This window comes from Diabrotica virgifera, chromosome 3 (assembly GCF_917563875.1).
Source record: "Diabrotica virgifera virgifera chromosome 3, PGI_DIABVI_V3a".
Taxonomy (NCBI): domain Eukaryota; kingdom Metazoa; phylum Arthropoda; class Insecta; order Coleoptera; family Chrysomelidae; genus Diabrotica; species Diabrotica virgifera.
In genome coordinates this window covers 153788005-153932183 of record NC_065445.1, presented here as the reverse complement: position 1 = coordinate 153932183, position 144179 = coordinate 153788005, and the positions used below count along the sequence as shown (strand labels likewise).

General features: G+C 34.1%; 1 protein-coding gene across 1 annotated transcript; it reads left to right on the top strand.

The window, feature by feature from the left end:
• Nucleotides 1-44321: 44321 nt before the first annotated feature.
• Nucleotides 44322-136208, top strand: LOC126882589 (sodium-dependent phosphate transporter 1). The gene is made up of 6 exons (XM_050647562.1): nucleotides 44322-44387; nucleotides 112955-113113; nucleotides 113172-113297; nucleotides 132476-132718; nucleotides 132790-133149; nucleotides 135826-136208. The coding sequence occupies exons 2-6, from the start codon at nucleotides 113044-113046 to the stop codon at nucleotides 136206-136208; spliced, it is 1182 nt and encodes a 393-aa protein (XP_050503519.1). The 5' UTR covers nucleotides 44322-44387; nucleotides 112955-113043.
• Nucleotides 136209-144179: the final 7971 nt, after the last annotated feature.

Here is a 144179-nt window from a genome sequence, read left to right as displayed (position 1 = left end):
ATTCCGATTTGTCTAAACATTTTTTCCAAATCCGCTGAGTATGCTATCTTATTGGATCTCCATCGTAATAGTATATTTGTCAAATCTTGTTGTAATTTCGGCCCTGTGTGCATAATATCCTTCAGGCTTACTGCCGATGAGCTTTTACTTGATGCATCAAACACGGCTCTTATTTTCGTTGTAGTACTGTCCTCTTTTCTCACTGGATGATGAAGTAGGTAGTACCCATCTCCCTGGTTTTCTGCTATTACCATATGACCTTGGTTTTCGTAATCTTCCATGAATTGTCTGTAATTCGTTTCTAACTGTTTGTCTTTTGCAAACTTTCTTTCTAGTTGCATCAATCTGGCGAATGCCTGCTGCTTAGATTCTCCTAGCTTTGTTACGTCTTCCTTAAACGAAATTCTCACTTCGTATCTCCCGTCTTCATCTCTTTTTACTGTCTGTCGATACATTTCTTCACATTCTTGTTCTTCTACTGACAAACTTGTTTCCTGATTTACTTCTTCTAATTCCCAGAATTTCTTTATTTGTATGTCCATCTCTTGTCTGGATATAATACAGCATACTTCTGCTTTTGTAGTCTCCTTCTCTCGTGCTATCCCCGAAACTATCCATCCTAGTTTGGTGTTTTGACTCAGGAGTCCATTACTTATTCTGTGCATTCCTTCTGTCAATATGTAACTGTATTCTTTTACCCCTAGTAGTAAGTCTATTTTCCCTACCTTGTAATATCTTGGATCTGCCAGTATTGCATTTTTCTCGTTATAGTCCGGTAGAATTATATCCTGTTCCGGTAAATTCCTTGTTATCTTCGGTAATACTAGTGCTTCTATTTCCATCTCGAAGTCACTTTCGTAATGAGTTTCGATTAAAAGTTTCATACTCCAATTGGCTGTTTTTTCTCCTGACGAGCCTATCCCGGATATGGTCGCCTGTATAGGCTTCCTTGTTGTTCCTAGCGTCGTCGCAGCTTGTTCCGTTATAAATGCGCATTGTGACCCTTGGTCGATTAATGCTCTCATTATGTGTGAATCTCCTTTCGCATCTCTTATGCGTACAACAGCTGTCGCTAGTAATGCTTCACCTTCCTTATGGCTTGCACAGTTTACTGAATTCTGCCCTCTTTGGTGGTCGTTGATATTCCTAAGCCCATTGGTATCTTGTGTATTTTCTCGCCTTCCGTTATTTTGTTCTCTGGCGTTGTATGGATTATTATTTCCTCCTCTGTACCTATTAGCTTGATACCCGTTTCTTCTATTATTCGAATCTCTTCCATTTCTTTCTTGTGTTTGTTCTCCTTTCTTTTCATTGGAGTTTCTTTTGTTGCCTGTAGTTCCTTTCTCATAATGCAACATATGGTGATGGTCTCCGCCACAGTGTCTGCACCTATATTGTTCATAACATTGTTTTTCTTTTTTATGTGCTAGGCAGTTTGCACACAATCCTTTTTCTTTTATCATCCTGTTTCGGTCTCTTACATTGAGTTCCTGAAATTCTCTGCAGTTCGGTACTCCGTGATCTCCGTTGCATATCACGCAACGTGTTCTTGGTTTCCTCCCAGATCCTCCTTGCTTCTCTTGTCTTTTTTCTGACTCCAGCAGTTCCAGTGTCTGGAATCTTCGCTGTAAGAATGTTTGTGTCGATTTGTACGTCGGTATCTCTCTACTGTCTCCAACGTGGTTTTCGTACAGCCTCCTGGTTTCAGTGTCCCATTTCGTTATGATAATTCGGGCTACCAATGGGCTCCACGCTTCCGTGTCTGTTCCTAACCCTCCTATGGCTTCCAGACTTTCGTGGAAGGTGTCATGTAGTGATTTCAATGCTCTAGCAGAAGATTCCTTTACTTCCTGTGCTAGTAGCATCCTGTCTATCAATTTAAACAATATCATCCTTGGATTCTCATATCTATCTTTTAGCATGTTCCAGGCCACTTCGTAGTTGGCCTCGGATATGTTTAAGTGTTGTATCATTCTGTTGGCTTCCCATCTTAGTTGAGTTTTTAGATACTGCATTTTTTCTGCGTTTGATAACTGGTCGTTTTCATGTATTACTTTTGTAAACAGATCGTGGAAAGTTCTCCACGTTTCATACCTGCCTTCATACACAGGGATTTTTACCTGCGGTAATGTCACACCGTCCCTCCTCTGTGTGCTTTCTGGCCGTTGCATTCCTGGCCTTATTTTCTTCAAGGTTTCCCTGACTCTCCTCTTTAGTTGATTTATTCTCTCTACTTCTCCATTATCTATAGCGTCTAGTTCCTCATTTACTGCTGCTTCAATTATTAGTGTATTCTCCTTTTCCATGTATTCTCTTAACTCTGACTGCAGCTCTTCATCCTCCTGCAAATCTTGTTCATTTTCTGGCCGTAATAATTCCTCGATTCTTTGCTTCCTTATCTGTATCTCCTTTACTTTCGGTGCTTTTCCTCTTTTCAACACCCTTCCATATTCTTCCAACAGGGTTTTCCCCTCAATATATGTCTTAAATACCTGATCATGGTATTTTGTTTCAAAATATTTTTCTTTCGTTATACCTCCTTCTAGCAGCTTTTCGTGGTTATTCAGATATTTTGCCCAATATTCTTCTAATTTTTCCTGCCTATCCCGGATGTATTGTTGAGTCCTCCGAGATTGAGAATCCTTTTTAGTATTAGAAACTAGTTTCGCTAATTCTGCTCCTATCTCCGCTTGCTTAACCTATACACTTTCCATGGTTATTTTTATAAAATTTTAAATTCAGCGGTAAATATATTAAACAATATGAACGGTATTTTATTTATTAAGCAATGTACTTAAATATGCCTATAATGTCTGGCTAATTGGCTAGTCCAAGGCCATCAAATTCACACAAAAAATATATCTGCTTATTAACAATTATATTAATTTTCTATACCTGTACTATCACGCTCTCTCGTAAGCCAGAATGTATATAAATAAAAATGTAATTGTATGCCCTTGTCAAGTTTGCAATTTTTTCAACGTTACCGTAGGTCGCTTGCCTGACTAAGTGATTTCTGTTTGTAAATAAACTGAATAGTATTACGATTTCACTAACGCTAAAATTGAAATTCTTTGGTTGGATAATGTAATGAACCTTTGTATTTATAAAAGATCTGTAAATGATATATTTAATATTACTACTGGAATCTTATTCAAATTTGGCAATTAGATATCTATGTGATTAATTTTTACAGAAGTAGGTAAAATATTTTCATTTTCTAAAATAGTGAAAATTTAACTGAAATTATTATATAGAGTGGACTTTTATCGTTCTATAAATTACGTAGTATTTTAATTTTTTCGAAATAAAGTATTTAATTGAAATTAAAGCAAGCTATATGTTTATGAATGTTTCTTTTTTTTTTTTTTTCTCAAATTATTTTTCAAATATATTTTTGTCTTTTTATTATTTATATGGTATACATTCTAAAGTACATTATTTTACTATTGATAGAGTGGAGATTGTTGTTCTAGATTGTTGAATTATAATAAAAATACAAACTTTTTAAATTGTACGATTGTAACAGTTGGAAGATTTTGTAAATATTCAAAAACTTACGGTTTTTTTTTGTTTTCTTAGACGTATAGGGTCCCTCGCTTCTGGTAGGCTGTGCAATCGGCTCTCGGCTATGGTACTGCTCTTAGCTCTGCTATCGGCTCTCGGCTTTGGTACTGCTCTTAGCTCTGCAATCGGCTCTCGGCTTTGGTACTGCTCTTAGCTCTGCAATCGGCTCTCGGCTATGGTACTGCTCTTAGCTCTGCAATCGGCTCTCGGCTTTGGTACTGCTCTTAGCTCTGCAATCGGCTCTCGGCTATGGTACTGCTCTTAGCTCTGCAATCGGCTCTCGGCTTTGGTACTGCTCTTAGCTCTGCAATCGGCTCTCGGCTTTGGTACTGCTCTTAGCTCTGCAATCGGCTCTCGGCTTTGGTACTGCTCTTAGCTCTGCAATCGGCTCTCGGCTTTGGTACTGCTCTTAGCTCTGCAATCGGCTCTCGGCTTTGGTAAACTCAGTGTCAGGAGTCCATTACCATGAACAATATCCCTTCGTTGGCTCAGTGTAGTTGGTCTTTAAGTTGTGATGGAAACACCAAATAATAGTAGCAGAGTTTATTGATGAGACTTACACTATGGATGTTGACCCGGGGTACCTTGAGTAGAGACTTAAATGTTGAGCGTTGAAGACAATCACTCGCGTTAATGAATTAATAATAATTGAATTTCTAGACAAGAGATCTTAGTTTTATATAAGTTTAAATTGGGTCAATGTAAACACGGGCCCCGCGTGATTTTGTGTATTTAATTAAGGTAAATTGTTTATCTTATGTCAGCAACTTTTGGCTGATGTCCAAATTATATTATTGATAATTGACCAAATGTGTATGTAATTTAATTAATTACGTGTGTGTGTGTTTAATAACAAATAAATGCATTCGATCTACTGGGTGATAAAATGATACTGTCCAATTTCGGATATGAATACTGAATATTTGATATTGGACATACTGCGGACTTGGGCAAAAACTGGCCCAAGTGTCAATACTCAAAGTTTACATATAAGTATGACATAAAATAGTCAAATTCAAACCTGTTAATAAATAAATAGTTTAAGAATAATCAACAATCTTCCAACCGTACTCTAGCTATCAATGTCCGACTCTATCTCTAGATTAAAATTAGGGCAATTGGATGAAAATGTGGAGAGTGGGATGTCGGCCTTTGAAGTCGACGGTACATTGTTATGCCGATTACTACTTAATACAGGTACTTCCTTTTCGTTAGTCTGAGTATGTGGATTCCCTGAACGACATAGTCGTACAACAGGACGGTATTTCCATAACGTGAGTATCCCAATAATTACCATTATAGTGATGGTCCCGGTGGCTACAAAATAATGCCAATTAGATTCTGGAATCGATTGCCACTGCGTATGCGTCATTTCTTGTTCTAGACTTTCCTCCTCAAGTAACGCGTGACGTAGCTCTCCTCCTGGTATGTCCAGGTAGGTGTTTAGAGGCATGTTAAACCTGCGGGGTGTCCTCGCCACCAATTGGGCAACGGGAGTGATTGGCGCCTTCAGGTAGCTTGTTACCGCTCTCTCCATCCCACTGCTAGTGGGGAGTAATGTAATATTTTTCGTTTGGGCGATACATTTGGGTGAAAGTTTCCGGAATGTGACTCGTTCCAGTACTCTTTCGCTCCGATTTCCATCGCAAATAATGGATATGTGTATCGTGACTGGCGTGATAACGAGCCAGAGGTTGGGGGTACCCATCTTACTCCATTGAGCTGTCTGTATTGTCCTGGCTACCACTGGACATGTGCTATTCTTAGATCGCTCATAAATTTCTTCAAGTATGCACTTTGGTTGGGTATCCATGTTCCTTATAGCCGTTGGTGAGCACGCTATCTGCGTCTTTGTCAACAGTAAACATCTTTCCCTATCTTCTGCGGTCAATTCGAAGTAGTACAGTGTGTTATAATCTACGACCAGTAGATTCCTTAGGGCGACAAATGTGCGCAACACCGACCCCTCAACGTTAAGTGGTATGGCCGTGACTTTCAGAATGCTGTACTTAATTTTCCCTGTTACTATGAAATAGCCGATGACTGTTATATATCTGTCGTCATGACTGACTTCTGTTTCTATAATGGGCTGTCGTCGTATTTCGACCCCTTGTGGCAGTATCTGCCCTGCTTTCTCTATCAATTTGGTTATCTCACCCGGTTTCACTATATCAATGAAGTGTCCGTGGTTATAGTGAAGGTTTAATATTCCCTCGTAAAATTGAGTATATTCGTTTATGAATTCCATAACTTGCAACGCTATCGTTTGTATTCGCAACGTGCTATATTCGGTTTCTAGTCTCTGTGCTTTGTCTTCTACTTCGTTAAGTCCTTTAGATATTTCTTGTAGGCCTGTGATTAGTGCTTTGTTAAACTTGTTCATTTGCTCGTTTATCCTGTTCTCTGTGTGATTGATTGATGTTATTGTTTCTAACATTATCTTCGCTTGATGCTGTGATCCCTTTATTAGCTCCTTTTGGTTATTGTCTAATGCTTCAATGTTACTGTAGGCTTCGTCATTGACTCCAAATACTGAGGTTAATGTTGTTCCTAATATTCCTCTTCTTTCCTTGCTTTTATTTCTACTGTCAACCCCTCGCTTACTGATTCCGCCTTTCTTTGTCCTTCCTCTAACTTCCCTATTATATCCTTAAAATTCACGATTTTTATATCCTGACATAGTTCTCGTACTCCTTGTATCATATTTCCTATTAGTTGGTGCTCTGTTCGAATTCTTCCCTTTTCTAGTAACACCTTTATTCGAAATGTTCCCCGGTCTATAACGACCTCTCCAAGATCTTCTGTGAAAAATCCTGGTTCCGGATTATATATTTTATATGGTTCTGCCTTTATGGGTTTTAACATCGTTAAAAACATTATAGCTACTAGTATTTTCTTCCATCTTAGTGCTGCTGCCTTCTTCGGCTTTTCCTGTTTCTCTTCTTCCAGTCGTATTAGTTTATGTATGGGTCTTTTTGTCAGTTTCCCGTTCGCCTTTCTCACTGTTACGACTCTGGTTAGTCCCTCCGCTCCAGGGTGTGTTTCTGTTACCCTCGCTAATGGCCATCTGCCTGTAGGTGTATCTTCTTCTTTTATTATAACTATTTCTTCTTCTTTTATGTTAGAGTGCGCCTTATGCCATCTATTTCTCTGTTGTAATTGGTGCAGGTATTCCTGTTTCCAAATTTTCCAGAAGTCTCTTTTTATTTTCTCCAATAATCTCCACCTCGTCGGCATCTTCAAATAAGTCGTAAGCTCTTCTTCCCGATTTGCTGATATAATTTCTCTCCCTATAAGGAAGCGAGCTGGTGTCAGGGCTATTTTCCCTTCAGGGTCTTCTGATGACCCACATAATGGTCTCGAGTTCATATATGCTTCTATTTGTGTCAGCACCGTACTCAATTCTTCATATGTTAGAACTGTTTCCCCGATGATTCTTTTCAAGTGATATTTCATTATCCGCAATGCGCTCTCTTATAGTCCTCCGAAATGTGGTGCATATGCAGGTATGACATGCCATTGGGTACCTAGTGCCAGTAATCCTTGTTTTATCTCGTCATCTATTTTTTGATTTTCTTTTTTCAACAAATTTGCTGTTCCTACGAATGTGGTTCCGTTATCGCTGTATACGTTTTTGCACTGTCCTCTGCGTGCCGTAAATCTCTTGAACGCCGCGATGAATGCATCCGTAGACATATCGCTTACTACTTCGAGGTGTACTACCTTCGTTGACAGACACACAAATACTGAGATGTAGCCCTTATAGCTCCTCTGTCCTCTGCCTCACGTGGTACTTATTTTTATTGGCCCGGCATAATCTATCCCTGTGTTAGTAAAGGGATGACTCGGGTTCACTCTGTCTTTCGGTAGATCTCCCATTAATTGTTGTGCTGCTTGGCTTTTATACCTCCTGCACCTTAAGCATTTTGCTAGATGATCTTGCACGGTTCTTCTGCCGTTGATTATCCAGTATTTCCTTTTTATATACTGTAGTGTTTGTTGTAATCCGCTATGTAGATTTTTTGCGTGACTATCTGATATAAGTAACTTTGTTAATGCACTATCCTTTGGCAAAATTATCGGATGTTTTTCTCCGTACTTTAGATTCGTGTGTCTCAGCCTTCCGGTGACTCTTAGAATTCCTTGTCTATCCAGGAATGGTACCAATGACGCTAATTTATTTTTCTTGTCTAACTGCTGTTTCTTCTCCAGCTTCTTTATTTCTTGTTTGAAGTAGGCGTGCTGTGAGTGCTTTATCACCTTTAATAGCGTTTCCTCTAATTCTTGGACTGTCAGCTGACTTTGTCTAAACATTTTTTTCAAATCCGCTGAGTATGCTATCTTATTGGATCTCCATCGTAATAGTATATTTGTCAAATCTTGTTGTAATTTCGGCCCTGTGTGCATAATATCATTCAGGCTTACTGCCGATGAGCTTTTACTTGATGCATCAAACACGGCTCTTATTTTCGTTGTAGTACTGTCCTCTTTTCTCACTGGATGATGAGGTAGGTAGTACCCATCTCCCTGGTTTTCTGCTATTACCATATGACCTTGGTTTTCATAATCTTCCATGAATTGTCTGTAATTCGCTTCTAACTGTTTGTCTTTTGCAAACTTTCTTTCTAGTTGCATCAATCTGGCGAATGCCTGCTGCATAGATTCTCCTAGCTTTGTTACGTCTTCCTTAAACGGAATTCTCACTTCGTATCTCCCGTCTTCATCTCTTTTTACTGTCTGTCGATACACTTCTTCACATTCTTGTTCTTCTGCTGATAAACTTGTTTCCTGATTTACTTCTTCTAATTCCCAGAATTTCTTTATTTGTATGTCCATCTCTTGTCTGGATATCATACAGCATACTTCTGCTTTTGTAGTCTCCTTCTCTCGTGCTATCCCCGAAACTATCCATCCTAGTTTGGTGTTTTGACTCAGGAGTCCATTACTTATTCTGTGCATCCCTTCTGTCAATATGTAACTGTATTCTTTTACTCCTAGTAGTAAGTCTATTTTCCCTACCTTGTAATATCTTGGATCTGCCAGTATTGCATTTTTCTCGTTATAGTCCGGTAGAATTATATCCTGTTCCGGTAAATTCCTTGTTATCTTCGGTAATACTAGTGCTTCTATTTCCATCTCGAAGTCACTTTCGTAATGAGTTTCGATTAAAAGTTTCATACTCCAATTGGCTGTTTTTTCTCCTGACGAGCCTATCCCGGATATGGTCGCCTGTATAGGCTTCCTTGTTGTTCCTAGCGTCGTCGCAGCTTGTTCCGTTATAAATGCGCATTGTGACCCTTGGTCGATTAATGCTCTCATTATGTGTGAATCTCCTTTCGCATCTCTTATGCGTACAACAGCTGTCGCTAGTAATGCTTCACCTTCCTTATGGCTTGCACAGTTTACTGAATTCTGCCCTCTTTGGTGGTCGTTGATATTCCTATGCCCATTGGTATCTTGTGTATTTTCTCGCCTTCCGTTATTTTGTTCTCTGGCGTTGTATGGATTATTATTTCCTCCTCTGTACCTATTAGCTTGATACCCGTTTCTTCTATTATTCGAATCTCTTCCATTTCTTTCTTGTGTTTGTTCTCCTTTCGTTTCATTGGAGTTTCTTTTGTTGCCTGTGGTTCCTTTCTCATAATGCAACATATGGTGATGGTCTCCGCCACATTGTCTGCACCTATATTGTACATAACATTGTTTTTCTTTTTTATGTGCTAGGCAGTTTGCACACAATCCTTTTTCTTTTATCATCCTGTTTCGGTCTCTTACATTGAGTTCCTGAAATTCTCTGCAGTTCGGTACTCCGTGATCTCCGTTACATATCACGCAACGTGTTCTTGGTTTCCTCCCAGATCCTCCTTGCTTCTCTTGTCTTTTTTCTGACTCCAGCAGTTCCAGTGTCTGGAATCTTCGCTGTAAGAATGTTTGTGTCGATTTGTACGTCGGTATCTCTCTACTGTCTCCAACGTGGTTTTCGTACAGCCTCCTGGTTTCATTGTCCCATTTCGTTATGATAATTCGGGCTACCAATGGGCTCCACGCTTCCGTGTCTGTTCCTAACCCTCCTATGGCTTCCAGACTTTCGTGGAAGGTGTCATGTAGTGATTTCAATGCTCTAGCAGAAGATTCCTTTACTTCCTGTGCTAGTAGCATCCTGTCTATCAATTTAAACAATATCATCCTTGGATTCTCATATCTATCTTTTAGCATGTTCCAAGCCACTTCGTAGTTGGCCTCGGATATGTTTAAGTGTTGTATCATTCTGTTGGCTTCCCCTCTTAGTTGAGTTTTTAGGTACTGCATTTTTTCTGCGTTTGATAACTGGTCGTTTTCATGTATTACTTTAGTAAACAGATCGTGGAAAGTTCTCCACGTTTCATACCTGCCTTCATACACAGGGATTTTTACCTGCGGTAATGTCACACCGTCCCTCCTCTGTGTGCTTTCTGGCCGTTGCATTCCTGGCCTTATTTTCTTCAAGGTTTCCCTGACTCTCCTCTTTAGTTGATTTATTCTCTCTACTTCTCCATTATCTATAGCGTCTAGTTCCTCATTTACTGCTGCTTCAATTATTAGTGTATTCACCTTTTCCATGTATTCTCTTAACTCTGACTGCAGCTCTTCATCCTCCTGCAAATCTTGTTCATTTTCTGGCCGTAATAATTCCTCGATTCTTTGCTTCCTTATCTGTATCTGCTTTACTTTCGGTGCTTTTCCTCTTTTCAGCACCCTTCCATATTCTTCCAACAGGGTTTTCCCCTCAATATATGTCTTAAATACCTGATCATGGTATTTTGTTTCAAAATATTTTTCTTTCGTTATACCTCCTTCTAGCAGCTTTTCGTGGTTATTCAGAAATTTTGCCCAATATTCTTCTACTTTTTCCTGCCTATCCCGGATGTATTGTTGAGTCCTCCGAGATTGAGAATCCTTTTTAGTATTAGAAACTAGTTTCGCTAATTCTGCTCCTATCTCCGCTTGCTTAACCTATACACTTTCCACGGTTATTTTTATAAAATTTTAAATTCAGCGGTAAATATATTAAACAATATGAACTGTATTTTATTTATTAAGCAATGTACTTAAATATGCCTATAATGTCTGGCTAATTGGCTAGTCCAAGGCCATCAAATTCACACAAAAAAATATCTGCTTATTAACAATTATATTAATTTTCTATACCTGTACTATCACGCTCTCTCGTAAGCCAGAATGTATATAAATAAAAATGTAATTGTATGCCCTTGTCAAGTTTGCAATTTTTTCAACGTTACCGTAGGTCGCTTGCCTGACTAAGTGATTTCTGTTTGTAAATAAACTGAATAGTATTACGATTTCACTAACGCTAAAATTGAAATTCTTTGGTTGGATAATGTAATGAACCTTTGTATTTATAAAAGATCTGTAAATGATATATTTAATATTACTACTGGAATCTTATTCAAATTTGGCAATTAGATATCTATGTGTTTAATTTTTACAGAAGTAGGTAAAATATTTTCATTTTATAATATAGTGAAAATTTAACTGAAATTATTATATAGAGTGGACTTTTATCGTTCTATAAATTACGTAGTATTTTAATTTTTTCGAAATAAAGTATTTAATTGAAATTAAAGCAAGCTATATGTTTATGAACGTTTCTTTTTTTTTTCAAATTATTTTTCAAATATATTTTTGTCTCTTTATTATTTATATGGTATACATTCTAAAGTACATTATTTTACTATTGATAGAGTGGAGATTGTTGTTCTAGATTGTTGAATTATAATAAAAATACAAACTTGTTAAATTGTACGATTGTAACAGTTGGAAGATTTTGTAATTATTCAAAAACTTACGGTTTTTTTTTGTTTTCTTAGACGTCTAGGGTCCCTCGCTTCTGGTAGGCTCTGCAATCGGCTCTCGGCTATGGTACTGCTCTTAGCTCTGCTATCGGCTCTAGGCTTTGGTACTGCTCTTAGCTCTGCAATCGGCTCTCGGCTTTGGTACTGCTCTTAGCTCTGCAATCGGCTCTCGTCTATGGTACTGCTCTTAGCTCTGCAATCGGCTCTCGGCTTTGGTACTGCTCTTAGCTCTGCAATCGGCTCTCGGCTATGGTACTGCTCTTAGCTCTGCAATCGGCTCTCAGCTTTGGTACTGCTCTTAGCTCTGCAATCGGCTCTCGGCTATGGTACTGCTCTTTGCTCTGCAATCGGCTCTCGGCTTTGGTACTGCTCTTAGCTCTGCAATCGGCTCTCGGCTTTGGTACTGCTCTTAGCTCTGCAATCGGCTCTCGGCTATGGTACTGCTCTTAGCTCTGCAATCGGCTCTCGGCTTTGGTACTGCTCTTAGCTCTGCAATCGGCTCTCGGCTTTGGTACTGCTCTTAGCTCTGCAATCGGCTCTCGTTCTCCCGGGTCTAGTGGTCTCTCTCTGAGGGTGTTGCTGGTGTGGACTGTATAGGCTTTCTCAAACTTCCTTGAAGTTTTCTTTTTCTCGATAGGACCATGAACAATCACTGAGTCAAAACACCAAACTAGGATGGATAGTTTCGGGGATAGCACGAGAGAAGGAGACTACAAAAGCAGAAGTCTGCTGTATGATATCCAGACAAGAGATGGACATACAAATAAAGAAATTCTGGGAATTAGAAGAAGTAAATCAGGAAACAAGTTTATCAGTAGAAGAACAAGAATGTGAAGAAATGTATCGACAGACAGTAAAAAGAGATGAAGACGGGAGATACGAAGTGAGAATTCCGTTTAAGGAAGACGTAACAAAGCTAGGAGAATCTAAGCAGCAGGCATTCGCCAGATTGATGCAACTAGAAAGAAAGTTTGCAAAAGACAAACAGTTAGAAGCGAATTACAGACAATTCATGGAAGATTATGAAAACCAAGGTCATATGGTAATAGCAGAAAACCAGGGAGATGGGTACTACCTACCTCATCATCCAGTGAGAAAAGAGGACAGTACTACAACGAAAATAAGAGCCGTGTTTGATGCATCAAGTAAAAGCTCATCGGCAGTAAGCCTGAATGATATTATGCACACAGGGCCGAAATTACAACAAGATTTGACAAATATACTATTACGATGGAGATCCAATAAGATAGCATACTCAGCGGATTTGGAAAAAATGTTTAGACAAATCGGAATGGCAGAAGAAGACCAAAAATATCAAAAAATTTTGTGGAGAAAGGACACAAAGGACCCAATACAAGAATATAACGTAACGACGGTGACATACGGCACGGCAGCAGCACCATTTTTAGCGTTGAGAACAATACAGCAATTACAAGAAGACGAAGGAGCGAGGTTCCCGTTGGCATCGAAAATTGTAAAAGAAAACATGTATGTAGACGATATACTAGGAGGAGCGGAGACAGTGCAGGAAGCAGAAATAGCCCAAAAGGAATTAATACAACTGTTCAGAAAAGGAGGTTTCATTCTCAGAAAATGGTTGAGCAACGAAGAAAAAATAATGGAGAACGTACCGGAGGAAATGAGGAACGTAGACTCCAAGGCATTCAAACAAGAAGTACGGAAAACGTTAGGAATACACTGGTCCCCTAAAGAAGATATAATCACATTCAAAATAGGGATAACGACAGCAAAGAAAATAACGAAAAGACACGTACTGTCAGAAGTAGCAAAACTATACGACCCACTAGGGTGGATAGCACCTGTAGTATTTCAGGCGAAAATGTTCATACAGGAATTATGGGAGCAAAAAACCAGTTGGGATAAAGAATTAACTAGCAACCAACAAAGCAGGTGGAATACATACCAGGCGCAATTAGTAAATCTGGAGAAAATAACATTGCCCAGGTGGAACAACTTAAGCAAGACAAACAGAGTAGAACTACATGGATTTGCAGATGCATCTATGAAAGGATATGGAGCGGTAATCTACTCAAGGGTGTTAGGCCCAGAAATCAAAACGAATCTAATGATAGCAAAATCGAAAGTCGCACCATTGAAAGGAAAAACGACATTACCGAGGCTCGAGTTGTGTGCCGCGGTGGTATTAGCAAATTTAATGAAGAAAACCCTACAAGCATTGAATAGGGAAAACATTGAGGTATATGCATGGTCAGACTCAATGATAACCCTGGCTTGGATAAGGGGATCATCAAAAAGGTGGAAAATGTTCGTCGCCAACAGAGTAGAGGAAATAAGAGGCGTTATAGGACCGAAAAATTGGCATAAGGTAGATACGAAGGAAAACCCAGCGGACATCCTCTCACGTGGAAGTACCGCATCAGAATTATTAGAAGCAGAGCTATGGTGGAAGGGACCAACTTGGCTGACTAGTAACAAAACTTTAACGCAGGAATCAGAAGAAATACCAGAGACAAATGAGGAGGAAGTCAAAACGAAAATAACGGTGCACACGACTACGATAAAGGAGGACATATGCGAGAGATTCTCAAATTTAGAAAGAATTAGAAGAGTACTTGCATACTGTAGGAGATTTGCAGACAAATGCAGAAAAAAGAAGGACAGTGGACAAAGTCAGCTGACAGTCCAAGAATTAGAGGAAACGCTATTAAAGGTGATAAAGCACTCACAGCACGCCTACTTCAAACAAGAAATAAAGAAGCTGGAGAAGAAACAGCAGTTAGACAAGAAAAATAAATTAGCGTCATTGGTACCTTTCCTGGATAGACAAGGAATTCTAAGAGTCACCGGAAGACTGAGACACACGAATCTAAAGTACGGAGAAAAACATCCGATAATTTTGCCAAAGGATAGTGCATTAACAAAGTTACTTATAGCAGATAGTCACGCAAAAAATCTACATAGCAGATTACAACAAACACTACAGTATATAAAAAGGAAATTCTGGATAATCAACGGCAGAAGAACCGTGAATGATCATCTAGCAAAATGCTTAAGGTGCAGAGGTATAAAAGCCAAGCAGCACAACAATTAATGGGAGATCTACCGAAAGACAGAGTGAACCCGAGTCATCCCTTTACTAACACAGGGATAGATTATGCCGGGCCAATAAAAATAAGTACCACGAGAGGCAGAGGACAGAGGAGCTATAAGGGCTACATCTCAGTATTTGTGTGTCTGTCAACGAAGGCAGTACACCTCGAAGTAGTAAGCGATATGTCTACGGATGCATTCATCGCGGCGTTCAAGAGATTTACGGCACGCAGAGGACAGTGCAACAACGTATACAGCGATAACGGAACCACATTCGTAGGAACAGCAAATTTGTTGAAAAAAGAAAATCAAAAAATAGATGACGAGATAAAACAAGGATTACTGGCACTAGGTACCCAATGGCATGTCATACCTGCATATGCACCACATTTCGGAGGACTATGGGAGAGCGCAGTGCGGATAATGAAATATCACTTGAAAAGAATCATCGGGGAAACAGTTCTAACATATGAAGAATTGAGTACGGTGCTGACACAAATAGAAGCATGTATGAACTCGAGACCATTATGTGGGTCATCAGAAGACCATGAAGGGAAAATAGCCCTGACACCAGCTCACTTCCTTATAGGGAGAGAAATTATATCACCAAATCGGGAAGAAGAGCTTACGACTTATTTGAAGATGCCGACGAGGTGGAGATTATTGGAGAAAATAAAAAGAGACTTCTGGAAAATTTGGAAACAGGAATACCTGCACCAATTACAACAGAGAAATAGATGGCATAAGGCGCACTCTAACATAAAAGAAGAAGAAATAGTTATAATAAAAGAAGAAGATACACCTCCAGGCAGATGGCCATTAGCGAGGGTAACAGAAACACACCCTGGAGCGGAGGGACTAACCAGAGTCGTAACAGTGAGAAAGGCGAACGGGAAACTGACAAAAAGACCCATACATAAACTAATACGACTGGAAGAAGAGAAACAGGAAAAGCCGAAGAAGGCAGCAGCACTAAGATGGAAGAAAATACTAGTAGCTATAATGTTTTTAACGATGTTAAAACCCATAAAGGCAGAACCATATAAAATATATAATCCGGAACCAGGATTTTTCACAGAAGATCTTGGAGAGGTCGTTATAGACCGGGGAACATTTCGAATAAAGGTGTTACTAGAAAAGGGAAGAATTCGAACAGAGCACCAACTAATAGGAAATATGATACAAGGAGTACGAGAACTGTGTCAGGATATAAAAATCGTGAATTGTAAGGATATAATAGGGAAGTTAGAGGAAGGACAAAGAAAGGCGGAATCAGTAAGCGAGGGGTTGACAGTAGAAATAAAAGCAAGGGAAAGAAGAGGAATATTAGGAACAATATTAACCTCAGTATTTGGAGTCAATGACGAAGCCTACAGTAACATTGAAGCATTAGACAATAACCAAAAGGAGCTAATAAAGGGATCACAGCATCAAGCGAAGATAATGTTAGAAACAATAACATCAATCAATCACACAGAGAACAGGATAAACGAGCAAATGAACAAGTTTAACAAAGCACTAATCACAGGCCTACAAGAAATATCTAAAGGACTTAACGAAGTAGAAGACAAAGCACAGAGACTAGAAACCGAATATAGCACGTTGCGAATACAAACGATAGCGTTGCAAGTTATGGAATTCATAAACGAATATACTCAATTTTACGAGGGAATATTAAACCTTCACTATAACCACGGACACTTCATTGATATAGTGAAACCGGGTGAGATAACCAAATTGATAGAGAAAGCAGGGCAGATACTGCCACAAGGGGTCGAAATACGACGACAGCCCATTATAGAAACAGAAGTCAGTCATGACGACAGATATATAACAGTCATCGGCTATTTCATAGTGAAAGGGAAAATTAAGTACAGCATGCTGAAAGTCACGGCCATACCACTTAACGTTGAGGGGTCGGTGTTGCGCACATTTGTCGCCCTAAGGAATCTACTGGTCGTAGATTATAACACACTGCACTACTTCGAATTGACCGCAGAAGATAGGGAAAGAGGTTTCCTGTTGACAAAGACGCAGATAGCGTGCTCACCAACGGCTATAAGGAACATGGATAACCAACCAAACTGCATACTTGAAGAAATTTATGAGCGATCTAAGAATAGCACATGTCCAGTGGTAGCCAGGACAATACAGACAGCTCAATGGAGTAAGATGGGTACCCCCAACCTCTGGCTCGTTATCACGCCAGTCACGATACACATATCCATTATTTGCGATGGAAATCGGAGCGAAAGAGTACTGGAACGAGTCACATTCCTGAAACTTTCACCCAAATGTATCGCCCAAACGAAAAATATTACATTACTCCCCACTAGCAGTGGGATGGAGAGAGCGGTAACAAGCTACCTGAAGGCGCCAATCACTCCCATGGCCCAATTGGTGGCGAGGACACCCCGCAGGTTTAACATGCCTCTAAACACCTACCTGGACATACCAGGAGGAGAGCTACGTCACGCGTTACTTGAGGAGGAAAGTCTAGAACAAGAAATGACGCATACGCAGTGGCAATCGATTCCAGAATCTAATTGGCATTATTTTGTAGCCACCGGGACCATCACTATATTGGTAATTATTGGGATACTCACGTTATGGAAATACCGTCCTGTTGTACGACTATGTCGTTCAGGGAATCCACATACTCAGACTAACGAACAGGAAGTACCTGTATTAAGTAGTAATCGGCATAACAATGTACCGTCGACTTCAAAGGCCGACATCCCACTCTCCACATTTTCATCCAATTGCCCTAATTTTAATCTAGAGATAGAGTCGGACATTGATAGCTAGAGTACGGTTGGAAGATTGTTGATTATTCTTAAACTATTTATTTATTAACATGTTTGAATTTGACTATTTTATGTAATACTTATATGTAAACTTTGAGTATTGACACTTGGGCCAGTTTTTGCCCGAGTCCGCAGTATGTCCAATATCAAATATTCAGTATTCATATCCGAAATTGGACAGTATCATTTCACTCTATCGAGAAAAAGAATACTTCAAGGAAGTTTGAGAAAGCCTATACAGTCCACACCAGCAACACCCTCAGAGAGAGACCACTAGACCCGGGAGAACGAGAGCCGATTGCAGAGCTAAGAGCAGTACCAAAGCCGAGAGCCGATTGCAGAGCTAAGAGCAGTACCATAGCCGAGAGCCGATTGCAGAGCTAAGAGCAGTACCATAGCCGAGAGCCGATTGCAGAGCTAAGAGCAGTACCAAAGCCGAGAGCCGATCGCAGAGCTAAGAGCAGTACCAAAGCCGAGAGCCGATTGCAGAGCTAAGAGCAGTACCAAAGCCGAGAGCCGATTGCAGAGCTAAGAGCAGTACCATAGCCGAGAGCCGATTGCAGAGCTAAGAGCAGTACCAAAGCCGAGAGCCGATTGCAGAGCTAAGAGCAGTACCATAGCCGAGAGCCGATTGCAGAGCTAAGAGCAGTACCAAAGCCGAGAGCCGATTGCAGAGCTAAGAGCAGTACCAAAGCCGAGAGCCGATAGCAGAGCTAAGAGCAGTACCATAGCCGAGAGCCGATTGCAGAGCCTACCAGAAGCGAGGGACCCTAGACGTCTAAGAAAACAAAAAAAAAACCGTAAGTTTTTGAATAATTACAAAATCTTCCAACTGTTACAATCGTACAATTTAACAAGTTTGTATTTTTATTATAATTCAACAATCTAGAACAACAATCTCCACTCTATCAATAGTAAAATAATGTACTTTAGAATGTATACCATATAAATAATAAAGAGACAAAAATATATTTGAAAAATAATTTGAGAAAAAAAAAAAAAAAAAAAAAAGAAACGTTCATAAACATATAGCTTGCTTTAATTTCAATTAAATACTTTATTTCGAAAAAATTAAAATACTACGTAACTTATAGAACGATAAAAGTCCACTCTATATAATAATTTCAGTTAAATTTTCACTATTTTAGAAAATGAAAATATTTTACCTACTTCTGTAAAAATTAGTCACATAGATATCTAATTGCCAAATTTGAATAAGATTCCAGTAGTAATATTAAATATATCATTTACAGAACTTTTATAAATACAAAGGTTCATTACATTATCCAACCAAAGAATTTCAATTTTAGCGTTAGTGAAATCGTAATACTATTCAGTTTATTTACAAACAGAAATCACTTAGTCAGGCAAGCGACCTACGGTAACGTTGAAAAATTTGCAAACTTGACAAGGGCATACAATTACATTTTTATTTATATACATTCTGGCTTACGAGAGAGCGTGATAGTACAGGTATAGAAAATTAATATAATTGTTAATAAGCAGATATTTTTTTGTGTGAATTTGATGGCCTTGGACTAGCCAATTAGCCAGACATTAAAGGCATATTTAAGTACATTGCTTAATAAATAAAATACAGTTCATATTGTTTAATATATTTACCGCTGAATTTAAAATTTTATAAAAATAACCATGGAAAGTGTATACGTTAAGCAAGCGGAGATAGGAGCAGAATTAGCGAAACTAGTTTCTAATACTAAAAAGGATTCTCAATCTCGGAGGACTCAACAATACATCCGGGATAGGCAGGAAAAATTAGAAGAATATTGGGCAAAATTTCTGAATAACCACGAAAAGCTGCTAGAAGGAGGTATAACGAAAGAAAAATATTTTGAAACAAAATACCATGATCAGGTATTTAAGACATATATTGAGGGGAAAACCCTGTTGGAAGAATATGGAAGGGTGCTGAAAAGAGGAAAAGCACCGAAAGTAAAGGAGATACAGATAAGCAAGCAAAGAATCGAGGAATTATTACGGCCAGAAAATGAACAAGATTTGCAGGAGGATGAAGAGCTGCAGTCAGAGTTAAGAGAATACATGGAAAAGGTGAATACACTAATAATTGAAGCAGCAGTAAATGAGGAACTAGACGCTATAGATAATGGAGAATTAGAGGGAATAAATCAACTAAAGAGGAGAGTCAGGGAAACCTTGAAGAAAATAAGGCCAGGAATGCAACGGCCAGAAAGCACACAGAGGAGGGACGGTGTGACATTACCGCAGGTAAAAATCCCTGTGTATGAAGGCAGGTATGAAACGTGGAGAACGTTCCACGATCTGTTTACTAAAGTAATACATGAAAACGACCAGTTATCAAACGCAGAAAAAATGCAGTACCTAAAAACTCAACTAAGAGGGGAAGCCAACAGAATGATACAACACTTAAACATATCCGAGGCCAACTACGAAGTGGCCTGGAACATGCTAAAAGATAGATATGAGAATCCAAGGATGATATTGTTTAAATTGATAGACAGGATGCTACTAGCACAGGAAGTAAAGGAATCTTCTGCTAGAGCATTGAAATCACTACATGACACCTTCCACGAAAGTCTGGAAGCCATAGGAGGGTTAGGAACAGACACGGAAGCGTGGAGCCCATTGGTAGCCCGAATTATCATAACGAAATGGGACAATGAAACCAGGAGGCTGTACGAAAACCACGTTGGAGACAGTAGAGAGATACCGACGTACAAATCGACACAAACATTCTTACAGCGAAGATTCCAGACACTGGAACTGCTGGAGTCAGAAAAAAGACAAGAGAAGCAAGGAGGATCTGGGAGGAAACCAAGAACACGTTGCGTGATATGCAACGGAGATCACGGAGTACCGAACTGCAGAGAATTTCAGGAACTCAATGTAAGAGACCGAAACAGGATGATAAAGAAAAAGGATTGTGTGCAAACTGCCTAGCACATAAAAAAGAAAAACAATGTTATGTACAATATAGGTGCAGACACTGTGGCGGAGACCATCACCATATGTTGCATTATGAGAAAGGAACCACAGGCAACAAAAGAAACTCCAATGAAACGAAAGGAGAACAAACACAAGAAAGAAATGGAAGAGATTCGAATAATAGAAGAAACGGGTATCAAGCTAATAGGTACAGAGGAGGAAATAATAATCCATACAACGCCAGAGAACAAAATAACGGAAGGCGAGAAAATACACAAGATACCAATGGGCATAGGAATATCAACGACCACCAAAGAGGGCAGAATTCAGTAAACTGTGCAAGCCATAAGGAAGGTGAAGCATTACTAGCGACAGCTGTTGTACGCATAAGAGATGCGAAAGGAGATTCACACATAATGAGAGCATTAATCGACCAAGGGTCACAATGCGCATTTATAACGGAACAAGCTGCGACGACGCTAGGAACAACAAGGAAGCCTATACAGGCGACCATATCCGGGATAGGCTCGTCAGGAGAAAAAACAGCCAATTGGAGTATGAAACTTTTAATCGAAACTCATTACGAAAGTAACTTCGAGATGGAAATAGAAGCACTAGTATTACCGAAGATAACAAGGAATTTACCGGAACAGGATATAATTCTACCGGACTATAACGAGAAAAATGCAATACTGGCAGATCCAAGATATTACAAGGTAGGGAAAATAGACTTACTACTAGGAGTAAAAGAATACAGTTACATATTGACAGAAGGGATGCACAGAATAAGTAATGGACTCCTGAGTCAAAACACCAAACTAGGATGGATAGTTTCGGGGATAGCACGAGAGAAGGAGACTACAAAAGCAGAAGTATGCTGTATGATATCCAGACAAGAGATAGACATACAAATAAAGAAATTCTGGGAATTAGAAGAAGTAAATCAGGAAACAAGTTTATCAGTAGAAGAACAAGAATGTGAAGAAATGTATCGACAGACAGTAAAAAGAGATGAAGACGGGAGATACGAAGTGAGAATTCCGTTTAAGGAAGACGTAACAAAGCTAGGAGAATCTAAGCAGCAGGCATTCGCCAGATTGATGCAACTAGAAAGAAAGTTTGCAAAAGACAAACAGTTAGAAGCGAATTACAGACAATTCATGGAAGATTGTGAAAACCAAGGTCATATGGTAATAGCAGAAAACCAGGGAGATGGGTACTACCTACTTCATCATCCAGTGAGAAAAGAGGACAGTACTACAACGAAAATAAGAGCCGTGTTTGATGCATCAAGTAAAAGCTCATCGGCATTAAGCCTGAATGATATTATGCACACAGGGCCGAAATTACAACAAGATTTGACAAATATACTATTACGATGGAGATCCAATAGGATAGCATACTCAGCGGATTTGGAAAAAATGTTTAGACAAATCGGAATGGCAGAAGAAGACCAAAAATATCAAAAAATTGTGTGGAGAAAGGACACAAAGGACCCAATACAAGAATATAACTTAACGACGGTGACATACGGCACGGCAGCAGCACCATTTTTAGCGTTGAGAACAATACAGCAATTACAAGAAGACGAAGGAGCGAGGTTCCCGTTGGCATCGAAAATTGTAAAAGAAAACATGTATGTAGACGATATACTAGGAGGAGCGGAGACAGTGCAGGAAGCAGAAATAGCCCAAAAGGAATTAATACAACTGTTCAGAAAAGGAGGTTTTATTCTCAGAAAATGGTTGAGCAATGAAGAAAAAATAATGGAGAACGTACCGGAGGAAATGAGGAACGTAGACTCCAAGGCATTCAAACAAGAAGAAGTACGGAAAACGTTAGGAATACACTGGTCCCCTAAAGAAGAAATAATCACATTCAAAATAGGGATAACGACAGCAAAGAAAATAACGAAAAGACACGTACTGTCAGAAGTAGCAAAACTATACGACCCACTAGGGTGGATAGCACCTGTAGTAATTCAGGCGAAAATGTTCATACAGGAATTATGGGAGCAAAAAACCAGTTCGGATAAAGAATTAACTAGCAACCAACAAAGCAGGTGGAATACATACCAGGCGCAATTAGTAAATCTGGAGAAAATAACATTGCCCAGGTGGAACAACTTAAGCAAGACAAACAGAGTAGAACTACATGGATTTGCAGATGCATCTATGAAATGATATGGAGCGGTAATCTACTCAAGGGTGTTAGGCCCAGAAATCAAAACGAATCTAATGATAGCAAAATCGAAAGTCGCACCATTGAAAGGAAAAACGACATTACCGAGGCTCGAGTTGTGTGCCGCGGTGCTATTAGCAAATTTAATGAAGAAAACCCTACAAGCATTGAATAGGGAAAACATTGAGGTATATGCATGGTCAGACTCAATGATAACCCTGGCTTGGATAAGGGGATCATCAAAAAGGTGGAAAATGTTCGTCGCCAACAGAGTAGAGGAAATAAGAGGCGTTATAGGACCGAAAAATTGGCATAAGGTAGATACGAAGGAAAACCCAGCGGACATCCTCTCACGTGGAAGTACCGCATCAGAATTATTAGAAGCAGAGCTATGGTGGAAGGGACCAACTTGGCTGACTAGTAACAAAACTTTAACGCAGGAATCAGAAGAAATACCAGAGACAAATGAGGAGGAAGTCAAAACGAAAATAACGGTGCACACGACAACGATAAAGGAGGACATATGCGAGAGATTCTCAAATTTAGAAAGAATGAGAAGAGTACTTGCATACTGTAGGAGATTTGCAGACAAATGCAGAAAAAAGAAGGACAGTGGACAAAGTCAGCTGACAGTCCAAGAATTAGAGGAAACGCTATTAAAGGTGATAAAGCACTCAAAGCACGCCTACTTCAAACAAGAAATAAAGAAGCAGGAGGAGAAACAGCAGTTAGACAAGACAAATAAATTAGCGTCATTGGTACCATTCCTCGATAGACAAGGAATTCTAAGAGTCACCGGAAGACTGAGACACACGAATCTAAAGTACGGAGAAAAACATCCGATAATTTTGCCAAAGGATAGTGCATTAACAAAGTTACTTATAGCAGATAGTCACGCAAAAAATCTACATAGCGGATTACAACAAACACTACAGTATATAAAAAGGAAATACTGGATAATCAACGGCAGAAGAACCGTGAAAGATCATCTAGCAAAATGCTTAAGGTGCAGGAGGTATAAAAGCCAAGCAGCACAACAATTAATGGGAGATCTACCGAAAGACAGAGTGAACCCGAGTCATCCCTTTACTAACACAGGGATAGATTATGCCGGGCCAATAAAAATAAGTACCACGAGAGGCAGAGGACAGAGGAGCTATAAGGGCTACATCTCAGTATTTGTGTGTCTGTCAACGAAGGCAGTACACCTCGAAGTAGTAAGCGATATGTCTACGGATGCATTCATCGCGGCGTTCAAGAGATTTACGGCACGCAGAGGACAGTGCAACAACGTATACAGCGATAACGGAACCACATTCGTAGGAACAGCAAATTTGTTGAAAAAAGAAAATCAAAAAATAGATGACGAGATAAAACAAGGATTACTGGCACTAGGTACCCAATGGCATGTCATACCTGCATATGCACCACATTTCGGAGGACTATGGGAGAGCGCAGTGCGGATAATGAAATATCACTTGAAAAGAATCATCGGGGAAACAGTTCTAACATATGAAGAATTGAGTACGGTGCTGACACAAATAGAAGCATGTATGAACTCGAGACCATTATGTGGGTCAGCAGAAGACCCTGAAGGGAAAATAGCCCTGACACCAGCTCACTTCCTTATAGGGAAAGAAATTATATCACCAAATCGGGAAGAAGAGCTTACGACGTATTTGAAGCTGCCGACGAGGTGGAGATTATTGGAGAAAATAAAAAGAGACTTCTGGAAAATTTGGAAACAGGAATACCTGCACCAATTACAACAGAGAAATAGATGGCATAAGGCGCACTCTAACATAAAAGAAGAAGAAATAGTTATAATAAAAGAAGAATATACACCTCCAGGCAGATGGCCATTAGCGAGGGTAACAGAAACACACCCTGGAGCGGAGGGACTAACCAGAGTCGTAACAGTGAGAAAGGCGAACGGGAAACTGACAAAAAGACCCATACATAAACTAATACGACTGGAAGAAGAGAAACAGGAAAAGCCGAAGAAGGCAGCAGCACTAAGATGGAAGAAAATACTAGTAGCTATAATGTTTTTAACGATGTTAAAACCCATAAAGGCAGAACCATATAAAATATATAATCCGGAACCAGGATTTTTCACAGAAGATCTTAGAGAGGTCGTTATAGACCGGGGAACATTTCGAATAAAGGTGTTACTAGAAAAGGGAAGAATTCGAACAGAGCACCAACTAATAGGAAATATGATACAAGGAGTATGAGAACTATGTCAGGATATAAAAATCGTGAATTGTAAGGATATAATAGGGAAGTTAGAGGAAGGACAAAGAAAGGCGGAATCAGTAAGCGAGGGTTTGACAGTAGAAATAAAAGCAAGGGAAAGAAGAGGAATATTAGGAACAATATTAACCTCAGTATTTGGAGTCAATGACGAAGCCTACAGTAACATTGAAGCATTAGACAATAACCAAAAGGAGCTAATAAAGGGATCACAGCATCAAGCGAAGATAATGTTAGAAACAATAACATCAATCAATCACACAGAGAACAGGATAAACGAGCAAATGAACAAGTTTAACAAAGCACTAATCACAGGCCTACAAGAAATATCTAAAGGACTTAACGAAGTAGAAGACAAAGCACAGAGACTAGAAACCGAATATAGCACGTTGCGAATACAAACGATAGCGTTGCAAGTTATGGAATTCATAGACGAATACACTCAATTTTACGAGGGAATATTAAACCTTCACTATAACCACGGACACTTCATTGATATAGTGAAACCGGGTGAGATAACCAAATTGATAGAGAAAGCAGGGCAGATACTGCCACAAGGGGTCGAAATACGACGACAGCCCATTATAGAAACAGAAGTCAGTCATGACGACAGATATATAACAGTCATCGGCTATTTCATAGTGACAGGGAAAATTAAGTACAGCATGCTGAAAGTCACGGCCATACCACTTAACGTTGAGGGGTCGGTGTTGCGCACATTTGTCGCCCCAAGGAATCTACTGGTCGTAGATTATAACACACTGCACTACTTCGAATTGACCGCAGAAGATAGGGAAAGATGTTTACTGTTGACAAAGACGCAGATAGCGTGCTCACCAACGGCTATAAGGAACATGGATACCCAACCAAACTGCATACTTGAAGAAATTTATGAGCGATCTAAGAATAGCACATGTCCAGTGGTAGCCAGGACAGTACAGACAGCTCAATGGAGTAAGATGGGTTCCCCCAACCTCTGGCTCGTTATCACGCCAGTCACGATACCCATATCCATTATTTGCGATGGAAATCGGAGCGAAAGAGTACTGGAACGAGTCACATTCCTGAAACTTTCACCCAAATGTATCGCCCAAACGAAAAATATTACATTACTCCCCACTAGCAGTGGGATGGAGAGAGCGGTAACAAGCTACCTGAAGGCGCCAATCACTCCCGTGGCCCAATTGGTGGCGAGGACACCCCGCAGGTTTAACATGCCTCTAAACACCTACCTGGACATACCAGGAGGAGAGCTACGTTACGCGTTACTTGAGGAGGAAAGTCTAGAACAAGAAATGACGCATACGCAGTGGCAATCGATTCCAGAATCTAATTGGCATTATTTTGTAGCCACCGGGACCATCACTATAATGGTAATTATTGGGATACTCACGTTATGGAAATACCGTCCTGTTGTACGACTATGTCGTTCAGGGAATCCACATACTCAGACTAACGAACAGGAAGTACCTGTATTAAGTAGTAATCGGCATAACAATGTACCGTCGGCTTCAAAGGCCGACATCCCACTCTCCACATTTTCATCCAATTGCCCTAATTTTAATCTAGAGATAGAGTCGGACATTGATAGCTAGAGTACGGTTGGAAGATTGTTGATTATTCTTAAACTATTTATTTATTAACATGTTTGAATTTGACTATTTTATGTAATACTTATATGTAAACTTTGAGTATTGACACTTGGGCCAGTTTTTGCCCGAGTCCGCAGTATGTCCAATATCAAATATTCAGTATTCATATCCGAAATTGGACAGTATCATTTTATCACCCAGTAGATCGAATGCATTTATTTGTTATTAAACACACACACGTAATTAATTAAATTACATACACATTTGGTCAATTATCAATAATATAATTTGGACATCAGCCAAAAGTTGCTGACATAAGATAAACAATTTACCTTAATTAGATACACAAAATCACGCGGGGCCCGTGTTTACATTGACCCAATTTAAACTTATATAAAACTAAGATCTCTTGTCTAGAAATTCAATTATTATTAATTCATTAACGCGAGTGATTGTCTTCAACGCTCATCATTTAAGTCTCTACTCAAAGTACCCCGGGTCAACATCCATAGTGTAAGTCTCATCAATAAACTCTGCTACTATTATTTGGTGTTTCCATCACAACTTAAAGACCATCTACACTGAGCCAACGAAGGGAATTTTGTTCACTTTGTCATATCAATTTACTGTTTTTGTTGGGACTAAGCCACAAAATTGGCTTATCCCAAACTAAAATAGCAAATTGATATGACAATTAAATTAGTTTCAAGAGATATTTATGAGTGGCGTTCCTGGGACGACTTTACTAAAAGATAGTTCATTCGATTACATGAAATCAATCCTAACTCAAGAATATCCGTCATAAAAAAATATCATAGCGTGTGATCTGTCTTTAAAAAGACAACCAAATGCAACGATGACAGTAAAATTCTCACGTTAGAGATTCCATAGTAAATCACGAGGGAAAACCAGGAAAAAAAATTAGTATTACTAAGTATTCATTTTTAAAATTAAGATGATAATTCTTTGCAATCTCTATGTATACGACTTATGCGTTTCATTCAAAGAAAGTCAATGTTTTCAACCTAATAAAAATATTCAAAATATTTAAAAATACATAAAATATTTCTAAAAGATATTTAATTGAAAACTTATTGGACCATTTTCCTGGGAACACCTCCATGGCTTCTAAAAATTGCAAGCCAGATGGATGCTGAAGCGAAGAAGACAAAAGGGGAATTCTAAAAATTTGCAATTCACGACCCCGTCTGTTCAACTGGTAAATTCCAACGGAAAATGGACCTATGTTACTCAAAGGAGTAATACTAATATAAAATAAAAATGTATACCATTTTTATTCAGTTGTAATGCGAAGGCAAAACTGTCTTATTTTTCACTTAATACAGAGATCGCAAACCAGCACTCTAAATCGATGATTTTCGACTCTAATTGGAGTAGAAAGGCGTAGGTTTGCTGCTCTATGCCCCAAGTGACGAAAATCCGAGAGCTTATGCCCGCATTGCAACTGCCGTTATGGAGTAGGTGCCTAGCGACATCTGCTAAATGAAAGTCAAAGTTTTCAACCAAATAAAAATATTCAAAATATTTAAAAATATCCAAAATATTTCTAAAATATATTTAATTGAAAACTTATTGGACCATTTTCCTAGTAACACCTCCATGGCTTCTAAAAATTGCAAGCCAGACTAATATAAAATAAAAATGTAAGTATACCATTTTTAATCAGTTGCAATGCGAAGGCAAAACTGTTTTATTTTTCACGTAGTACAGAGAGCACAAAACAGTACTCTAAATCGACGATTTTCGACTCTAATTGGAGTCATCATCAGAGAGGCGTAGGTTTGCTGCTCTTCGCCCCAAGTGACGAAACTCCGAGAGCTTATCCCCGCATTACAACTGACGTTATGGAGTAGGTGCCTTTATTTTATATTAGTATTACTCCTTTGAGTATTTATTATAGGTCCATTTTCCGTTGGAATTTACCAGCTGAACAGACGGGGTCGTGAATTGCAAGTTTTTATAATTCCCTCTTGTGTTCTTCGCTTCAGCATCCATCTAGCTGGCAATTTTTAGAAGCCATGGAGGTGTTACCAGGAAAATGGTCCAATAAATTTTCAATTAAATATTTTTTAGAAATATTTTGGATATTTTTAAATTTTTTTTATTAGGTGTTGCAATGCGGGGATAAGCTCTCGGAGTTTCGACACTTGGGGTAGAGAGCAGCAAACCTACGCCTGTCTGATGATGACTCCAATTAGAGTCGAAAATCGTCTAGTTAGAGTGCTGGTTTGCGCTCTCTGTACTAAGTGAAAAATAAGACAGTTTTACCTTCGCATTGCAACTGAATAAAAAAAATGGTATACATTTTTATTTTATGCGTTTCATTCACTTTGTAAAGATTTTTTTGTTGGCATTGTAAAATGTATATCTACAACTTAATACACCGCATCCCTCGGTAGACCGCACGCTACAGTAGAATCGCGACGGTAGACAGCATACCATAGTAGCATCAATTTTCTCATTATATATAATATGTAAGTTTATTAACAAAAAGAGGCAAAACTGTTACGTACTTTATATTTCAATAAATCAACAAAAATCCCATTCAAACATCTGCATGAGAAGTGATCGGGTATTAGGTCAATATTAATTTCACCTGTTGAATGATTTTAACATGACTTAAATAGCCAAAAAGTCCTATCTTCACAATTTTTGATGCAGATAGGACGCGTTAACTAAGTAGTTAGCTTTAGCATATAGGACGTTTATTCTAAGCACAATGGCTGTTAGTTGTAGAAAGGACAAACTTTACGCTTTTGTACGATTTGAGGTGACAGAAAGGACATTCTGACTAATGGCAGAGGAGAATATTTCGCGAGATGAATGACAGATCGAAAAACTAAAAAATACGTATTCAATATTTTTCAAAAATCTATCGAATGAAACCAAACACGACTTCCCACGGAGATAGGTGGGGGGTAAATTTAATATTTTAAATACTAATCCCGCAATATTTCGCGAAATGAACATCAGATCGAAAAACTGAAAAATACACTTATTCAATATTTTTGAAAAATCTATCGAATGGTACCAAATACGACCCCCCATGGAGGTGGGGTGGGGGGTTACTTCAAAATCTTAAGAGCCCCCATTTTTTATTACAGATTTGTATTCCTTACATAAAAATAAGTAACTTTTATTCGAGCCATTTTTTCGAATTATGGATAGATGACCGTGTAATCTAAAAAACGATTGTTGGAAATGGAAAATTAAATTTAAAATGGACAAGTCCCCACTAAAACGGAAAACTATACTTAACTTTTTTTGATTTTAGGACCTATTCTTCACAACCCAATGGGTCCCCAAAGCGCTTGAGTGACTGCACAGTTAGCATACTTTGCTCCCCTGCCAGAAGCAATAAGACGCGAAATGTCTAATAGTAGTGAAATATAACCTTAACAAGAAAATATGTTTTTACTAAGCAGGGCAGTATACACGTGGGATTTCGGCAGCAACGTGTAACTTAAAATTTAATAAATAACCCATTAAAAGGGTGTTTAAACTTTATGCCGAACAAGATGAGGAGGAAAACACTTTTTTAAATAATTAATTGAAAGTTATCGATTCCCAGTATAGCGTTAAATTATAGGGCCGTGCTTCACCAGGTTTGCAGCATTAAACTTGGGCGCATAAGGGTACGCTCAGGGTTTAATTGAAATTTAAAAAAAAATTGCAATTTTTTTAGACTCTGTTGGCTTATGCCCGATTTCACCAACGATACCTAAACAGTTGTCTTATTAAGTAATTCCTATCGATAGGAACTGTCTAAGTCAATACTTACGAACAATAGCGTTTCACAACTTTAAGAACTGCTTATCTAGGAAATTCTTTGCTAGGTATTAATTTAGGTACGTTTGAACTATTTTTAATAAATAAAAAGAAGAATAAGATGAAATTACCTTACTTTTTCGATTATTTGTCATTACTATTTGTTTGCCAAGTTGGTTTTATTCAGTTTTGTACTGTGATATTTAGTTATTTTATTTGGTAGTTAGTTATTTGTGAATTAAGTTTGTCAAATCTTGTATGTTATTTGAATATGTACAGTGAAATGGAGGAAAAGAAAAGACTTGTAAATTTCACATGTGACGAAAAAAAGTTAGTTGAATTGTCGTTAATGAAATAATTTTAAAATAAATAATATATTGAAAATTGCTTCTTTTATTATTAATTTTTAATGACACGACACACTTTTAGTGATATCATGAATGGGTTTTTGAAACACAACACTAGTTTCTTACGTAGTAGGTAGACTACATAATTTTGTCAATAGACCTGTAAAAAACTCCAAATGATTTTCTATGTTTTCCAACACATATTATATTATTAATATAAAAGATAATACAAAATTACAACTAATGGTAGGGGAGCAAAGTATGCTAAATGTGTAGTCACTCGAGCGTTATGGGGACCTATTGGGTTGTGAAGAGTAGGTCCTAAAACCAAAAAAAGTTAAGTAAAATTTTCCATTTTAGTGGGCGCTTGCCATTTTTTAATTTAATTTTCCATTTCCAATAATCGTTTTTTCCGATTATAACGCCATCTATCCATAATTCGAAAAAATGTTTCGAATAAAAGTTACTTATTTTTACGTAAGGAATCCAAATCTGCAATAAAAAATGGGGGCTTCTATTTAAGATTTTAAAGTAACCCCCCCACCCCACCTCCATGGGGAGTCGTGTTTGGTGCCATTCGATAGATTTTTTAAAAGTATCGAATAAGTGTATTTTACAGTTTTTCGATCTGATGTTCATTTCGCGAAATATCGCGGGATTCGTATTTAAAATATTAAATTTACCCCCCACCCCTCTCCGTGGGAAGTCGTGTTTGGTATCATTCGATAGATTTTTAAAATATATTGAGCACATATTTTTTAGTTTTTCGATCTGTCATTTATTTCGCGACATATTCGCTTATTTCTTGTGAAACTTTGGGACTCACCCATTTCCTTACCCCCTGCTCAAATAGTCAGATTTTTGAAATATACACTCTTTTGCATGTACTTAACTTACCTTATCTTAATCTGACAATTTCGAGTATTTTTAAGGATAGATTTTTTTTTTCGGGCCCCCCTTAACGAACTCCCCTGTGTTAAGAGCCAATATATGGTAGATGTTCATCTGCAGGGTACCAGGTTTCTCCCATATGCTAATCTGACGCGCTCGAGTAACTGCAAAAATCCCCGCTTGGGGTCCCCTACCATAATATACCTAATATTACAGAATAACAGAAAAATTAAGGTAAGAAGCAAATTATTGACAAACGTCACAAGTACATTAGTCAAAATTGTAAAAATATAACCTGACTGTCAACGATAAGTAATACCTAAAATTTAGGGAGTTCGAAAACCGTATCCTAACATAAGGTAATGCTTAAGCGGTTTAGGCAATTCTTATCGTATGGTGAAATCCGTTTTAGAGTTAGGAAGTACCTAAACCCACTTAGGTAATTCTTAAATATTTAGGTATCGTTGGTGAAATCGGGCATTAGAAACCTACGTCCAATCGTCATTTTACTAATTAATTTAATTTTGAGTTTCCTTATACTTTATCCTTTCAGAAACACTGTATAAGAATAAAATACACATAATTTCAAAAGTCACCTAAAATCATACTCGTTTTCATAGTTGATTTTTTGTGAACAGATTAAAGGACTCCGCTAATTATTTTTTATTATTTTAGATTTTTCTTTGTTAGTTACAGAGTTAAGCAAATATTTACTCAAACTTCTCTTTTGAACTTATAGGTACCGTGCGGAAGAAAAGATATTTTTCTGATGTTAAGTTTGAGACACCCTGTAGGGGGGACAGGATATAAGTGTAGGTGTGTATCGAAATCATATTATAGTCTTATGTTTTGTGAACAATTTGTTTTTTGAATGTCCCTAATATCTTTTGAAAGAAACAAATTAGACGGTTTTATTCTTTAATATGACGTGTTTTAACTGAAACAAATATAAATTAACAATAAAAAATAACAGTAAATAAACCTTTAAAACAGAAAGGCACATAACGTTAACAATTCTGGTCGACACCTTAAAAGTTTAGTTGTCGACCAAGTGAGCGGTATGCACAGCGCAACATAAGAGAGACGACATTGTTTAATGGAGGCTCTGTGACCAGACTTTCAAATCGCACTTTGTCCATATTTTCACATTATGACTTAGAGATTAGAGTGGCGTTGTATTCGTTAAAACATCCTTTATTAGGTTACATACTCTTAGACATTCTAAGCGTACTATTTCACGTATAATTTGGCTTCAAAAATCAAATAGACAAGCAAAACGCATTTTGTCCACTACCGAGAGACAAACAAATAGCACTATTTGGACAAAATGCGATTCGTTTGTCTTGCAATGCTTTTTTACTACGTAACGACTTTATTTTGCATTTTGTTTGACAGATATTTTAACAAAAACCATTTGTTTTTTATAAATGGCTTGAGCATAAAGCAGGAAGAGGTGTGGTAGAAATAAGTTCCGCGTTGACTGACTTTATAAAAAAGACAGATTTAAGTAAGGACAAGTTCGCAAGCTAGGCTCTAATTTTACTTTCAGAGTTTTGTACGGAAATATTGACTTTTCTAAAATGTTTTTAAGTTTACTTCAGTCAAAGTAACATAGTACTGCCGGAATTGCCAATGAAGCATGCTGTTAAGAAAAAAAACTGGATAGCTTATCACAATTTTTAGTTAGTTTATCTGGCAAAGAATGGGCGTTAGATCCAGAGTTAACGTGGTTAGATCCAATTTTGAAAGATAGTACCGTGAAAATATAATTGAAAACGACCAGATCTGCGATCAATGTGAAGATGAAGAAGAATGTTGCTGCCTTCTGGAGGATGACCTCCATGTAACGATTCTTTTTTAATTTTCCATATTTCTTTCCAAACACACAGAAATGCATCCTTTGTTCATATTTCTATTTTTTATCGTTTAGGGACAATCAAACTACATTTTGTCCCTTTAAAGACAATCAAATAGCGTTTTGTCTATCAACTATTTTTTTTTGAAAAAACTAATAAAGTTTATTGTTACTTATAAACAGGGCAAATTGGTAATAAAAAAGTACATTTTTTCATATTTTGTGTGTTTCTTTTAACTTTATTAATAACGTAGTGGCAGTTTTTCTCATTTCCTGAAAAATGTAAAAAAAGGACAAAGTGCGATTTGAAAGTCTGCTCCTCATATTAAAGATTAAAACTGTCTAGTTTATTTGTTATTGAAGATATCAGAGAAACTAAAAAAAAAAATAAAATGTGCACAAAATATGAGACTACAACATAATTTCGATATATGTCCACCTTTGTACTTTTTCCTCCCTACAGGGTGTCTCAAACTTTTGTTTCAGTTAAAATACCATGTTAAAGAAAAAAACCGTCTATTTTCTTTGTTTCTAAAGATATCAGGGACATTCAAAAAACAAAATGTTCACAAAATAAATGACTACATTACGATTTCGATGCTAACTCACACTTGTACCTTGTCATCCCTACAGGGTGTTTCAAACTTAACATCAGAAAAACATTTCTTTTCTTCCACTTGGTATAAGTACAAAAAAAAATAAAAACCTAAAAAAAACTAAGTTTTCAATCTAATAGCACACAAAACAACATCCAAAAATGTTACTCTACATCCTATCAGACTGAAAACAATGGGAACCTTCTCTGGTAACACTTCCGAGGCTTCTACAATTTGCAAGCCATAACGGATGCTGAGACTAAAGAAGATGAATGAATTTTACAATTTATAATCCACGTCCCATCTATTCAGCGCGGTAAAGTTCCAACGAGAATAGTTCCCTTCGTACTACAATCAGAGTAAACATGTAAATAAAATATAAATAACCATTTTCAATGGCGTTGCAACACGAAACTACAGGCGCATCATTATTCCAGTTCAATCAGAGAGTGTCTCAAGCACCTCTACCGGTTTCGAATCTTATTAGTCTCTTATCAGGAGGCACATATGCTGCTCTCTCTGACCCAACTAGGACAAACCCCGGCGTGCAGTCACGGATTGCAACGAACGAAATGGCAGGGATGCCCTAGCGGCAAATGCTAGCAAAAAACTAAGTTTTCAATCTAATAGTACATAAAACAACATCCAAAAATGTTACTCCATCCGTTATGGCTTGCAAATTGTAGAGCATCGGAGGTGTTACCAGAGAAGGTTCCCATTGTTTTTAATCTGGTAGAATGTAGAGTAACATTTTTGGATGTTGTTTTATGTGCTATTAGATTGAAAACTTAGTTTTTTGCTAGCAGTTGCCGCTAGGGCATCCCTGCCATTTCGTTCGTTGCAATCCGTAACTGCACGCCGGGGTCTGTCCTAGTTGGGTCAGAGAGAGCAGCATATGTGCATCCTGATGAGAGACTAATAAGTTTCGAAACCGGTAGAGGTTCCTTCAACTTATAATCCAGGGTAAAATTGAAGGCAAGAGAGGAATAGGACGCAAGAAAATGTCCTGGCTCCGAAACATAAGGCAATGGACATGGATTACCGACATACAATCACTGATACACATTGAAAATGTGATCGCCAACATCCATTAGTGGATTTGCATTTGAAGAAGAAGAAGAGGTGCTTGCGGCACTCTCTGATTGAACTGGAATGATGATACGGCTGTAGTTTCGTGTCGCAACGACATTGAAAATGGTTATTCAGTTTTGATTTACAAAAAATAAGTTTGAGTAAACCTTTGCCCAAATGTGTAAATGCCAAAGGAGCATTAAAATAATAAAAATTAGCGGGATCTGTTAATCTGTTCACGAAAAAGTTCAACTATGAAAACGAGCATAATTTTTGGTGATGCATAACTTTTAAAACTATGTTTAGTATCTTTCTACTCTAGTCTCCTTTTTGAGAGTTTAGCTACAATAAAAGCTTTTACACAATTTTCTGTTACTCTAAATAGGTGACCAGCTTACAGTCAAGCCAGTGCTTTATCTTGCCTAACAATTATATATTCTCCTTCATTCTATTCTGCGTTTTCTTTAATTTTTCACTTTCACTGTATTATCAATTGCATGTGCCTGCATGGTGGCTCTTTTTTAAATTAAAAAATAATATTTTGTCCTCTAAAAAACGCAAGCTAAGGCCTAAAACATGTAACATTTCAATGGACTATATCGATTTATTCTATTATTTTTTCGTCTAGAGTTTTGACATTCACCTATTTAGTCCTGTTTATATTTATTTTTTGCAATATTTTCACTATCATAACAAGTAATTAGACTTCGTAAGTCCTAGGTTTTCACCCAAAGTAATCGAAAGTAGAACTGGAAGTCGCTATTTGAACGCTTCGTGTAACTTTGCGTCGATTGATAAACAATTTTACTAATTTTTAGTCATTTTTACTAAACTTTGAATCATCATTGTTTAAACAGAAATGACTTCAAAACCGAAACTAAAGATTCAAACTCAACTTTTCAATACGCTTCGATTGATGTGTTCCATGTAATATTTCTGCTTTTCTGGTTAGAACTTTTTAACCGGAAATGATATAAAAACCAAAATTTTACATTTGTTCTCATCTTGCTAAGACACGTCGAATGATATATCGTTTATACTATTTCGGTGACTTTAAAACAGTTCATACGGTTGCAACTCTAAAACCGGAAGCCGATGACAAAATTATCTTTAATACCATCCTTGGGTTATAAGCTTTTATTCGACACCTCATCTGTCATTCTATCTGTATTAATAACGAAGGAGATAGACATACGGGCAGACAGTCATGAAACCGGAAGTATATATTTGTTCTCTTCTTGAGAAGTCGCGTCGAATAATATATCACTTGTATTATTCCGGTGACTCTAAAACAGTACTTCTGGTCTCATTTCTAAAACCGGAAGTCCTAGGAAAACTAAACTTCTAAAACCGGAAAAAACCTGTCAAGTTTCTCAACTTTCTTGTCATTCTGCCTGTTATAGTGGAGGACTTATATTCGCAGTCGGACGGACAGACGGACAGGCAGCCTAGGTCAAATTTCTCACCTTTAGTACCATCCTTGGATTATAAGCTTTCATTTGACATTTCATTTGTCATTCTACCTGGTAAAATGACGAAGGAATTATATTCGCGGTCGGACAGACAGACAGCCTAGGTAAAATTCCTTACCTTTATTACCATCCTTATAAGCTTTCATTTGACACCTCATTTGTCATTCTACCTGGTAAAATGACGGAGGAGTTATATTCTCATTCGGACGGACAGACGCACAGAAAGCTTAGGTCAAATTTCTCATCTTTATTACCATCCTTGGATTATAAGCTTTCATTTGACACCTTATTTGTCATTCTACCTGATACAATGACGTAGGAGCTATATTCGCGGTCGGACAGACAGACAGACGAACAGACAGCCTAGATCAACTTTCTCACCTATAGTAGCATCCTTGGATTATAAGCTTTCATTTGACACCTCATTTGTTATTCTACCTGGTGTAAGGACGGAGGAGTTATATTCGCGGTCAGACAGACCGACGGCCAGACAGCCTAGGTAAAGTGTCTCACCTTTATTACTATCCTTGGATTATAAGCTTTCATTTGACACCTCATTTGTCATTCTACCTGGTACAATGACGTAGGAGTTATATTCGCGGTCGGACAGACAGACAGACAGACGGACAGACAGTCTAGATCAAATTTCTCACCTATAGTAGCATCCTTGGATTATAAGCTTTCATTTGACACCTCATTTGTCATTCTAGCTGGTATAAAGACGGAGGAGTTATATTCGCGTTCGGAGAGACCGACGGACAGACAGGTAAGTAAAATTTCTCACCTTTAGTACCATCCTTTTATTATAAACTTTCATTTGACATCTCATTTGTCATTCTACCTGGTAAAATGACGGAGGAGTTATATTCTCAGTCGGACGGACAGACGCACAGACAGCCTAGGTAAAATTTCTCATCTTTATTACCATCCTTGGATTATAAGCTTTCATTTGACACCTTATTTGTCATTCTACCTGATACAATGACCTAGGAGCTATATTCGCGGTCGGACAGACATACAGACGGACAGACAGCCTAGATCAAATTTCTCACCTATAGTAGCATCCTTGGATTATAAGCTTTCATTTGACACCTCATTTGTTATTCTACCTGGTATAAGGACGGAGGAGTTATATTCGCGGTCAGACAGACCGACGGTCAGACAGCGTAGGTAAAATTTCTCACCTTTATTACTATCCTTGGATTATAAGCTTTCATTTGACACCTCATTTGTCATTCTACCTGGTACAATGACGTATTGGTTATATTCGCGGTCGGACAGACAGACAGACGGACAAACAGCCTAGATCAAATTTCTCACTAATAGTAGCATCCTTGGATTATAAGCTTTTATTTGACACCTCATTTGTCATTCTACCTGGTAAAGACGGAGGAGTTATATTCGCGGTCGGAGAGACCGACGGACAGACAGCTAAGTAAAATTTTGTCACCTTTAGTACCATCCTTGGATTATAAGCTTTCATTTGACACCTCATTTGTCATTCTAGCTGGTGTATTGACGGAGGAGTTGTGATCACAGAAAGGCAGAGAGACGGACAGACGGACGTGGACAATTCAAAGTTTTCACATTTTTTCAAAATTGGGTGAAAACAAAAAATCAAATTTCTCTTGCATTCTGACTTTTTTCTGACAACGTCACATAGAAAGACTTTGTTTACGTTAATAGCAAATTGCTAACCAACATCACTTTCCTAGCAACAGTACTAAATAACTGCTGCGATACAATTCTGGTCGCATTTCTAAAACCGGAAGTCCTATGTCAAGTTTCTCAACTTTCTTGTCATTCTGCCTGTTATAGTGGAGGACTTATATTCGCAGTCGGACGGACAGACAGCCTAGGTCAAATTGCTCACCTTTATCCTAATAACACAAAACATTCCAGGAATATTCCTAGAAGGTACACACAGGACATTGAAAACATTCCTGGAATGTCCCCAAAAGCACACGAACGTCCCTGGAAAGTCCCAGGAAAGTGCTGTGTCAGCATTTTAAACATTCCTTGAATGTCTTGTTGGAACATTCCATGAATGTTTACGAATGTTCTTTGAACATTCACAGTATATTGTTTAGACTGAAAGTCTTGTTGAAACATTCCATGAATGTTCTTAGGACATTCAAAGTATATTTTTTAGACATTCTCTGAAATATATCGTCAGTGATGTGACAATACCTCCTATATGTTTTTTCATGAGTTTTGCAGGAGACGAAAAACATTTTTTACGGTCACCTCCTGTTTTCATACGTAAGTTTTGACTTGTTTTGTAGTAAATAGATAGTTGAATTTACTACAAAACAAATCAAAAAATATATGAAAACACGAGGTAGCCCAAACAAGTTTTTCATCTCCTACAAAATTCATGAAAAAGCAGATAGGAGGCATTGTCACATCACTGACGATATACCAGAAGTACAGTAGGAAAAATGAAAGAATACCCATAAACGAACATATAAAACACGCTGTATTTTCCTGTCACCGTGTCACACAAAAAACTGGTCAGCACAAGTACATGTAATAATTATTGTTACTTGCACTGGACAATTTTCTTTGTGACACGGTGACAGGAAAATACAGCGTGTTTTATATGTTCATTTATGGGTATTCTTTCATTTTTCCGACTGTATATGTAGCCATACCAAATAATATATCCTTGATAAATATAAACATTTTTATTGCACAAAATCTTGTCATATATTTTTTTCCATAATCATCACTACGATGACGATTCATTGTATTGAATTGTTCATTAGAATTACAATCTGGTCATAACTCTGACCAATGAGCAATTTTAATTTAACCTAAATTACTACTGTTCCTTAAAATGAAGAGCTAACCCATAGCGTCTCTTATCTAATCTAACAGGCACACAAGCACTATGCTCTGCTTTTCTAACCGCACTATTCTAACATACACATGCACACAAGCATTATGCTCTGCTTTTCACTATCACTCAAACTAGTTCAAAAGGCTTTGTCCTCTTCAATCTTCTAGTTTGCCCAGTAGTATCCAGGAGCTGGATTTCCTCAATATTCTTGTAGGTACTTACGAAGTTGTTGCTTGTGACTTCCAACTTTACTCCAACTTTAAAAACAAATCCAGCTGTAAAATATTTATGTGCCTGAAGGTTTTTTTATGCTTTCATCTATAATATCTATAATAGTAATTTGGTGGAATGCACTTTATGGTAAAATCCAATTCTGACTGAATTGTATATGGATCTAAATCCCCAATTATTTTCAGCTTCAATAAATATCTAAAACAATAAAAGAAATAATGTTATTGCTTGCAAAATTCATCAATATTGATAAATATCAGAGAAAAATGAACATTGATAAAAATTGTTTGCCCTACCTTTCTCCAAACATCTGGTGTCTCCAATAATAATTTCCTTAAATAATCACTTCGCAGTGTGGTAAATTTTATAAAGTTCACAAAATACAGCAAACGAAATCCAAATGAATCCAAAATATGACGATAAACAGTGAAATGATGAAATGAAATGATATTACAAACATAACCTCTGTAACCTGTATGCCATGCCAACCAGAACCAGAAGTCACGTGGTTTGGATTGCCTAAATACATATACACGCGCAGCAAATTTGAAAATGAATGCAAATTGAATAGTAAATGGCCTCTCTTAAAATATAGGACATTAGTAGTATGTTCATAGAATGTCTTGTGGTAACATTCCACGAATAACTTAATCAGATATTCACCGAATGTTCCTTGAATGTCCAGTACATTCAAACATTAATAGAACTTTGATAGTACATTCCTGAAATGTTTTGTGTTGTTAGGGTAGTGCCATCCTTGGATTATAAGCTTTCATTTGACATCTTATTTGACATTCTACCTGGTAAAATGACGAAGGAATTATATTCGCGGTCGGATGGACAGACAGCCTAGGTAAAATTCCTTACCTTTATTACCATCCTTGGATTATAAGCTTTTATTTGACACCTCATTTGTCATTCTACCTGGTAAAATGACGGAGGAGTTATATTCTCAGTCGGACGGACAGACGCACAGACAGCCTAGGTCAAATTTCTCATCTTTATTACCATCCTTGGATTATAAGCTTTCATTTGACACCTTATTTGTCATTCTACCTGATACAATGACGTAGGAGCTATATTCGCGATCGGAAAGACAGACAGACGGACAGACAGCCTAGATCAAATTTTTCACCTATAGTAGCATCATTGGATTATAAGCTTTCATTTGACACCTCATTTGTCATTCTACCTGGTATAAGGACGGAGGAGTTATATTCGCGGTCAGACAGACCGACGGCCAGACAGCCTAGGTAACATTTTCCACCTTTATTACTATCCTTGGATTATAAGCTTTCATTTGACACCTCATTTGTCATTCTACCTGGTACAATGACGTAGGTAGGAGTTATATTCGCGGTCGGACAGGCAGACAGACGAACAGACAGCCTAGATCAAATTTTCACCTATAGTAACATGCTTGGATTATAAGCTTTCATTTGACATCTCATTTGTCATTCTACCTGGTATAAAGACGGAGGAGTTATATTCGCGGTCGGAGAGACCGACGGACAGACAGCTAAGTAAAATTTCTCACCTTTATTACCATCCTCGGATTATAAGCTTTTATTTGACACCTTATTTGTCATTCTAGCTGGTATATTGACGGAGGAGTTGTGATTACAGACAGACAGACGGACAGACGGACGTGGATAATTCAAAGTTTTCACATTTTTTCAAAATTGGGTGAAAACAATATTTAATATATTATTGTGCTCTGTATTTACTAATTTACTCCTTGTTATGAGATTGATAAGCATCTTATTAATTCGATTAATCAATTAATTATTTTAATTGCTACTCATGAAAACAAAACCAAAATTTAATAAAAACTTTTTAATAAAAAATATTCTCAGGGCTAATTGATTGGATCTATTACCTTTATTTTGTGGCTTCTAGTATTTCTCGTTGCTTACTTTATCCAGGACAAAACAGGGAAAATAAATATACTCAAAATCATATAAATTCTATAACTACTATTCCTATACCATAAATATAAAAGATTAAAAATGTATGCTAACTTTATTCTGTTATAAAAAATTGCTTATCTAATCAAATATAAATCTTTAATTCTACTATAATCAGAATTCATTCAAATGAATCGGTAGACTGTTCTTATTATTATAAAAAAAAAACAAAATTTAATTTTCACCTTTTAAATAGATTACTTATATCTTCTATGAATTTATGAATGAATAATTTATGCTGTGAAACTGTTAAGTTAACAAAGAACAAATATGGTATGTAATACAAAACAACTCTCTTTTTTTCACAAATAATCTGACTAACCTTTTCTATCTTCCTTATTTCTTCTCCTGGATTGTGTTGTTTTCAGTTCTCCCACAACGTGCTCCTCGGATGCTGCAACTGTCCTTCTCCTTCAAACGGATTCATAAAAAACAGCACTCGTTCGAATTCTCTCCTTAATTAAATCTCTGACTCGATAAAAACAATATCAATTTTTAGAATTCCAAGATTTCTCTCTCAGCTCGGTATCTCGTGCAAAGTTTATATAAAACGGCTACTCGTTCCAGACAGAAACTGGAATCTATTCGGACACAAGGAGTTTGTACTTCTCGACTTGATCAAGATTTCGTCTCAACACGAATCTGCTCCACGGCCACGAAATTAACACACTTTACACAAAAATCCTACTTTCAAAACTGGACTGCCTGCTCTCGATCTTAATTCTTAATTACACAGTGAATTCTTTTTCTCTCCTCAATCTGACACTCACCACTCTATTCCCCTTCCATCGGTCTCTTCTCCAATCACAAGCATTCTCCACACATCATATCCCTACTTTTTTTCTTAAGAACAAATAGTATTATATACAAAATTTCTGTCTCATCAATTTCCAGGAGATATTAAAATTAAACTTACTTACAATCTAGAAAAACCCTCTATTCTAACTAAACAAAATTGTTTACGATCCGTTTCTTTCTGCGAAAAACATTTAGAAACCCAGTCCATTGTTTCACTTTAACCGCGGGATCCATTCACTTTTTAAATAAGCGTTCGTATTTCATTGTTTTGAAATGTATAAATAGTTCGTAGAAACTTTACCACTAAATTTTACTCTTCCGCGAAACACTGCTTACGGCTAAATTATTTTCTTTACAAATTGACTATATACAGGGCCATGAAAATTTACGATCTGTCTTTGACATAAAATTAATTCTCTAAATTTTCCCCATTAAAATTATTTAACAATATGTACCTACTATTCTTGGATCCCGCGTACCAAAAAAAAGTTTATTAATAGCAAGCTGAAAATTTGTTAATAGCTTAACAGTGTCTAGTCGGACAAACTTTGATGTATGGGAACACTGGAACAGGGGAAATTTTAATTGTGCACATGATTTTAATTGTGAAAAGTGTCATCCTGACAAGTTTATGATTGTGAAAACTAGCAGGTTGTTTTTAAGTTTATTCAATAGAAAACTTTAAATATACCCATAATATATATGAAAAAATGTTTGCCTGGCAAATATGTGGGGGATTTTAATAAGTCACATAGGACACGTAGAACATGTCAAATGACAGGAATTATGTTGGTGATAAATAGCAGTATGATTTTTGCATAAGAGTTTAATGAAAGGGTAACAAATAAATTGGAAGTTCTGCCCGACAAAATACATGGGACTATGGGACGTTTTCGTAGTCTGACGTTCGAAACTTGTAACCCGTTCCACAATCAAAACTTCCCCTGTTCCCGTGAATCAAAATTTGTCCGCCTAGACACCGTTAAGCTAATAACAAATTTTCAGCTTGCTATTAACAAACTTTTTTTTGGTACGCGATACCAAAGCCTGGTATCAGGCCTATGCAGGCGCGGATCTAGAAATTCATAATAGGGGGGGGGGCAGACTAACCTCAAATTCATATATTATATTTTCCAGATTTAGCCATACGACTCACACTTACTCTAAGGATAAAATACACTATATAATCCCATATACCTATGGTATCAAAAGGATTGATAAACAATTCACGACTATTAATCTCACTGGTCGTTCTTTACCATAAAGATTAACCTTTCTACCATCAATGGGTTATCTACACATGGATTATCAAATCTAGTAAAATACAAATTTTTATATCTTTATTGTATAGCAAATTTGAAACGTGACTTTTCATAAGATAATGTTTATACCCAGTGTAATGTATTTGCATTTTAAAATATCATTTTTGTTATTCTTTGGATTGAGAAAAAAATTTCCGTTGTTTATGGTTCCACCGGCACTCAAACAAATGCGCATGCAGATTATTTTTCAGAGAAGGGTGTTTTATTAGATTTATGGCTTCTTTCAATTCTTTGGAAGCGGTTGTCGTGTAATTTAGTGTTGTACTGATGGCTTAAAGTTTAGAGTTAACATAAAAAAATAATAAATAATAAAAAAATACTTATAGACTAAATACAATAGGGGGTCCATGGACCCGTTGACCCCCCCTGTATCCGCGCCTGGGCCTAGGTACCTATACCTTTTGGATTCATATTTCATTCTTTTCAATATTTGATTTATTGGAATATCGAGGAAATAAAAACAGAAAAACATTAATTGTATAATAAAAAGTTAATAAAAAACTGACTTGCAGAAACGAGATGTGAAAGATTGATTTTGTAAATTGACCTTGAATCCTGGATTTGAAGAGATTTATGTAAGGTTAAAGTTTATGCACAAATCTGACCGTTTAACCTGTGATTTCTATACTTAAAATAATGGATAATGCAATAATATAAAGTATAAAAAGTCTCTGTTTTATTTATTATTGTCATTTAGCAAAAATATCGCGTTATTTTGGAAGAAATCATAAAAAACCGGCTCCTTTTTAGTCGCCGCCAGTGGTCACCTGATTGATATTCCCTCTTAACAGCCAACAGGTATAGAATTTCCCGATGGTTGTCCTCCCCTTCCTTCTTCCTTGCTCGATCCTTCGCGATCCTGGAGATTCTGCGCAAATGGCACTAGTTTGTGAACGGCACTTTCTGCATCATGGCGTTATGAAGTAATCTGGAACATCTTAAGGTCCAAAAATGTAAATATTTAAATTCGAACTGGCCCTCTTAGTAGCTAAAAATTGTAGATAGAGGCTTGTACTTGCATGATGTTAGTTGCTTTCCGTAGACCACGTTTAGAAATCGAGAATATTTCCACGTGTTTTGTAATCCGGTAGTGATCGATAGACAAATTTCACAATTTTTGCTAATTTTCGGATATGTCACTAACTTTACGTGATAAATAATGTTATCTTATGTATTTATCGTGGTCATTTAGGGGTTACCAATATGGTAGAATTATTTTTTACAGTCGGTTACCGATCAAGAACTGAGCGCTTTAAACTTACGAGGGTGATGTGAAACTAAGTCAGATTTTGTCAAGTCTTTACTTTGTGCCATTTTGTATTATTTTTTAACAACAAACAGTGAGTTTTAACACTTTACTTTTCAAAATGTTGCAATTTTCTATTTGAATCATTTGGAGGGAAGCTTTCAATAGACTCCGGTTTTTTCTGTACGGTATCGACGATTCATATATCGAGGATTTCATGTCACTGTATCAGCTGTTTTCCTTGGTCTGGGTCCGATTTTTTGCGCCCATGTGCTCACTAATGGTAAGCGTTTCAACCTACATTGGAATTTTCTCTTTTCAAATGATTTACCAAATGATAATCGTTATTTACATGAATCAGAAATTTAAATGAATTCAATATTATTGCTTATTTAGTTTAAATAGGTTTTTAATATTGTTCTGAAGCTATTTCTTTGTGGCATTTATGTAATTTACAACTCTACTTGGGAAATAAGCCAAAATTTAACTTAAAAAATGATTTTATTGACGTTTTGATTTCCACCACGGACGTCGTTATCAAAATACAAAATGTTAAATTAAACAAAAAGGTTGTTGCTTAGTAAAAAAATTCTTCTAATAATTCAATTTAATCTGACTCATTCATATCGGCAATTCAGACATATATATATATATATATATATATATATATATATATATATATATATATATATATATATATATATATATATATATATATATATATATATACAGGGTGGTTCATCTTATTCGCCTCGGTCTCTGTACGGAAAACCACTTGATATTTTAAAAAAAAATCTTCACATAAATATACAGGGCCTTTAATACTACAACCTAAAAATAATGTGAATTATACAGGGTGTTCCAAAAAAGAGTGGTATATCAAAGTTATATTTTTTCTTATGGAATGCCCTATATCTGATGACATTATTGAATTGACCTTAAAAAATAAGCTACACTTTCATAAGGGTTCCCTATACCTAAATACAGGGTGTTTTGATTTATTTCGATTTTTATCAAAATGTAAGGTTTTAGAAAAAAATAAATATCTACCAATCTAAGAAGCAGTAACAAATTCTTTATTGGATCTTAATAAAAGACCATTTAGCATACTTAAACAGATGCTTATTGCAACAAAATTTCTTACAGGGTGGTCAAAATATGAGATTGTTCTATTCACAAATTCAAGCTGTAATAACTTACTTATTTTAAATAGAACACCCTGTATCTTACTAGTCTATTGCGTAGAAAATTTACTTAGCTTTCAATTTGTACTAGGGTTTCCTATACCTATCTTTTTACAGGGCGGTCAAAATATTAGATTGTTCTATTAACAAATTCAAGCTGTAATAACTTACTTATTTTAAATGGAACACCCTGTATCTTACTAGTCTATCGAGTAGAAAATTTACTTAGCTTTCAATTCTTATTAGGGTTTCCTATACCTATCTCCCTTCATTTTTTAAATATTTAAAGATTTCCTAATTTGTAAGCTTTAAAAATTAGAACTACATAAGTACCTATGTCGTGTTTATGTACAACACATCACCAACACCGGCAATATACTTAGACAAGATACTGTCATTAATGAAATTTTCAGTGTTATCATGTAGTCACACAGAGTGTTGTATTATTTTAGTTGATTTTGGCCTGCATGTGAAATTGAATAATACGTTTATTTTAAACTGCATACCCTATATTAGATGCCGTATTCTGGAAGATATTTATATTATATTTCATTCCGTATAAGCATTTTCCATATCTTAACCCAACGGTTATTAAGTAAATTTAAGAACGCCACTTTTTGTTTGAATCTTTAAATCGCAATTACAAACAATTAAATGCAATGGCTACTTTGACGAAAACGAGCCTATTGTACAAAAATATGTAAAAATGGGTATTTACAGAATAACATGGGAATTTATATCTACAGAATAACATGTGTATTGAGAATGTTAACATGGAATTGAAGAGATTTTAAATATCTTCCATTATAAAGAATAGAATATCGAGTATGTCATTTAAAATAAGAACACTCTGTGTGATTAAATGATAAAAATGTGAATTTTATTAATGAAACTATCTTGACTAAGATATTTAAGTATATTGCCGGTGTTGGTGATGTGTTTTACATAACCACGACATAGGTACTTAATTCTAATTTTTAAAGCTTACAAATTAGGAAATCTTTAAATATTTAAGAAATGAAGGGAGATAGATGTAGGAAACCCTAATAAGAATTGAAAGCTAAGTAAATTTTCTACTCGATAGACTAGTAAGATACAGGGTGTTCCATTTAAAATAAGTAAGTTATTACAGCTTGAATTTGTTAATAGAACAATCTAATATTTTGACCGCCCTGTAAACAGATAGGTATAAGAAACTCTAGTACAAATTGAAAGCTAAGTAAATTTTCTACGCGATAGACTAGTAAGATACAGGGTGTTCCATTTAAAATAATTAAGTTATTACAGCTTGAATTTGTTAATAGAACAATCCCATATTTTGACCACGCTGTAAGAAATTTTGTTGCAATAAGCATCTGTTTAAGTATGCTAAATAGTCTATTATTAAGATCCAAGAAAGAATTTGTTACTGCTCCTTAGATTCGTAGATATTTATTTTTTTCTAAAACCTTACATTTTTATAAAAATCGAAATAAATCAAAACACCCTGTATTTAGGTATAGGAACCCTTATGAAAGTATAGCTTATTTTTTAAGGACAATTCAATAATGTCATCAGATATAGGGCATTCCATAAGAAAAAATATAACTTTGATATACCACTCTTTTTTGGAACACCCTGTATAATTCACATTATTTTTAGGTTGTAGTATTAAAGGCCCTGTATATTTCTGTGAAGAAATTTTTTTAAAGTATCAAGTGGTTTTCTGTACAGAGACCGAGGCGAATAAGATGAACCACCCTGTATATACAGGGTGGGTTTTTAGTGCGGGATCGGTCGATAACTCCATTATGGTATAAAATATCGAGAAAAGTTATTTAAAAAAAATGTAGGAAAAAAAATATAAGAATACCGTTCTCCACGCTTGGAAAATATGTCCATTTCTACAGGGTGATCAGTAACTGCGTGGTATATCAAACATAATTTTTTAAATGGGACACCCTATATATTTTTTCATATTTATATTCCCCTTATCATTCTTGTTCATATAATATATGGTTTTGCATTACAATACAGAGTATTTAACAAGTTATGGCCATTTTTATTTCGGAATCACTATGAGATTAACACCCTGTATATAAAGAAGTAATTCGTATACAATAATTTGTTTTATGTAATAAGATAAACAATATACTGTAGTTTTTAAATTAAGTCCAATTCACATCATTGACGAATATTTGTATACAGGGTGAACTACAAAACCAAATTACGATTTTCTCCATTTTTTTAAATGGATCACCCTTTATTTTATTTTTCAACATTATTGTATTTAATATACTCTTTTATTTTTATATAGCATTCCCTATATCTAAACTGATTACTTTCCGAGATATTTTTAGTTTTCTTCAAATTTCGGGAATACATTCAATTTTTCTAGTAGAAATAAGTTAGTATTGAGTGATAATTAAACAAAATTATTTTTATTAGGTAAATAACTAACACAAAGTATAAACCATAGCAATATGCAGTGAATATACCAATAAATGTGATATTAAGAAATTATCATATTTCCCTAATATACAAGAATCGTAAAATTTATAAAAAAAAACCTTAAACTTTGTATTGTATATAATAATATAACAAGATTATTTCTATTCAATAAATAACTTACATGAAACATAAATCAAAACAATCTACAACTGATGTAACAGTTTTTAGATTGGTATATCAACAGCATTCTAAGCCAATAATTTTTTAGTAGAACATTCATTTTTATAAGCACTTTTAAACTACAAAACAAAATTACGATTTTCTCAATTTTTTTTTAATATATCACCCTATATTTTATTTTTTTGAAATATTGTATTTATGATACTCTTTCATTTTTATATAGCATCTCCTATACCTAAACTTATTAATTTCTGAGATATTTTTAGTTTTTTTCATTTGCCAGGGATACATTAAATTCTTAAAAATATAAATAACTTAACAAATAAGTATTATGTAATAATATAACAAATATTTTCATTCAATAAATAACTAACAAAAAAATAATAAACCATAACAAAATTTAATAAATGTACCAATTAATGTGATGTTAAGGATATAAGTCTAAAGTAAATGTTGAAAATGACCACTTTCAACGTCTGCAATTTTGTAACCGATATTCAAATGACCGAGCCACATTTCTAACATTTTTGTAAGTCAATATTATTAAAAGCTTCTTTTATTCTATTTTTCATATCATCAAGCGTTGTTGGATGCTTCTGGTATACAAGGTTTTTTATATAGCCCCACTTGAAAAAAATCAATTTTGGAAGAACTGGAGCACCGTTGTATAAAAACCTCAACCGTCAAAAAATGTGGACCAATCACATAATCTCTAACAATATCACCTTAAACATTTATAGATCACCTAGTTTGAGTGTTAACAAAGTATTCTTGATGCATATTAATGAAATGTAGTATGAAAATTATATTATTAATAACTGCGGGTCACAATCTGCAATTAGGAATGTTTTACTAAAAACTTCTTGGCTTAGAATGCTGTTGACATATTAATCTAAAAACTATTAAATTAGTTGTATATTGTTTTGATTTATGTTTTGTGTGAATTGTTTATTAAATAAAAGTAATCTTGTAATTTTATTATACACAAGATACCTATATTTTTTTTGTAGGAATTGTATGATTCTTGTATATTAGGGAAATATGATAATTCCTTAATATCACATTTATTGATACATTCATTGCATATTGCTATGGTTTATATTTTGTGTTAGTTATTTATTGAATAAAAATAATTTTGTTTAATTATCATTTAATACCAACTTATTTCTACTAGAAAAATTGAATGTATTCCCGAAAGTTGAAGAAAACTAAAAATATCTCCGAAAGTAATAAGTTTAGATATAGTGAATATTATATAAAAATGAAAGAGTATAATAAATACAATATTTTTGAAAAATAAAATATAGGGTGATCCATTTAAAAAAATAGAGAAAATCGTAATTTGGTTTTGTAGTTCACCCTGTATACAAACATTCGTCAATGATTTCAATTGGACTTAATTTAAAAACTAAAGTATATTGTTTATTGTACTACATAAAACAAATTATTGTTTATAAATTACTTCTTTATATACAGGGTGTTAATCTCATAGGGATTTCGAAATAAAAATGGTCATAACTTGTTAAATACTCTGTATAGTAATGCAAAACCCTATATTATATGAACAAGAATTATGAGTGGAATATAAATATGAAAAAATATATAGGGTGTCCCATTTAAAAAATTATATGTTTGATATACCACGCTGTTATTGATCACCCTGTAGAAATAGACATATTTTCCAAGCGTGGAGAATATCATTGCCTACATTTTTTCTAAATAACTTTTTTCGAAATTCTATACCGTAATGGAATTATCGACCGATCCCGCACTAAAAACTCACCCTGTATATATATATATATATATATATATATATATATATATATATATATATATACAAGAAATACTGGATATTAGTGACTGTCGATATAAACAAACAACTAGTTTATTAGGGTTGCAGTCAGAAGGTTGGCCAGGATGTTAAAGAAACACTCTTTTGACTTTTTGTCTAGCTTTCGGAATGGTTTTATTCCTTTTTCAAGACTCTGTAATATAGATAAAAAGAAATATGTAAATTTTTATAAAATATCACAATTCGTCAGTTCAACTTACTAGTCGTTGAGATTATTTAAAAGCTTTATGACCCTCAACAATACTAACACAAACATAGAATACAGAAAATAATGGACAAAATACATTCTAAAATTTGGTAAGGATGGTAAATTTTTATATTTATTCTATGACATCTTTTGATGGTGTGTTTTAACTCTGATACATAGAGAACAGAAAGAAAAAACAGTCAGATTAAAATGTAATTAGGTGTTTTTAATATTGTATTTATTTTCAAAAAACCAATAGGCCCATACTGGGTAATTTTTATTTTTAAATCTGTCTTAATGGTATGCAACCTGTTATGCACACAGATGTATTGTGTAGTGCATATGTATAAGAAATATTTATTTTATTTTTGATGTTTTTCCAGTAAGTAACAATAAATATTGCTCAGTTTATCTATGTCAGACTTTTTATTTATGCAAGACTTACTGGATTTTATCAAACACATTTCCAAGAAAACACGTTTTGAATGGTTTGTTTCTTTGGCCAAAATACATGAATCTTCGAAATTAAACTCATGTTTCAAAGTTAATGCATGTTCTGTAAGTGCACATGCATTTATTTTATTGGTTTTTATATCACTACGATGTGAGATCACCCTACTGTGGAAATTGCGAGATGTTTCCCCGATGTATACGTTGTTACAATTGGAACACGGTATGGAATAAACAACATTCGAAGACTCTTGTCTTGTGAAGGGATCCTTTGTTTTTGAGTATAACTTAGATACCGTTTTCACGTTCCTAGTTGAAATTTTTAAGCCATTAACATTTCTGAAAATGTTAATTAGCTTAGGTGTCAGAACTGGAATGTAGGGCAAGGAACCAAAAGTTATTTTAGGTGGTATTACTGATGTGTTGTCGCTGTCTGTCAATGTCAATTGTCGGACCTCATTATTATGAAAATTTTGTTTACCAGAAAATTGAGAAGGAAAAGGAGAACCGAAAATGAGTTTATTTAAAAGCCCTATGGGATATGAGTTCTCTAGTAGTATAGATCTCAACTTTTTTAGTCCCTTGTCCCTGAAATCAATGTGCGACAAGTTTGTAACCCTACTTTTTAAGGCCAAAACCAAGTTTGTTTTCATCCTAGATGGATGTTGAGAATGAAAATTTATGAAACGGTTACTAAAACAAGGCTTACGATACCACTCCGTCCTCAGAATGCCATCACTGCCACGATGAATAAGCATGTCCAAAAAATGTTACATTGTTAGGAGTGACAAGGGAAATGTAACAGTGGCAATGTATAAGAATGATTACATTGAAAAAAGTAATAGTTTATTGAATGACAAAAAAAGTTACATCGAACTAAGGAATAGTCCGGTGTGCACCCTCCAACAAAAGGCGAACAAGCTGGTTTCGGATTTAGCTTCTTCCAAATCCATAACAACAGAAGCTGCAAAATCCTTGAAAATCTATAATGCAGTTGCACCCAGGTTTTATACACTTCCTAAAGTTCACAAACCCACTATTTCAATGAGGCCTATTGTCTCTTCAATTGATGCTCCCAATAGTAAACTTGCTAAACACCTCACAGATATTCTCACAATTTCCTACAACGAATCCAATGAATTCTATATTAGAGATTCCTTCACGTTTAGTAACTTCATCAACAATGTTAAAGTTCCGAATAATTATATATTGATTAGTTTAGATGTTGTGTCACTGTTTACAAACTTACCACTAGATGCTATCCTTAACAGCATCAAAAACAACTGGAACAGCATTTCTCTGCATACCAAGATCAGTTTAGAGGATTTCATAAGAATCTTAACGTTCATATTTGACTCCAACATCTTTTTGTTCAATGGTAATTTTTTTAAACAAATCTTTGGCACTCCAATGGGTAGCAAAATATCCCCCATCCTATGTAACTTTGTTTTGGATGAACTTATAACAACTTGTAAAGAAAAGATACCGTTTCACATACCTTTTATTAAGCGATATGTAGATGATTTGATTTTGTCGGTCCCTGAAAACAAAGTATCTGATGTTTTAAACACCTTCAATGCCCAATGTGAACACCTAAAGTTTACAGTTGAGAGGGAGGCTGATAATATGATTCCTTTTTTGGACATGCTTATTCATCGTGGCAGTGATGGCATTCTGAGGACGGAGTGGTATCGTAAGCCTTGTTTTAGTAACCGTTTCATAAATTTTCATTCTCAACATCCATCTAGGATGAAAACAAACTTGGTTTTGGCCTTAAAAAGTAGGGTTACAAACTTGTCGCACATTGATTTCAGGGACAAGGGACTAAAAAAGTTGAGATCTATACTACTAGAGAACTCATATCCCATAGGGCTTTTAAATAAACTCATTTTCGGTTCTCCTTTTCCTTCTCAATTTTCTGGTAAACAAAATTTTCATAATAATGAGGTCCGACAATTGACATTGACAGACAGCGACAACACATCAGTAATACCACCTAAAATAACTTTTGGTTCCTTGCCCTACATTCCAGTTCTGACACCTAAGCTAATTAACATTTTCAGAAATGTTAATGGCTTAAAAATTTCAACTAGGAACGTGAAAACGGTATCTAAGTTATACTCAAAAACAAAGGATCCCTTCACAAGACAAGAGTCTTCGAATGTTGTTTATTCCATACCGTGTTCCAATTGTAACAACGTATACATCGGGGAAACATCTCGCAATTTCCACAGTAGGGTGATCTCACATCGTAGTGATATAAAAACCAATAAAATAAATGCATGTGCACTTACAGAACATGCATTAACTTTGAAACATGAGTTTAATTTCGAAGATTCATGTATTTTGGCCAAAGAAACAAACCATTCAAAACGTGTTTTCTTGGAAATGTGTTTGATAAAATCCAGTAAGTCTTGCATAAATAAAAAGTCTGACATAGATAAACTGAGCAATATTTATTGTTACTTACTGGAAAAACATCAAAAATAAAATAAATATTTCTTATACATATGCACTACACAATACATCTGTGTGCATAACAGGTTGCATACCATTAAGACAGATTTAAAAATAAAAATTACCCAGTATGGGCCTATTGGTTTTTTGAAAATAAATACAATATTAAAAACACCTAATTACATTTTAATCTGACTGTTTTTTCTTTCTGTTCTCTATGTATCAGAGTTAAAACACACCATCAAAAGATGTCATAGAATAAATATAAAAATTTACCATCCTTACCAAATTTTAGAATGTATTTTGTCCATTATTTTCTGTATTCTATGTTTGTGTTAGTATTGTTGAGGGTCATAAAGCTTTTAAATAATCTCAACGACTAGTAAGTTGAACTGACGAATTGTGATATTTTATAAAAATTTACATATTTCTTTTTATCTATATTACAGAGTCTTGAAAAAGGAATAAAACCATTCCGAAAGCTAGACAAAAAGTCAAAAGAGTGTTTCTTTAACATCCTGGCCAACCTTCTGACTGCAACCCTAATAAACTAGTTGTTTGTTTGTATATATATATATATATATATATATATATATATATATATATATATATATATATATATATATATATATATATATATAAAATGATGTTGGATAATCGAGTACAAATGTAAAAATAAATAAGTAAAATCATTGGCTAATACTCGTAAAGTGAATGTGAATTTAGTTGGAAATACATAAAATGATGAAGGGTCATCATTCCATACATTTCTGTGCAACTATATACACCGGTGTTTCGGCCTATTTGGGCTTCGTCAGTATAGTGTAGCAAGTTAAAAAAGTTGTTTGTTAACTTGTAAAAGGATTACTACAGGAGCAAGGTTACCATTTTTGGTCAGATTGTTAGAAGACCCGCAGTCGCAAGGCTACAACTAACATTGCCAAGGAGGTAAGGCTACCTGAGGAAATGAAAAGCCATAACATTATTAAATAAAATGATGTTGGATAATCGAGTACAAATGTAAAAATAAATAAGTAAAATCATTGGCTAATACTCGTAAAGTGAATGTGAATTTAGTTGGAAATACATAAAATGATGAAGGGTCATCATTCCATACATTTCTGTGCAACTATATACACCGGTGTTTCGGCCTATTTGGGCTTCGTCAGTATAGTGTAGCAAGTTAAAAAAGTTGTTTGTTAACTTGTAAAAGGATTACTACAGGAGCAAGGTTACCATTTTTGGTCAGATTGTTAGAAGACCCGCAGTCGCAAGGCTACAACTAACATTGCCAAGGAGGTAAGGCTACCTGAGGAAATGAAAAGCCATAACATTATTAAATAAAATGATGTTGGATAATCGAGTACAAATGTAAAAATAAATAAGTAAAATCATTGGCTAATACTCGTAAAGTGAATGTGAATTTAGTTGGAAATATCTACATAAAATGATGAAGGGTCATCATTCCATACATTTCTGTGCAACTATATACACAGGTATTTCGGCCTATTTGGGCTTCGTCAGTATAGTGTAGCAAGTTAAAAAAGTTGTTTGTTAACTTGTAAAAGGATTACTACAGGAGCAAGGTTACCATTTTTGGTCAGATTGTTAGAAGACCCGCAGTCGCAAGGCTACAACTAACATTGCCAAGGAGGTAAGGCTACCTGAGGAAATGAAAAGCCATAACATTATTAAATAAAATGATGTTGGATAATCGAGTACAAATGTAAAAATAAATAAGTAAAATCATTGGCTAATACTCGTAAAGTGAATGTGAATTTAGTTGGAAATACATAAAATGATGAAGGGTCATCATTCCATACATTTCTGTGCAACTATATACACCGGTGTTTCGGCCTATTTGGGCTTCGTCAGTATAGTGTAGCAAGTTAAAAAAGTTGTTTGTTAACTTGTAAAAGGATTACTACAGGAGCAAGGTTACCATTTTTGGTCAGATTGTTAGAAGACGCATTTTAAACATATTTTACATTTGTACTCGATTATCCAACATCATTTTATTTAATAATGTTATGGCTTTTCATTTCCTCAGGTAGCCTTACCTCCTTGGCAATGTTAGTTGTAGCCTTGCGACTGCGGGTCTTCTAACAATCTGACCAAAAATGGTAACCTTGCTCCTGTAGTAATCCTTTTACAAGTTAACAAACAACTTTTTTAACTTGCTACACTATACTGACGAAGCCCAAATAGGCCGAAACACCGGTGTATATAGTTGCACAGAAATGTATGGAATGATGACCCTTCATCATTTTATGTATTTCCAACTAAATTCACATTCACTTTACGAGTATTAGCCAATGATTTTACTTATATATATATATATATATATATATATATATATATATATATATATATATATATATATATATATATCAAGTACTGACTCTTGAGGATGCAGTCAGTTTATTTGGCCCACAAGACAAAGAAAACTCTTTGACTTACTGTCAAGCTTTCGAATTATATTTAATTCTTTTTCAAGACATCTACAAAATTTATAAATATAAAAATTAAGTAATTACAATGTATATTTTGTTTACTCACTAGTCGTTGAGATTGATTGAAAAAGTTGAAACTTTACTAAAAGGACAATCACACACATATTAAAATATTTAAATAATTTTAGCCAATCTATTACATTATATATATTGATATATATATATATATATATATATATATATATATTGATATATAAATCTACAGTCAAGAATACCACCATCTTATATATATATATATATATATATATATATATATATATATATATATATATATATATATATATATATATATATATATATATATATATATATATATATATATATATATATATATATATATATATATATATATATATATATATATGTTCGGAAAGGTTTCCGCGGTTAATACAATGAAACTTAAAGCTAAAATCAATATCAACAAAAGAATTAATATTAAAATTAAACTCACCAGGCTTCCGGGTTGAACCGCGTCGTTGGTTTCTAGGCCGAGCTTTCGACGTCCTCTCTGACGTCATCTTCAGGGCTTCCGGGGTCTCAGTCTCCTGAGGCTCCAGACACTACACTCACTACTCACTACTTCACTACTCACTGCAATACTGTTGTTGCTGACGCTGGGGCGGTCATTTATACCACGGTATAAATGACCGCCCCAGCGTCAGCAACAACAGTATTGCAGTGAGTAGTGAAGTAGTGAGTAGTGAGTGTAGTGTCTGGAGCCTCAGGAGACTGAGACCCCGGAAGCCCTGAAGATGACGTCAGAGAGGACGTCGAAAGCTCGGCCTAGAAACCAACGACGCGGTTCAACCCGGAAGCCTGGTGAGTTTAATTTAATATTAATTCTTTTGTTGATATTGATTTTAGCTTTAAGTTTCATATATATATATATATATATATATATATATATATATATATATATATATATATATATATATATATATATATATATATATATATATGATATATATATATATATATGAAAAAAGAAATCTTTGCTGGCAATGATGTTATAAAACAAGGTTTATTATTGGGAATTCAGCAAGTTCTAGGTGAAAGAAAACACTTTTTACTTGTCCAAGCTTTCGGAAACTTTAATAAATTGTTCCCATCGTCAGGGTAAACTGCAATATAAAATATATGATGGTAATTTTATGTTACAGGACCTTACAAAATTTATAGTACTTACAGTAAGTTGTGGTTGTTCGCAAAAGGTGTTAAAAAAGTTAATTTTTTTGTCAAAAATCTTATAAAGTTCTAAATTATGATGTTTTCAAAAAATTTTTTACATTGATGGATAGATCTTACAATTGTTTTTTAAATTATAAATATTTTAAAAACAAAAATATCACAGAATAGATATTATGATAGATCGGATCATAACACGAATAACAGGTTAGAAATATTAAATTAATTTTTGATGACATATGTCCTATAAGACAGAGGTCATGGTCTTGTTCTTAATAAGTATTGAGTAAATTGTAGTGAGGTTTGAATAAGTATTATGATATTATAATCAAGTCATTTAGATTAGTTTTTAAGTCATTTATAATTTAATTTAAATATTGATTTAATGATGCTAATAATAAAATTGTTTTCTTTACCCATTGATGTTATTTATTGAGTATAGTAAATAATTAAATATATTAATAAAATATTAATAGTATATGGTCAATTTAAATTCAAGGGAGACAAGGATGTTAAAATTTGTTAGTTTCTAGGTGGTTTGTCTTTAGATAATAAATTAGAATAAATAACACTAAGATGCTGTATATCGGTTTTTTTTGTTTATACATGATGGAGTTTGAACTTGCTGAATTCCCCAATAATAAACCTTGTTTTATATATATATATGTATATATATATATATATATATATATATATATATATATATATATATATATATATATATATATATATATAAATCCTACTATCAATTTGGCATCGATACATTATGCATTTACCATCAATTTGGCATCGTCTTGCAAAGTGGCATCTGTATATCGATGCCACTTTACACTACCTTAATAACTTTTTTCCTGTACTTGTTAGCAGAAGTCTAATCAACTCTGTAGTTAGAGATTTGATTCCTTGATGTTACTTTAATATATCAGCTTTCTTTGTTTATTCCTTACTGACTTATATAAGTTTATTCCATAAAATGTTTGAGTTCAAAATGATGGCACAGTGAAAATATTATATACATTTAGTTCAGTGTTTTACCGTTTTGTCGCTGCCGCTATATACATGAAAACGTATATCCCACTTTCATTATCAATCATTTTGGCATCAGAAATTTGGCATCACTGTTGAATACAATATTATCCACAACGAAAAATAGGCAATTTGAGAATGTATATATTATTTTCATCAACAAATCATTCTGGCATCAAGTTGTTTTCACCCAATTTTGAAAAAATGTGAAAGCTTATAATCCAAGGATGGTACTAAAGGTGAGAAATTTGACCTAAACTATCTGTCCGTCGGTCTGTCCGACCGCGAATATAACTCTTACGTCATTATACCAGGTAGAATGACAAATGAGGTGTCAAATGAAAGCGTATAATCCAAGGATGGTACTAAAGGTGAGATATTTGACTTAAACTTTCTGTCCTTCGGTCTGTCCGACCGCAAATATAACTCCTCCGTCATTATACCAGGTAGAATGACAAATGAGGTGTCAAATGAAAGCTTATAATCCAAGGATGGTACTAAAGGTGAGAAATTTGACTTAGGCTGTCTGTCCGTCGGTCCGACCGACCGCGAATATAGCTCCTCCGTCATTATACCAGGTAGAATGACAAATGAGGTGTCAAATAGAAGCTTATAATCCAAGGATGGTACTAAAGGTGAGACATTTGACTTAGGCTGTCGGTCCGTCCGACCGCGAATATAACTCCTCCGTCATTATACCAGGTAGAATGACAAATGAGGTGTCAAATGAAAGCTTATAACCAAAGATGGTACTAAAGGTGAGAAATTTGACTTAGGCTGTCTCTCCGTCGCGTCGGTCAGTCCGACCCCGAATATAGCTCCTCCGTCATTATACCAGGTAGAATGACAAATGAGATGTCAAATGAAAGCTTATAATCGAAGTATGGTACTAAAGGTGAGACGTCGGTCCGTCCGACCGCGAATATAACTCCTCCGTCATTATACCAGGTAGAATGAAAAATGAGGTGTCAAAAGAAAGCTTATAATCCAAGGATGGTACTAAAAGTGAGAAATTTGACTTAGGCTGTCTGTCCGTCTGTCCGTCCGACCGCGAATATAGCTCCTCCGTCATTATACCAGGTAGAATGACAAATGAGATGTCAAATGAAAGCTTATAATCCAAGGATGGTATTAAAGGTGAGAAATTTAACTTGGGCTGTCTGTCCGTCGGTCCGTCCGACCGCGAATATAACTCCTCTACTATACCAGGTAGAATGACAAAAGAGGTGTCAAATGAAAGCTTATAATCCAAGGATGGTACTAAAGGTGAGAAATTTGACTTACGCTGTCTGACCGTCGGTCCGTCCGACCGCGAATATAGCTCCTCCGTCAATATACCAGGTAGAATGACAAATGAGGTGTCAAATGAAAGCTTATAATCCAAAGATGGTACTAAAGGTGAGAAATTTGACTTAGGCTGTCTGTCCGTCGCGTCGGTCAGTCCGACCCCGAATATAGCTCCTCCGTCATTATACCAGGTAGAATGACAAATGAGATGTCAAATGAAAGCTTATAATCGAAGTATGGTACTAAAGGTGAGACGTCGGTCCGTCCGACCGCGAATATAACTCCTCCGTCATTATACCAGGTAGAATGAAAAATGAGGTGTCAAAAGAAAGCTTATAATCCAAGGATGGTACTAAAAGTGAGAAATTTGACTTAGGCTGTCTGTCCGTTTGTCCGTCCGACCGCGAATATAGCTCCTCCGTCATTATACCAGGTAGAATGACAAATGAGATGTCAAATGAAAGCTTATAATCCAAGGATGGTATTAAAGGTGAGAAATTTGACTTGGGCTGTCTGTCCGTCGGTCCGTCCGACCGCGAATATAACTCCTCTACTATACCAGGTAGAATGACAAAAGAGGTGTCAAATGAAAGCTTATAATCCAAGGATGGTACTAAAGGTGAGAAATTTGACTTACGCTGTCTGACCGTCGGTCCGTCCGACCGCGAATATAGCTCCTCCGTCAATATACCAGGTAGAATGACAAATGAGGTGTCAAATGAAAGCTTATAATCCAAGGATGATACTAAAGGTGAAAAATTTGACCTAGGCTGTCTGTCCGTCGATCCCTCCGACCGCGAGTATAAATCCTCCGTCATTATACCAGGTATAATGGCAAATGAGGTGCCAAATGATAGCTTATAGTTCAAGCATGGTATTAAAGATGAAAAATTTTACCTAGGCTGTCTGTCCGTATGTCTGTCCATCCGCGAATACAACTCCTCCGTTATTAATACAGATAGAATGACAAATCGGGTGTCGAATGAAAGCTTTTAACTTAAGGATGGTATTATTAAAGATGAGAAATTTGACGTCGGAGTTCCGGTTTTAGAGTTGCAACCGTAAGTATTTACTATTTTAAAGTTGCCGAAAGAGAATAAGTGATATATTATTCAACGTGGCTTAGCAAGATGAGAACAAATGTAAAATTTTGGTTTTTACGTAATTTCCGCTTAAAAAGTTATAACCGGAAATGCCATTATTCGCGGTGTGCAAGTACTTGGAACGGATACGAGAAACGATCGTGCGCGAATAGCGGAGAAATATTGCAACTTTCTTAAATAATTCATATTGTCCATTGAAATTGTCAAATTGACGTACATTTCATACCTACTGTCATTGAAGAAGAAAAATTATATGTTGCTCTGCAATATTGATATTATATGCAATTATTATATGAAGGCAAATTAAATTAATTGTATTTTGCTTGCAGTACTGCATTTTAATAACTAATTTTATTTACTACATACAATTGTTTACGTTTTAATAACATAACCTGAATCTTATTTTTTCTTCTTATTATTTTTTTGGATTATGGCCTTGACAATTATCCAGTAACCAGGACTAATATAATTGGCCAATATAATTAAAAGTGCGAATAAAGTTGCAGAGCGTAGAAACCAGGTGTCGTTTTGCCGAACTTGCACGGTCCCAATAGACTCAGAAATAGTATACGAACACATAAATCGAAGCGTATTGAAAGGTTTGAATCTTTAGAGTTATTTCTGTGTAAACAGTTTAGTAAAAATGACTCAAAATTAGTAAATTTGTATATCAATCCACGCAAAGTTACACGAAGAATTCAAATATCGACTTCCAATTCTACTTTCGATTACTTTGGGTGAAAACCTAGGACTTACGAAGTCCAATTACTTGTTTTCTTTAAAAATAAGACATGTCATAAATATGCCTTAGGCATCATAGAAGACAATGACACAGAAAAATCAAACAAGCAGCAGGTCAAAAGGGCCTTAGTTATGTATCTTCGGTCCTATTGGTTCAATCGTGACGTACAGCGCCTGAAACGATGGGATTTAACTGGCAGAATACGATGGTGTAGACAAATGAAAATGACGGCATGTAATAACACTTTAAAATTGTAGAAATAAAATGGATTAACGCACATGGTATGACATATTATGTGAGAGTATTTAACAAATAGAATACGATTACATACGTCCAGTTTTTGACAAGCGACTTCTCTACATATGATAAACGCGAAAGGGCCCCAACGTTCACTGTTCGACATAGGCCTCCCGTTCACTGCATATACCCACTGCTTTCTGACGCTGTGACTTAAGAGGATAGGATTTAACGAATAAAACGACAAAGAAGACTAAACAAGGCAGATCACGGGAAAAACACAACTGTCCGTTTTATACTCCACAGGGAAGCATCAAATATTCAACGTAAGGATATATTATAGTATAACGGTATGATAAATCTTTTTCTTTTTTTTTTTTCATTTAGTGCATTCCGTACGTTTTTTAAACATAATCAGGAGAAGTTGTTGAATTTCTGAAGTCTATAAAAGAATTTCTTAACAAACCTTTTTTTAATTGTGTTATGGATTATTTTTAAGAATGTGTTTAAAAGGTAGCTCACAGGCTTATTGTTCAATGGTCTTATCACTTTTAAACGCCTGTCTTTTTTGTAGGACTATTAATTGTGATTTCAAACATTCTAGCGGGACAATGCCTTTTGTGTAACTGAAATAAATATTGTTATCCATTTAATTTTTTTCCTCAATTAATTGAATGCCTCCTACTGGTGTTTGGTCTAAGCTTACCGCTTTTCCCCATTTAAGCTAAACTGCTCGTCAAAAGTTAGGGATATAGAAAATTATGCTCATTTTCATAGCTAATTTTTTCGAGAACAGATTAACGGATTCCACTAATTTTTTTTAATATTTTAGATTTTTCGTTAGTATTTACACAGTTGTGCAAAAGTTTACCCAAACTTTTTTTTGTACTTTTACCGAGTGGTATAAGTACAAAAAAGAAGTTTGAGTAAACCTCTTGTTAGGTATTAGTTACGTATCTTCACTCCCATTGGTCCAAACGTGTCGTACGGCGGCTCAAATGATAGGAATCAGTCAACAGAATACAATGACACAGAAAAATCAATTACAGTAAAATATTGAAAGGGCCTTAGTTACGTATATTCGCTGCTATTTTTCCAATCATGACGTACGGTGGCTAAAATGGTAGGAATTAACCAACAGAATACAATGACACCCAAATCCGGTGTCGGAAAGCTGGTCGAGAACACTTCGTCGACGGAAAATTGGTCGACAACAGTTGGTCGACAAACAGTTGGTCGAATGCACAATTCATCGAATGGACAATTCATCGACGAACATTTGATCGAATGGAATTTTCGTCGACAAACTGTTATTTATCTTTAGGATAAAGGGATTAATGGTGACAAACGACGGGTAACTGGAATATTGTATTATATATTTTTTTTTTGGGTTTTGTTAATTTTGTACCTAAATCTTACCGGAGGTATTGCGCCTTTTATAAATGTGTAGTTGTGAATTAAGTTTTTGATAATAAAATCAAGAGGGTAAGAATCGCTTTACTTTTAAACTCTTCACTTTTGGCGCATCATGGACGGCTCGTTTTTAAAAGAATCGTTTTAATTTTTTTTTGTATAAACATGCTCTTTCATTCGTTTAAATGTTGCTTTTCAAATTTTCTAATATTTATAAACAAAGCCCCGGTGAATTTTTGAAAAAAGTGGCTAACTCGGGTTTTAAGGGTTGTAGGGCATTAAATTTTTGTTTCAGTTTCTATAAGAATACCAACATGTCGAATAAAAAAAATTAACTTCCTACGTGTTGTTGTTCTGAAGCTATTTTCTTGTGGCATTTTTGGAATTAACTAGTTTTGATGGGAAATAAGCCACAATTTTACTAAAAAAACTGATTTTATTAACGTTTCGACGCTCAAATCGGGTGTCGTTGTCAAAATAAAACCATTTTTTTTAGTAAAATTGTGGCTTATTTCCCATCAAAATTAGTTAATTCCCACATGTTAATGCGGTTGTTATTTTAATTGTTTATTCGCGAACTCAATCGACTATAGGTGGCAGTGCAGTTGCATGAAAATGGCCGATGTAATTGGGATAATGCATTTTGATATAATTAATATTTTTATTGATGTAATTAATTAATATAAATAAATCATTCATTAAATGAACACACCAGACAAGCATTCAATCGACATTGATATATAGGTTAACGGATGTTTTGTTTAAATCTTCATCCCAATTCCTCTAGTTCAAAATAAGCGGCAGCACCCTCGCTTGAGTTCGCGAATAAGCTTAAAATAACACTACTTTTTCAAAATTATTTTATAATTATTTATAATATTTATTATAAACTTTTTATTCAAGACTTGATCTAATTTGATAAATTGAACCTTTCTCTTTGGTTTGATGTCTTTAGAATTTATGTTGACCTAATAGTTTATGCATAATAACGCTGTAGATAGAAGCTTTTTGGGATAAACAATTTCAATTTTGCAATAACTATTAGGTAAAACTTCTTGAAATTTTAACGGCTGAATACTTCTAATATTGTTCCTTTACTTACGCGAAAATAAAGCTTTTAGTGTATTTTTAGAAAAGTTATTAATTATTTTCAAAAAATCGACTTTTGAAGCTATTTTCCCAATAACTAAGCAACAAATTAACAAAAAGAACTTTCCAAACACTCATTTTAAAGAATTTTCTATGCTCTTCAGTAAAATTGTATCACCTTTCCATACAGCATACCGGTCTCCACCTTTAATATTTACAATCAAATAGCGATCTTTAATTGTTTATATATTGTTTATAAGTTAAAAAGTACGTTTGATTTTTTGCATAATTTTTATATTGGATACTGTTGTAACTAAATTTACCCTAATGCCATAAGCAGTTCTTAGATACCTGTATCAACGGATGTCACGAAAGAGGCCATTTATTTGCTAATTTCTCTGGTCTATCACACCCTTTCTTATCTGTGTTTACAATCCAAATCATTAAGCCACATAAAGAGGTAGGGCAATAAACTCACTATAGCTATAGAAATGCTTTTACTACAAAATTTTAAAAGATAAGAGTTATAACGGAACAAGTATGCATACCTGCATTTTAAGACCCAGGTAGATTTTTGGGGATGACACAATGACACTAAAAGATGGCTTTGCCGATGATTGCATTCAATTGAGATGGTAAGTAGGTATGAATCACCTCTAGTTATATTTTAATGGCTTTGTAATTTAACTTCATGGGGTACGAAAGAATTAAGAAACTTTTAAGAATTTGAAAAAACATAGTTTTTGGGGGGTTTAGGTGTTTTACACAATTTTTGAATATCCCTAAAAACTCAGTTATTTCAAATTATATATACGTAACCTATAAAAAACCTTGAGTTAGTCTATTTTGAAGTATATAAAATGGAGAAAATCCCAAAAAACTACCGAAAAAACCAGTTTTCCGGATTTTTGAAGATGGCGCACCTTACGAATAAATCTGAAAAAAGTCAGAAATACAGATTTTGATAAAATTCACAAAACGCAAAAAAATTAGACATGCAGCCATCGCCAAAAAAAGTTATACGTACCTATTAAAAAAACAAAAAACATTGAGGTTATGTACACTCGACCTTCGGGTCCATAAAAATATATGTTTTGTAAAAGCCTCAGCTGTGCGTGTGAATTTTTTGTAATTTATAATTTAATTGCAAACCAACTTAAAAAAAAATAAAATCGAAAAATTGACATTTTTTGATGTGGGGAAAGGGGAAGGGGGTGGTGGGCTAAAATTGCGGTGATTCTTAATTTTTTTTAATCACATAGAACGTAAAAAAATAAAAAAAAATATTCAGGCTGTATCGACTTCAAAATAATACAGCATCATGCCAAAAGGGCCTTAGTTATGTATGTTCGGCCCTATTGATCCAATCGTGACGTACGTCGGCTGAAATGATAGGAACTAACCAATAGCATACAATGACATAGAGAAATCAAATACAGCCTCATGTCAAAAAGAATAGAATAAACAAAAATTTCTTTTGAATTAAATATTTGAAATAAAAAATCACACTAAATTTTCTTTTTTTTTCACCCTTTCACTTATCAATATAAACATAAAAGTTTTTAGAGAGTTTCGCCCTCGGTTATAATGTAATCTTTCATTCTGCGTTTAAATTTTTCCAAAATTCTTATTAGTTTTCTCAGGATTCGAATAAACTGAATGCATTTAAATAGCATTGGTCATAATTTTGCGCCTACTCCCTCAAGGCTTAAAAAATGTAACATTTCAAAGGAATGGAGATCTTTCAAAGATTCGCTGAGACTATAATTTTTATCTAATATACATATATCTGTAGTCCATCCACTCACGGTAAATATTGCAAAACCTCCGAATTTTAAACAACCGCTTGGATTGACATGAAATTGGGTATGCACATAGCTGACAGGTCAAAGAAAAAGTTATATTGTGCCGACGTGTGCTTTTGCCTTGGGAGTTAGTACAACCACTTTTATAATGTGAAAAGACATACATTCAAAATAAGTCCTAAAGTGGATAAACTGAGTAATTCTAAGCTAGTTTTTGTTCTATAGATTTTTTCTTAACATACTGTTTGAGTTATTTGCAAGTGAATATATTATGTTCGTTTTTTAACAAAAAAGTCACGTTTTTAGACGGTTTTAGAAAAAAACTCAAAAAGTATTTTAACGAAAAATATTCTTAGCAAAAATATAGCGTATAAAAAAGTGAAAACAATGGTGTATGTATGAAGTCTGTAGACCCTGTAAAAGTAGAGTTGTAGTTAAGAGGAAACAGTAGCGATCAACAGGTAGCGAAAACGCGTTCCAAGATTGCGGCTGTAATTTTGAATATTTTTTCGAGATATTTGGCACACGTATTCGTAATATAATAAAGAATGGCGGTACAGAGCCCAATTTGAAAAATATATGAATATGTGGAAATTACTCTGTAATTAAATACAATATTTAAAAAACGAGCCTGTACCGCCATTAAGAAGAACAAAAAAATACACTTTCTTCAAATGAACTTTTTTATCCGATGCCTAGATTTTGTGTCATTTTGGAACTACTAAAATTTTGTATTTCATTAGTAGTTCCAAAATGACACAAAATCTAGGCATCGGATAAAAAGTTTATTTGAAGAAAGTGTATTTTTTTGTTCTTCTTAATGGCGGTACAGGCTCGTTTTTTTAATATTATATTTAATTACAGAGTAATTTCCACATATTAATATATTTTTCAAATTCGGCTCTGTACCGCCATTCTTTATTATATTACGAATACGTGTGCCAAATATCTCGAAAAAATATTCAAAATTACAGCCGCAATCTTGGAACGCGTTTTGGCTACCTGTTGATCGCTACTGTATCACCTTAATGAAAAGCAGGTTCTACTTCGTCAAAATACAAATCGAATATTTTAACATGAAATAACCATAAAACGAAGCACTTTTCGGGAAAAACTCATGACTTACAACTGTTATAAAATGTCTAAAAAGTTTTATTTGTATTTTTATAAACGTTTCTAGCATCAAAAGTTAGTTAGCATCAAAATGAAGTCTCTTTTTTGTTAAAAAAATGTAAAAATCACCGCCTAATTTACTTATGTATTGTTTATGTGATATGTACATTTTTTACTCTTTGAGATATTTAGTATCACTAATGTTTAAGTTATTTTAAACCAAGGCATTTTTTTTCAAAATTAAAATTTTTTTATTTTAAAACCAATTTTTTTTAATAAGCATTTCTTGCCAATAAATCTTATAGATCATATAAACAGTATAATATAAGTAAATTAACTAGGGCGGTAACTATTAATTTCATATGGAATGCTAATTAGGTGGTGATTTTCACGATTTCTTTTAGCAAAAAAAGGGACATATTTTATTTAAAGCGTAACTTACTTTTGATGCTGATGGTGATAGAATAGATACTTTTTAAATAACAAAAATAAAACTTTTTTAAACACTTTAAAAAATTTGTGGCGAGTTTTCCCCGAAAAGTGCGTTATTTTTTGGATATTTTACGTTGAACTAGTCGATTTGGAATTCGACGAATAAGAACCAACTGTTGTTCAGCTCCAACTCTGTTTTTATTGTGTGTCCAGACTTCATACATACATAATTTTTTTTACTGTTTTATAAGCTTTATATTTGCTAAGAATAGTTTTTTCGATCAAATACTTACTTTTTGATTTATTTACGAAAAACCATCTAAAAACAAAAAATACAAGGAATTTAATTAGTTTATCCACTTACGGACATATTTTTACCTATATTTTTTCACACTCGAGAAGGGGGTGGTACTCATCCCCAGAAAAAAGCACACACTGGCACAATATCACTTTTTTCTTTGACATGTTAGCTATGCTTATGTCAAATTTCATGCCAATCCAAGCGATTTTGTAAAATCCAAAAACAGTGAGTAAATTGTCCAATGATATCTTTAAAAAAGACTAGTGCATTTTACAAAAACTTAGGTCAATAAATAATATGAAAACAGCGGAATATCAACCAATGTTGAATGTTTTTACAAAGTATTGTTTATTTTTCGCTACTCGAAGGGGACAACTATTAAACTGGTTTCTTCCACTTCCAGACAATTTTTTAACCGCATATGACATCAAAACCAGAATTAAAAAAATTCGGTTTCGACCTCTTAATACACGTAAATTGATCAAGTATATTTTTCTGTGACTATGTGTGTCACTTCCGGGTACACCATTTTAACCGGAAGTGGTGTAAAACTAAAAAAAGTATTTCTTTGTTCTCATTTTTCTAATGCGCGTCAAATTTCTAATCGCTAGTACCATCTATGGGTTATAATCTTTCATTCAACCTCTGTGATTATATCTGACAGACGGACGGACAGACAGGCATAAAACCGGACAGGCATAAATATTTGTTCTCGTCTTTCTAAGGCGCGTCGAGTAATACATAGTTTGTACTATTTCTGCGAATTTAGAACAATACTTCGGGTTGCAACTCTTTATCCTGAAGTCGGAGGCCAAATTTCTCACCTTTAGTACCATCTTTGGGTTATAAGCTTTCATTCCACATCTAATTTGTCATGTTTTAACCCGGCATCCGACAGGTGAACTTTTTTGCCACTAACAGACAGGTGGGATGTGACAAACCCCAGCATTGAAAGAGTTAAAGAATCTCAAAAAATATCTCTACGTTTAGATTAGTTAACAGAAACAGTAAAGATGCAGTAGAAATAAACAAACCAAGACACGTTAAATGATACTAGGAGCACTCCCGAATCATAATTTACAATGTGTAAACTTTGGAAATCATGACTTGGAATTTACAATGTATATACTGATGTGATCTTGATTATTGATATGAGATAATATTCTTATATGTCACTTAATTTAATCAATGTATTAATACTAATCTAATTAATTAACCAGATCACATATCAATATGTTTTCAATCTCAGGGCGAATTATAAATTAGTTACTTACTTTCGTGGCTTCTGAATATTTCTTGATGGTTCCTAATCGGGATAGAAAAGAAAAGAGTAAAAAAAAATACAAATATGGGTTACAATTATAATCAAAATATTTTTTATTTTATTCAAAAGGCAATCAATGCTTAATATTTGCTATTTCTTATTATTCTTAAACATAACATTTACAACTGGGAATTTTATTTCCTTTTGGTTTTCTATTGAAAGTTTTTATTAACATTTAACTATTAGGAGTTATTAGGGACAACTCTATTTAAGTTTGATGAAGCTTTTCTGATATTATTGATTATGTTATTCAATTTTTTATGTGGAATTTAATACGAAAAACCCATACATTCATGTCCAAACAAATGAGACTGACCTTTTCCTGGTGAACTGAAAATGTCCTCACACAAAACCCTTTCCTGCTATCCTTGGCTGCGATCAAACCTCGTCCTGGCTTCCAGTGATGTTCTCCTTTGAAAAACTAGCTCGAATAGCTCTCGTTCCTGCTTTTGTCGTGATGCTGTGTTCTACCTTTTTCGAAACTGCTATCAGCTACCGGGACACTCTGGGCTCAAGGAGGTTCTTTTACTCTCGACCTGGCCTACTTCTCGTTCCACGATAGATACTCCACACTCACGGAACTACCGGCTTTCTCACTCCTCGAACACTACCGTCTACTACTCGACTTCACTTCTCGACAGCTCAAAACATTCTGATCCCACTTTGTCATTCATTCACCTACTTTCTCAATATCCCTTCCAGATTCACAAATCAACCTTCCACCACCAACTCTCATTCTCAGTATTCCTCAAAAACCAATTTTTAATCTTTCTAAATATGCTTAATGGATTTCAAAAGAAAATATTTAATTCCCATTCTAAAATCACTTTCTACTATTTACAAATTTTAATGACCTATTCTCTCTTTCAAATGAGTCTTATTTAGCATAGGCTAATGATCGAAACCTTCCGCGAAAAACGATAATGAACTATCATCTATTTCACTGAGTTTTATTTAGCATAGGCTAATGATCGACCTTCCGAGAAGAACGATAATGGTACGCGTCATTCACTTTGTTTATTTTAAGCGCACTGTCCCGAGTTCCGTCTAATCACTTCTTAAAATTAAATATAACAATTTGTTGTATACAGGGTGTTCTAAATTTATATGCCCGTGGTTGAGAAAATTGAAAATATTTTATATTAAATTGAATCCTGTTTACAACCATCAAAATTTAATTTTCATATCAAATAGAAATATAACAATACATTGTAAATAATTATGATTCGGGAGTGCTCCTAGTAGCATTTAACGTGTCTTGGTTTGTTTATTTCTACTGAATCTGGATTTTAAATTTAGTATAAATTTCTACGTATTATGACTGTTTCTTGTTGAGAATAAAGAAAAAACTTCACCAATTATGGTTTCATTTCGAAAACAACGCACACATCTTATGGAAAATATAATGTCACTCAAATTCAATAAAATTTATACGAATAGATCCGTTTTAATTTACCGATCAAATCTTATCATTGCGCCAACTCTCTATTTTCAAAAATAAGAGCAGAAATTGATACAAATAAATCTGAAATCAAATGGGTAGGTACATAAGTTAGAGAGAGAAAAAATATTTTAAACTACCCAGATTTTCGGTACTCCATAAATCAGCGGATTAGTTTCACTAATCCGCTTAGGCCCAGCGGGATTTAAGCTCTTATGAATAGCACTCGGAGCAATAATGATTGTAACTTTAACACTTTTAACACTTTATGGACTCCAAAAATGTGATTTCGATAAACTTTAATTGCAATTTGCGCCGTAATTAATCATAATTAAGAGTTGGCGCAATGATAAGATTTGATCGGTAAATTAAAACGGATCTATTCGTATAAATTTTATTGAATTTGAGTGACATTATATTTTCCATAAGATGTGTGCGTTGTCCGTATTATGACTGTTTCTTGTTGAGAATAAAGAAAAAACTTTACCAATTATGGTTTCATTTCGAAAACAACATAAGTCCACAAACTTTAAAACATAATATCAAAAAAATAAGCAACATTTAAACTTTTTTGGTCTTTCAGATATAGGTCTGGATCCCGCGTATGAAAAAAAAGTTGATTAATAGCAAGCTGAAAATTTGTTAATAGCTTAAGGGTGTCTAGTCGGATAAACTTTGATATATGGGAACACTGGAACAGGGGCAGTTTTAATTTTGGAACAGGTTAAAAATTTGAAACGGTCACACCACGAAAACGGCACATGTATTTTGTCCGACAGAACAGACTTAAACTCTTCGAACAGAGATTAAACTCTCATGCAAAAATTAGACTGCTATTTATCACCAAATGGGCCTTTTAATGAGTAGAGCATGTAGAATATGTCAAATGACAGGAATTATGACAGGTGATAAATAGCAGTCTAATTTTTGCATGAGAGTTTAATCTCTATTCGGAGAGTTTAAGTCTGTTATGTCGGACAAAATAAATGTGCCGTTTTCGTGGTGTGACCGTTCCAAATTTTCAACCTGTTTCACAATTAAAACTGCCCCTGTTCCAGTGTTCCCATATATAAAAGTTTATCCGACTAAACACCCTTAAGCTATTAACAAATTTTCAGCTTGCTATTAATCAACTTTTTTTTCATACGCGGGATCCAGACCTAATAGATGCATTTATAACCCATAATACTTATATAAAATATAGTATTACTATCAGAATCTCTAACTACTAATGGAAAGATTTTTACGTTTCCTGAAAAATTTACACATTGTAACATACAGTGCTTCCATAAAGTAACGCATAATTTCATTATTTCGTAAACCGGCGACTTTAAGGAAAATTTTCGAAACAGGTCGATTTTTATTTTTAAATTACAATTTTTTGGCATATTACATATCATACTAGTGATGTCATCCATCTGGGCTTGATAACGTAATCGATGAATTTTTTAAATGAGAATAGGGGTCATGTGATAGCTCATTTGAAAGGGTATTTAATTCTCTATTTACTAATACAAACAATAACATAATTATATATACAGGGTGTCCAAAAAGAATTCTTTAATTAAATTAATTGAGACAAAAAGAAAAATGTATGTAACTTATTTAATTCAAAATTCGTTTTACTTTTGTCAGAAAATTAAATGTTAGAGCTGCCATCCACCTGCCTCTTGGAAGTTTAAGATTACGCTTAAGCGAAAATCAATATTTAGGTTTTAAATAAAACATTTTTATGTTTGCTGGCACCAATAAAATATATTTAGAATTAAACAAATTACATACATTCATCTTTTTATACCAATTAATTTAATTTAAATAACATTTTTTGGACACCCTGTATAAATAATTATATTAACAATTATATTATTGAATAGAGAATTACATACCCTTTCAAATGAGCTATTACATGCCCTTTATTCTTATTTAAAAAAATCAACGATTACGTCATCACGCCCAGATGGATGACGTCACTAGTATGATATGTATGCCAATAAATTGTAATTTAAAAATAAAAATCGACCTGTTTCGGTATTTTTCCTGAAAGTGTCCGGTTTGTGAAATAATGAATTTATGCGTTACTTTATGGACGCACTGTATATTGTTTCGCAATGACCCATTAAATTATTATAAATGCAATTAACCATTGACCATGTCATGAAAATGGCAATATAAAATTAATTTTTCAAATGTCAAACTTTAAAATTTGTTTTTGTTAACAAAAAAATAATTTAAATATCTATTATGAAATTCGTTACAAACAAAATCTGATATTTCAACTAAACGAAACAAAATACACAATAAAAGTGAATTATTAAACTCATTCAGGGACCCGTTCAGACAAAAGAGCCTACAACTGGTTTTTACCTGAGTGCGAGTGGAAGACTTGTAACGTGAAGCGATCGATATTATGTATCTAACTAGGTACTGTCTTTTCCGTAAAAATGTATATCTTGGCAACATCCTGTTGTTGCCAAAGTGATGTTTAAGCAATGTTTTTGACCTACGGGGGTCAAATTGTCGTTATAGTGTAAGGAATAAAATATATAAATAAATCGGATTACTGAAAATCCGACAACGGTGCCAAGCTTAAAGAAGTGTACTAAGCGAACATTCACGGATTATACCTAGAAAATGATAGCATTTCTAGGTGATGCCAAATGACTGCAACGTGAAAAGATGCCAATTTAATAGCGGGATGTATATATATATATATATATATATATATATATATATATATACATCCCGCTATCATTATGTCATCTTTTCATGTTGCAGTCATTTGGCATCACCAAGAAATACTATCATTTTCGAATTTTAATTCGTGTATGTTTGTTGAGCGCATTTTTTAACGCCCTGTATCGTTCTCAGTTTTCTAAAATTTTAATTTTAAAAATTTAAATTATATACAAAAATTTTTACACTTCATAACCATTTTGACTTCCACCACATAAAAATGTGTATTTCCCATCATTTTGCCGCTTTTCGACGTTGCCACGAGTTAAAAATACCGATCTTTTGAGGACAGGTAGAAAAGGTCTATTGTAAACTTAGAGGATGGAATATTTTGGTAAAATATTCCATCCTCTCAGATTATAAACTACATAAAAGGTAGGTTCTTTACCTGTTCAGCTGGATTACCAAGCAAGGGTCTAAATATTTTACGAGTTGAATTGTGTTTATTTGATTTCATCTGTTAAATTAAAATTTCTCATACCGACTTAAAATATTTGTTTGAAAAATTCATTTTATATTTTCGTTTAATTTACTTAGGGTTTTTGGTCAGAATTTTGAAGAAACGCTTGGTTTGACATAAAATTTGGGACACGTACCTATAGCTAATATGTTAAAGAAAAAAAGTGATATTGTGCCGATATGTGCTTTTGATCTGGAGGTGAGTTTCGTCGGTTATGTGGTATGAAAACAAATACTTTCAAATAAGTCCGGAATTGGATAAACTGACTAATTCTAAGCAACTTCTATTTTATAGCGTTTTTCACTAAGTCAATACTTTTAGAGATATTTGCGAGTGAATATGTTCATTTTTCAACAAAAAAAAAACGTTTTTATACGGTTTTTCGCAAATAACTCAAAAAGTAGGTACTTTATTGAAAAAAAATTAGCAAATAGTAAATATAGCTTATAAAAAAGTGAAAAAATGGTATATGTGTCAGGTCTGTAGACCCAGTAGAAGCAGAGTTATTGCTAAGCTTTGTTTTAAAACCAAGAGGAGTAGGTAAACTAAATGGCAGATTCACACCCAAGAAAGTCACTAGAAATATCATCAGATAAATCTTCTTTTTTGGTTGATCATATCGGCCTTTGACGGTAATCTTGACTAAAAATCTAAAAATAAAAGGAAGAACGCAGAAAATACAAAAATTGCTGATAAAATAAATAAACTGACCTATGAAATGCCAATAGTGTCAAAATTTGATATGAGTAAAATTGCCTGAGGTTGTACCAATTACAAACAAGGTGTACGGCGCGGGAAATTTGAATGACTCCTCTTGTTTAAAAACAGACTATAGTGAAAAATAAGCTCTTATATCTCAAATTCCAAATCGAATATTTTAACGTGAAATAAAAAAAATGAAACACTTTTCTGGGAAAACTTATTACAACTTTCTTAAAGTGTTTAAGAAAACGTTTATTTTTATTTTTTTTTAAGTTTCCAGCAGCAAGAGTAAGCAGGTTACGCTCAAAATACAGTTGTTCCTTTTTTTTTGGTTAAAAATATTCTAAAAACTCCCTCTAATTAACAGCCCAAATGGAATTAATCGTTACCACTTCACAAGTAACTTTATGTATTGTTTGTGTTTGTAAGTTTCATCAGTTCAAAGTGCTTATTTGTGGAAAAATTTGGTTTTAAAGTAAATTTTAAATCTTTAATTTTGAAAAAAAGACTTTTGTCAAAATAACTTAAAAATTATTAGTGATACCAAATATCTTAAAGAGTAAAAAATGTAGGTGTTGCTTTTTTAAATATTTGGAATTTTTTGATTTTCTGGAAGACAAAAATTGGTTAAGATATGGCTGTTCAAAATTTGCATATACATACTCGTGACTAGTGATTCGTTCGAGGCCTTTCAACAAAACCCCTTTCAAAAATAAGCATTTTGAACCAATGCAACTTACAGATCATATACAGGGTTTCCCCGAAAATAGTGCGTTCCTTAAAGGTATAGATAGAAAGCACAATGTAGAGCAAAAAAGTCTTATAACATTTTATTCTAAATTCAGCCGTTTGACCAAAAAACGAAAATACATTTTGATATGCAAATTGATACTCAATTAGTAAATAAACAAGGGGTCCCATTAGATTAAATTTCACAGTCACAGGTTCTTCTACGCCATGTTGCCAGGTCATATAAATTTATGAAAATAAAAATTTACTCTTATGGAGAACAACGTAATTTTTGTTGAAACGGTTAACTTTAGGAAAAAATGTTACAACACCTTTTTGTTCTAAATTGTGTATTATATCCACACCTTAAAGGAACGCACTATTTTCGGAGACACCCTGTATAAACAATACATTTGTCTAAAGTAACGTGTGAAGCGGTAACAATTAATTTTCATGACTTTCTTTTGCCAAAAAAAAGGGAACGATTTTATTTTCAGCGTAACTTGCTTACTTTTCACGCTAGAAACTGTTTTAAAAACACCAAAAAAAATTTTTTTTAAACACTTTAAAAGAGTTATGATGAGTGTTTCCCGAAAAGTGCTTTATTTTTTTGGTTATTTTACGTTGAAATATTCGATTTGGTATTTGACGAATAAGAACCTATTTTTCATTAGCTGCAACCCTGCTTCTACTGGGTCTACAGACCTTATACTGACACCTCTTTTTCATAAGCTATATTATTGCTAGGAATATTTTCTTCGATAAAATATGTACATACTTACTTTTTGAGTTATTTGCGAAAATCCGTCCAAAACGTGTTTTTCTATGAAAAATAAACATATTCACTCGCACATACCTCGAAAAGTATTGACCTAAAACTTTTATAGAACAAAATTTGCTTAGAATTAGAATTAGGCAGTTTATCCACTTCCGGACTTATTTTGCACGTATGTTTTTTCACCTCCAAGAAGGGGTGAAAGCCACATCCAGGACAAGAGAACATATCGGCATAATCTCACTTTTTTCTTTGGCATTTTAGCTACGTGTGTGCCAAATTTTATGTCAATCCAAGCGGTTCTTTAAAATCTGGAGGTTTTGCGATATTTTATCGTGAGTGAATGGAATAATAAATATTACAACGGCAATTATTGCCGTTGTCACTTTTAGATAAGAAGTCATTATCACAATGATATAGTCAGGTTAACTGAATTGTATAATTATTGTTTTTATCATTAAATGTGAAAACCTAGAATTATCCATGTCTGTCCGTCAATAAACACAACTCGTCTATTAGTAGGACAGAAAGAATGACAAATAAGGTGTCAAATGAAAGCCTATAACCAAAATATGATATTACATGTGAGAAGTTTGACCTCGGACTGCCTGTTCCAGAGTTGCAACCGAAAGTACTGTTTTAAATTCGTCGAAATAGTACAAACTATTGGTCAACACGACTAAGAAAGACCAGAACAAATACATACTTCCGGTTTCATGCCTGTCTGTTCGTCCATATCTGTAGGTGAACAAAATTCATCCGTCATATCAGCTGACAAAAAGTTACACGAAGGGTTCAAATATCGACTGCCGGTTCAACTTCCGGTCACTTTTTGTGAAAAATTAGAACTTACGATGTCCAATTGCTTGTTACAATTTTTTTTATAAGTGTTCTACTCTATCTATTCTGACTTTTCATTAACTTACTTAGATCACATATAATTTAATACAGTTTTGATGTCAGGGTCTTCAAAATTTATGTGGTGAGTTCCGGTATGTGATGAATGAAAAACGACTCCATAAGCAGAAGAAAAAAGTGTTCTCAAGACCTAAGACAATACATCGACTCACAAGAGCGTTGTGACAGTAGCAAAAATTCGAGTTGGGGTTCTAATTACTTTCTCATGCGGCTTACTCTCCTGACTTGGCCCCCTCCGATTATTAAGTGTTCCCAAATCTGAAGAAATGATGGGCGAGTCACAAAGTTTCACAAAAAAGCGAATATTTCGCGAAATGAACGTCAGATCGAAAAACTAAAAAATGCGTGTTCAATATTTTTCAAAAGTCTATCGAATGATACCAAAAACGAACCCCCACGGAAAGGGGGTGAGGAGTAAATTAAAAATTTTAAATACGAACCCTGCGATATTTCGCGAAATGAACATCAGAGTGCCAGTGTGTGCTTTTTTTCTGGGGATGAGTACCACCCCCTTCTCGAGTGTGAAAAAATATAGGTCCAAATAAGTCCGTAAGTGGATAAACTAATTAAATTCCTTGTAACTTTTGTTTTTAGATGGTTTTTCGCAAATAAATCAAAAAGTAAGTATTTGATCGAAAAACTATTCCTAGCAAATATAAAGCTTATAAAACAGTAAAAAAAATGATGTATGTATGAAGTCTGGACACACAATAAAAACAGAGTTGGAGCTAATCAAAAGTTGGTTCTTATTCGTCAAATTCCAAATCGACTAGTTCAACGTAAAATGTCCAAAAAATAACGCACTTTTCGGGGAAAACCCGCCACAAATTTTTTAAAGAGTTTAAAAAAAGTTTTATTTTTGTTATATAAAAAGTATCTATTCTATCACCATCAGCATCAAAAGTAGACCGGGCAGTATCGTCGCCCCCGCTAGCGAAATTATTCCGATTCGATTTTTTTGCACAAACTTACTCAAAAAGAGGTCCTTATAACATATCCAAAGGGTGCCGGGCGGTGCATTGGTCGAAAAATTGTTTAAAAAATTTTTTTGAAACAAATTCACAAAAACAATTTTTTCATTTCGAACAATTTTTTTTAGATAACTTGTGTCATTCTGGGCAAAAAAGGTGTCTTGCCATTTTTGTTTAAAATTGATTGTTGTCGAGTTATATGCGATTAAAAATTTGAAAAATGCGAAAATGGCCATTTTTAAGTCGTAATAACTCGATTAAAAGTTATTATTATGAAATTAAAAAGTGAGCAGATCAAGTTTCAAACCCTTGCTTCAAGGTCCTTAAGAGATTTTTGTCATTATTTTATTACAAAGCTGTTATTTTTAATTATTAATAATTAGCGCTATAGTCCCGGATTTATCGTCGCCCCTGTTAGTGAAATTATTCCGATTCGATTTTTTTGCACAAACTTACTCAAAAAGAGGTCCTTATAACATATTCACAAGGTGCCGTGGTCGAAAAATTGTTTAAACAATTTTTTAAACAAATCCACAAAAATAATTTTTTCACTTTGAACAATTTTTTTTAGATAATTTTGGACATTCTGAACAAAAAAGGTCTCTTGTCAATTTTCTCTAAAATTGATTGTTGTCGAGTTATACGCGATTTAAAACCTGAAAAATGCGAAAATGGCCATATAACTCGACAAAAATCAATTTTAGAGAAAAATCTCAAGATACCTTTTTTGCTCAGAATAACCCAACTTATCTAAAAAATCGTTCGTAATGAAAAAATTATTTTTGTGAATTTGTTTAAAAAATTGTTTAAGGTGATACAGTAGCGATCAACAGGTAGCCAAAACGCGTTCCAAGATTGCGGCTGTAATTTTGAATATTTTTTCAAGATATTTGGCACACGTATCCGTAATATAATAAAGAATGGCGGTACAGAGCCCAATTTGAAAAATATATTAGGTAATATTTGAAAATTATTCTGTAATTAAATACAATATTAAAAAAACGAGCCTGTACCGCCATTAAGAAGAACAAAAAAATACACTTTCTTCAAATAAACTTTTTTATCCGATGCCTAGATTTTGTGTCATTTTGGAACTACTAAAATGTTTTATTTCATTAGTCCAAAACAAAATTTAAATTTTTTAATTCGACAAAATATTTCCACGCACAGGCTGTGGTCTGTATTAATTCGAGAACCAAGAGAGACAGCTCATTAACCGCCTTTCATTTTTTCTTAGAAAATAAACGATCTCTACACAAAGTACTTATAGGATAATACGCCGCCATTATGAAATGATTGTAGGATGTTAAAATGACGAAGGATGTTTTACCCGGAAATCCGAATTTTATATACTTTTGTTATATTTAATACCCTAATAGCACACGACGTCCTTTGGACGTCCAAAATAGGTCAATTTTTGGTCCTAACGTCCATGGACCATAAACGGACGTCCTTTGGACGTCCGACGCTGGACGTACTTCGGGTGTACTAAATATGTACGTCCTTTGGACGTCCGGCGTTGGACGTCCGGCGTTGGACGTCCTTCAGGTGGACTAAATATGTACGTCCTTTGGACGTCCGGCGTTGGACGTCCTTCGGGTGGACTAAATATGTACGTCCTTCGGACGTCCGGTGTTGGACGTCCTTCGGGTGGAATAAATATGAACGTCCTTTGGACGTCCGTACTCGGACGAAATACGGACCTTTTCCAATCGTCCATATTGGACATATTCTACCAATAAGGGGATTAAACAGCAAAATTATTTAATAAAATATTAACTTAATTATGTTAATAAAATAGTTTAAATGGAAAAGATTATAAATCATATTTAATTCAAAACTGTATATGTAGTTTAATATCTAATACATGTTTTTGTTTTTATGTAAAGTGTGAAAATCTGATCGGTAAATTATTCGTTATGTCCACTCTACATCAACAATAAATTGAACAAGAAATTGACTAAGTTATTCAAGGCCAAATTTGACGAGTACAAAATGTATGATTTGTAAAAGAAAATGAAGGAATTTGATGAAATAGAACAATTGGATATGTTTTATTTTGTCAAATTTCTTTATTTTCTGTTTATTCACGGCAAAATTGGAAGTAGAATTGTGTTTTGTATAAGCCAAATTTGACCTTGAATAACTTGTCGTCAATTTCTTGTTCAATTATTGTTGATGTAAAGTGGACTTTATAATGTTTTATTATTCCCGTTACCAAGATGATAGAAGTTTGGTGGTTAATTCTAATAAGCAAAAATATAATTTTTATCAATGTATCCTTACTACAGATGAATATTGAGAGCATCTTTTTGAAGTTGAGCGTACGTGTGCCCAAAATAAGTCCAGTTTTAGTCCTAATGCGGATGGACTATAAATGAACGTCCTTCGGACGTCCGACGTTGGACGTACTTACGTGTTGAATAAATATGAACGTCCTTTGGACGTCCATTGGACGTCCGTGCTCGGACGTCCGTTGGACATTGACATCGATCCGTGAGCGTCATCTGCAAAGAAGAAAATCACAAGCCAGGACAACCAATCCAAATAGCGAGTGTTTCAAACTTTTGTGTTGTGTTGTCAAAAGTTTATTTAATTATTTATGTTTTTCCTTACATACTTACATATTTTTTCAAGCTTTTTGGTATATTTTTCATATTTTTTACTATATTTCGATAAAAAAATTCTTCGCAGTTTTATCCTAATCAACATCATCATCATTCTATCCAAAAAGGCAAATCGCCAAAATCGCAATTTTATCATAATATGATATGTATATTTGCATTTTACCACATTTTTTCGATGTTTTGAAACATTTTTGTATATCAAAAATGAATAACCATTTTCAATTTCGTTGCAAAACGAAAATACAGCCGAACCATATTCCAGTCCAATCAGAGAGTGCTGCAAGCACCTCTACCGGTTTCGAAACTTATTAGTCTCTCATCAGGAGGCACATATGCTGCTCTCCCTGATCCAACCAAAACAAACCCCAGCGTGCAGTCCCGAATTGCAACGAACGAAATGGCATAGATGCCCTAGCGGCAACTGCTAGCAAAAGACTAAGTTTTCACTCTAATGGCATATAACATATCCCACCAGAATGAAAACAATGGGAACCTTCTCTGGTTACACCTCCGAGGCTTCTACAATTTGCAAGCCATACGGATGCTGAGACTAAGGAAGATGAGGGAATTCTACAATTTACAATTCACGTCACATCTGCTCAGCGCGGTAAAGTTCCAACGAGACTGGTTCCCTTCATACTCCACACAGAGTAAATGTAAATCAAAAATGAATAACCATTTTCAATTTCGTTGCAAAACGAAAATACAGCCGAACCATATTCCAGTCCAATCAGAGAGTGCTGCAAGCACCTCTACCGGTTTCGAAACTTATTAGTCTCTCATCAGGAGGCACATATGCTGCTCTCCCTGATCCAACCAAAACAAACCCCAGCGTGCAGTCCCGAATTGCAACGAACGAAATGGCATAGATGCCCTAGCGGCAACTGCTAGCAAAAGACTAAGTTTTCACTCTAATGGCATATAACATATCCCACCAGAATGAAAACAATGGGAACCTTCTCTGGTTACACCTCCGAGGCTTCTACAATTTGCAAGCCATACGGATGCTGAGACTAAGGAAGATGAGGGAATTCTACAATTTACAATTCACGTCACATCTGCTCAGCGCGGTAAAGTTCCAACGAGACTGGTTCCCTTCATACTCCACACAGAGTAAATGTAAATCAAAAATGAATAACCATTTTCAATTTCGTTGCAAAACGAAAATACAGCCGAACCATATTCCAGTCCAATCAGAGAGTGCTGCAAGCACCTCTACCGGTTTCGAAACTTATTAGTCTCTCATCAGGAGGCACATATGCTGCTCTCCCTGATCCAACCAAAACAAACCCCAGCGTGCAGTCCCGAATTGCAACGAACGAAATGGCATAGATGCCCTAGCGGCAACTGCTAGCAAAAGACTAAGTTTTCACTCTAATGGCATATAACATATCCCACCAGAATGAAAACAATTGGACCAGATTGGACTGGAATATGGTTCGGCTGTATTTTCGTTTTGCAACGAAATTGAAAATGGTTATTCATTTTTGATTTACATTTACTCTGTGTGGAGTATGAAGGGAACCAGTCTCGTTGGAACTTTACCGCGCTGAGCAGATGTGACGTGAATTGTAAATTGTAGAATTCCCTCATCTTCCTTAGTCTCAGCATCCGTATGGCTTGCAAATTGTAGAAGCCTCGGAGGTGTAACCAGAGAAGGTTCCCATTGTTTTCATTCTGGTGGGATATGTTATATGCCATTAGAGTGAAAACTTAGTCTTTTGCTAGCAGTTGCCGCTAGGGCATCTATGCCATTTCGTTCGTTGCAATTCGGGACTGCACGCTGGGGTTTGTTTTGGTTGGATCAGGGAGAGCAGCATATGTGCCTCCTGATGAGAGACTAATAAGTTTCGAAACCGGTAGAGGTGCTTGCAGCACTCTCTGATTGGACTGGAATATGGTTCGGCTGTATTTTCGTTTTGCAACGAAATTGAAAATGGTTATTCATTTTTGATTTACATTTACTCTGTGTGGAGTATGAAGGGAACCAGTCTCGTTGGAACTTTACCGCGCTGAGCAGATGTGACGTGAATTGTAAATTGTAGAATTCCCTCATCTTCCTTAGTCTCAGCATCCGTATGGCTTGCAAATTGTAGAAGCCTCGGAGGTGTAACCAGAGAAGGTTCCCATTGTTTTCATTCTGGTGGGATATGTTATATGCCATTAGAGTGAAAACTTAGTCTTTTGCTAGCAGTTGCCGCTAGGGCATCTATGCCATTTCGTTCGTTGCAATTCGGGACTGCACGCTGGGGTTTGTTTTGGTTGGATCAGGGAGAGCAGCATATGTGCCTCCTGATGAGAGACTAATAAGTTTCGAAACCGGTAGAGGTGCTTGCAGCACTCTCTGATTGGACTGGAATATGGTTCGGCTGTATTTTCGTTTTGCAACGAAATTGAAAATGGTTATTCATTTTTGATTTACATTTACTCTGTGTGGAGTATGAAGGGAACCAGTCTCGTTGGAACTTTACCGCGCTGAGCAGATGTGACGTGAATTGTAAATTGTAGAATTCCCTCATCTTCCTTAGTCTCAGCATCCGTATGGCTTGCAAATTGTAGAAGCCTCGGAGGTGTAACCAGAGAAGGTTCCCATTGTTTTCATTCTGGTGGGATATGTTATATGCCATTAGAGTGAAAACTTAGTCTTTTGCTAGCAGTTGCCGCTAGGGCATCTATGCCATTTCGTTCGTTGCAATTCGGGACTGCACGCTGGGGTTTGTTTTGGTTGGATCAGGGAGAGCAGCATATGTGCCTCCTGATGAGAGACTAATAAGTTTCGAAACCGGTAGAGGTGCTTGCAGCACTCTCTGATTGGACTGGAATATGGTTCGGCTGTATTTTCGTTTTGCAACGAAATTGAAAATGGTTATTCATTTTTGATTTACATTTACTCTGTGTGGAGTATGAAGGGAACCAGTCTCGTTGGAACTTTACCGCGCTGAGCAGATGTGACGTGAATTGTAAATTGTAGAATTCCCTCATCTTCCTTAGTCTCAGCATCCGTATGGCTTGCAAATTGTAGAAGCCTCGGAGGTGTAACCAGAGAAGGTTCCCATTGTTTTCATTCTGGTGGGATATGTTATATGCCATTAGAGTGAAAACTTAGTCTTTTATTTTTGTATATCTTTTGTGTATCTATCTATATTTTGTATATCACCCCTCCTCGGGGTGAAACTCACCCCCCAAATTCACATACTAATTTGTAAGTACACATACTTTGTAAGTATGGAATAAAGGTTGCTTAATATTAATCAGTTTATCGAAGTCCGGACTTATTTTGAACGTTTTTCACCCCAGAGAAAGAGTGAAACTCACCCCAGGGCAATAGCACACATTGGCACAATATCACTTTTTTTCTTTGGCATGTTAGCTATGCGTATGCCAAATTTCATGTCAATCCTTTAAAATTTACAGCAAAAACCATCAAAGAATGTAGTAATACTTGTTTTCATGAAGTCGGTGATAGAGTTTGACAAATCTTTATGGTTGTTAAATATCTTTTAATTTGTGTATTCGATTTTTAAAGGTAGGTACTATATACGTCCATTTGGCACAATAAAAAATAACCTTCGACCGGTACATATTGCTTGTATGGATGCTCGGTGCATTGTTCAGTCATAAATTTTACCTGTCCCTATAGCGTCGGCCGTCGGTCGGGTCCTATTGTAAATTATTATAATAATAGTCCGTCTCGGTATTTTATTATTTCTGTCATAAGTATCTCTGTGGAAATGCAAATGCTGCTTGTAACATCCCAAAAACCAGCTCTACTATTAATTGTACTCGTATAAATAAGTGTATAATATGTACCTACCTACTTATTTATTGTATTCATTTATAGACCTGGATCCCGCGTAATAAAAAAAGTTGATTAACAGCAAGCTGAAAATTTGTTAATAGCTTCACGGTGTCTAGTCGGACAAACTTTGATGTACGGGAATACTGGAACCGGGGAAGTTTTAATTGTGGAACAGGTTAAAAACTTGGAACATCAGACTACCGAAAACGTTCCATGTATTTTGTCGGACAGAATTTCCAATTGATTTGTTACCATTTCATTAAACTCTTATGCAAAAATCAGACTGCGTACCAGTCTACTTTTATTCTCTTAATATTTTTACTTAAAAAAAGTGTACTACAATCATCTCGCTAAACTTAATATAACTGTTTTCGAGATAAACCCATTTTAAATCTGCGATATAACATAATTTTTTGCATAATATTGTAGTTAAATCCGAAAAATCAACTTAAAACCATAATAATAATTGTGCCAATTCTCATTTATGTCATTTATATTTTTGGAGATTTTTATGGTTTATAAGTTATTTTTCGAGTTTAGCGAGACGAATGTAGTATATATTTTTTAAGTAATAATATTAAGAGAATAAAAGTTTTGATTCGAAAAGTATATGTAATGTAGAGTTCCCTCAGCGATGTGATATAATATTATTACAGTATAGCTCCCCGTGCATGACAAGCTTATGGAGGTAGCCCATATAGCCTAGGCTATAATATTATTAAAAAAATCACTTAGATGGGACAATGGCTTTAGGAAATTCGAGACATCAAAAATGGCCCATTTTTAAGGTGGTGCGTTAATTTCTTGGAGAAATGTAATTATAATTTAATGTAAATAATCTAATATCCAATAATTGTAAATTAATATAAGATGTAATATAAGTTCCTTAAAAAATATATTTTTTATTTCCCACAATACATTCTCCACAGGTATAAATATCGTCTCTAGACGTCCACCGAACGTCCTCCCAGGACGTTAGATGGATGATCGGCAGCAATACATTGGACCAAACTGGGACGTCCTATGAAGGCCCAATTGACGTCCACCGAACGTCCCTTCGGACGTTAGGTGGACCTCCATTGGGCGTTTGGCAACGTGGAATTTGGACCAAAATTGGACGTCCTGTTAAGGTCCAATTCACGTCCCCTAAGACGTCCGATTAAGATCCAATTTACTCCGATTAAGGTCCAATTTACGTCCAATTAAGGTCCCATTTACGTCCGATTAAGGTCCAATTTACGTCCGATTAAAGTCCAATTTACGTCCGATTAAGGTTCAATTTACGTCCGATTAAGGTCCAATTTAGGTCCGATTAAGGTTCAATTTACGTCCGATTAGGGTCCAATTTACGTCCGATTAGGGTCCAATTTACGTCCCCTAGGACGTCCGATTAAGGTCCAATTTACGTCCGATTAAGATCCAATATATGTCCCCTCGGACATTAGATGGACGTCCAATGGACGTTCGGTAGCGCGACATTTGGACCAAAATAGGACGTATAAAGGACGTTCCTCGGACGAAAACGGACGTCCAATGGACGTCCCTAAAGTCCGTGAAGGACGTCCATTGGACGTCCTTGTGCTATTAGGGTAGGTACCTACCTATAATTCTGGTGATTTTTTAAATCCTCTATTGTTAAGAGAATTTACACCTTTAGCCAAAGTTTTACGATTTTCTAACGGAAATTAACAAGTTATTTTAAATACGCACCAATTATCGATGTTGAAAGGAGTTTTTCAAGTTATAAAAATATTTTGTCTGATCAAAGAATATGTTTCCTCGTAAAGAATTTGGAAAAACACATTGTAGTGAATTATAATCGAAGATATATTTATAGTGATATTGTTGTTTTATTTTAAATTGGTAACTATTGGTAGCAGTTTTTGTAAAAACTGTGAATAAATTGCATATATAAAAAATGATTTTATTTGAAAAATAATAAATAAGATTACTAAATAAGACAAAAAATTTGTGGTTTCCCGAAATGCGCATTTTTTGAATTTTTGTGCATATCTTGCGCATATTTCGTAATCTTTTACCGCATATATATGCGAATATTTCATCAAAATTGATCGCATATAAATCCGCTCCCTAGTCATTGTATTCTGTTGGCTGATTCCAATGATTTGAGCCTCCGTACGACACGTTGGGACCAATGGGAGTGAAGATACGTAACTAATACCTATCAAGAGGTTTACTCAAACTTCTTTTCTGTACTTATACCTACCACTCGGTATAAGTACAAAAAAGAAGTTTGTGTAAACCTTTGCACAACTGTGTAAATACTAAAGAAAAATCTAAAATATTAAAAAAAATAGTGGAATCCGTTAATCTGTTCTCGAAAAATTAGCTATGAAAATTAGCATAATTTTCTATATCCCTAACTTTTGACGAGCAGTTTAGCTTAAATGGGGAAAAGCGGTAAGCTTAGACCAAACACCAGTAGGAGGCATTCAATTAATTGAGGAAAAAAATTAAATGGATAACAATATTCATTTCAGTTATAGAAAAGGCATTGCCCCGCTAGAATGGTTGAAATCACAAGTAACAATTAATAGTCCTACAAAAAAGACAGGCGCTTGAAAGTGATAAGACCATTGAACAATAAGCCTGCGAACTGCCTTTTAAACACATTCTTAAAAATAATCCATAACACAATTAAAAAAAGGTTTGTTAAGAAATTCTTTTATAGACTTCAGAAATTCAACAACTTCTCCTGATTATGTTTAAAAAACGTACGGAATGCACTAAATGAAAAAAAGAAGAAAAAGATTTATCATACCGTTATACTCTAATATATTCTTACGTTGAATATTTGATGCTTCCCTGTAGAGTATAAAACGGACAGTTGTGTTTTTCCCGTGAGCTGCCTTGTTTAGTCTTCTTTGTCGTTCTATTCGTTAAATCCTATCCTCTTAAGTCACAGCGTCAGAAAGCAGTGGGTATATGCAGTGAACGGGAGGCCTATGTCGAGCAGTGAACGTTGGGGCCCTTTCGCGTTTATCATATGTAGAGAAGTCGCTTGTCAAAAACTGGACGTATGTAATCGTATTCTATTTGTTAAATACTCTCACCTAATATGTCATACCATGTGTGTTAATCCATTTTATTTCTACAATTTTAAAGTGTTATTACATGCCGTCATTTTCATTTGTCTACACCATCTTATTCTGCCAGTTAAATCCCATCATTTCAGACGCTGTACGTCACGATTGAACCAATAGAACCGTAGATACAAGACTAAGGCCCTTTTGACATGATGCTGTAATTGATTTTCATACGTCATTGTATTATATTAGTCAAATCCAGTTATTTTAGGTGCTGTACGCCACTATTGGACCAATAGGAGCGAAGATACGTAAATAAGGCCCTTTTGACATATTGCTGTATTTGATTTTTCTGTGTCATTGTATTCTGTTCATTAAACCCTACCATTTGAGCTGCTGTACGTCACAATTGGACCAATAGGACTAGATATACATAACTAGGGCCCTTTTGACTTGTTGCTGTATTTGATTTTTCTGTGTCATTGTATTTTATTTGTCAAGTCCTATTATTTGAGATGCCGTACGTCACGATTGGTCTTATAGGACCGAAGATACGCGACTAAGGCCCTTTTGACATGAGGTTGTATTTGATTTTTCTCTCATTGTATTCTGTTTGTCAAATCCTATCATTTGAGGTGCTATACATCACGATTGGACCAACAGGACCGAAGATACATAACTAAGGCCCTTTTGACATATTGCTTGTTTGATTTTTCTGTGTCATTGTCTTCTATGATGTCTAAGGCATATCTCTGATATGCCCTATTTTTAAATTGGACTTCGTAAGTCCTAGGTTTTCACCCACAAGCTTTTATTTGACACCTCATTTGTCATTCTACCCGGTATAATGGCGGAGGAGTTATATTGGCGGTCGTACGGACCGACAGAAAGAGTACCCAGCTCAAATATCTCACCTTTAGTACCATCCTTGGATTATAAGCTTTCATTTGACACCTCATTTATTATTATAGCTGGTATAATGATAGAGGAGTTACATTCGCGGTCGGACGGACCCACCGACAGACCGCCTAGGTCAAATATCTCACCTTTAGTACCATCCTTGTATTACCAGCTTACATTTGACACCTTATTTGTCGTTCTACCTGGTATAATGACGGAGAAGTTATATTCGCGGTCGTACGGACCGACAGAAAGATTGTCTAGGCCAAATATCTCACTTTTAGTACCATCCTTGGATTATAAGCTTTCATTTGACACCTTATTTATCATTCTACTTGGTATAAAGACGCAGAAGTTATAGTCGCGGTCGTACGGACCGGCGGAAAGACAGCTTAGGTCAAATCGCTCACCTGTAGTACCATCATTGGATTATCAGCTTTCATTTGACACCTCATTTGTCATTCTACTTGGTATAAAGACGCAGAAGTTATAGTCGCGGTCGTACGGACCGGAGGAAAGACAGCCTAGGTCAAATCGCTCACCTGTAGTACTATCATTGGATTATCAGCTTTCATTTGACACCTCATTTGTCATTCTACCTGGTATAACGACGGAGGGGTTATATGCGCGGTCGTACGGACCGACGGAAAGACAGCCTGGGTCAAATATCTCACCTTTAGTACCATCCTTGGAATATAAGCTTTCATTTGACACCTCATTTGTCATTCTACCTGGTATAATGACGGAGAAGTTATATTCGCGGTCGTACGGACCGACAGAAAGATTGCCTAGGCCAAATATCTCACCTTTAGTACCATCCTTGGATTATAAGCTTTCATTTGACACCTCATTTATCATTCTACCTGGTATAATGATTGAGGAGTTATACTCGCGGTCGGACGGACCGACGGACAGACCATGTAGGTCAAATATCTCACCTTTAGTACCATCCTTGGAATATCAGCCTTCATTTGACACCTCATTTCTCATTCTACATGGTATAATGACGGAGGAGTTATATTCCCGGTCGTACGGACCGTCGGAAAGACAGCCTAGGTCAAATATCTCACCTTTATTACCATCCTTGGAATATAAGCTTTCATTTGACACCTCATTTGTCATTCTACCTGGTATAATGATGGAGGAGTTATATTGGCGGTCGGAGGGACCGGCGCACAGATCGCCTAAGTTAAATATCTCACCTTTAGTACCATCCTTGTATTATAAGCTTTCTTTTGACACCTCATTTGTCATTCTACCTGGTATAATGACGGAGGAGTTATATTCGCGGTCGGAGGGACCGACGGAAAGACAGCCTAGGTCAAATATCTCACCTTTAGTACCATCCTAGGATTATCAGCTTTCATTTGACACCTCATTTGTCATTCTACCTGGTATAATGACGGATAAGTTATATTCGCGGTCGGAGGGACCGAGTCACAGACCGCCTAAGTCAAATATCTCACCTTTAGTACCATCCTTGTATTATAAGCTTTCTTTTGACACCTCATTTGTCATTCTACCTGGTATAATGACGGAGGAGTTATATTTGCGGTCGGAGGGACCGACGGAAAGACAGCCTAGGTCAAATATCTCACCGTTAGTACCATCCTTGGATTATATGCTTTCATTTGACACCTCATTTGTCATTCTACCTGGTATAATGATGGAGGAGTTATATTCGCGGTCGTAAAGACCGACGGACAGACCGCCAAGATCAAATATCTCACCTTTAGTACCATCCTTGGATTATCAGCTTTCATTTGATACCTCATTTGTCATTCTAGCTGGTATATTGACGGAGGAGTTGTGGTTACAGACAGACGGACAGACGGACGTGGATAATACAAAGTTTTCACATTTTTTCAAAATTGGGTGAAAACAATAAAACATGATGCCAGACTGATTTCTTTATGAAAATAATATATACATTCTCAAATTGTCTATTTTTCGTTGTGAATAATATTGTATTCAACAGTGATGCCAAATTTCTGATGCCAAAATGATTGATAATGAAAGTGGGATATACGTTTTCATGTATATAACGGCAGCGACAAAACGGTAAAACACTGAACTAAATGTATATAATATTTTGACTGTACGATCATTTTGGACTCAAACATTTTATGGAATAAACTTATATAACTTAGTAAGAGGTAAACAAGGAAAGCTGATATATTAAAGTAACATCAAGGAATCAAATCTCTAACTACCGAGCTGATTAGACTTCTGGTAACAAGTACAGGAATAAAGTTATTAAGGTAGTGTAAAGTGGCATCGATATACAGATGCCACTTTGCAAGACGATGCCAAATCGATGGTAAATGCATAATGTATCGATGCCAAATTGATAGTAGGATGTATATATATATATATATATATATATATATATATATATATATATATATATATATATATATATATATATAAACCCCTTACAAATAAATGACTGCAACCTCAATAAAAAACTAAAGTCTACATATTGTCAGTCAATAATACCAAACTTCTTTATATATATATATATATATATATATATATATATATATATATATATATATATATATATATATATATATTTATCACAGAAATGTATGGAATGATCACCCTTCATCATTTTATATATTTCCAACTAAATTCACATTCACTTTACGAGTATTAGCCAATGATTTTGCTTATTTATTTTTATATTTGTACTCGATTATCCAACATCATTTTATTTAATAATGTTATGGCTTTTCATTTCCTCAGGTAGCTTTACCTCCTTGGCAATGTTAGTTGTAGCCTTGCGACTGCGGGTCTTCTAACAACCTGACCAAAATTGGTAACCTTGCTCCTGTAGTAATCCTTTTACAAGTTAACAAACAACTTTTTTAACTTGCTACACTATACTGACGAAGCCCAAATAGGCCGAAACACCGGTGTATATAGTTGCACAGAAATGTATGGAATGATGACCCTTCATCATTTTATATATTTCCAACTAAATTCACATTCACTTTACGAGTATTAGCCAATGATTTTGCTTATTTATTTTTATATTTGTACTCGATTATCCAACATCATTTTATTATATATATATATATATATATATATATATATATATATATATATATATATATATATATATATATATATATATATATATATATAGTAATGTTTGAATAACGGCAATTCGGTCAGTTGAAAGAAAACTCTATTTGTTTTAAGTCTCAATATTTCGTCACTATTTGGTGACTTCTTCAGGAGAAAACTGCAAATTTATTAATATTAGACATGCACAAACTTAAATATTTCGATACTTACAACTATAAGAGTAAAAATTTAAATTTCTTTAACATTATTTTGAAAATTGATTTAGAAAATGACAGATTTTATTTTGACTTATTGGGGAGTTATGGTAACTGCAATATATTTTATATTAATAGAATGTTATCTGATATATACAATTTTTAGTGAATAGGTCAAAGTAAAAAAGGAAATTATACATTTACGAAATTTTAAGGTGGAAAGGTAATAGTAGAAAACTACGAAAGGACCTAGAGTAAGTTAAATTGATTTATAAAATGTAATTGATGGTACTTCATGAGTTAGTGTAAGACTGGTATTTAGAAATTTAAATAAAATTGAGGTAGATTAACTATTAGAAGATAAATTGGGTAATTTGTTTATTTAAATGTTATGTTAGTTAGAATATTACAGTAGATATTACTCAAATGGTTAGTGTCAGTCTTATAATTAATTGATTCTGGAGTTTTGTTAATATGTACCATCTCAAGGAAAAGTCGCTTTTTATAATTATCAACTTGTTCCAATATTTTTACATTAAAATCAAATTTATGTCCTGTATTTATGTGGTGATATATTTAACTCATGAAGTACCATCAATTACATTTTATAAATCAATTTAACTTACTCTAGGTCCTTTCTTAGTTTTCTACTATTACCTTTCCACCTTAAAATTTCGTAAATGTATAATTTCTTTTTTTACTTTGACCTATTCACTAAAAATTGTATATATCAGATAACATTCTATTAATATAAAATATATTGCAGTTACCATAACTCCCCAATAAGTCAAAATAAAATCTGTCATTTTCTAAATCAATTTTCAAAATAATGTTAAAGAAATTTAAATTTTTACTCTTATAGTTGTAAGTATCGAAATATTTAAGTTTGTCCATGTCTAATATTAATAAATTTGCAGTTTTCTCCTGAAGAAGTCACCAAATAGTGACGAAATATTGAGACTTAAAACAAATAGAGTTTTCTTTCAACTGACCGAATTGCCGTTATTCAAACATTACTATTTAACACAGTACGGTCGATAATATTTGTACAAATATATATATATATATATATATATATATATATATATATATATATATATATATATATATATATATCAATTTACAAATTATTGGGTTAACAGCTGAAATGGAAGACTCAGTGTACTCTTTTGTACGTATATATATATATATATATATATATATATATATATATATATATATATATGTTTTCTGTTGTTTTCCGGGTTTGACTCCGCGTTGAATAATTTTAGTTTTGAGAAAAACCATTATTTTGACGACGTTTCAGCAAGATCTCACTTGCCATTGTCAAGTCAGGTAGTTCCGCTTCTCGCTGCTGCTTGAAGTAAACTGAATTCTTACTCACGATACCGTCACTTATGTAGTTGATCCTGATGGGGCTGCTTGCCCTGCGCGAACTCTGGCTCTTGTTATTGGTCCAGTGTAGGTTGCAGTCGTCGGAGTGATGTTACGCGTAGATGTTGCGGCCTGATTTATTTTGGTCTTTTTCTTCAGTACCGTTTTCCATGTTGTAGGGAGCCGTTGCGCATCATCTCTTTGGTTTAAGCCGTTGGGATTTCTTTCAATTTCTATCGATTCTCTGATTTCCCGTTTTCTTTTTATTTCGATGTTAGCTAACATCGTTGTTTGGTTCAGGTTTATTGTATGTCCTGTGTTTGCGACATGTTGAGCCAGGGATGACGTGGTTTCTCCCCTTTCGATAGCATTTCGGTGTTCTTCTCGTCTTACATGGATTCTTCGGTTGGTCTGTCCAATGTACGACTTTCCACAATCCCCACACGGAATCTCGTATACACCTTGACTTTCTAACGATATTTTGGTTTTTGGTGTTGGTAAAATAGTTGAGATCTTTCTGTCCGTATTAAATATCGTTCCTGTGTTGTGTTTTCTCAGCACTCTCTATATTTTCTCTGTCGTACCCTTTACATATGGCAGAATGGTTTTGCCGATCGGTTTATCGTCTTCTGTAGGGTCCTTAACTCTTCTTCGAGCATTTTGAGCTTTTTCGATGGTGTATGTTGAGAAGCCGTTTTCTCTTAATGCTGTTTTCACATTATGCATTTCTTCATTTTGATGTTCTTGGTCTGTCAGTCTTTCGGATCTTGTAATCAAGGTTTTGATGACTGAATGTAATTGTGCAGGATGGTGGTGTGAAGCAGCATTTAGATATCTATCGGTATGTGTCGGTGTCCGATACACTGTATGGCCTATGTGTCCGTCTTGTTTCTTTATTATTAACACATCTAAGAATGGTATTTGATCGTTTTCTTCCAGTTCCATAGTAAACTGAATTTTTTGGTGGATATTTTTGATGTGTTCTAAAAATGCCTTTAGTTTTTCTTCTCCGTGGGTCCAGATGATAAAAGTGTCATCCACGTATCTAAGCCAAAGTTTAGGTTTGTATTCAGCTGTTTCTATTGCCCGCTGTTCTATTTTCTTCATAAAGAAGTTCGCTATTACTGGTGACAGTGGGGAACCCATCGGTGCTCCCTCAACTTGCTTATATCTTTGTTCCTTATAGATGAAATATGTGTTATTTAAACAGTGTTTGGTTAGGTTTAGAGTATCCGGTGATATTGGATACTTTTTGCTTATGATGTCCAGTGATTCATCTATAGGAACATTCGTGAAAAGTGAGACTACATCGAAGCTGACTAGTAAATGTTCCGGCTCAAGAGTCACACCTTTTATACGCTCGATGAAGTGGCTCGCGTTCTTGACGTAAGAATCCGCTTCCTCCATGTATGGTTGCAGCTGTTGAGCCAGAAATTTTGCCAGCGGTTGTAGGGGAGATCCGATGGAGCTCACAATTGGTCGCAGTGGTAATCCTGCCTTGTGTACCTTGGGTAGGCCGTAAAATTTTGGGCATCTTGATGACTTCTCTCTAGGTATGAGATGGACCTGTTGTTCATTCTTGATATTTGAGCCTTTGATCTTGGCTTTAGTAATTTTCTCTAGATATGTTGTCGGGTCTGACGAGATGCTTTGATATGTTGTATCATTTAAGATGTCGTCTATTTTTGTTCCGTAGTCTTGAATATTCATCACTACCGTAGCGTTGCCTTTGTCAGCTGGAAGCACGATGATTTCTTTGTAATTCTTCAAATTATGTAAGGCTTCTCTCTCGTCCCGTGTTAAATTTCTTTTTGGTGGTTTAGCTGTTCTTAATATCTTTGATACGTCTTGGCGTATGATCTCGGCTGTTTCTGTTGGGAGATTAGTAATTGTAGTCTCTACCTCAGTAATGATATTTTCTACGGGAATATGTGTAGGTGCAACAGCAAAATTGAAACCTTTAGCAAGAACACTATTCGTGGCTTCATCCAGTGTCAGATTTGACAAGTTATATACTAATTTGTTTGTTTCTATTTGTGATTTTTCTTTCTTTTTTGGCCGCTGTTGTAGTAACAAATTTTCAAACTTTTTAATTTGTTTGGTCTTAGTGAGATCAGCATCTGTTTCTGCTCGAAAGTTTGTCAGTTGTTCAAAGAAATTCCATAATGTTGGATGGATTGTGTTACTTAGTTTAAGATGCAGCTGTAATGATTCTGAATTCATTTTGTCGATGTCTCGTCTGGTATCATGGATCGCTTCTCTAATAAGCGCCAGGCTTACCCTTCTTAAAATGTTTTTCCTTTTATAGTTGTTTTTGTGAAAAGTGAGCTTCATACAAGTCGGTATAATGCTTTCGTCACGGCAGCGTTCTAAAAACGTAAGGTTGCATAACAACGTCCTTCGTTTCGATCGTAGTTTTTCGTATCTTCTGATGTCTGGTAGAATTTCCTCCCCGTAGAGGTTAATTATGTTACACTTGATGTTTTCGCGGGAGCTATATGTGCTTTCTGTTGTTTTCCGGGTTTGACTCCGCGTTGAACAATTTTGGTTTTGAGAAAAACCATTATTTTGACGACGTTTCGGCAAGATCTCACTTGCCATTGTGTACTTCAAGTGTAACATATATATATATATATATATATATATATATATATATATATATATATATATATATATATATATATATATATATATAATACATTTTAAAGTAGAATACTTTAAAATAATATTCACAATATCTATGAGTTGCGTTCCTGGGACGACTTTATTAAAAGATAGTTCATTAGATTATATGAAATAAACTTTAACTCAAGGATATCCGTCACAAAAAAAATCATAGCATGTGATATGCCTTTAAAAAGACAACCACATGCAATGGTGACAGTAAAATTCTCGCGTTAGTGATTCCATAGTAAATCACGAAAAAACCTCATGATACTATCCCGACATGATCTTTCAATAAAGTCGTCCCAGGAACCCAACTCATAAATATTGGCAATATCATTTTAAAGTCTTCTACTTTAAAATGTATAATATATCTATGTCCAAATTGTCGATATGAATGAGTCAGATTAAACTAAATTATTAGAAGAATTTTTTTACTAAGCAACAACATTTTTGTTTAAATTATTAATATTTTGTATTTTGATAACGACGTCCGAGGTGGAAGTCGAAACGTCAATAATAGTACATTGTGTACCTAGTAAGAAAAGCTTAACATTTCCGGACTACGTAAAGATCAGGGCCGGCGATAACAGGCCTGCAAGCGATGCACTGCAGGCGGGCACCCCCGTTTGGGTGGCGCCAAACTGTGCTTTTTTTTTCTGCCGGTGCTATACAAAATACTAATTAAAAAAACCAAAGGCCGCCTATGCTAGTATTGCAGGCAGGCGTCTTATACCCTAGCGCCGGTACTGGTAAAGATTACCGTTGAGGCGCAAGCCGAGACAAGGCAATACAGAGTCAGGGAATGTGGCTTTTCCTACAATGTATACATACTATTTTTCCGAAAATCGAACATTTCAATTATTTTAAAATAAACATGTTAAAATTTTCAAATAGACATATGACTCAAATTTTCGTGATGCCACCAAATACAGGTTTTGTAACTATAGAAACAAAAATATGGAATTGTCAAATTTGACGCATTTGCTTATTTTTGGTAGTATTTTTGGTGTTTTCTCGTGTTTTCTGCAAAATTACCTAAATTAATCATGAGTGATAATGAGTGTTCGATTCCTGGTAGGTACCCCTCCAGAACTGATGGAAGTAGTGAATAATGCTTCATTAGATTTATTGATAGTGGATAGACTACATAACAATCATCCACATATAACCACAATTGATCGGTTTGAGGTTGTGAGCTCGTACTTATACCTGGGATCATTAATCACAAACACAGGGTCACTACAGGAAGAAATAAAACGTAGATGTGATCTAGCAAAAGTCGCCAGAGCAAAAATGACCACAATATGGAAGGATTGTAAATCAAGAGCGTTAAAGATGAGGTTGATCAACTGCTTAATATTCCCAATACTGACTTACGGATGTGAATCTTGGACCCTGAGAAATTCGGAAAGAAGAAAGATAGACGCCACTGAAATGTTCTGTTGGATACGAATGCTACGAATTCCTTGAACCGACCATAGAACAAATAATTCGATTTTAAAAGAGCTAAAAGTTAGCCAACGGCTATTCAGTAAAGTCCATCTCCAACAATTAAAATACTTTGGACATGTTATGAGAGCCAACACAGAAAACATGGAAAGACTCATTATACAAGGAAAGGTGGAAGGCCGAAGATCACGAGGAAGATCCCCAACAAGATGGATCGATCAGATTACAGGAATATGCAAAAGACCTATATACATGAGTTAAAAGAAATGACCAGAGAGATAGAGAGAGAGATCTTTGGAGACGGACAATACACGACATCACGTCGACCACTACACTCCCTCCGGGGGGTCAGGATTGAAGAGAGAGAGAGATTTATTGCCAACAAAATCCAGATACACATATTATAACTACAGTCGGAAAAATGAAAGAATACCCATGAACGATCATATCAAACACATATTTTTGATTTGCTGCCTTTTTCAAGAGAGAGATTATTAAGTGTTGTCTACAAATCAAAAACGTTATACAAGACATACGCAGTTACATATTTATAATTGACAGAGTGAGACAGCGATACAAAATTGTTCAACGTATGAGCTTCACCGATGAGGCATAAGGATGCTGAAATAGCTATATGGAGATGGTGGTCCAATTCTGAATCAAATATAGACAAAACCTGCCTTGATCTTTTTTATCTTGTTCAACGTAGTTATATTAATTTAGTAGAAAATTTAAACTCACACTTGACTACGAAAAAAATATGTCTGTACTTCTAATGTGATTCGTAGAAAAAAATTCAACATGAGTAGAGATAATGATTGTATAGGGCTTTTCATCGATTGTCATTTGTTTCGAGCTTATGTCATGTGTCACATAATATTAATATATCTACGTCATACATCTTTGGTTTGTATCATTGTTATATACCAATAACGTATGACGTAGATATATTAATATTATGTGACACATGACAGAAGCTCGAAACAAATGACTGTGAATGAAAAGCCCTATAAACTACTATTCGAGTAATCGTGCTGGTCAACTATAATCTGACTGATTCGATTTCTGTCACTTTGACAGTGAAACTGGGTTAGGTTCGGTAGAGTTTATAAATTTTAATAATCAGTCATACTTACTTGAATAAATTCAGTTATTTTAAGAGCTATTTTGATATTATACTTATTGTATTTTTGGTTTGGTAAGTATTTATTAATTAAAATACGCCAATAAAATTTGTAAGTAATCATCTGTCAATATGTTTAACTTCTGTCTATGAGTTCGCCAAACGTGTACATATTACTCTGACTTTTCAATCATAGTGTATGAAATTACAGATTACCCAGCAAACAGACCGACGTGTTAATTACGTGAATTTTGGGTACATTTGTCACCACTATACGTAAATTGCTTACGTGAATTTCACGTGAAAATTTGGTTGGAATGTCACATTGAAAACACGTCTTTAAATTACGTGAATAACTCGTCTTCAATAGACGTGTTATTTACCTTAAATAGCAATAAAATGTTTCGGGAAATTCACGTTGCAAATACGTGTTGATTAACGTATCTTTTAGGGAATGTATATATTAGTATTCACGTGAAAGATACGTCCTCGGTTCACGTAAATAATTCGACCTTAATTAACTTATGAATCACGTAATTATTATCCTCATATGATATAAATAAAACAAGCATATAAAGTATTAACAATGTATTTATTTAGTAAAATTTAGAGACTTTAAAACATTTGTCTTGTATAATTATTATACAAGATAATGAACCAAAAATGCTACCGACCTACAGACACATTATAAAATTTGCCAACACAAAACACAACACAGGTCACTTTTTATTTTGACGACACTTTCTTGTTTTTTCACGACACTTCAACCCTCGAGTAGTGAGGTAAACGTTAATACGAAAGACATTATTATAAATAAACCCGACTAAAATAAAACGAGGGAAATAAAGCTCTTCACGTTTCACTTTCACTTTTTGTTGTGAGAAATGTGAGAAGCGATAAGCTGATATTAGAGGTTATGATCATCGATTATAAAAATCGATTATTTTTAAATTACTGTTAAACTATTCTACTTACTTTAAATTAGTATTACGTATTTTCTTTTTGCTTTTAAATTTCTTCTACTATTAACTAATTGGTCTTACTAAAAATCTATTTCAATACCAGAATAATATAAAAAATAATCCTATCGAAACGTATCTATTATTCGATAAATCGATTAATTTAGTTTTCGAACCAACTATGTTAATCACGTACCGTGGTCACGTGATAGTATTTAATTTAAAGGAGGAGAAAGGCTTGGTAGTACGTCATCACCGCGCGCGATTTGAAAATTAGACTTAACATCATTTTAGCTCCTGTGATATTTTTAAAGAAAAAAATAGCAAAAATAGCTTCAAATCAAGGTTGGATTGAAATAGTTATGCTAAATGATTTTAAAAGCAAAATCATAAACTTTTTGTTTAAATATTGGTATTATTTACATTACTTTTACGTGAAATACATCTAATTGTTCGACGTCCATAAAATACAGTGAGTAAAATTCAAGCGATACGTATTTAACCAACACCGTTGTAAAATTTTGTTTTCAAAAATATTTCTCAAAATTTAACCAAAGGAAGTTATTTCTGTTTGGTGATTATTACGTGAAATAAACGTACCTTTGCGATGTAACCGACATTCACACCTATGATAAAAAACATGTACAATATTCGTCATTATGATTTTATATTATTCTAATGTCAAACATGTATAAAGGAAGCACTAATATATAGGTGAATGATTTGGCACTGAAATACGTTTTTTTCCCGTCATAAATCACCGAGTTACGTATTCGTTGAAATTTGCCGTAAATTTAACGTAATCATCACGTAACTGGGCTCAAACCTGTTTGCTGGGTAGTAGGTATATTTTTACGAATGTACATTATTTATTTGCAGATAATGTCTGGAAAATGATCTGGATACCTAATGATCTCAATTCATTAAGTTTACTTTCATTTTAATCACTTAATGCAGCTGACATAAACGACATTTTTTAAATTCCTGTTACTATTTACGTCCACTGGCAACATCCCAGCAACCAAATAACGTTTACAAAACGTTGAAAAAACAAACGTCATAATTATCACCAAACGACGTCAGTTTATCACGTTTTTTCGACGTCGAAAATCACGTGAATATGTCCCACCATAGTTCACGTCATTTTTATCACGTTTTAAATACGTGATATGAAAAATGTAGTTTTTACGTCGATTTGTCCCATCATAAGTCACGTTTTAAATACGTGATATGGAAAACGTAGATTTTACGTCGATTTTGCGTCGTGTTTTAGATTTATTTTTCATTTTATGGTTTTAGAGATACACAATAATTGAATGGGTCCGCCGAATAAAGTTGTAAGCGCCACATGGTTTGCTTTTGAGAAGTCAAAGAAAAAAGTTTTAATATTGTGATAATGGTGAGTTTATACATTTTAAAGGTGAGTAATACAGTTTGTATTTTGTATTTAAAAACTGTATTACTAACCCTTAAAATGTATAAACTCACCATTATCACAATATTAAAACTTTTTCTTTGACTTCTCAAAAACAAACCATGTGGCGCTTACAACATTATTCAGCAGACCCATTCAATTAGGTATTCGTATAGGCATTGTTCGTATTGCAATTTTTCTATTTAAGTAAAACCAAATGGAAGGCTTGTTAAAATGCATAGAATTACAATATCCTCAATACAACATATATAACATACATAGAATTTTCACCTTTTATATTATAAGTACCTATTTACTGTGTCAAAAGTGAAACAACATATAAACTAATAAATCATTTATTAACAAATTAAAAATTTAAGTCACAATTTAATAACAAACTTAAGTTTAAACCATTTAAGTTATATAATTATTATAATTATACCACACACTTTAAAGGTACGATTCCGACAACGACTGCAGACCAGTTACAGTTGTCACCATGACGGACGTCATTATTTTGCACTATTAATTTGCATAATTATTAGCAACTGACGTTCTGCCGGACAGCAGTTGCAGTCAGATGTCGGAATCAGTCTCATACAGATAAATAGTGCAAAGTAGTAACATCCATAACGCCGAGAACTGCAACTGATGTTTGCAGTTGCCGTCTGCAGTCGTTGTCGGAATCGTACCTTTAGTCAGAAATGAATACATACAAATAAGACCCAATATATTAAATTTCAATGAAAACTATCTGCTTTATATTTATAAATTTTAAGAAAGACAATTGAATGATAAAAAATAGGACAAAACTATAATAGTCTGTGTTCTCACATATATTTCCATACTCTTATAATCCTCAAATTGATTTCAAATAATTATTACAAATTTTTGCATACAAAAAGATCTACAGACACCTGAAAAATATATTTTTTGATTAAGGGACTGTAATGACCAAATTAAAATGATAAAAACAATTTACACGTAATATCTGATAATACACATTTAAAAGACTAATACATAAATACTCATTATGAAGAAGTACATTATAATTAAAAAAGACTAACCATTTTCATATCGCTGCAACATGAAGCCAAAGCCGTCTTATATTTCAGTTCGTTTAGAGAGCTCAACAAGCACTCTGACCGAACAGTTTCAAAACTCATTAGTTTTTCATCAGATAATGTACATAACTGTAACATCTGTACATGCATTGGGTTCTTCTTCTTCTTTCTTGCTGTGGGCATAGATACTCAGCTGCAAATAAGATTGCTGCAATATGGCTGCAAACTTCACTATTACCGGCCATACACATACAATGTGCATTTGCTATGTCATTGGAACTGGCTATCACTCAAGCATCTAGTGGTTTAGCATTAGCTTTTTGGGAATGCTTCCCCTAAAAAAAATATCTTATATTTGTGAGAATTCTTCAACTACAAAAATTTATTTTTATTAGAGTATTTGCGTTCTTTACAATGATTGAGAATATTTTAAAATCAGACATTCATATAATATAATTTTAGAACAATCATGACTGTTTATTATTCTCTTTTCTATCATAGCAATTACATGTCGTCGACCTAATCTGTAAACTGCGTAACTCTATTTATCCAAATTTTACAGAGGCACAAAAAATTATTTCTCTAATTATGACTAATGTGAATACTACGTATCTCCCATTTTAAAAGATAGGATGCTAAAATGGAATATTTTATAGATAGGTACACATATCAATAACATTTGTACCTATATTGTTTAATGAGTGTATTTAATATTATTTACCACCAACTTTTTCTTGAAAATATCACTTTCTAAATAGTGAGGTCAGTCGTGTGGTATGACAAACTAGGGAGTTACATATTTTTCGTACTAAATTTGCTGCAAGGGAGATACAGTGTATACGAAGATGTCACTATTGACTCTTCTGGTAAAAATATGCATGTACATCCTTTTTTAAACGAGTAGGGATTTTTTCAAATAAATGGCAGTAATAACTCATTTTCAGAGAAATATGGAGTTACACACTTTACAAATTAGGACGACAATATGTCTGGTTTCATACAGATATATAAACGTAAATAAATCTAATATTTAAAACCAATTTATGCAAAAGACACTAATACTGTTATCCATATATTTCTTAATGGTGAATAAATAAAATAAAGGCTTACCTACCTTTCCAACAATAATATAGAAATCATTAACAATTTTTTACTCTAACTTTCAAAACAAATCCAGTTGTGAAGGCTTTTATCTTTATGTGCCTGAAGGCTTTTGTATGCTTTCATCTGCTGCTTAAAGTAGTAGGTAACTGTGAGACTCTACCAGATATGTATAAATATCTATAATAGCATTATAATAGTAATTGGTGGAATGCACTTTACTTGACTTTACTGTAAAATCCAATTTTGATGACTGAATTGTATATGGATCTAAATCTCCAATTATTTTCAGCTTCAATGGATATCTAAAACAATAAAAGAAATAATGTTATTGCTTGCAAAATTCATCATTATTGATAAATATCAGGGAAAAACAATAGTAAATAAAAATTGTTTCGCCTGCCTTTCTCCAACATCTGCGGAGTTTTCAATAATAATTTCCTTAAATAATCACTTTTCATTGTGGTAAATTTATAAAATTCACAAATGACAAACAAAAGTTTTAAAAAATACACAAAAAACAGCCAACAAAAGCCAACTGAATCCAAAATAATACAAACAATGAAATGAAACCATAGAATGAAACGACGATACAAACATAACCTTTGTTTTGTAACTTTTAAGCTCCTCCCAATTTCGTGACGTCAGACTTCGGCTGTCTGAAATGAAAACGTCTTTTAAGGGTATTTTAACGTCATTAATCTTTCGTATTTAAAATCACCTACAAAATACGTCGATATGACGTAATGTTCAACCACGTGTATATATTCCACCAAAAACTGACGTTTCCTCGACGTTCTTGACGTCACTTGGTTGCCTGGGATGGAGAAATTCATAATACTATATTTGCTTACTCATTATTTTTGTATTAATAATCTATATCAAATAATTAATTACGGTAGTAATAGTAACATTTATCACCAATATATATATATATATATATATATATATATATATATATATATATATATATATATATATATATATATATATGTATATATATATACAGGGTGGGGCATTAGTGTGACAAAGTCCAATTACTCGTTTCTCGTAAGAGATACGAAAAAAAGTTATTTAGATAAAAGTTGGGGCACACATAGTACCATAATCTAAAAATATTTTCAAATATACAGGGGCGTGCGTATTGACAGGGTGACACAAACTTATGTTTTTTTAAATGGAACACCCTGTATATTTTTACATTTTTGGATTCTCCTCAATGTTTTCATTCTTAAAATATATAGTTTTGTAATATTATACGAGGTAGTTTAAAAGTTAATTACGTTTTTTTGTTAATTTCGTAGCAACATCTACACCCTGTAGAATTGTAGTGATTTGACATCAAATTTTCTATTTATATTCAAACGATTTTTAATATAGTCTACTACTGTTAATCATTAACAGTATAGCGAAATGTTTAATTTTAGTATACAGGGTGGGTCGAAACTCGGAATGAGTATTTTCTGAGTTTTCTTAAATGGAACACCCTGTATTTTAGTATTGTACTAAAATGATATTTTATGGTACTTTTTTATTTCTTAAGCATTCCCTATACCTAAGTGCTTTGATTTGTAAGTTATTCGTGATTCTTTAAGCCAAACATTAATTACAGGAAAAATGACGTAAAATTTTATTAGGTGGCCGTGAAAATATCCAATCAAAAATAATTTTTCAAAAAAAATACATAATAATCTAGCCTGATCCTTAATTTATTAATATTGGATGAGATATCCAAATACATTCGTAGTTAAGGTTGTTGGTTCTTAAAATATTAATCAGACATATAAAATTTTCCCTAGTTGGCTATGACACAAAATTTGTTTAAAAATTTGACATTATACTATTTATATAGTTCCAGTTGATTTGTTACCATTACTAATATTAATTTTTCTAATGAGGTACTGATTAAAATGGCTTTGTGCTAGGACAGTATAACAAAAATGAGCTACTTGCAATAAAAAATTATCATCAGCAATTCCCTGATAGACGACAACCAAAAAGAGAAACTTTTGAAAGTGTACTAAAACGGTTTCAACAGACTAGATACTTAGATTGCAAGAACGGTTGTACTAATATGCAGATCCTCAGTGAAACTAAGGATTACATTTAATTCCTGTTTTTTTCACTTACAATAGTTTTTGTTCGATCAGATTTATCATAATCTAAGTGTCCAGCCTGTTGAAACCGTTTTAGTATATTTTTAAACGTTTCTCTTCTTAGTTGTCGTCTATCAGGTAATTTCTGATGAAACATTCTTATTGCTAGTAGCACTTTTTGGTATACTCCATTAGCACAAAAATCTTATCAGTTCCTCACTAGAATAATTATTCATATTATGTAGTAATGGTAATAAAGCAACTGGAACTATAAAAATAGTATAATGTCAAATGTTTAAAGAAATTTAGTGTCATAGCCGACTAGGTAGAATATTGTATGTTTTTATTAATATTTTGAGCACCAACAATCTTAACTACGAATTTATTTGGATATCTCATCCAATATCAATAAATTAAGGATCAGGCTAGATTATGATGTATTTTTTTTGAAAAATTATTTTTGATTGAATATTTTCACGGCCACCTAATAAAATTTCACGTAGTTTTTCTTGCATTTATTGTTTGGCTTAACAAATCACGAATAACTTACAAATTAAAGCACTTAGGTATAGGGAATGCTTAAGAAATAAAAAAGTACGATAAAATATCATTTCATTACAATACTAAAATACAGGGTGTTCTATTTAAGAAAACAAAGAAAATACTCATTCCGAGTTTCGACCAACCCTGTATACTAAAATTTAACATTTCGCTACACCGTTAATGTTTAACAATAGTAGACTATATTAAAAATCGTTTGGACATAAAATAAAAATTTGATGTCAAATGACTACAATTCTACAGGGTGTCGATGTTGCTACGAAATTAACAAAAAAACGTAATTAACTTTTAAACTACCTCGTATAATATTACAAAGCCATATATTTTAAGAAAGAAAACATTGAGGAGAATCCAAAAATGTAAAAATATACAGGGTGTTCCATTTAAAAAAACATAAGTTTGTGTCACCCTGTCAATACGCACGCCCCTGTATATTTGAAAATATTTTTAAATTATGGTGCTATGTGTGCCCCAACTTTTACCTAAATAACTTTTTTTCGTATCTCTTACGACAAACGAGTAATTGGACTTTGTCACACTAATGCCCCACCCTGTATATATATATTATCAGAAAAAGAATAACATCACAAAAAATTTTTGACATTCCTACGTAGCGAAAAATCGTACGGTTTGGTAGTAGTCACATCCGTTTATTTTCAGTATTAACTTAGTTTAGACTTTGTTTTGACTAATAGAAATTTTTGATTTGATTCGTATGCATATCATCGATGAAGATGGGTATTCTTTCATTTTTCCGACTGTATGTATTCATACAACCGTTTCATGGACTATCGTAAGAATAAAAATGAAAGTTCTTTCTCAGAAAATGTAAATAAATAAATTTGTTGTTAATAAATTTATTCTGAATCTGCTGTAAGGTAATAGTTATTTATGAAACAGTTCGTGAAGTATGCTTTTTGCGAACGCACCCGATGTTTAGAGCACGAACGACAGCGGAGCGAGTGCTATACATCGCGTAAGTTCGCAAAAAGTACTTCACGCACAGTTTCATACAATATTTTATCTACGATAAACAAACAAAAAAACAATTATTCATTTATATTCTACAATTTTTAGAACTTTGACATTTAAAAATTCTAATTTCTTTCAAACCACAAAACTGTCAAAATTTTTGTTGTAATTTATTTCTCATTATGTCATCACCATGACAACGTGAAAGTTAAGGATGTTTGATTATACAGTACTTAAATCGTTCAGCTTGACATAGGCAACATGGGAATATTGAATATACATTGAGAGAATTGTGGCAACTGCGCTAACCTGTGTTAGTTGAAGCTTCTGTTTGAGTACGAGTTTTTGGTGCAATAGAGCTGTTAGAACGAATAGAATGAGTGAATTCTGAAGCAAGGCTGTCCATAAATAAATAAAAAAAAAGTTTATGATTAATGCGTTAATAATTTTAATTTAATTTTTAAAATATTTTTTGTTTAAAAACTAATTTCAAAACTAAACAGTTTTCCCATTCCCTTAGGCCAAAAATATTTAGCTACTACATTGTCATATTTTGACGTTTATTTGTGTCAGTCGAAATGAGTTGTCAATTTTGAGGATAATGCCCCTTAATTTTAACAACCATATTGTCATCGAGAGAGCTCAGTTGCCACAATTAGCTCAATATAATACAATGTATGGATTCATGTATCTAAATATGTTACAATGTATGATCCCTATGTCCAGCTGAACGATTTACGTACTGTATGAAAGTGTGTCAAAAACAGTGCGAAAAAGTAAATCCCATTTAAAATACATTTTTACTTCACGCACACTTTAAACCCTTCACTCACTGCTATTAGTCTAGGCGCCAAATAGAGATCACCGTGTCCTTTTTAATTCTGATGGAAAAACTCAACGGTTTTTTATGGATTTTTGGCTGCTGATTACGAATTTTGAGGGTGGATTTCGATCCGAGTGGTCAAAAAATTGTTATAAACAATTTAATTGTTTATAAATTGTTTATAAGGCTCTGGCTCATAAACTAAAAGAGATAAAAAAGAATAAAATTTAATAAAAAATTTTGGTCTTGGTAAAAGGTATATTATTTTAAAAAGCCCTAGAGGGCTACAAACATCGAACAAAACGTTTTCGCTCTAAAAAGAGCATCATCAGTGTTGCAAGAACATGGTGAGCCAACCAAAAAATACGAAGGTCATAGCCTTTCAAAAATGGACTAAAAGTCACATCAAAATGCTAACATAGCAAACTCCAAAGGATGGATATAATTCCTAAGGATACGGCCCTAGGATATCATATGACTCCCACACGTGGTAAGTGGGTCAAAGGTAACAAATTAGGTCATTATGTTACCTTTGACCCACTTACCACGTGTGGGAGTCATATGTTATCCTAGGGCCGTATCCTTAGAAATTATATCCATTATTTGGAATTTGCTATGTTAGCATTTTGATGTGACTTTTAGTCCATTTTTGAAAGGCTTTAGGAATTATATCCATTATTTGGAATTTGCTATGTTAGCATTTTGATGTGACTTTTAGTCCATTTTTGAAAGGCTTTCACCTTCGTATTTTTTGGTTGGCTCACCATGTTCTTGCAACACTGATGATGCTCTTTTTAGAGCGAAAACGTTTTGTTCGATGTTTGTAGCCCTATAGGGCTTTTTAAAATAATATACCTTTTACCAAGACCAAAATTTTTTATTAAATTTTACTTGTAATTAATGGTATACAGCCAGCTACAGGAAATTCTTCCTTGTGGATAAAAAAGAAAAAATTTGTTTGCTAATAAAAAACGAAGAAAAAATCGTTTACTAAACTTAAATCCAACAATTAGAACTCAAGATATTATAAAATTAGTGCACAATGCAAATTGCAAATTGCAAAATAAGTATTTTTTGAAGCTTTATCGATCGTAATTCGGCTTCTACGCCTGCAAAGGAGTCTTATAAGGTATCATTTTAAAGTTTAATGAATATGCTTCCAAAAAAAGTTTGTTAAATTACTTTGTCTTCATTTGTTTCAATGATAAATCCATTTGAAGTTAAAATTTTCTTAAAAAATTTGTACATTAATTTGTTTATAAGGGTTTCAAGTAAATTTGAGCTATAAACATTTATACTTTAATTCACAATAATGATAGAAGAACTCAAAAGCAACATTTTGACATTAAGAAAATGTTCGTATGTTTATTTTTGGCCAAGATATCGATATTTTAATAGCGCGCTCTGAGGCGCGAGATTGGCTCACCGCGTAAAGGTCGACGCGCTAACTTCTCGATGCACATTATAATTTCTATGTATATATACGTTATCTTCATTTTTCATTTTTGAAGATCCTAATAAAATTTTATCATATAATTCTTATAATTAAATCATCATACTGTACCTCGTATCACCTTTCATTCTATTTACTTTGTCTTCTATTTTTTGTACTAAATGAGAAAAAAAAAACATTAAAAACTAATATTTCAGAAATATAACTAAAAAGTAAGTTGATATTATTTATTAATACTATTTTTACAAACATTATCTTTCATGCATCTGCATCGAGACATACAGAGAATCTCAGCTTTTTTACATCTGCATAAGTTCTTAGAGCAATAATTTTTACATTTGCAGGGTGGTACTAAGTCTGTTCTTGTAGGCAGTAAAACTAAAACTTTCTGGGGCAGAGTCTAATTATCTATATGATATCCATATAAAGTGGATATTGTTCTTTTGCAACATCAGTAACGCACGTCAATTGTGTGTATGCCGCCACAACATAAATGCTCGTTTTATATGCAATGATGATGCTGTAAAAGAACTCGATCCATTTTTATATGGATATCACATATTGGCTTATTTGCATGCGTAGAAACCGAGTTACGATCGACAACGCGTCGAAAAATACTTACATACTTGACTGTGAGCCGATTTTGCGCCTCATAGCGCGCCATTAAAATATCGATATCTTGACCAAAAATAAACTTACAAACATTTTAAACAGCTCAAGATGTTCCTTTTGAGTTCTTCTATCATTATTGTTAATTAAAGTATAAATATTTACAGCTCAAATTTACTTGACACCCTTATAAACAAATTAATGTACAACTTTTTTAAGAAAATTATAACTTCAAACGGGTATAACTTTAAAATAAATGAAGATCAAGTAATTTAACAAACTTTGTTTGGAAGCCTATTAATGAAGATTTAAAATGAGACCTTCTAAGGCCCATTTTCATCCGTAGAAGCTGAGTTACGATCGATAAAGCTTCGAAAAATACTTATTTTCCAATTTGCAATTTGCATTGTGCACTAATTTTACAATATCTTGAGTTCTAACTATTGGATCTAAGTTTGGTAAACGGTTTTTTCTTCGCTTTTTATTACCGAACAAATTTTATTTGAAATATTCTTTTTTATCTCTTTTAGTTTATGAGCCTTATAAACAATTTATAAACAATTAAATTGTTTATAACAATTTTTTGACCACTGGGATCGAAATCTACCCTCGAAATTCGTAATCAGCAGCCAAAAATCCATAAGAAACCGTTGAGTTTGTCCATCAGAATTGAAAATGACACTGTGACCCCTCTGGCGCCTAGACTATATCTATAATGACAGTTTTCACAAACTAAAAACTTATACAAATGTTGTTCTGAAGCTATTTCCTTGTGGCATTTTTATGATTAATTATTTATATGGGAAATAAGCCACAATTAAAATGAAAAAAATAATTTTATTAACGTTTCGACGCCCAAATCGGGTGCCGTTGTCAAAATACAAAATATTACTAAAATAAATAAAAGTGTTGTTGCTAAGCAAAAAAATTCTTCTAATAATTTATTTAATCTCACTCATTTATATTGGCAATTCAGACATATATTATACATTTTAAAGTAGAAGACTTTAAAATGATATTGCCAATATTTATGAGTTGCGTTCCTGGGACGACTTACTGAAAGATAGTTCATTCGATTACATGAAATTAACCCCAACTCAAGAATATCCGTCATAAAAAATTATAGCATGTGATATGTCTTTAAAAAGACAACCAAATGCAACGACAGTAAAATTCTCGAGTTAGAGACTTCATAGTAAATCACAAGGGAAAACCAGGAAAAACCCTGTGATACTATCCCGACATCGTAAGTATTTGGTCTTACATTAATTTACTCTCAAATAATAATACCAAATTCTGACTTGTAACATGTTTAAATTATAAATAATATTAATAATACTAGATATATAAGTAATACTAAAATATAAAATATGTACTAGCTCGATATTATTGACTTACTAATCTTGGTATTTTCTTTCTATTGACTTCCTCTTTCAGTATGGGTAACCACATCCTACTGCATTCTACCGAGGAATTTGCGACACAATTGGTTTCATTTAGCATAATTAGAGCCGCTTCTTTGATTTTTCTCTTTTTACTATCTGATTCTTTCAGGACTATACTTGAATCTCTCCACTGAACTCTATGTTCATTATCCCATGCGTGTTGACATATTTGAGATCTCTCAAATTCTCTATTTTTAATATAAGATTGATGTTCACTTATTCTAACGTCTAATGGTCTTGATGTCTCACCTAAATAAAATTGTTCGCATTCACAAGGTATTTTATAAATGCAATTCTTTGTTCTTTCTTGATCATTGTTAGGTTTAGTTTTAGATAGAATAGATCTCAATGTGTTTGTTGTTTTGAATGTTGTTGAAATGTTGAATTTATTTCCTATTGTTTTAAGTTTCTCGGATAGTCCTTTTATATATGGTATTGATATTTTCCTCGTATTATTTCTGGTGAATGTTGTAGGATCCCGTTCTAAGTTTTTTTTGGATAGTATCACAGGGTTTTTCCTGGTTTTCCCTTGTGATTTACTATGAAGTCTCTAACTCGAGAATTTTACTGTCGTTGCATTTGGTTGTCTTTTTAAAGACATATCACATGCTATAATTTTTTATGACGGATATTCTTGAGTTGGGGTTAATTTCATGTAATCGAATGAACTATCTTTCAGTAAGTCGTCCCAGGAACGCAACTCATAAATATTGGCAATATCATTTTAAAGTCTTCTACTTTAAAATGTATAATATATGTCTGAATTGCCAATATAAATGAGTGAGATTAAATAAATTATTAGAAGAATTTTTTTGCTTAGCAACAACACTTTTATTTATTTTAGTAATATTTTGTATTTTGACAACGGCACCCGATTTGGGCGTCGAAACGTTAATAAAATTATTTTTTTCATTTTAATTGTGGCTTATTTCCCATATAAATAATTAACTTATACAAAATATTACATAGAGTAGATAAAATATTTTATTAAACTACTAGCTGACCGGCGAACTTCAGCTGCCTTAGAAATACATCAATAATGTTTCTAAGTTCAAAAAATAAAAATTAACAGAAAGTCAAAAAAATCTTAAAAAATATTACGTATTACCCAATATAAAAGTATCAATTTAATTCATTCTGATAAGTAAAATTTTTTTTGGCCGTGCGTAAATATAAAACGATGGCAGTTTTTCAATGCACGATTACTTATTCTTGCCCGAAACATGGACACTCAAAGTCTATTCCGCAAACTCCCCAAAAAATTGCGATTAAAAACGTCACTACTACGCTCGATACATGCATAAACAAATATATTGCTGTTTACTGAGTAAAACGTGACACTGGTAGACGCCTGGTGGGGATTACTGGTCTAGTCATAATTCGTCAATTATCGAACACGGTTAAAAATTATTACTAATGTGGCTATTAAAAATAGGGGTGGGTGATAAAAGGGAGAAAATTAAGTGGTGTATGTATTTTTAAATATTCTTCTTCTTTTGACATCATAACCACGGATGGGTCTTTGCCTGCCTTCCATGTAGACCTTCCTTTTGTCCTTCTTATTCTTTGTCTTACTGTCTTACATTCATAGTTTTCAAGTAGTCTTCTACGTCAAACAACCATCTCGTTCTGAACCTTCCCTTTTTTTCGGCTGCCTGTCAGTTTCTTTGGAATATTTTCGTTGTTGTCTTTGTATCTTCTTGTCTCTAGGTATAACCCAGCTATAGCCGTCTTTAACTTTTCACAAATCTTACAATATCGCACAATTTATTTAATTTTAATTCGTTAATTTCGTCGATCTTCGACAAAGCTCCCGCGTCCCGCCGCCGCCGCCCTCCACCGCGACAACGCAACGACAAATTTGCTTAGGTCATCATATGATGAAATGCATAATTTGCGAGTCTATAAGGTATTATACATACATACATAATACATACATACATATTGTCGAAGCGAAGATCGGTGGAATATGCGCATTTTATCAATGAAATTCGATATTTTTAAGATATTCCAGAAGCCGCTATAGATAAAATGTTTTAACGACCTATTAATCATTCATAATTACTCAACGGATATTAGTACAGTTAAAATAATTAAGACGATAACCGGACAACATTGATTTAATGAGTAAAATTTAGTTCTTTTTATTTTAATGACAAAAAAATCAAGCCCATTAGCAGAACCCAATTAAAAATTATTTTGCACATCATATTTGAAACATTATTTGGTTGAAAAATCTCATTTTTGTTGGCAAAAAAATATATTAATTTGTTTGGACTAAATTAACGTTGTGCTTATCTTAAAAAGGATATGTTAGTATCAACATTCGCACAGTGTTGCCAAACTGAATTTTGTTATTTTGGGTGTAAATTTTTTCCACGGATCTCCGAGGGTACTATACAAACATTCATTTTTATTTATGTAGATATGGCATATTATTATTTTTTTTTTATTCTCTTTTTCAGATACCTAACACCTTTTTCTTCAAAATGGCTGTTCTTTAATACCCTCTTCACACTTTTTTGTTACATTTTTAAAACTACATATAAAAATTATGTTGGAACCATATAATCCTGATGACGTATGGCTTATTGTTTTAGGTTTTCTTATTGCATTTGTTTTGGGTAAGTTAACTAAACGAACGTAAAGGATATCGTACATAACTAACTTGATGTGTTCTAGCTTTTGGGATAGGGGCAAACGATGTAGCAAACTCATTTGGAACAAGTGTGGGATCAAAAGTACTGACAATATTTCAAGCCTGTTGTCTAGCTACGGTTTTCGAAATTTCGGGGTCTATTCTGATTGGTAAGTACTGCTGCAATTGTTTAGAATTTAATAATAAATCAGAAATGTCTTAAAAGTTGAGAACTGTCACTAACTGTCTTTTAGTTTGAATGAAACATACTTTTTAACCATTGACTTACTTTAAGTGTTTATTTCAAATAAAATAGTAGGTACAGGTACACTATTCCGGTTTTCGAGTCTCAAAGCCTTCTATTCCAGAAAGCCACTGCGCATCCGCTAGGAAAAATATTCTGATTCGGATTTTTTGCACAATCTTACTCAAACAAATTTGCATGATGCCAGGTACAAAAGTGGGTCAAAAATGTTTTAAACGTTTTTTTGTTTTTTTCCTAAAATTATTTTTTTACATCGAAGAAAGTTTTTTTTAGGTTTGATAGTTTTTGACATATAAGCGATTAAAAATTAAAAAATTGCGAAATCGGCCATTTTTAACCCTCATAAACTATGTGAAAAACTGAAAATTTCAATGTTGCCAAGGTAGGTGGATATTCTTTAAACATCGATTGATAAAATCCCGAAGAGTTTTTTGCAATACAATATCGAAAACCCCTTTGTTTTTTAATTGCTAAACAAGCGGGCGCGACACTATTTTCAACCGTTGCGTTGCATGTATATGTAATATGCGTAAATATATGTGCTGAAAAATATTCTGATACAATTTTTTTTCACCATCTTGCTTGAAAATGTTCCCTATTAACAAATTAGCTTGTTGCCAGAGTCAAAATTTGTCGAAAAAAGTTTTAAACAATTTTTTTAAACTTCTAAACAAATGTTTTCCGATTACATCTACATGCAACGGTTGAAAATAGTGTCGCGCCCGCTTGATTAGCAATTAAAAAACAAAGGGGTTTTTGATATTGTATTGCAAAAAGCTCTTCGGGATTTTATCAATCGATGCTCATAGAATATCTACGTACCTTGGTAACATTGAAATTTTCGGTTTTTCGCATAGTTTTTGAGGGTTAAAAATGGCCGATTTCGCAATTTTTAAATTTTCAATCGCTTATATATCTCGAAAATTATCACATTTAGAAAAAAGTCACTTGAGATCAAATTATTAACAAATTTGCATGTTGCCAGAGTCAAAATGGGTCAAAAAAATTTTTAAACAATTTTTTTAAACTTCTAAACAAATGTTTTCCGATTACATCTACATGCAACGGTTGAAAATAGTGTCGCGCCCGCTTGATTAGCAATTAAAAAACAAAGGGGTTTTTGATATTGTATTGCAAAAAGCTCTTCGGGATTTCATCAATCGATGCTCAAAGAATATCTACGTACCTTGGTAACATTGAAATTTTCGGTTTTCGCATAGTTTTTGAGGGTTAAAATTGGCCTATTTTGCCATTTTTAAATTTTCAATCGCATATATCTCGAAAACTATCACATTTAGAAAAAAGTCTTTTCCATTTGGATTGATCCAAAAAACCTAAAAAAAATTGTCCGATGCAAAAAAATTAGTTTTAGGGAAAAACAAAAAAGAAACGTTTAAAAAATTTTTGACTGCTTTTTGATCCTGGTAACATGCAAATTTGTTAAAATGAGACCTTTTCATCAAGATGGTGAAAAAAATTGAATCAGAATATTTTTCCGCACATAATATATTTATGCATATTGCATATTCCATATATGCAACGGTTGAAAATAGTGCCGCGCCCGCTTGATTAGCAATTAAAACACAAAGGGGTTTTCGATATTGTATTGCAAAAAACTCTTCGGGATTTCATCATTCGATATTTAAAGAATATCTACCTACCTTGGCAACATTGAAATTTTCAGTTTTTCACATAGTTTTTGAAGGTTAAAAATGACCGATTTCGCATTATTTAAATTTTTAATCGTTTATATGTCAAAAACTATCAACTTTAGAGAAAAGTCACTAAAGATCTTTTCTGTTTGGAATGATCCAAAAAACCTAAAAAAGCTTTGTCCGATGCAAAAAAAAATAATTTTATGAAAAAAAGAATGTGTGTGTACTTTGTACGCACTTAAGAAGCTATACCTCTATTATATGATTTCAACGAAGTTAATACACTTTAAACAGTTTATTTATATTTTATTTAAATATTAAACTAATTTTAATACTTACTACTTTTCAAAAAACTCTGCCTGTGTTAGGTGTGGGGTGAACTGAGTAGCTTCACACATGATGCAGCCGGTCCCAAGTCCGGATAAAAGAGGAGGGGAGAGGAGTAACACCTCTATAAAAAACCAGGGTTTAGCTGGCCTGGCTAATAGCACCCTGTAAGGGCCCCTTGTCTAGGGTTACAGATAAACCGAATGATTTCCGGAATAAGTAATCCCCCACTTACTGACCAACGGCTTCGGGCGGATGAGTTAGTAAGTGTTTAGGCTCTTTTGCCCTGGAGTTGAGAAATCGGCTCCGAAGGCGGATGAACCAACAATGTGTCAACGGCATAAGGATCAAGCAGGCAAACGGAAAACCACTTGATTACATATTCCAGAGCACATTATGGAATGACAAAGGAAAGTAATATAGTGCTATGCGATCCGGCAAGCAATCGGCGCCACGTCGATTCCGGGTCGACGGGTGTAAAATGGACGACCGGGCAGATGGATGTGGGAACCAGGCTACATCTGCGAAATTGGTGACTGGAAACCCAAAATTAAAATTACGCACAAAACACCGTATAGCCACATGGAACGTCCGAGGTCTGCTAGAACCAGGAAAACTACATATCTTAGAACGAGAGCTTATTAGAGAAAAAGTAGACATATGTGGGGTTTCAGAAACACACTGGGAAGGGCAAGGACACTGGAAATCCAACTACTATAAAATACTTATGTCGGGAGCCAATAAAACTGGTCAAAATGGCGTAGCAATACTGGTACGGAAGAACCTCGCAAAATGTGTATATTAATATCTCCCAATAAATGAGCGCCTAATATTTAATAAGAACCACATATTTTAAAATCGGAAATAGAAACCGCAATAAAAAAATTGAAAACTGGAAAATCTCAAGGAGAAGACGGAATCACGGCGGAAGCAATTAAAGAAATGGGAGACATAGTCATGTTCAAACTGTGTAATGAAATTTGGAACACAGGAAAATGGCCAGATGATTGGTGTAAGCTTACTTTCATACCCATTTATAAGAAAGGCTCACCAACTGATTGTAACAACTACCGCACTATAGCCCTGATCTCCCACGCAAGTAAAGTCCTTCTAACTATAATTAACGAGAGATTAAAATCAATACTTTTACCACAGATCCCACAAGAACAATGTGGATTTGTCCCTGGAAGAGGCACACGAGAACAAATTTTTAATCTCAGACAAATTATAGAAAAATCTAGAGAATTTAATCTAGAAACATATTTGTGCTTCGTCGACTACTCGAAAGCGTTCGATAATGTAAAGTGGCATAAAATGTGGGGAATATTGAGAGACATGGGTACCCCCGAACATCTAATATACCTGCTGAAACAACTGTATATCAACAACACAGCAAACGTGAGAGTCAACAACACATAATCCGATAATTTTAAACTAAAAGCCGGTGTTCGTCAAGGATGTATTATCTCTCCCACGTTATTCAATATATATAGCGAACACATCATGCGCATTGTATTCGACGGATGGCTAGGAGGAATATCAGTCGGAGGCCGAAAAATCAGCAATCTCCGCTATGCTGACGACACTTTAGTACTAGCATCATCAACAAATGAACTTGAATACATCATGTACAGACTAGATACTATTAGTCGTGAATATGGACTTAAAATTAATGCACAGAAGACCAAGGTAATGATAATCGATCGAATTAGAAATAACCAGCCGGAAATACGAAACGTAGCGGGGTTTGAAGTGGTAAGCCGTTTCAATTACTTAGGTTCTGTTATCACAAACAATGGTGGATGCGAAGAAGAAATACGCCGACGCCTTACAATGGCCAGATCAGCAACGGTCAAACTCACTAAAATACGGAAAGATACGGCCATAACCAGGAACACGAAACTGCGCCTGGTACGGACGCTTATCTTTCCTATCGCTACCTATGCTTCAGAAACTTGGACCATTAAAAAGTCTGACTCACGACGTATAATGGCCTTTGAAATGTGGGTATATCGTAAAATGATGCGCATACCCTAGACAGCACATCGCACAAATATCTCAATATTATCAGAACTCGACATCAACACTAGGCTTACCACCATCATCAACCAAAATATATTGAGGTACTTTGTACACATTACCAGACGAAGAGAAGGCATGGAGAGGTTGGTGGTTGAAGGCAAGGTAGAGGGTAAAAGAACTCGAGGAAGATCGCCACTCCGATGGTCAGACCAAATAAAATGCGCCACCGGTTACTCTCTGTCTGAGGCAGCACACCGCGCCCAGGAGAGAGAAGAATGGATAGCAACCATTCGTCAAATCCCATAACTTCACCACATCCTTACGAAGGATAAAGGACAGAGGAGGAGGACTTTTCAAAAAATTTTATTTAAACAGTGCCAAAAATTAAAAAAATAAAAGAATAAAACACACACAAACACATTGAAAAATGCCACAAATTATTTCTGAACAATAATTGTCGGAAAATTTTTTAACTAAATACGTATTTTCTGAAAAAAAAATTATATAATAAATATACTTACAATCATAAAATATATAAAAAAAATAAAAAAAATAGAAGTTTCTATTGGGGTTTGCACCCGCTTATGTTAGCACAGTTGTATTGAATTCATTCATCTTACACTTTTACCCACGGAGACCATGTGTCATCATGTGGGAATATCGACTAATTAAACGGTTTAAACTTTTGACAGTTCTGAATTTAACCAAATTATTTTGATTTTGAATTGAATTTATTTAGAATTGAAATTGAAATATTAAAATACAACAAAACATAGAGTAAGAAAACAATATATTTGGTGAATATTGATAGAAATTTTGATGGTACTCAAATTATGTAAATCAAAGCCTTACATACTATTTTGCTAGGTTCATTTTAAATTTTCCAAATATGTAGGTACCTATGTAATTTTTTATTAGGATACTGAAACATTTCAATTATTACGTACCTGTCGCTTTTAAAAACTATTTAAACGTCACTACAATTATAAACTTGCTTTTTTCTCTGCCATCACAACAATGAAAACTAATATACACAACATTTTGTTTATCCATAATCTCCATATAGGGCTTTTCATCGATTGTCTGTGTCGATGACTGTGAATGAAAAGCCTTATTGAACAATTATTGACAGATGATTTTAACACACAATCAGATCCCGTATAACGTTTGAGCGACTAATACCATACTGTCGGTGTGCGCATGCGCCCAGAAAAATAAAAATTCACCCTTGTGCCTAAAGAAGCATAACTTCAAAAAACAAAAAAAAAACGTTTAAAAAATTTTTGACTTTTTGTTTTGAACCACAAATCCACCTAAACTACTCATCTCGAACTGAGTTGACTAACCCTCTGAGCTTACTATTATTAATATATTAACGGGTATAGGTACAATACATACATGAAAAATTTGACGGACAGCCTGTGGAGTTAACGAATACAGTAAGAGCAATGGTCACCAAAATAACAAACGGGGAAGTGGCTCAAGAGCTTCAAAAAATAAAGAAAGAAAAAGCAGTCGGACGAATCTTAACCTCGAATGCATTTTGGTATCTAATCCAATATTAATAAATTAAGAATCAGTCTAGATTACTATGTACTTTTTTTTCAAAAAATTATTTTTGATTGAATATTTTCACGGCCACCTAATAACATTTTACGTAATTTTTGTTGCAATTAATGTTTGTCTTAAAGAATCACCAATAACTTACAAATTAAAGCACTTAGGTATAGGGAATGATTAAGAAATAAAAAAAGTACCATAAAGTATCATTTTATTACAATACTAAATAACAGTCAAAACAACTTAATTATATACTTTTTCCGCAAATCGCCAGGAAATTTTGACATTCCTGTCAAAATTTCTTGAAGAAAAAGTCAGGACTTCCTTACTGTAAGGAAATGTCATTTCCTTACTGTAAGGAAATGATATTTCCGTACAGTTGTTAGTGTTCTACATAAATGATAGAAAACACATTGCTATTAAAACCTTGTAAATTACCTTAATCATTAAATTTTCTTTATCTGGAGCTTCCTGGATAAATTTTTCAATTTCTTCCTTCGTTAAAATCTTAGATTTCTTTGCCCTATAACCTTGAGCTTGCCGTTTCAATAAAGAACGAAGTTTTGAGTATGTAGATATATCTACATTGTGTTTAAGTGCAAGGGTTGACTTCAGCATTGAATAATTGGCCCATAATGTTGAAGATTTCATCTTTAAACAAAGGTCTAGGAAGTATGCCATTACAACATTTTCTGAGAAAGAACTCGTATTTTTACTCATGCGATAATCCATAAAACGTCTGTATGCATTTTCGTACTTTTCTCTTGATTTCTTTGGCAATAATTCTAATGAAGCAGTATTCACTGCCTCAACCAGCTCTGGAGGAGTCCCAGGAATGGAAATTTCATCATCACTTATCATTTTACTTTCGAGAACACCAGCAATTAAATTTATAAGCGTCCCGTTTGACAATTCAACCTCAATACGTTTCCATAGTAACCCAAGTAATTTTATTAGGAATTTCAAAGCACCATTTATTTGGGAATAAAATTATCGCGTTTTTTTTAAATCAATCAATATCTGTCGAATTTTAAACGATTTGCGGAAAAATAGTATGTTTACCTCGTAGGAAAAGCCACATTCCTGGACTCTGTGTTGCTAAGTCTCGGCTTGCGCCTCGACTTAGCAATCTTCACAGTCGTCCAGGAATGTTAAGCTTTTCCTACCCGGTAAACAATGTACTATTAATTTACACTCACTACTAACTAACTCTGATTGTAGATCTGTGAATACAAATTACAAAATAGTCTGGCCAATTGGCTATGCCAAGGCCATTAAAAAAATACAGTACTAAAATACAGGGTATTCCATTTAAGAACACTCGGAAAATACTCATTCCAAATTTTGACCAACCCTTTATACTAAAATAAACATTTTGTTATATTATTAATGTTTAACAATAGTAGAATATGTTAAAAATCGTTTGAACATAACGCACCCTTAGTGCAAAACTGTTGTAAGTCAAAAATTTTATGAAAATGAAGTAGGGAAAAGGAGGGTAAGTTGGCGAACTTAAGGCTAAAATCCAAATTACGCTTCTTTTTCCACATTAAAAATATTTATTTATTGATATTTTGAACTCTACTTGTCAGTAACACAGTAATTAACCTACAAAATAGCATAGCTATAGCTAAACACATTTTTGTAATTTAATTTTTTAAAAATATATACAATCTTCGTCATCTTACCCACAATCGTTGGTAAGTTGACGAACTGTATAGGGTAAGTTGACGAAAGAAAAATAACTAATCGAAAAATATAAATTTAAATCAAAAAACACATTCTAACCTAAAAAATGCAAAATAGATAAATGAAAAGTCCTTTAATTAAGTACTAAACAGTGTAATAAGTAGTGTGATGTTACTGCCTTCTAGGTCGTAATTAATTAAAACTCTCTTCTCAGTTCAAATACATTATATTATTTACACTCAACTCCATCAATGACTAACCATAACAATCTGTTTACATATATCAGTAGCGACCTACCTTACGTTAATTAAATACTTAGTACAATAATCTTTCTCCACCGAGTTAATGTTTATATACACATAATAACAAAACATGACAATTCAATGTTACTTGCGGTTATTGATACAAGAACAGATACTACATGGATTAATGACTTTGAATGAGTTTTAAACATATTTTGTACAGGGTGATATTATAATACCACACCTCCCCGTTTTGTTAAAATTACATATATTTAAAATGTGATGCTCCTCTTTCCCTTTTACAAAAATGTTTATGGTTACCTAATACTATTTTGAAAAATTAAATTTCCTAACTATGCTAACTAACTGTAACATTACATTTCAGATCAATCAATTTTTCCCTAAACATGTATATTCTTTTTCCTATTTTACACAAAAGTTCATATTTTCCCTATACTAAACTGGTATTTTATAACCTATTACTAGTTCACGTACTTTCACGTCGTGTCTTTTCGTCCTTTTTTTTTCGTTCACTAATTCACTTCCTCAAAACAGTGTCCAAAGTGAATGAAATTGATCCTAACTTTTAAATAGTCTTTTAGTGCCTATAAGCCGTAACTAATCTAATTGTAATAAAATCTCGACTTTAATACTTCCTAAGCTAAGCTAAATATTACCTAAACTTATATTAAATGGTATATAAAAAAAGAATTTAACGTTACTTTACTATTTCATCTTATTATTTCAGTCTTATTTTGATTTATTTATATACGCCTTACTAACTTAAAAATATTGTACCTATAATAAAAATGTAATCTCTCTAAAAAACTTCTATGTCTCTAAAAAACTTCTAATAACTCTCTTGTACCTATAATAAAGATTTAATCTCTCTAAGAACTTCACTTTTTGTGTCCCTTTGCTTACTATCTACTAACACTTATTGTAAGATATTGTCTATCCTTAATTCAAACACTTCCATTTTCCGCGAAAATTTAACCTGAATTCATTATCTACATTTAAAAATAAGTTATTTATAATTAACATTACTTTAGAGAAAAAAATTTACAACTTTAATATTCTTAGACATAATTCAATGATTAGCTACTTATTTGCTTAGTATCTTCTTAATTTTGCTTCTTTTCTTGCAATTTTTATGTGCCTTCTTTCATTTTTCCCACATATTTTAATAAAAAAAAATTATCTTTTTTTTTTCTCTTCTTCTTCTTGTCTGGTACTACAACTATATTTCTTCATTTTCTCCACATAATCACACTCCTACAGTGTACATAATTCATCTTCATATACATATTTCATATAACAATCATATATCATTTATCTCATACATCATTTCATATTACATCATAATCATCACTTCATATACTAGCTCCGATACCTTCGTTTTACCTTAATAAAAGAGGTTTCACTCGGATGTCTTAGTTCTCCGCCAATATTAACCCGAATTTTCGCCCTGATCTGTACGCACCATTGAGGTGGTATAGTTAACTCAAAACACGAAATAGGTATTTTATGCGGTTAAAATTCTTCTAAAAATATCACAACCTCAATCCCTTGCTTTGAGGCCGTTGTTTATTCACGAATAATCATGAATAAAATAGGTACTCTCAAAACACAGAGTGGGTCTCTAATAAGCTTTCAAGCTTCTATAAATCACAGTACCTTCCCAATTTAACAAGAGCAGTGGGTTTCTTATTGTCTCAAGTTGTCTCATAATATTTAGCTTATACTATTGTTAGTTCTTCTTCTTATCTATATAGTTCTTCTCCAAATTCCTTATCTCGACGCATCAGGTCGGTTCGTTAAAAATAAATCTCTTGCTTATAGCAATGTTTGTCTTAAGCTCTTATATTAACGTATGTCATCACTAATCATTATTCATTAAAAAGAAAATCATTTATATATCATTTATCACACAAAAATTATTAATTCAGGTTCATATCATACAAAATTTAACACAAAATCGATGAAAATGTACTAAATATACTCAATAAATATCAATATGTAATAAGATAACTGGCTAATAAAAATTCAAGAATAGTATACATATTCGACAAAAATTCGATAAAAGTTCAAAAATAGCATATGCAAAAGTTAGATAAAAATATTCAAAATAAGTTTATATCTCAAAATTCGATAGAAATTTTTGAAAAAAAATTCGATATTCCATAAAATATTCAAAAATAACGGTACTAAAAATCGAAATCGGATAGAGATTTTTCAAATAAATTCAATAAAGATTCAAAATTCAATAAAAATTCAAGAATAGCATATATAATAAACTTTGATAAAAATATTCAATCCAAAAATCACTTCATATTTCAAAATTCATAGATATTCTTAAAAAAAAAATCGATACGCAAAGATAAATATTCAATGTTCAATAATAATATAAAAACGAGGGAAGCATTTTTAATAAAGATAGACATTCTTACTTACATTTTATCACTTTGTCTTTGTTCCCTGGGTTCTCTGCATCTTCGTCCTGGTCCATCTTCGCCGTCTCCGTTTCCAATTTTTGTCGCCCATTGTCAGAAGATTCTCCCAATTAATTTACAGGAGCGCCATGTAATAAGTAGTGTGATGTTACTGCCTTCTAGGTCGTAATTAATTAAAACTCTCTTCTCAGTTCAAATACATTATATTATTTACACTCAACTCCATCAATGACTAACCATAACAATCTGTTTACATATATCAGTAGCGACCTACCTTACGTTAATTAAATACTTAGTACAATAATCTTTCTCCACCGAGTTAATGTTTATATACACATAATAACAAAACATGACAATTCAATGTTACTTGCGGTTATTGATACAAGAACAGATACTACATGGATTAATGACTTTGAATGAGTTTTAAACATATTTTGTACAGGGTGATATTATAATATCACAACAGTTATAAGCTAACAAAAACAGTTTTTTCTTAATTCTAATTGTAACAAAAGTCGCACACCCATACTCTGGCCTTTGCTTCTTTTAAGTTTAGATCCGTGCATTCAGAATGAGCCCATTTAGAGCACGTGTCACATCGAAACCATAACTCGTTGTTTTTGCCTTCTTCATTGCAAATCAAACACACTTTCTTCTTCATTCTCTGGATCTATATCGTTATCACTGTCATGATAAGATATTTCTATTGAAGTCCCTGAAGAAGAAGAATCGAATAACTGTCGTTTTGTGTTTTCATTTGTTTTAGTTTTTCTTATATTTTTGTTTATTTTAATTTTTTTGGTGGTTTTTAGTTTCTGTGCCTTTTCAACTGACTTCAATTGTTTTTTTCGTTCTTTGTCTAGCTTTTCCTTTTGTCTTTCTTCCAGAGCATTTATCACAGGTGTTGCTGGACAGGATCAGAGAAGGTAGTTTTTTCTACAGCGTCTATTTTTTATGATTGCTTGAGGAAGAAGAGGTAATCCAATTGTCGTTTGAATTTTCTTGGTTGGGGTTTGTGGTGCCTTCATTAAATTGCAAGTTGAAGTTGAAAGCATGGAATGACTGTCTACTAGTGGTGACTTCTTAGCGATGTTTACTCCAGAAGTTGAAGGCACTGACTCTGGCAAGATATTAGCGTCCACAATTTCGTAGTTGATTTCTGGTTGGCGAGATTCTTCTATAGGCGTTGGAGTTAATTCTCTTTCTGTTGTTTTTGATGCTTCAAAATCAAGTTCAAATCAGTGGCTCCAAAACCGCTTATGGCATTTGCAACCATTGCAACTTGCAAGTATGCTTTAACAAAAATGGAGGCTATATCATATAGAGTTATAGCTTTACCTGGAGTATTTATTAGGAAGTTATCACACGCTCTGCTGTAAGTAGTTTTCAAAGGTCTATACAGTGACACATCCAGCGGCTGCATTCTGTGACTTGTGTGGGGTGGAAATCCGATCACAGAAATAAAATTTTCCCGGCACAAGTTAATAGCTTCTAGGGTGACATGGCTAGCGTGATTGTCCATTAACAATAGTATTCTATTGTTCTCCCTGGGTCTAGCATGATGGATAAAGTGGTGTAGGTATTTTATGAAATTTTCTGAATTCATATAACCTGTTTCATGTGCAACCCCAACGAATCCAGGTGGCGTGTTGGCCTTATATGCTGGTTGCATTCTTACTCTTGGAAAAATTAAAAATGGTGGTATAAAATTACCACTATCATTCATGCAACAGACGGCTGTTACACTTGTACCTCTTTCTGCCGATGACACTTTTACAACTCGACGTTTTCCCCTTGGTTGTTATCACTTTAGGATTCTTAGTAGCAACAGTAGAAATACCGGTTTCATCAAGGTTATACATTTGGTTTGATGTAAAATTGTATTTTTTTCTAATGTCTTTTAATACATTAAAGAACTGAGAAACATTTTGCTGATTGAAGGCCATAAGCCTTGCAATGGACGTTGACTCAGGTGTTCTTAGTGACAATTTTTATTTTTTCATAAACCACTAAACAAAATATCGACCTGCTTTCTTTTTGGCTTCGATGAATCTATTAGGCATTTCACGTGTCTCTGCAGAGTCAAAAATGATTCTACTAAACTAGCGTTTCTCAACCTTTTACCCTTTGCGACCCAATCTTCCATAATTATTTTCACCGCGCCCCCCCTGGCTCAATAATTTTGACAAAAAACAGTAAAATCTTACTTTTTAGTATTGAGTGCTCTTTACGATTATAACTCCTATTCAGTGTTCATGTGTATTTAATTTTTTATTTTGTCAGAATTTTGTTTTGCTTTGATTTTAGTAAATTAGTTAATGATGTTGGTGTATTTTTGAAGTTATACTTCTTTACGCGCGATATGAGGGTGAATTTTAATAGGATTAAAACCTTTGATCCCGGCGCAGTCGCATTACAACTTTGTTCTGATTGGATGTTCAAATGACATGACAAAAATTATCCAATATGGCAGCTGTGGCACAGCTGTGGGACTGTGGTTTGGTTATGTATGGTTGTTGCGTTTTAAAATTTGTAGGAAGAGAATCAACAAACAAAAAGTTAGTTAATGGTTATACTGCCTTTTTCAATAGTTTTCATATTATATTTTTGGACTTATTAACATAGAAGAGATGATTGTTGCATGCCAATGTGAAAGCCCATCAAACTGTGACTAGTATGAGTGCCGCAAAATTATTGATAAAAAAACTATTAGCTCGAAGGCGTACAGAACTGTGGATAACAACAATCAACCGGGACGATCTACGATCTCGCTTATTCAAAGCTAAAGGATCTTACACTGGTAAGTGTTTTAAAAATAGTGGATCAAATTTTGTTATGATATTTGAACATAGCCACTTTGCACATATTTTGCATGACTGTGAGGCATTGGATCGGAGGCGGCAAACACTTTTCGGAGACATCGAAATGACTCCAAATTTATATGGCACCCACCCACTAGACCTGTACAAGCTGGTACAGGGTTCCAGAATTCTGGAATGGGTTTCATAAACGAATGGAAGATGTACAATAAGCCAAGTGGCTGTAGTACAACCGTTTCACAACAGACGGCTTCCAGGAAAAAAAAAAGACCAAATGCACGTTTATCAACATCAATAATATATTGTCGAATGTTCATCAGAAAACGTATTTTTGAAACGGCCTGCATTGGACGGAAACACCTAAAAATATATTCTTATGAAATAAAAATCTTTCGAAAAGAGGGCGAAAAATAAATTGGATTTTTTTACCTCAACTGGGATTCCCACCAATGCCTTTGGTATGAATCCCAGTTTCTAGACCACAACTTATAATTAATTTTTCGCTCTCTAAGACACAAACATTTTCCTTTGAATTTATGTAGAGTGTTATTTATTTTGAAATTTTAAATAGAGTATGGCTGTTTTGCAAGTTACTTCATCGGGATACTTCTGTAAATATCTTCGTAAAGTTGGTTCTGGTATGTTATACTTTCAGCTGTCGAATTCACACTTTTATGACTATCTCTAACATCGCTAAATGCTTTATTCATATCTTCTTTTGTCCAAGATTGTCGATTTGTTTTGCGTACATATATTCTGCCCATTTTTATAAGCTAACAACCCCACAAAAATCATAAAATATCAGAATAAACGGTCGTGGGTAAGTTGACGAATTCGTCACCTTACCTACTTTGTTGTTCGCCAACTTACCCTCCTAAGCTATTTCAAACAAAAACGTTGGTAGTAACAAAAGTAAATAAACTGTTAGGTGGGGAGTACGCGCCAAAACAGATGTGTTGACACGGTCGAAATTGCTTCAAGCGTTGCCACTGCCACTGCTTCATTTTAGGATATTCGTCATCTTACCTACTTCGTCAACTTACCCTCCTTTCCCCTAATCATGCCATTCGATTGTAAACATGCATATCTATCCCGTGTAAAACTTTAGTAAATAACTTTCAAATGCTCAACCGGCTAAATATCACAACTCTCACACCGACATTAGCACAGCGATAAAGGCACGAGAATAAACAAAATCGTCTTTATCTCGAAACTTACTTATTTTGACTTACTGCAGCCTTGCACTGAGGGTGCGATAAATAGAAATTTGGATGTCAAATCACTACAATTCTACAGGGTGTGAATGTTGCTACGAAATTAACAAAATAAACGTAATTATCTTTTAAAATACCTCGTATAATATTACAAAGCCTTATATTTTAAGAAATAAAACATCAAGGGGAATCCGAAAATGTAAAAATATACAAGGTGTACTATTAAAAAAAAAACATAAGTTTGTATCACCCTGTCAAAACGTGTGGCCCTGTACATTTGAAAGTATTTTTAAATTATGGTCCTACCTGTGCCCCACTTTTTACCTTTTACCTAACGAACGTTTTTTCGTATCATCGGCAATATCGACCGATAAATAGCGGACATGGGAGAGCCTACAATATACACTCATCACCAGTCCGCTTATCTAGATAAAAATTCCAACAGAATTCTGCAATCTGCATCCTTACCGCTCAAATATGAGTTAAATGAAATAAGGAACGACAGCTTTAGATTAAATTCGATTCGGGCTACCATCCTCGGCTGACCATGGTTTCTGCTTTTCAGCGTCTTCAGAGCTGCCTGTGGTGTATCCCGAAGCGAGCTGAATCCAAGCTGTCGAGGTACGCATATAAATAAAATAATAAATCAAAAATGAACAACCATTTTCAACCTAGTTTCAACACGAAACTACAGCCGCATTATTATTCCAGTTCAATCAGAGAGTGCAACAAGCACCTCTACCGGTTTTGAAACTTATTAGTCTCTCAACAGGAGGCACATATGCTGCTCTCTCTGACCCAACCAGGACAAACCCCGGCGTGCAGTTACGGATTGCAACGAAAGAAATGGCAGGGATGCTCTAGCGGCAACTGCTAGCAAAAGATTAAGTTTTTAATCTAATAGCACATAAAATAACATTAAAAATATTACTCTACATCCCACGAGATTGAAAAACAATGGGGACCTTCTCTGGTTACACCTCCGAGGCTTCTAAAATTTGTAAGCCATAACGGATGCTGAGACTAAAGAAGATGAGAGAATTTTACAATTTATAATTTACGTCCCATCCGCTCAGCGCGGTAAAGTTCGAACGAGAATGGTTCCCTTCGTACTCCAATCGGAATAAACATGTAAATCAAAAATGATATGTAAAATAATATCGTCACCTGAATGTAAGAACTAGGTAACTTAAATTTCAGTGTTTCGAGATAATGGCCAAAAACCATGTATTCATTTCTCTTCAGCGAAATATCTTGAAGCATGACACTTATTATATATCAGTTTTAAAGGAAAATAATTTCGTTTCTAGTCAACTCACTGATTTAAAGAAATATACACAAAAATGTTGGTTTTTAATATAGAACAAACAGAGTTATCCACTTATTACATTAACAAACTACTAAAATAATGTAAGAGTATAAAATAGGTAACTATATTTAATTTGTAATGAAAACTAGAAAATAATAGGAAAACTAAGGATATTTTTCAAATAAAAAGAAAACGGCCTTCAATATAATAATGAAATATTTTAATCTTCATTCTCGTCTGGTTCTTTTCTTCCGTGAGGTAAATTTGAATAAAAATTGAAGTATTCACTACTTACGGCAGCAGGTTTCATAGAAAACAAAGACATTAGGTCTTTATATTTAGCATCGCTAATTAGATAACAACGTGGTAAAGCAACATTTCTCGGAAGCATACGCAAGGCTTTTCTCCTGCAATCCACTTCTGTAAAGACATCTTCTTTGAAGGATTCCTTATATCCATATTTATAAGGGTCGTCTTTCTTAAATTGAAACCAACAGATTTTTTGGAAAAGAACCTGTTTATTGTCTGTGTCTGCTTTTCTCAGTAAGCTGTGTATGGGCAAATGACTTCCAATCTATAAAGCTTTCTGATTCAATGTCATGGACAATGTAAGGCTTGTCTCCTGTCTTCCTTGCACTTCGTGCTATTGTTCTCCAATCCCCTGGCCACAGTGCTTTGCCGATGCGTTTAAACTCTGTTCCAATAGCCGAGTGCATTGAATCGCACTCCATTTCGCTATGACCAGTTGTGAGAAATTTAAGGTGAATAATTTTGATATTTTTTATCACTTGAACAGCGTGCATACACATTGCTACGATATATTTGTTAAGATTTTGACCAACGCAACGATCGCTAAAACATCTTACTTCTTCGATGGTATCTGGAAGTGATTGAAAGTACGAAAAAAGAAGGCTGGCAATCTCACAACTACCTCTTCCACCTTGACCCTCATGCCACATGAAACAATCACCCTGTTTTGTTGCTACGTTAAAAATAGTAAAATTGTAGGTGGCTAGTCTTCGTTTGTAGAATAAAGCGTTGTTAGTTGGATCGCTGGGAGAAAGCAAAACCTGCTGTAAATCAAAATTTCAGCTTAGGATTTTATTACCACTTGCAGCTGCAATTTCTTCATCAATTTGTTTGGTGTTTTGAGCATCGGTCTTATTATCCAGATGCGTCTTATATTCGCTCATCGTCTCTTCGTCTGCATCGACTGTACTATTATAAGCTACCCATATGCGACATTGATCTTTTCGCGGTCTGTGAAAACCCAGATTAAAATTGTCTTTGAATATATTTCGATAAGCAGATAGTTTTGCCTTTGGCTTTTGTGTTTCTTCACACCATTTACTGTACATACGATACATGGTTACAAGGTTTAATGAAGGATCCAAATATTTTCTCTCAGTGTTAGCTCTACAATAATGTGATGGTACACATGGAAAACTTTGAATATGTGCTTTGATTCCATCGGTTAAAACAGGATCTAAAGTAAAGCTTTTTCCCTTTCCTCGACCATCACAGAGAGCTAATTTTGTTCCGATCTCTTCTGCATAGCTGTGTCCACAACACCTTTATTAATTCCTAAAGTATTTAAAAACATCGATTTATATACCTTCTTTTTTTTTCTCCATTAATAGGCATGAAGTACTTAACTGAGTATTGCCTTCTGGACTCTTCTTGCGTGGTCTTTGATTTTGTAACTGTCTTTTCCGTGTTTGCATGTATAAAATCTCGCTGAAGTACGTAGTTCGCTAGTTTATAATAAGATAGAAAAATAGCAAGTCTTTCATCTTCGGATCTCACAAAACATTTAAGCCTACACGATTCCCTGCAGGGAGGTTTCATTTGGACAGCCGGTTTAACTACTTTAACTGAAACATATTCCTGACCTTCAAGTCTTCTTTGTTTCCGGATATTTCTTGGCCAACGGGTTGGTTGCCTTTTTTTTCGTCGAGGTTTATCGGTTTCTGTTGGTCGTTCTTCCATCCCTGTCAATTTTACATTGACACTTGATGTATCGGAGTCTGAACCGTTGCTAGGAAAATACTTTGATTCATCTCCAGAAAAATCGCTTGTGTCAGAAAATTATTTGGAAATAAGTCTTTATCCTCTGGAGTCTTTGGATTAGTGTTTGAACCTAAAAATATATCCAAATCAAAAATTTTTACAACCAGATCTACGTGTGAACGATTTATTTATTTTTGAGGTTATAATAATCCACGTTTTAAAAATAAATTATCTTTAAGGTTGTTAAACAGGATTTTTTTTTATTTTAAACTTAAAGTTTTGTCGTTTATTAAAAGCGTTGTGGGAAGAACAAATCTAGATTTACCTCACAAATAAATACATAACCTATCATTTCCATTTAACCCATTTTACGTAAAAAATAACTCAAACTACTCTTACCTTCCGCCTGAGGTTCAACTTCACGTGCTAACTACACCATATTTTCTCCTCTAGACATCATCTTTACTTATAAAACACAATTATTATGCCCTAACGTCTTAAACATGTGCTAAGTAAATATTCTGAATATGTACACAAATTTGGAATGTTAAAACTAGGTAAGTCTAGATAGCCACTTCTTCCAAAACGGTCGGGTGATACGGTGATACGGAGGTTGCACAAACGAGCCACCTTTAGTTATATACTTACAACATGCAAAGAAGGTCGCTTGATATTTATACCTACTTTTTACATTGTCCAGTAGATGGCTCTTACCTATTATATTAAGGTACCTACTTTTTGTACTGAAAACTATATGGTATTTGAAATAATATGGTATAGATACCTTAAAATCTAAAAATTTCGAGTTACCTAGTTTTTACATTCAGGTGACGATATACGGGAAAGAAATATTCTCACCTTCGTCTGTGCTGCAACCTTTAGAGCGCTTTCGCCATCTATGGCTCATCAGTCAAGCTATGCAGAACAGACAGCCAGACAGCAAGACAGCCATGCAGTCATTATGAGACTAGCGCACTCTGAATTAGTTAGAAGCAACCTACCTTTGGCTCATCAAAAATGAACAACCATTTTCAAACTCTTTACCATTTACGAAGGGAACCATTCTCGTTGGAACTTTACCGCGCTGAGCAGATGGGACGTGAATTATACATTGTAAAATTCCCTCATCTTCTTTAGTCTTAGCATTCGTTATGGCTTGCAAATTTTAGAAGCCTCGGAGGTGTAACCAGTGAAGGTTCCCATTGTTTTTCAATCTGGTGGGATGTAGAGTAATATTTTTCATGTTATTTTATGTGCTATTAGATTGAAAACTTACGAGTAGTCTTTTGCTAGCAGTTGCCGCTATGGCATCCCTGCCATTTCGTTCGTCGCAATCCGTGCACGCCGGGGTTTGTCTTGGTTGGGTCAGAGAGAGCAGCATATGTGCCTCCTGATGAGAGACTAATAAGTTTCGGAACCGGTAGAGGTGCTTGCTGCACTCTCTGATTTAACTAGAATATGATGCGGCTGTAGTTTCGTGTTGCAACGAGGTTGAAAATGGTTGTTAATTTTTGATTTATCTTTTATTTATATGCGTACCTCGACAGCTTGGATTCAGCTCGCTTCGGGATACACCACAGGCGGCTCTGATGACGCTAAAAAGCAGAAACCATGGTCAGCCGATGGTGGTAGCCCCGAATCGAATTTAATCTAAAGCGGTCTTTTCCTACTAATTATTTAAATTTAAAAAATAAAATTTAAAATAATGATTATTTAACTTCGTAGCTCAATATCTCAAAACTTAAATGCCACTTGATTCCTTTTTCTACTAAATATTTTATAGGTTATAAAGTTTCGGATACGATGAGGAAAGGAATTCTGGATATAAATATGTACAAGGACGCCGAAAAGGAATTGATGTTGGGCTCAATCAGTGCTCTCACTGCCAGCGCCACTTGGTTGATAGTGGCTACGTTTTTCAAACTTCCTATTTCCGGAACACACAGTATTGTAGGGGCTACTGTAGGCTATAGCTTGGTTTTGAGAGGAAGTCAAGGTGTGCAATGGAAAACTCTTGGCAAAATTGGTAAGCCAAGCCCTTCAATATATTTTTTCTCAAATATTACATCATTGTTCAATTATACGTTTATTTTTCAGTTGGTTCGTGGTTCATTTCACCAGTATTTAGCGGCATCACTTCCTGTATTTTACTTTGGATTATTAAGCGATTCATCCTCACACGTCCCGATCCTTTAGAGGCAGGCCTAATGTCCCTACCGCTCTTCTACAGTTTCACCATTTTGATCAACATCTTTTCTATCGTCCACGATGGTCCAAAGCTTCTCCACATGGACAACATTCCGCTGTGGATGGCTTCTACTATAAGCGTCAGCATAGGTATCTTCGTCATGGTAATTACATGGTTATTCGTGGTGCCATGGCAAAGAAAAGTTATAAAAGAGCAAGAAGTCAAGGAAGAGAAGTTAGCTGTGAATTTTAATATAGGAGAATCTTCCGGTAAGTTTATTGTTTAAAATACCGGGTGTCCACTTATATTTTACCCAATTTTAACTGGCTATAACTTCTAAACGGCTCAAGGTAGAAATACGCGGTTTTCGTTGAAATGTTTTATTTTAGTAAAAGTTTTGTTTGAATATCTCTCTCTCTCTCTTGTCGTTTCCCTATTACTGAGGATCGTGATTTCTTCCAATATTAATTTACAATACAATTAATTGGTCGAATACAATTCTTAATTTGGTCGGACCATCTAGTTGGTGATTGTCCTCTTGATCTTCTCCCCGGAACGTTTCCAGAAACAATTAATCTCTCCAAACTCTCGTCATCTCTGCGAACCACGTGACCGAAGAATTGCAGAATTCGTTGCAGACATATTGTGGACAGCCTTGTTTTAATCTCTAGTTTGTTTAGAATGGAAACGTTTGTCCTATGAACTGTCCAAGGTATGCGCAGCATTCTTCTCCAGCACCACATCTCAAAAGCATCAATTTTTTGGCGCTCGCGTGCGCGAAGAGTCCAAGTCTCTGCCCCTTATAGAAGTATTGAGAATATAAGGGCATTCACCAATCTCATCTTGATATTTTGAGAGATAGATCTGTCTTTCCAAACTTTAGTTAGGTGACTCATCGCATTTTTTGCCATACCAATATGTCTCCGAACTTCTGCTTCACAGTTACCATCGTTAGTTATACTAAACCCGAGATAGACAAAGATGTTTACTATCTGGCATTTCTGTAACATGTTGGTCAGTTCAATAGTGTTGAATCTGTCGACCACCATTATTTTTAGCTTATCTTTATTGATTTTCAGACCAACTTTATTACTTTCGTACTCAACTCTTCGCATGAGATCAAACATTTCTTACGCATTTGCTGCTATAAGTGTAGTGTCATCAGCAAATCTTAAATTGGAGATTTTCCTATAAGCTACTGTTACTCCACCGGCCCATCCTTCTAAAGCCATCCTCATGACATGTTCACCATAAATGTTGAACATGTCAGGTGACAACACGCATCCTTGTCTAACACCTCGTTTAACACCTTGTTTGAATATATCAGTAGAGAAATATATGAACTAATATGTAACTTTCTTTTTAAAGTTGGTTATATGATTTAAAAACCAATATGTTGTATTACAATTATTATGTGGCTAAAGCTAGCTTCAAAGCCAACTCTTCAAACGCACATTCATCATTTCTATAACCCGATCTGTATATCAAAAGCAAGATTACTTTTTTTGTCCAAGTACCTATATTATGATTTTTGATCTATGATTTATGTTCTCTGAAAGTAAAGCCGATTCTCTCAGCCGATTTTGATGATATACATAGTTATAAACAAATGAAGATCAAAAAACGGTAAATATTCGCTTTTTTCGTATATTGCCAAAAAGTGAATCATTCTAAACAAATTTAAGAATAAGAAACTCATAAATCATATAAAAAACTTCAATACATATAAAAAACTTCAATATGGCGTTTGCTGAATATGTCTATCCTTATTTGTTGCTTAGAAAATTGCAAAATAAGTTATAAATTTTGAGATTTTATTAATGTTCATAACTTATGTAAAAATTAAGTTAGAACCTTCTTATTACACGGAATGCTGAGACTTCTTGTGCTTAAATTATATTTTAAATTTCAAAGTAATTGGTCAAATTGTTTAAAATTTATTTAATTTGTTTATCCCAAATTCATTTTTCTTGCAACACTATAAGTCAGAAAATTATGAGGTTACAGTAATACTTCGGACAGTTTATAAAAGAAGAACATTTATACTATTAAGTTAATTAAAAAAAATGACAAAAAGTAATTTTAAACAGTGTAAAATTATTTTGCAAGAACATGTCGATTTTTTGCTTACTTTTAAATAATTAGAATAGCTTTTTAACCGTTACCCTTAGAAAAATTATTTTTTCATATTTAGAAAGACTGAATTTTTATACACGTTTAGAAAGAAAAACAATTGTCCTAGGACAATTAGGGACGAAGTTAGCCCCCCCTTTCTTAATTCACATGTTCTTGAAAAATAATTTTGCAATATTTAGAATTATTTTTTGTCATTTTTTTTAAATTAAATTAATAGTGTAAATCTTCTTCTTTCATAAACTATCCAAAGTATTAGGTACTGTAACTTCATAATTTTCTGACTTATGGGGTTGCAAAAAAAATTAATTTGGGATAAACAAATTAAATAACTTTTAAACTATTTGACCAATTGCTTTGAAATTTAGCGTGTGATTTAAGCACCAGAAGTCTCAGCATTCCGTGTAATAAGAAGGTTCTAAGTTAATTTTTACAAAAGTTATGAATATTATAAAAAGCCAAAATTTATGATTTATTTTGCAATTTTCTAAGCAACCAATAAGGATAGACATATTCAGAGAACGCCATATTGAAGTTTTTTATATGATTTATGAGTTTCTTACTCTCAAATTTGTTTAAAATGCTTAACTTTTTGGTAATAAACGAAAAAAGCGAAAATTGACCGTTTTTTGATCTTCATTTTTGTTTAAAACTATGTATATCATCAAAATCGGTTGCAGGAAACATATAGGTTATTATTATAGATGCCCATACTACTCAAAAAATTTGGTTTCGGCTGGAGGGGGTTGTGTCACCAACATGATATTTTTTTCCCTTATTTCTCTGAAGTATGGCTCCTTTTTAATTTTCAGATACTTCGCCAGAAGGCAGTCCAAACCGCAAACTGAACCGCAACTCTGCCTGTCTAGAACGTCAATTAACCGTCATATCGGAGAGCACGGAACTGCAACAGCTCGACCAGAACCGTATCACCGCTGCCAAGTACATTTTCCCCGTGCAAACGACCGATAAGCACGTTTTCACGCCAGGAGCGAAAGAGACTGAAGTGCGCAAACACGCCAGACCTACCGAGCTTAAACTCGTCGAGAGTACAACCAGTGTAAACCCCGCTTTATCTCCAAGCTCAAGCGGCGTTCCATTGATAACCAAGAGGAATTCTGCCGGGCGCTGTGATCAAGGTAATCGCTTCCTTCGGCCAGGGGACGATTGCGCCGTTAGTACCTACCTGTTATAATCCGGTCTCGATAAAGGGTCTTATAAGCTGTAGGCACGATTGCGCCGGTCGCAGATTTAATCCTTGGGTACGGGACGAAGTTTTTATTGTCCCCATCCTAATATTTTGCACTTTATGTTATGTTTTAATACAAAATAAAACCAATCTTTACGGTAAACTAAATAGTATTCACCCAAATGTAATTTCGAACAAAAATATAAAGAATACTTATTTCTTATTATTAAGAAGTTATTACGAGCATTAATTGAAAAACAAATGTGAAATAAGTAGATGGGATTTTTTAAAGTCAGCTTCATTTCACTACCGTAGTAAAATGCAGTTTTAATTTAATTAATTAGGTGTAGATACGAGTATACATAAGTCCGTATGTGTAATTGTATATTCTTGAAATTATTTCTTATAATTTCTTAATATATTAAGGTACGGTAGTACAGCCACAACCAACAAGGAAGACATTGAAATATTACAACACCACGGGAGGTGGCGCAATCATACCCTGGGATTAGCGGCTATCTGAATTAGTTTGGCGCAATCGTGCCCTCAGCTGAACGCACCTCAGGTAAAATCGGCGCAATCGTCCTATATCCATTCCTTCATATAACCAGTGACGGTGTAAGGCATCATGGGGCCCTAGGCGGCCATAAGAAGTAGGCCCCTTTATAGCGACCATTTACTTAAAACAAATTTACAGATATTTATGTTGTTTTGGAAGTAGTTACTCCAAAAATAAATTACGACAATGTAAAAAACATAATATTTCTTTTGTTACTTCTATTACTTTGCTAAAGATACTTATTCATTTTCCTACGTAACATTTGTACTGCTTTAACAGCATCAAATCTAGCTGACCTTCTAGTATACTATACAAGTCTTTTAACCGACATTACGCAACAACTTCTCATTAATAGTCCATAGCTAATATATGCCAAAGAAAAAAAGAGATATTGTGCCGATATGTGATTTTGCCCTGGGTATAAGTGCCACCCCTTCGAGGGTGAAAAAACATACATTCAAAATAAGTGCGGACATGGATAAACAGATTAATTCTAAGCAACTTTTATTCTATAGAGTTTTTTTTTTACTAAATCATTACTTTTTGAGTTATTTGCGAGCGAATATGTTCATTTTTCAACAAAAAAAAAACACGTTTTTAGACGGTTTTTCACAAATAACTCCAAAATTAAGTATTTTATCGAAAAAATATTCTTAGGAAAAATATAGCGTATACTTATTAAAGTAAAATGGTGTATGTATGAAGTAGGTATGTAATATAAGCATAGCTGGAGCTAATGAAAAGTAGATTCTTATTCGACAAATTCCAAATCAAATATTTAAACGTAAATAACCAAAAATTAAGCACTTTTCGGTGAAAACTTATCACAACTTTTTTAAAGTGTTAAAAACTTTATTTTTATTTTTTTTAACAAGTTTCTAGTATCAAAATTAAGCAAGTAAAGCTCAAAATAATGTTAATTCCTTTTTTGGCAAAAAAATCTTGAAAATCAGACCCTAGTTTGTACTTATATATTATTTATATGATCTGTAAGTTTCACCGGTTCACAGTACTTATATTTCAAAATACTGGGATTTAAATTAACACAACGGCTATAAAATGGTAAAATCTGCACTCGGCTGGATTCTTACTTGGGATAGGGCAATCGAAAGTATATATCTAAAAAACCCCTAACCAAATTTGTAGCTCCCTACGTGGACCCAGGTGTCCCCTATCGTAAAAAATGTGTTTTTTCAAAAAAAAAATTTTTTTTTGAGCGATCCTTTGCTATAAAAACTGTGAAAAAATTTGTGAATGTACATTGTTATGCCCGAAAACATACTGATTTTTGAAGTGAAAACTTCTTTAGGGACTTTGTGCGATTTTTGGATGGGGGAAAAAGCATTGCATTCGCGACCGTCATAGCGACCGTCATCGCTTATGCTATATATTATTTGTATGTATATATAAATTATTGTATAGAAGTATTTAAATTTAAAATAAATGTAAAACCTATTTTACGATGGGGAAAAAGATTTATTTCGCGACCGTTATCACGACCGTCATCTCTTCGGCGAAATAAATTTTGTACGTATCTATATTATGCGTATCTATACATAAATTATATAGAAGTATTTAAATTTAAAATAAATATAAAACCTATTTTTGGATGGGGAAAAAGAATTTATTTCGCGACCGTCATCGCGACCGTGATCTCTTCGGCGAAATAAATTTTGTACGTATCTATATTATGTGTATCTATACATAAACTATATAGAAGTATTTAAATTTAAAATAAATATAAAACCTATTTTTGGATGGGGAAAAAGAATTTATTTCGCGACCGTCATCGTGACCGTCTTCTCTTCGGCGAAATAAATTTTGTACGTATCTATATTATGTATATCTATATATAAATTATATAGAAGTATTTAAATTTAAAATAAATATAAAACCTATTTTTGGATGGGAAAAAGAATTTATTTCGCGACCGTCATCTCTTCGGCGAAATAAATTTTGTACGTATATTAGCCAAGGAGGTAGTGTCAAATTTGACCGGAGCATTTTAGCATGGCTGTTTTCTTTTTATTTAGGTAGGTGTTCCAAAGCTTATTAACAAATGATGTGTCAGCTGGCCCAAAACCGGGGATTTTAGACAAGAAAAGGTAAAATATGAAAGTTGATAGACAAACGCTACAACTTAAATGTCAAATATTTATATACGTTACTCAGAACATTTGATAGACTTGCTTACTTGGCTCCTACCTTTCACTCAGGAGATCCGGGTTCAAATCCTGGCGCGGAAAATTTTTTTTGTTTTTTAAATTGACATTTTATTTTGAAAAATAGTTATTTATAATTTATTTATAAGTTTATATAATTTATAAGTTATTTATAATAGTATTTAGAAAAATACCACGGCATTCCACAGCATTCCACGGCAGGTCCACTTGGCCAGCTAAAATTTTTTGCAACGTACATGATGCAGCTGACGCTTTTTTATTACAATCTAAAATTCATAAATTATTGATTTATACTTTTTAATCTTTGCCACACTAGTCCAAGAATTTTTTGTTATTATTAACTAGCTGACCCGGCAAACTTCGTACCGCCTTAAAACTAAATAATGTTTGAAAGTTTAATACCTAAAAATTACCAGAAAGCCAAAAAATACTAAAAAAATTTAAAGCACTCATGGGAGTGCCGACAGAAGTGAAAACTTCTTATGGTATATAAATTATGAGCTCAATAATTTTCCCCATCCAAAAATAAGTGCTATACCTATATTATATACGCGTTGCGTACGTTCTATGCTATTTATGTATATGTTACAGTTCAAGTTGATTATCCCGTTGGAGTTGACTATTCCTAGTTTGAGTCAACTCAAACGGCTGGTTTCAGTAAATGTTGATTATAAATATAAAATGAAGATTTTTATTCAACATTTACTAATGTTTATTTTTTAACCAGGAGGAGTAAACTAAAAAGACAGATTCACACCCAAGAAAGTCACTAGAATAATAACCACATACATCTTCTTTTTTGGTTGATCTAGTCGGCCCTCACCGGTAATCCATAAATATTATATTAAATTAATACGTCGCTAAAGAGTTCCAAAGACAACTGGTTTTTTATATAAAAGCAGAATAACAATCTAAAAATTAAAGAAATAACACAGAAAACACAAAAATCGCCGATATAACAACCATGAAATGTCACTAGTGTCAAAACTTGAAAAATGTCATTAGTGTCAAAATTTTATAACAGTGGAGTAAACTTGCCTGCGGTTGGACCAATTACAAACGAGCAATACAGCGCGGTAAATTTGAATCACTCCTCTTGGTTAAAAAACAAACCATAGTAAAAGTAGACTCCAACTAGTTAAAGTATACTCTTCCCAATGCCATTTAGTAAACACAAACAACCGATTCTATTTAGAAATTAAATGTTACTGGATATTAGTTCAGGAAATGAAGGATTTTGGCTGGCAACTTTTTCGTTTATCATGGATTTACTTGAAATCTTCACAGAAGGTAGGGAATAGCCCAAGGATAATTTTCTATATCATGCCGCTGTACGATGAAACCTTAGAGGTGGTTGCCACCCCATCTCGGTGGCGGGAATTTTTCATTATATTTTACAAAGGGAAATCGATGGAAAATGCACTTCTAAAAAATTGTTCCTTAAGTTTTCTTCGTAAAACTAATATTTTTCGAGGTATTCGCGGTTGAACGTAACAGTTTTTCGACAAAAAATCGACTTTTTAGAGTGTTTTTTGAGAATAACTCAAAAAATATACAATGAATAAAAAACGGTAGCCTTTTAGAAACAGAAACAAAATCCTTTTTTATAATTTTTCTACAAACTGAGATACGGCATGTTAAAGGTTAGCTTTTTTCGTCAAATGCATAATTTGAAATATTCCAAACCAAATAAAGGAAAAACTCTGCGTTTTTCGAGGAAAACTTACAGAATATTTTTTTAAGTATAAAATTAGACCTTTCAAAAAAAAGTTTCTAGCATAAAAATTGAGCGACTTATGATCAAAATAAGGTCCGTACCTATTTTTTTCATCCAAAAAATCAGTGAAAACTACCCTCCTAATTCAAATTGATCTTCGGCCTTCTGTAATTTTTTTTATATGTGTATTATCAATACACCCAAGAAGTTTGACCTATTTAAAATTTAGAAAAATTGGAGTTAAAAGAGATAAAATTGGAGATTGGAGAGATAATTTTGTTTTTGAAATTTGGTCAAATATCTCATTCAAAATATCTCTTATCTTTTATTCAAAATATCCCCGAAAATATTAGAGATACAAAAAAAATATAAAGTAGGTATTAAATTGTATCTTTTTTAATAACTAAAATTAACCTTTGCAAAGATTTTCTTTACAGTGAACGTTTAGCGATGTATAGCTGCGTAAAACCTCTATTTACAAGCAAACAACTCCTTATTCGAGCCCTTTAAACTCACCCTACTTAAAAACTAAGGGATCTTACGGAATTTAATTTACAAAGTCTTTATATATAATTTAGCTCTTATAGCTAGAAGATAGCCCACCAGTTATAGACAAAGACGAAGATGAATGACATCGATCTCGATGAAGATGACTAAGAAACTATTTGTATTTGTATTTGTAAATTCGTATTTTTGTGTAAATAAATGTTTTTGTACGTAATTCTGCTTTTTTTTCTGTATAGATCTATTAAATTACTTATAAAAATTGCAATGTTATTAAGGGTGATTTTTAAGGGTTGAAGTATTATGATATTATATCCTAAAGCCTACAGTCATTATTTAACCAATCAAAACCAAATTTTACCCATATTAAGGTTTACAATGTTTTATAATTTTTGACAATAAGGGGTAGTTTACACCCCTAAAAATAATCAACGCCCTTGGGCATGATATAGAATACGAAGTACAGGGTGAGATGATCCTAATCCCAAATTTTTATGCAAATCGATGCAAGCCGAAATCATTATTTTAGGATAAATATTTTTTTTATATATAGCTCAAACAAGGGTGGTTTTAAGAGTTGAAATATTATAATATTATATCCTAAAGCATAAAACAATGATGATTTAACTAATAAAAACTAAATGTTGACCATATTAAAGTTTAAAATGTTATTTTATAATTTTTTACAATAATTAGGGGTAGTTATCATCCTTAAAAAACCAAAAGCGTACAACGGCTCAATATAGAAAATGTACTAGAGGGTAAAATGAGCCTAATTCCAAATTTTTTGTACAAATCGATGCTGGACGAAAAAATTGCGAGGTTTTTCCATTTTTTCAGCTTCATTTCCTGGCCTATATGTTCAAATCATGATAAGTAGTTGAAACGGTTAAAATAAAGAGACACACAGTCATCAAAAAAGCAAGTGAGATTATACTCGTATAATCAACATTTACTGAATCGATCCAGGAATAGTCAACTCAAACTAGTAAAAGTTGAATTAAATTTTTCAAATCAAATTTTACTGCTCGTTTTAGTTGGAGTTGACTCGAACTAGGAATAGTCAACTCTAACTGAGAATCAACCTGAACTGTAACATATACATACACATAATATATATAAATATATATACATATATATATATATATATATATATATATATATATATATATATATATATATATATATATATATATATATATATATATATATATATATATATATATATATATATATATATAAAAACATGAGATGTAGATCCTTGAAACACACTCAGTGATCAAAAGATCCAAGGTTAATGGTTCGACGACCACTCGTACGAAATCAAACAGATGAAATAGAGAATGTGGAAAAATCCCCTTACGAACAATTCACACATCCACCATTTCGGGTTGGGAAAAATTTTTCGAATAGAATCAAAGATCCAAACACCAGTTCTTAGAAATGTGTTTCGCCCTCTTCAACCTCTCTGGGCTTATCAATAAAGATGAGAGGTTGAATATCTTTAGACACATTCCAATCAAAAAACAACATTCGAGACCTAGACATAGAAGGTGCGTAAATCTACGGCAAGTCCGACAATGACAGTCTCAAGTTTTAATTCCCTAATTACATTAATAATAACATAGATTTTACTTACTTTAAGTAATTAGGGAATTAAAACTTGAGACTGTCATTGTCGGACTTGCCGTAGATTTACGCACCTTCTATGTCTAGGTCTCGAATGTTGTTTTTTGATTGGAATGTGTCTAAAGATATTCAACCTCTCATCTTTATTGATAAGCCCAGAGAGGTTGAAGAGGGCGAAACACATTTCTAAGAACTGGTGTTTGGATCTTTGATTCTATTCGAAAAATTTTTCCCAACCCGAAATGGTGGATGTGTGAATTGTTCGTAAGGGGATTTTTCCACATTCTCTATTTCATCTGTTTTATATATATATATATATATATATATATATATATATATATATATATATATATATATATATAGTGATTTTTTGAATAATATATATATATATATATATATATATATATATATATATATAAATATAAATAAGCCAAATCATTGGCTAATACTCGTAAAGTGAATGTGAATTTAGTTGGAAATATATAAAATGATGAAGGGTCATCATTCCATACATTTCTGTGCAACTATATACACCGGTGTTTCGGCCTATTTGGGCCTCGTCAGTATAGTGTAGCAAGTTAAAAAAGTTGTTTGTTAACTTGTAAAAGGATTACTACAGGAGCAAGGTTACCATTTTTGGTCAGATTGTTAGAAGACCCGCAGTCGCAAGGCTACAACTAACATTGCCAAGGAGGTAAGGCTACCCGAGGAAATGGAAAGCCATAACATTATTAAATAAAATTATGTTGGATAATCGAGTACAAATATAAAAATAAATAAGCAAAATCATTGGCTAATACTCGTAAAGTGAATGCAACTGCGGGTCTTCTAACAATCTGACCAAAAATGGTAACCTTGCTCCTGTAGTAATCCTTTTACAAGTTAACAAACAACTTTTTTAACTTGCTACACTATACTGACGAGGCCCAAATAGGCCGAAACACCGGTGTATATAGTTGCACAGAAATGTATGGAATGATGACCCTTCATCATTTTATATTTCCAACTAAATTCACATTCACTTTACGAGTATTAGCCAATGATTTTGCTTATTTATTTTTATATTGGTACTCGATTATCCAACATCATTTATATATATATATATATATATATATATATATATATATATATATATATATATATATATATATATATATATATATATATATACAAACAACTAGTTTATTAGGGTTGCAGTCAGAAGGTTGGCCAGGATGTTAAAGAAACACTCTTTTGACTTTTTGTCTACCTTTCGGAATGGTTTTATTCCTTTTTCAAGACTCTTTTAAACTAAAGGAAGAGGAAGTTCAAGACTAAAGGAATAAAACCATTCCGAAAGCTAGACAAAAAGTCAAAAGAGTGTTTCTTTAACATCCTGGCCAACC

Coding starts and splice junctions, on each gene's coding strand:
- LOC126882589 (XM_050647562.1), top strand. CDS start 113,044: ATGTTGGAACCATATAATCCTGATGACGTATGGCTTATTGTTTTAGGT. Junction 113,298..132,475: donor TTCGGGGTCTATTCTGATTG/GTAAGTACTGCT, acceptor AATATTTTATAG/GTTATAAAGTTTCGGATACG. Junction 133,150..135,825: donor TAATATAGGAGAATCTTCCG/GTAAGTTTATTG, acceptor TTTAATTTTCAG/ATACTTCGCCAGAAGGCAGT.